General features: G+C 43.6%; 1 protein-coding gene across 1 annotated transcript; it reads left to right on the top strand.

Annotated features, from left to right (window-relative positions):
* The first annotated feature begins 38,472 nt into the window (after positions 1-38,472).
* LOC125365298 (myosin-13) lies at positions 38,473-88,512 on the top strand. The gene is made up of 39 exons (XM_048365289.1): positions 38,473-38,676; positions 41,044-41,187; positions 41,278-41,434; positions 44,397-44,424; positions 44,736-44,847; positions 47,096-47,188; positions 47,654-47,717; positions 47,807-47,905; positions 48,010-48,113; positions 49,928-50,066; positions 51,609-51,727; positions 52,378-52,527; positions 52,638-52,808; positions 53,816-54,125; positions 55,741-55,814; positions 55,913-56,000; positions 57,117-57,234; positions 57,983-58,106; positions 59,037-59,173; positions 60,351-60,606; positions 64,068-64,310; positions 64,655-64,831; positions 65,991-66,136; positions 66,247-66,337; positions 67,383-67,772; positions 70,635-70,761; positions 70,845-70,963; positions 72,986-73,182; positions 73,779-73,962; positions 74,792-74,957; positions 75,614-75,744; positions 77,178-77,486; positions 77,578-77,781; positions 83,882-84,007; positions 84,283-84,453; positions 86,054-86,158; positions 86,281-86,376; positions 87,921-88,055; positions 88,486-88,512. The coding sequence occupies exons 1-39, from the start codon at positions 38,473-38,475 to the stop codon at positions 88,498-88,500; spliced, it is 5,823 nt and encodes a 1,940-aa protein (XP_048221246.1). The 3' UTR covers positions 88,501-88,512.
* The last annotated feature ends 55,667 nt before the right edge of the window (positions 88,513-144,179 follow it).

The following is a 144,179-nucleotide window of genomic DNA, read 5'->3' as shown; positions in this document are numbered from 1 at the left end:
CCGGATTCTTCTCTAAGCAGTTTATTCCAGAACCTTGAAACAGTCTTTCTCTCTCTCCCTTTCCTGGGGGCTTCCCCCCAGCTCAGGGGCTTCCCGCTTGGCCTTAAGTGCCAACTGGGTAGCCAATCCCAGTAAGCTACGTGGGGATTACCGATAGGTCCAGGTACGTGGAAGCAAGCCAGAGTCCAAGCTTTAACCATATTAGGAGTTGTTTATCACAGAGAGCACTCGCCGTCGGGAGGGTGGAGGGCGGAAGCCGGCGCCATTTCAGGACGCAGCTGCTCGAAGCTCTCTACACCAGGACAGTTCATCAAGCTCTGAGGAGTAGGATGGAGATAGGCCGTTTTGTAGGACAGGCCAATGGAGGCCTTTCTTTTGTCTCTTTTGTTTTCAGATGAACATTGGAAACCTGGTGGTAAAAGTGAATTTTGAGCCGGTACATCTGTTCAGGAAAGAAGGCTTGTAGATCTAAGATTGTGTTCTTATTGAGATCGGTTAAAGGCCTGCAAAGATGAAGTAGCCATTTTTTAGGTCATCAGAGATCAGTTCTCCAGCCAGTCAGGAAAAAAACTTTTACAAACTAGAATGTTAAAGGCTACACTGCTGTAGCCCCAACAGAAGTCTGTATAGCTGAAATGTTGGATGTAATTTCCAGTTTGAAGTAAAGCTCCTAATTGACATATGATCCTGCAGTCCCTTGGTAAAGTAGACTAAGGTTATAGGTTCCTGGCTAGGTAAGGTCAACGCCCCTGAGTCAGCCTGAAGAAGTTACAGAAGATAGATGATCTTCACCCATCAGCCCCCCCTTTAAGACCAAGGGACCAGAGTTGTTTTTGGGAAGATGAGGCAGGATAAACTAGAGGCATGCAAAACAGAGGTACAGAGACTGCACTTGTGAGAAATGGTGACAGGCCCTTTGGTTCTACTACTTTGGGCCCTATTGGCCCATGCCTTATCCCTATATCATCATGCAAGCCATTTAGGAGCCATGATTGGCTCCCAAGGTATCAAAGAGGAAAGGGGGAAAATGAAGAGCCAGACTAAAGCCATTTTGAAGTCAGGCCCCACTTTACTACGCAAACCTGAGATAAGCAGGCCCAGTGAGCAAACCCAGGCCACCAATTATCCTGGCTAGCAGAACTAGCTTATTAGGGCCCAGCTAGTCAGGAAACTCCCTGCATAAGTCTAACTGCCTGGGAATGCTTAACTCTTATCACCCTGGAATGTCTCTAGCCCTGACAACACCTGATTGCTGTAACTTTGGTTTTTTGCCTTTATAAGCCCTGTAAAATCTCAGCTCGGGGCCTTCCTCCTAACCTCCGCTGTGTTGGTGGGTAGGACGAGGCCCGAGTTGCAGCTTGCTTAAATAAAGCCTTGCCTTGCTTTTGCATTTCGGAAATGTCTGAGTCTCAGTGGTCTTTTTGGTGGTGGTCTTGCAACTTGGCACAACATTTGGGGTTTCGTCCGGGATAGCCCCAGAGACCCCGAGATACCAGACTCCGAAGGTAAGAAAACAGCGCTGTTCATTTGTCTTGTCCTGTAATTTGTCTGTCTGTTTTGCTTTTGCTTATACTTGTAGGGCATGAGTCAGTTTGGTTTTTGGCCGGAACTGACCAGGAGGGCCTCCTAAACGAGACTCAACCCGCCCACCTTGTACTTGGGTCTGCTCCTTCTGCTTATCTGGCAGGAGGTTGTGGGCCAACTCGGGTCCACTCCTTCTTGCAGGAGGTTGTGGGCCAACTCGGGTCCATTCCTTCTGCACCCTTGTAGGAGGTTGTGGGCCAGCTTGGGAGATCTCCAACTCGTAGCTTTTCTTAGGCCTGTGTGTTTTCCTCCTTTTGTATTAATTGTTTTGTTTTTGTAGCCTTTTGGACTGAACATCTGATCAGAGCTATGGATAACGTTCTATCTTGAGGACCTCCATCTAGCCCCCTAGACTTGATCCTAGCTCACTGGAGGGAGGTTAAGGAGATAGCTCATTTTTGTGTGTTTCTTTCTTGCACTGTGCCTGAGTGACAAACGGATGATGGGGAACGTTCCTTCCACTCCCCTGGACTTGACTTTAGCTCACTGGAAAGATGTACAGGTGACAGCCCACAATCAGTCAATCAGTGAGAATGTCCGCAAAAAAAAAAAAAAAAAGAACTCTAGGGGGACCCCCACGCAGCCTTCTTAAGCAGAAAATTGTTTGGTGCGCTAAAATGTTTTACTAAGACTAAAAATGTTTTACTAAAACTATCAAGCCCTGGAAAATGAGGCTGGAGAATGCTAAAATCATTTGTTAAAAGTTTTTGTCTTAAAATGTATGGCCGATGCTTATTCAGCACGCTTTAAGATCTTTTGAAAATGTATGTGTGTGTGCATGTGTGAGTGTGAACATATTCAAGACTGCAGTATGATGCAAAACTAAGTTTAAATTCAAAGGTCTTCATGCCATGCAGTAACTGGGACTGAAGAAGAAAAAAAAAAAAAGAGGCTCTTTTGAAACAAGCAGCCCATAAGCAAAGGGCGGCACCTGGTTTCAGATTGCCTGTGAGCTTTAGTTTTTCTGATGCAGATAAAAGCTAAAGTGTTGTGTTAGTGTTAGAAAGGCTTTGGTAATCAAGAATACATTTCTAGATAAGAAATTTGGAAGTAAAATTGTCCTAAATAATTATTGCAAAGTGAGAAAAGGAGAATTATGGCTACCAAAATGTTTAATTGCCATTCCAGCTTCTTTGTAGGTTTTTTGTAACAGTTTCCAGCAGGCCCACAGAGAAGCACAGGTGATTCCTACAAGTTTGTCAAGATCTAATACTGACCCTTAATAAGTTCCAGGTAAGAGAGCATGCTTAAAAACTACTTCTGTGTGGACCACCTTGTTGCTTATAATTGGAGTAAAGTGGCCCCTTATAAGACTCATTGATCTGAATCTGCGGTTTGAAGCCAGACCGGGCAAAGAAAGGTCCCTGTGAGAGACTTGTCTCTAATCAGCCAGCAGAGTGCTGGGAACGGAGTGGTGTGGAGCTCAAAAGTGGTACGGTGCTAGTCTTGAGCTGGAGAGCTGAGGGACAGCACTCAGGCCCTGAGTCCAAGTCCAGTGGAAAGTCACTCCTCCTGGGACAAAAGTGATGGAGCATCCAGAGGCAGTAAGCCACTGCTTGGATGGCAGAGATGGTGTCAGATCCTAGAGTCACTACTGTTGGCCTTTCAAAAGTTAAAGCCAGGGGGGCTGGGGATATAGCCTAGTGGCAAGAGTGCCTGCCTCGGATACATGAGGCCCTAGGTTCGATTCCCCAGCACCACATATACAGAAAATGGCCAGAAGTGGCACTGTGGCTCAAGTGGCAGAGTGCTAGCCTTGAGCGGGAAGAAGCCAGGGACAGTGCTCAGGCCCTGAGTCCAAGGCCTAGGACTGGCCAAAAAAAAAAAAAAAAAAAGTTAAAGCCAGGAAGTCCTAGAAGAATAGTTCATAAGCATGCCTTTCCAATGCCCATGTCTGTCTACTGGGCAGCAATTTGCCAGTCATCTGTGATAGTGGTTAGTAAGGGTAAGTTTGTCAAATGAGAGGATAGATTAAAATCTCACCCCCCCGCATTTACTCAAAGCCCTGACTGGCAGTGAGAATTTTAAGCTCATACATCTGTTTAGTAAAGAAAGCTTGTAGACCTGAGATTGTGTCCTTATTGAGATCTGTTAAAGGCCTGCAAAGGTATATTGTTAAAAATTGCAAGACCTGTCAGCTTGCCAATGCCCCCAATCAACAGATTGGGGACCTCCCCTCTGTGGGAATAGGCCAGGCGTGTATTGGGAAGTAGATTTCACAAAAATTACAAATATTTGCTAGTTTTTGTAGACACCTTTTCAGGATGGGTTGAAGCCTATCCAACAAAGCATGAGACTGCGAATGTAGTGGCTAAGAAGATCCTGGAACAAATCCTACCCAGGTATGGCTTCCCATCCACCATTGGGTCAGATAACGGACAGGCTTTCGTCTCAAAAGTAAGTCAGGGAATAGCTGCAGCACTGGGGACGGATTGGAAATTGCATTGTGCTTATAGACCCCAGAGTGCAGGACAGGTAGAGAAAATGAATTGGACTCTAAAAGATATGATTCTGCTTCTGTCCCTACCCCCCATTTATTCAGACCAGGGGACTGAAACCCTAAGAACCACAGTGGAAGGAACCCTAGACGGCATCGCCACTTGGGTTCATTGCTTCCACGCCAGGCCAGCTGACCCCTTTGCCCTGGATGACAACTACCATGGTGGAACATGGGAGGTCTCCAAGTACCCAACTCAGCCGCTTCACCTTCGCCTCAACAAAAGAAAGTTAGACTGAATATTGTTATAATTTTCTTTTTGCCTTCTTTCCTTACTACCCTGGCTAGTGTTAATGTTATTTTGGCAGCTCACTCCAAAGTGAGGTGAATCCTGCAGTCCCTTGGTAAAGTAGACTAAGGTTATAGGTTCCTGGCTAGGTAAGGCCAACGCCCCTGACTCAGCCTGAAGAAATTACAGAAGATGGATGATCTTCACCCATCAGCCCCCCTTTAAAACCGAGGGACCAGAGTTATTTTCGGATACTACTTTTGGCCCTACTGGCCCATGCCTTACCTTTATATCATCCCCTAGACATGCAAGCCATTGAAATGGACAGAATGGTGCCATGATTGGCTCCCAAGGTACCAAAAAGAAAAAGGGGGAAATGAAGTGTCAGACACGTGAACCCCATTTTAGAATTAAACCCTGAGCCAATCAGATTTGTACCTGTGTCCTAATCTTGCTTGCACACCTGATTGTTGTAACCTTGTTCTTTGCCTTTATAAGCCCTGTGTAATCACAGCTCCGGGCTTCCTCCTAACCTCCACTGTGTTGGTGGGTAGGACGAGGCCCGAGTTGCAGCTCGCTTAAATAAAGCCTTGCCTTGCTTTTGCATTTCGGAAATGTCTGAGTCTCTGTGGTCTTTTTGGTGGTGGTCTTGCAACTTGGCACAACATATGTAAAATATGTTGTACATGATAAATATGTTGTCTTTGGTATGCCCAAGTCGCGAGAAGACCACCAAGAAGACCACCGAGAGCCAGAGGTTCCGAAATGCAAAGCAAGGCTTTATTCAGGCAAGCTGCAGATCGGGCCTCGTCCTACCCACCAACAAAGCGGAGGTTAGGAGGAAGGCCCTGAGCTGAAATTTCACAGAGCTTAAAAGGCAAAAAACCAAGTTACAGCACTCAGGTGTTCGAGCAAGATTAGGATACGGGTACAAATCTGATTGGCTCAGGGCTCCAGGCATTCCAGGACTGTTAGAATTAAGCATTCCCAGGCGGTTAGAGTTAAGCAGGGAGTATCCTGACCGGCTGGGCCCTAATAAGCTTGTCCTGCTACCCGGGATAATTGGTGGCCTGGGTTACTCATAGTTTTAACAGACAACAAAACAGGGGCTGCCTGAAAATGGGGTTTACTTTAACTCTTCAGTATTATCTATCCATTTTTGGGGGGTGAGGAGGTTTGATCATGAGGTTAAGAACTCAGGGCCTGGGCACTGTCCCTGAGCTCTTTTGCTCAAGGCTAGCATTCTATCACTTTGAACGACAGCACCACTTCTGGTTTCCAGATGGTTAATTGGAGATAAGGGTCTCAGGGATTTGGGGTGGGTATATGGCCTAGTGGCTGTAATGAGGTCCCCCCAAGGGAGGGGACCACAATGTAATGGGGTCTGAGGGTGGGGGGATCCCCCATCCCTCCAAGAGTCCACCACTCAGAGACAGTCTCAAGGAAAAAGATGGATTTATTGGGGAAGTAAAAGGTATACTGACCAGCCAGGGTCGCAGCCCAGACTCAGGAGCTGAAACTGCGACTACATGCAGCCTTCCAGGCCTGGTTATAAAGGCAAACATCACATAGTCAAAGCTGCCACACACAGGTGGCCAATGGAGTTATAGTCTCTCACAGTATCTGTTTGAACCAACCTATCATTTTTTTTTTTTTTTTGGCCAGTTCTAGGCCGTGAACTCAGGGCCTGAGCACTGTCCCTGGCTTTTTTGCTCAAGGCTAGCACTCTTCCACTTGAGCCACAGCGCCCCTTCTGACCATTTTCTGTATATGTGGTGCTGAGGAATCGAACCCAGGGCCTCATGTATATGAAGCAAGCACTCTTGCCATTACGTCATATTCCCAGCCCCTGAACCAACCTATCATTTTAGTTAGAATTGGCACATGGATTTGGTGGGGCTCACATGATGCAGGTGGATACGCCTACTCATGGGAGGGCACAGGTTTAACCTTGAACGTTCCTTGAACCTTCCACACCTCAGGTGGTCAAGCAGTTTACACAATCTTATCACAGTGAAGGGGAACTTCTCTATATAGGGCTTAGGAGATCTTAGTGAAGATGGAGTTGGCTTCTGCTCTAACTAATCTGAGATGGAGTCAATCTGATACCCCTCAACAGCCAATGATGGTGCTGGCCAGATCTGACCTCCATATTACATTCTCCCCTTTTTTTCTTGTACATAAAAATCAAATCATTGATTTCTCTTTTGGAGAGCTTAATCTTGTCTGAACTGTAAAGTGACTCCACCCACAGGCTTCTGGGGAGAGCCAGGATGATACAAATGCCAGTCTGATGGGACTGCTGCTCTTACACTTGCACCCAGAAAGAACATGGTTACCTGTGAGGTCCACCCCCAGGAGAGCCGCAGGTGTTCTCACCTGTTTAAATCTCCATCCAGTTACTTAGGTAACTGGCATACCTGGTGGCCATACCGTAATCCATCTGGACACTTTAATACTCTTGGACACACTTCCCACTCCAAGTATCGCCTAGGAGTGACCCTCTAGCCTGCCACGTATGCTTTACAATTTTCTTAATAGAGCTTGTTAACTCCAGTCAACTGGAGTGAGGGGAGGAGTGGGAAGGTTATCACAGAAAGAATGTCCCCCAAAAATCTTAGTGTCAGCAAATCCAAGATGGACTTCCAGCAGTAATCAGCTGCATGTGATGAAGACCCATCTGCTTTTACCATAGTAGGGGTGCTCAGGGTGGAGATGTACATTCTTCCAGATGACTGTCAGGTTGTCCTTGATCTTAACCCAAATGGGATGTGCTGGGGATGTGACGGCAGCAGGCAGTAGTGTCTCCAGTGGCTCCAATAGAATGTCACACCTTCTGCTGGGTTGCCTGCAACTTTCTGCATAGACTGCTTAAGAAACTTAACCTAGGCCTGACTTTAGTGAAGTCTCCTAATATTTTCCTGGATGCCTTTAGTACACTGGCTTTTACAGGCTGGTGCCCCACTTAATTTCAACACAGCTTTCTGGTCCCTTGATGCAAAAGGGGAGCGGATGGGCAAAGATCATCCATCTTCTGAAACTTCTTCAGGCCGACTCAGGGGTGTTTGCCTTGAAGTGCCAAACACGTGAACCCCATTTTAGAATTAAACCCTGAGCCCCCTGTGGAGGGCTTGAGGTGTCCTCCAAGTCCCCCAGGACTGCCCATACGAGCATGTCCACTCCGGCTCGTCCTTCACTACCTACAGGTTCAGATTCAAGTGGCTGGCCTAAACAGAAAAAAAAAACTACAAATCACACAGACACAGACACACAGAATGAACTGCCCTATTTTCTTACCTTCGGAGTCTGGGGTCTCGGGGGTCTCTGGGGCCATCCCGGACGAAACCCCAAATGTTGTGCCAAGTCGCAAGACCACCCCCAAGAAGACCACCGAGATTCAGACACTCCGAAATGCAAAAGCAAGGCAAGGCTTTATTTAAGCGAGCTGCAACTCGGGCCCCGTCCCGTCCCACCCACCGACACAGCGGAGGTTAGGAGGAAGCCCCGAGCTGTGATTACACAGGGCTTATAAAGGCAAAGAACAAGGTTACAACAATCACCTGTGCAAGCAAGATTAGGACACAGGTACAAATCTGATTGGCTCAGGGTTCGATTCTAAAATGGGGTTCACGTGGTGGGCCTGACTTCAAAGTCTGGCACCTCATTTCCCCCTTTTTCTTTTTGGTACCTTGGGAGCCAATCATGGCTCCATTCTGTCCATTTCAATGGCTTGCATGTCTAGGGGATGATATAGAGGTAAGGCATGGGCCAGTAGGGCCCAATGTAGTAACCAAAGGGCCTGTCACCATTTCTTACAAGAATACTCTCTGTACCTCTGTTTTGCATGTCTCTAGTTTATCCTGTCTCATCTTCCCAAAAACAACTCTGGTCCCTTGATTTTAAAGGGGGGCTGATGGGTGAAGATCATCCATCTTCTGTAACTTCTTCAGGCTGACTCAGGGGCGTAGACCTTACCTAGCCAGGAACCTATAACCTTAGTCTCAGTCTAACTTTCTTTTCTTGAGGCGAAGGCAAAGCGGCTGAGTTGGGTGCTTGGAGACCTCCCATGTTCCATCACGGTAGTTGTCATCCAGGGCAAAGGGGTCAGGTGGCCTGGCGTGGAAGCAATTAACCCAAGTGGTGATGCCATCTAGGGTCCCTTCCACCGTGGTTCTAAGGATTTGGGGTTATGCCTTCGGACGAGCACCCAGTCCCCTGGTCTGAATAAATACGGGGTAGGGACAGAAGCAGAATCATATAATGCCTTAAGTTGGGGTCACATTCTTGTACACGAGCTGCAAATAATCGAGTTTACACAAAAATTCAGCATTATCCAAATCAGCAAGCAATTCAGTCTGAAGGCTAGGGATAATGGGCAGAGGGTACCTGTACATTATTTCAAAAGGAGTAAAACCAAGCCGATAGGGAGAATTTCTTACTCTAAGCAGAGCAAAAGGAAGGAGTGATACCCAGTCTGCGCCAGTCTCTAAGGCCAATTTAGTTAAGGTCTCTTTTAGAGTCCGATTCATTCTCTCTACCTGTCCTGAAATCTGGGGTCTATAAGCACAATGCAATTTCCAATCCGTCCCCAGTGCTAACCTCTCATTTGACAAACTTACCCTTACTAACCATTATCACAGATGACTGGCAAATTCCTGCCCAGTAGACAGACATGGGCATTGGAAAGGCATGCTTATGAACTATTCTTCTAGGACTTCCCGGCTTTAACTTTTGAAAGGCCAACAGTAGTGACTCTAGGATCTGACACCATCTCTGCCATCCAAGCAGTGGCTTACTGCCTCTGGATGCTCCATCACTTTTGTCCCAGGAGGAGTGACTTTCCACTGGACTTGGACTCAGGGCCTGAGTGCTGTCCCTCAGCTCTCCAGCTCAAGACTAGCACCCTACCACTTTTGAGCTCCACACCACTCCGTTCCCAGCACTCTGCTGGCTGATTAGAGACAAGTCTCTCACAGGGACCTTTCTTTGCCCGGGCTGGCTTCGAACCGCAGATTCAGATCAATGAGTCTTATAAGGGGCCACTTTACTCCAATTATAAGCAACAAGGTGGTCCACACAGAAGTAGTTTTTAAGCATGCTCTCTTACCTGGAACTTATTAAGGGTCAGTATTAGATCTTGACAAACTTGTAGGAATCACCTGTGCTTCTCTGTGGGCCTGCTGGAAACTGTTACAAAAAACCTACAAAGAAGCTGGAATGGCAATTAAACATTTTGGTAGCCAGCCATAATTCTCCTTTTCTCACTTTGCAATAATTATTTAGGACAATTTTACTTCCAAATTTCTTATCTAGAAATGTATTCTTGATTTCCAAAGCCTTTCTAACACTAACACAACACTTTAGCTTTTATCTGCATCAGAAAAACTGAAGCTCACAGGCATTCTGAAACCAGGTGCCGCCCTTTGCTTATGGGCTGCTTGTTGCAAAAGAGCCTCTTTTTTTTTTTTCTTCTTCAGTCCCAGTTACTGCATGGCATGAAGACCTTTGAATTTAAACTTAGTTTTGCATCATACTGCAGTCTTGAACATGTTCACACTCACACATGCACACACACATACATTTTTCAAAAGATCTTAAAGCACGCAGAATAAGCATCGGCCATACATTTTCCAGTGGCAAGACATATTTTGTCAATCTTACTCCTGCAACACGCACATTTTAAGACAAAACCTTTAATATATGATTTTAGCATTCTCCAACCTCATTTTCCAGGGCTTGATAGCCTTAGTAAAACATTTTTAGCATACCAAATAATTTTCTGCTTAAGAAGGCTGGGTGGGGGTCTCCCCAGAGTTCTTTCTGTGGACACTCACACTCTGATTGTGAACCATTGCCTGTGCATCTTTCCAATGAGCTATACAGGTTTGACACAAAAGAGACTGTTAGACTTACAAACAACACAGAGATGACAGCGCAGCATGGTGAGGTCACTCCCTGCCACCTGTGGGTGGCTCGGGCTGGCCCTACGTCCACCCCGTCGGCGGCTGCGGGTCAGGACTTGGAGCTGATGCGTCCGTGTCCTGGGCTGTCTGTGCCAGCGAGTTGACTGGGCAGGACCCTCTGGAGCGGGGGCACAGCTGAAACATTTTCCTCAGAGTCATCCTCTTGTAGAGTTAACTGGGGTGGGGAGTATGGAGCGGGAAATATTTCCTCCTCCGTGCTTCCTCCCTGGAGGACAGGTGAGTACAGCTATCTCCTTAACCTCCCTCCAGTGAGCTAGGATCAAGTCTAGGGGGCTAGATGGAGGTCCTCAAGATAGAACATTATCCATAGCTCTGATCAGATGTTCAGTCCAAAAGGCTACAAAAACAAAACAATTAATACAAAAGGAGGAAAACACACAGGCCTGAGAACAAGAAAAGCTACGAGTTGGAGATCTCCCAAGCTGGCCCACAACTTCCTACAAGGGTGCAGAAGGAATGGACCTGAGTTGGCCCACAACCTCCTGCAAGAAGGAGTGGACCCGAGTTGGCCCACAACCTCCTGCAAGGGTGCAGAAGGAGTGGACCCAAGTTGGCCCACAACCTCCTGCCAAATAAGCAGAAGGAGCAGACCCAAGTACAAGGTGGGCGGGTTGAGTCTCATTTAGGAGGCCCTCCTGGTCCGGCCAAAAACCAAACTGACTCGTGCCCTACAAGTATAAGCAAAAGACAGGACAAGACAAATGAACAGTGCTGTTTTCTTACCTTCGGAGTCTGGGATCTCGGGGTCTCTGGGCTATCCCGGGCGAAACCCCAAATGTTGTGCCAAGTCGCAAGACCACCCCCAAGAAGATCACCGAGATTCAGACACTCCGAAATGCAAAAGCAAGGCAAGGCTTTATTTAACGAGCTGCCAACTCGGGCCTCGTCCTACCCACCGACCCAGCGGAGGTTAGGAGGCAGCCCTGAGCTGTGATTACACAGGGCTTATAAAGGCAAAGAACAAAGTTACAACAATCAGGTGTTCAAGCAAGATTAGAACACAGGTACAAATCTGATCGGCTCAGGGTTCGATTCTAAAATGGGGTTCACATGGTGGGGCCTGACTTCAAAGTCTGGCACCTCATTAAGACTAAAAATGTTTTACTAAAACTATCAAGCCCTGGAAAATGAGGCTGGAGAATGCTAAAATCATTTGTTAAAAGTTTTTGTCTTAAGGGCTGGGGATATAGCCTAGTGGCAAGAGTGCCTGCCTCGGATACACGAGGCCCTAGGTTCGATTCCCCAGCACCACATATACAGAAAACAGCCAGAAGCGGCGCTGTGGCTCAAGTGGCAGAGTGCTAGCCTTGAGCGGGAAGAAGCCAGGGACAGTGCTCAGGCCCTGAGTCCAAGGCCCAGGACTGGCCAAAAAAAAAAAAAAAGTTTTTGTCTTAAAATGTATGGCCGATGCTTATTCAGCACGCTTAAGATCTTTTGAAAATGTATGTGTGTGTGCATGTGTGAATGTGAACATGTTCAAAACTGCAGTATGATGCAAAACTAAGTTTAAATTCAAAGGTCTTCAAGCCATGCAGTAAATGGGACTGAAGAAAAAAAAAAAAAAGAGGCTCTTTTGAAACAAGCAGCCCATAAGCAAAGGGCGGCACCTGGTTTCAGATTGCCTGTGAGCTTCAGTTTTTCTGATGCAGATAAAAGCTAAAGTGTTGTGTTAGTGTTAAAAAGGCTTTGTAAATCAAGAATACATTTCTAGATAAGAAGTTTGGAAGTAAAATTGTCCTAAATAATTATTGCAAAGTGAGAAAAGGAGAATTATGGCTACCAAAATGTTTAATTGCCATTCCAGCTTCTTTGTAGGTTTTTTGTAACAGTTTCCAGCAGGCCCACAGAGAAGCACAGGTGATTCCTACAAGTTTGTCAAGATCTAATACTGACCCTTAATAAGTTCCAGGTAAGAGAGCATGCTTAAAAACTACTTCTGTGTGGACCACCTTGTTGCTTATAATTGGAGTAAAGTGGCCCCTTATAAGACTCATTGATCTGAATCTGCGGTTTGAAGCCAGACCGGGCAAAGAAAGGTCCCTGTGAGAGACTTGTCTCTAATCAGCCAGCAGAGTGCTGGGAACGGAGTGGTGTGGAGCTCAAAAGTGGTACGGTGCTAGTCTTGAGCTGGAGAGCTGAGGGACAGCACTCAGGCCCTGAGTCCAAGTCCAGTGGAAAGTCACTCCTCCTGGGACAAAAGTGATGGAGCATCCAGAGGCAGTAAGCCACTGCTTGGATGGCAGAGATGGTGTCAGATCCTAGAGTCACTACTGTTGGCCTTTCAAAAGTTAAAGCCAGGAAGTCCTAGAAGAATAGTTCATAAGCATGCCTTTCCAATGCCCATGTCTGTCTACTGGGCAGCAATTTGCCAGTCATCTGTGATAGTGGTTAGTAAGGGTAAGTTTGTCAAATGAGAGGATAGATTAAAATCTCACCCCCCACATTTACTCAAAGCCGTGACTGGCAGTGAGAATTTTAAGCTCATACATCTGTTTAGTAAAGAAAGCTTGTAGACCTGAGATTGTGTCCTTATTGAGATCTGTTAAAGGCCTGCAAAGGTATATTGTTAAAAATTGCAAGACCTGTCAGCTTGCCAATGCCCCCAATCAACAGATTACTAAAGGAGCTTGCCTCTGTGGGAATAGGCCAGGCTTGTATTGGGAAGTAGATTTCACAGAAATTACAAATATTTGCTAGTTTTTGTAGACACCTTTTCAGGATGGGTTGAAGTCTATCCAACAAAGCATGAGACTGCGAATGTAGTGGCTAAGAAGATCCTGAAAGAAATCCTACCCAGGAGACTGAACTCCTTAGAACCACGGTGGAAGGGACCCTAGACGGCATAGCCACTTGGGTTCATTGCTTCCACGCCGGGCCAGCTGACCCCTTTGCCCTGGATGACAACTACCGTGGTGGAACATGGGAGGTCTCCAAGTACCCAACTCAGCCGCTTTGCCTTCACCTCAAGAAAAGAAAATTAGACTGAATATTGTTATAATTTTCTTTTTGCCTTCTTTTCTTACTACCCTGGCTAGTGTTAATGTTATTTTGGCAGCTCACTCCAAAGTGAGGTGACCCCCTTATTTTAGGTAGTTTTGGGCTTGCTCAGGAATACGGGTATAGCCACCAGACCCTTAGAGCACAGTTGAGAAGTTTATGTATTATTTTGTTGCTTACATTTGGATACTAAACACTACACAGCTAATGGTAAGTCTGTATAGCTGAAAGTTAATTTTCAGTTTGCAGTAATCCTGCAGTCCCTTGGTAAAGTAGACTAAGGTTATAGGTTCCTGGCTAGGTAAGGTCTACGCCCCTGAGTCAGCCTGAAGAAGTTACAGAAGATGGATGATCTTCACCCATCAGCCCCCCTTTAAAATCAAGGGACCAGAGTTGTTTTTGGGAAGATGAGGCAGGATAAACTAGAGACATGCAAAACAGAGGTACAGAGAGTATTCTTGTAAGAAATGGTGACAGGCCCTTTGGCCCATGCCTTACCTCTATATCATCCCCTAGACATGCAAGTCATTGAAATGGACAGAATGGAGCCATGATTGGCTCCCAAGGTACCAAAAAGAAAAAGGGGGAAATGAAGTGCCAGACATATGAACCCCATTTTAGAATTAAACCCTGAGCCAATCAGATTTGTACCTGTGTCCTAATCTTGCTTGCACACCTGATTGTTGTAACCTTGTTCTTTGCCTTTATAAGCCCTGTGTAATCACAGCTCGGGGCTTCCTCCTAACCTCCGCTGTGTCGGTGGGTAGGACGGGACGGGGCCCGAGTTGCAGCTTGCTTAAATAAAGCGTTGCCTTGTTTTTGCATTTCAGAAATGTCTGAGTCTTGGTGGTCTTTTTGGTGGTGGTCTTGCAACTTGGCACAACAGCCTTACCTAGCCAGGAACCTCTAACCTTAGTCTACTTTACCAAGGGGCTACAGGATTTGATTTCTATTAGGAGGTTTGCTCCAAGCTGGAGATTACATTTAACATTTAACTTTTAACAACTATACAGACTGCTTGGGCTACAGCAGTGTAGCCTCTTAACACTCTGGTTTGCAAAAGCATTTTCCTGACTAGCTGGGGAAACTAATCTCTGCTGACCTAGCAATGCCTACATTGTTGGGGTCTGGCTATACCTAAGAGGCAGGCCCCTTCTCCCACCCTGGGGCTGCTTGGCTGTTATCCACTCCTACCCCCTTCCTGGTTCTACTGGAAGAGGTAGCAAACCAGCCCTGCCTTCTGCCTTGGCCACGTGTGATATCATAATGGGCCATGATCTCTGCCCATAGAGGAAGTTCTATGACATCATTATGATGAGCAGCTTGTCAGCCTATCATTAGTATGCAGTTAATCCCTCCCCTTCCTGCCGCCATTACTGTTATATAAACCCCTCCCCTGAGTAAATCCAGCGGGAGTTCCAGAAGCTCACCCTGAGATGCCTGCACTCGCGTCCTGTGTCATTCTTTAAGGGATTGAGGGGAGGAGGGGCATCTAGCAACTACGCACCCCCAAGGTTTGCACATTGGGCCGCACTCCAGCTTTTCCGCCTGGCGGGATGGGGCGGGATATGTGCGAGGGTGAAGAAAGGAGCCTGACATACATTATCTTGCAAGCCTTAGACAGGTCTCAATAAGGACACGATATCGGTCAGGTCCACATGTTTCCTTTCCTAAACAGATATGCCAGCTCAAAATTATCAGTGCCAGTTAGGGTTTTGAGCAGATACAGGGGTTGGGATTTTTACCCCCATTTGACAAACAGCTTTACCCACAATCACAGATAACTGGCAAGTTCCTGCCCAGTGGACAGACATGGGCATTAGGAAGGCATGCTTATGAACTAGTCTTCTAGGACCTCCTGGCTCTGATTAACTTTTGAAAGGCCAAGCACACATTACTCTAAGATCTGACACCATCTCTGCCATCCAAGCAGTGGCTTATTGCCTCTGGATGCTCCATTTGTTCCATTCTGAGGTAAATGCACCTTTGGCATTTCTCTTGGTCTGTCACTGGACTTGGATTCAGGGCCTGAGTGCTGTCCCTCAGCTCTCCAGCTCAAGATTAGCACTCTACCACTTTGAGCCTCAAAGTGACTCACAACTCTGTTCCCAGCACTCTGCTGGCTGATTACAGATGAGACTCTCACAGGGACCTTTCTCTACCCAGGCTGGCTTTGAACCACAGATCATGAGTCTGTACATGAGGCCAATTTACTCCAATTAAAGCAACAAGGTGGTCCACACAGAAATAGTTTTTAAGCATGATCTTACCTGGAACTTATTAAGGGCCAACAATATATCCGACAAACTTGTAGGAATTGTCTGTCCTTCTCTGAGTGTCTGTTGGAAACTGTTACAAAAAACCTATAGACAAACTGGAATAGCAATTCCACTTTGGAACAATAGGACAAATTCACTTCCAAATTTCTTATCTAGAAAGGCATTCTTGATTTCCAAAGCATTTTCCTTAGATCCTCTTTTTAACAATGCAATAATACTCCAAAACATTTGGTAATGCTCAAACTTGGAGTTTAAACGTAAACTCACCCATTTTTACTCATCAAAGCCACAGAACATTACTAGTTCAAATGTTTTATAAATGTCCATTTTAGTGGGTCATCACTAGATTGCACTGGCTTCCACTTGTCCTCCTTGGTCAGGCAAGCTGCTTTGACATGGGCGGCATGGATCCAGGTCTTTAGGCCATCTACCTTGACAGCAGTAGGAGTGGTCAGAAGTATGGTGTAAGGGCCTTTTCAGCAGAGCTCCAAGGACTCAGTCTTATGTCGTTTACCCACACCACATCTCCTGGCACAAAAGGGTGTAAGGTTGGGGCATCCTTGGACAGCTCCTCGTGAGCAGCCTTGATCTGGGAGTAAAGTTCATTTTGTACTCTCTGCAGGGCCTGCAAGGACTGTAACAAGTGTTGGTTAGCCAATTCAGCTATTGCTTCAGAATCGAGCTTAGGGCATAAGGGAGGAGGCCTCCTGAACATTATCTCATAATATGTGATCCCCTTAAAGTATGATGTACAGTGTACCTACAGAAGGGCAAATAGTAGGAGGGCTGTCCTGTTTTCTCCAGTCTCAAGGGTCAATTTGGTTAAGGTCTCTTTTAGAGTCCTATTTATCCTCTCTACCTGACCTGAACTTTGTGGTTGATAGGCACAATGTAATTTACAATTAGTCCCCAATGACTTACCTAATAGCTGGGTTACTGGACAGATGAAAGAGGGGCCATTATCTGAGCCTATGGCTACTGGGAGTCCAAACCTGGGAATTATCTCCTCTAGCAGCTTCTTCGCTACTGCCTGTGCTGTTTCCCACTTGACTGGGAAAGCTTCCGTCCATCCTGAAAAAGTGTCTACAAAAACTAGCAGATACTTATATCCATATTTGCCTGTTTTTACCTCAGTAAAGTCTACCTCCCAATAGGCTCCTGGCACAGTTCCCCCTTCTCTCTTTCCTTTGACAGCTATTCCACCAGCCACATTTGTCCTCTGGCATGGCACACACCAGCTGGTAATATCTTCTAACATTTTGTCCATTCCAGGTATATAGTAGAACCAGAGGATTAATTCTGCTAGCTTGCTCTTTCCTAGATGGGTTCCCTGGGCTATTTGCTTAATGAGAGTCCGTCCTAATGCTTGGGGAAGACTAATTCTCCCACTGTGAGTCTGTTTCTAGTTTCCCTTTTTACTTACGTCCTGAAGAGACTGGAGAGCCTTTTGATCTTCAGGAGAATACTGGGGCACCTCTGGGAGGGCTGGTGTTGAGAGGACAGCCAATGCCATCAGGCCCCTGTCTCCTGTGGCCATATCAGCTCTCTGGTTCCCCTTTGCTTCCTCTGAGTTTCCCTTCTAATGTCCCGGCCAGTGCATTACAGCAACTGCCTTTGGCAACTATATGGCCTGAAGTAGGCCTAATATCTGTTCTTTGTTTTTTATTGGTTTTCCTTCTGCTGTCAGCAGCCCACGTTCCTTGTAAATGGTCCCATGTACATGTACACTGGCGAATGCATACCTCCTGTCTGTATAGATGTTGACCTTCTTGACCTTTCCCAGCATCAAAGCTTGAGTTAGGGCAATGAGCTCAGCTTTTTGCCCTGAGGTGCTCACTGGTAAGGGCTCATCCCAGATGACTTGGTCCTCTTCCACGACCACTGCTCCTGCTAACATCACTCCATCCATCACATAGCTGCTCGCATCGGTGAACATGATCTTTTCCGTGTCGGGTAGTAGGACGTCCGTGAGGTCTGGTCGAATGTTGTGGACGTGGGTCACAACCTTGGCACAATTGTGCAGCACCGTCTGATCAGTGTCTGGCATCAGGGTGGCAGGGTTGAGGGCTGTGGAAGCTCAGAAAGTCACTTTAGGCTGGTTGAGCAACAGAGCCTGGTACTGTGTTAGCCTGGCATTGGACATCCACCAGTCTGGGTGACTTCGCCACAAGTTCTCAACTGCATGGGGGGTAGTTACCACTAGGTCCTGCCCCAATGTTAGCTTGTTAGAGTCTTTGACTAGCTGAGCCATTGCTGCAATCACCCTAAGGCAGGCAGGCAGGCCATCCAGACTGAACTGGGTTGAATTTTTTACATAAATAGGCCACTAGCCTATACCGGGGGCCTAACTTCTGAGTTGGCACGCCTTTTCCTATTCCAGTCTTTTTGTCCACTAACAAATGAAAAGGCTTATGGATATCTGGAAAGGCCAGGGCTGGGGCAGAGACTAGCTGCTTTCTTGGCTTCTTGGAGAATCCGGTCTTTTTCTTCAGTGGTGAAGAGGATGTCCAGGAGTTGCTAGACATCAGCCCACATGGGTCGATGAGTCACAAACAGAGTTTCTAACAAAGAGGTTAGTGCCTGAGGCTCCTTTGAGAAGGAAGGGTTCTGCTGTTTCCAATTTAATAGATCATTAGAAGCAAAGGGGACATGAACCTCATAAGGGTGAAGCTGACCCTCTTCAAGGGGTCCCACTTGTCGAAGTGGGAGTACAGCAGGGGGAGAAAGGGGATTCCTACTTTAGAGGGCCAAGGGGAGAATCTCTCTCCTGTCCCTTCCCCCAACCTCCCCATATGAAGAGCCTGAGCAAGTATGAGATGGGCTCAAGAGGTCTTGATATGACTCCCTGGGGGAGAGATCAATAGGTACCTGAGGGCAGATACTCGAGGGGGTTGAGTAAGGTGGTAGAAAGATATCCTCCTCCTCTAGCTGGAGAGACAGCATGGCCTTAGGCTGTTTAGGAAGCTGTGGCCGTGATTTCAAAGCCAAAACCGTGGTTGAGATATTTTTGGGAGGCAAAAGTGGTTTCAGCCACTCTGGAGGTTCCTCTATTAGATAGCACCAGGCTACAATGTAGTGAACCTGTTCCAGATATCCTTGGTCACTGAAAATAACTGCCTGTGATTAATAAGTAAGTGAGAGATTAGAAGTGCCTTCTGCGGGCCACCTAGTGCCGAGGGTAGGCGATGCTAGCTGGCAGAAAGTAGTCAGTTTTCCACAAAAGACATGATCACCAGATAACTTAGCTCTTTTTTTCAAAATCTTTAAAATGTTTAAGACCAGGTTTAGGGGAAGTTTCTCAGCAGTAGCTGCTTGTCATCCCATATTTTCCTGTAAAACACATCTGATAATAACAATAACAAGCAAAAGCAGAATCAAGAACAGACACAGATAGAGGAGAAGTTCCTCAGTGGATTTTGCTTGTCCCATGCTTCCCTGTAGAGAAAATTCAATCATAACACTAGCAAGCAGGAGTAGGAGCATGAACAGACACAGACAAGACCAAATACAGAACAAGGAACTAGGTCAGAACTCCTGTTCTTTTGGCATTAATACATGTCCTTCCCGATGAGGACCTTCAGAAGGGGGTCAAGGCGTCCCTTTGACTGCCCCGGCCTTAGAAAGCTCTGCTGCATCCAGCTTCTCTCTGTCTCAGGCCTACAGATAGTGCACCTTCAGATTAAGATGGGCCCACTCAAGCAGCCCTACAGACGGCCTTTAAAGCTGGTGCACTTTCCAGTGCACTTTGGCAGATGGGCCCACTCAGGCAGCCCTACGGCCTTTACAGACAGTGAACTTTCCAGTGTACCTTTACAGGCAGGCCCACTCAGGCAGCCTCAGACATACTTCCAGAGGTTCCTTTTCTTCACCTTGGCATCTTCCCCAACAAAATAATGTGGTTAAGGACTCTCCCCGGCCATGCACCACAAATGTAATGGAGTCCCCCCAAGGGAGGGGACCACAATGTAATGGAGTCTGAGAGTGGGGGGATCCCCCATCCCTCCAAGAGTCCACCACTCAGAGACATTCTCAAGTAAAAAGATGGATTTATTGGGGAAGTAAAAAGCATACTGACTGGCCAGGGTCACAGCCCAGACTCGGGAGCTGAAACTGCAACTACATGCGGCCTTCCAAGCCTCGTTATAAAGGCAAACATCACATAGTCAAAGCTCCCACATGCAGGTGGCCAATGGGGTTACAACACTTACACAGCATGCCAGGTCACACGCAGGTGGCCAATGGAGTTACAGTCTGTCTCACAGTATCTGTTTGAACCAACCTATCATTCTAGTTAGAATTGGCACATGGATTTGGTGGGGCTCACATGATGCAGGTAGATATGCCTACTCATGTGAGGGCACAGGTTTAACCTTGAACATTCCTTGAACCTTCCACACCTCATGTAGTCAAGCAGTTTACACAATCTTATCACAGTGAAGGGGAACTTCCCTGGATAGGGCTTAGGAGATCTTAGTGAAGATGGAGTTGGCTTCTGCTCTCTTTAACTAACCTAAGGTGGAGTCAATCTGACACTCTTCAACAGCCAATGATGGCACTGGCCAGATCTGACCTCCATATTACAGTGGCAAGAGTGCTTGCCTCCTATACATGAAGCCCTGGGCTCAATTCCTCAGCACCACATACATAGAAAATGGCCAGAAGTGGCGCTGTGGCTCAAGTGGCAGAGTTGCTAGCCTTGAGCAAAAAAGAAGCCAGGGACAATACTCAGGCCCTGAGTTTAAGGACCAGGACTGACAAAAAAAAGGAAAAACAGTCTCAGGGATTTTTCTGCCCTGGCTGGCTTCAAACCTCAATCCTCAGATTTCAGCCTCCTGAGTAACTAGTATTACAGGTGTGAGTACCAGGCTTATCAACTTTTAAAGAATTTTTTAAGCTAGGCTGGAGGTGTGGTTCATCATTAAAGTGCCTGCCCAGCAAGTGTCACACCCTGAATTCAAATTCCAGTAATACCAAAATATTAAACTAAAATTTTCCTTCAGCATGACTCATATTTTTCATTTGGGGATCATTTTTAGAGATTCATATTATAAAGGAAAATGAAAATAGCTGGCCTCTTAAGATTCCCTATCCACTTTTCATCAAAGACATGGATATAGCTGACCATGAAAAGGTGAAGAAGAGAGGGTCACTTGTGGATGAGGCCATTAGCACAGCTGCTAAAGGCTGTGACCTATCATCCCAGCTTTTGGCAGGGATTAACATTCCAGGGCTAACACCCAGCAGCTGTTGGTGAGCACAAGTAAAAGTTCCGCCTCCTGGCTGTGGCAGAGGTTTGGACACATGTCACATGTATCAGTGTCCCCAGACACCTTTACTGGAGACTTGCTTGGTCACATTTTCCTAAGCAGGAAGCTGAGGAATCAGCCATGGGCATATCCTTAAGCCGTACTTAAGGATGGAATTTACCAACTTGATTCCACCCTCTCAGCTCCAAGGGTCATCAAAGATGCAGCTCCTGGAGGCTGCAAGGGGGAAAAAAATGCTTCTCCATGATGAAGGAGAAAAACCTCCTACCTTGGAAAGGCACCCAAAGCAGGGATTTTCTTAGATTCCACTAACCTGACCTTCACATGAACAGACTATTTTCTCAGCTGCTCATAGAAATTCGATTCTGCTGGAAAAACAAATGAGGAGCGGCATGAGGGCTCAAAATATGAAAAGGTTCTGTTAAAAGCATCCATGTGCATTTTTGTATGGGGGTTTTTGGTGGTGGTGATAGTTTCATTTTTGTTTTGTGCTCGTAGAGGAGCGTGTGTGTGTGTGTGTTTGTGTGTGTGTGTGTAACTCAAGGTCTATACAATGTCCTTTAACCTTTTCACTTAAGGCTAGTGCTCTACTACTTGAACAACAGCTCCACTTCCAGATACCCAAATGGGTAACAACTATCCCTGCTGAAGGGAAAGGAAAGACCATTCAGCTCCTTCTGTGTACTTTTACTAGGAATAGACTAAGAAAATCATTTCTATGTATTGTATATTTTGTACTTATCTACACCTCTAATATTGATATCACTTGATATTTTTTAAACCAAAAGAGAAAATAACCTGTTAAAAGTAGAAACTAGCTAGCATCAAGGCAAAACAGATGCATGGATGGATGGATGGATGGATAAGGTAGGCAGTACTCATCTTTTCCAGAACGAATGCAGAGTGCAATACCCACCCCCAATACATATATATGTGTCTGTGTCTGTGTGTGTTTATAATGTAACACATCCTATGCCTACACATTATTATAACATGCTTGTACATGCATTGAAAAATTCCACATGGGATGGACAGATGGATGGATGGGGAAAGTAGGCAGTACTCATCTTTTCCACAACAAATGCAGAGTATAGTATCCACCCCCAATACATACATATGTATGTATGTGTGTGTGTTTATAACGTGACACATCCTATGCATACACGTTATTATAGCATGCTTGTACATGCACTGAAAAACTTCACATGGGTCTTGGCAAGCCGAGAATTACCTCCCTGCTTTGCAGAAGCGCTAGTGTTGTGCCAGCACTCTGGGGGCTGAGGCAGAAAAATGACGTGGGTCTTGACATTTGGGACCATCCCTGGCAACATGGCAGCCCTCCATTTCATTGAAGGAACAAATGGAGAATGAGCCCAGTCGGGTTGTCACACACCCGGCCTTCACACCCACGCTCCTTCACACAGTTCTTCTACAGAAATGCACAGCACAAACAGCATAAATAGAGCCCCAGCTCCTCAGAAACTCTCACTTGTGCACCTACTTATCTGGCACCACGTCCACTCGGGTCCCCACCATACAGGAAGCTGGACACCACTTCCCCCTTCCTTTTCTCTGCCTACTCTTCCCAGAATGCCCTGAGAACACCAGAAGTGCCCCCCTTCTTGAGCTTGAGGAATCTTTTCTTTTCTGGAAGTCTTGGTGTCCTCCTCAAGGCCCACCCACACCCACCTTTTTTTTTTTAACATGTTTATTATATTTAAATAGTTGTACACAGTTGCCTTTTGACAAAGCAGTTTATGAATACAATGCATCTTGATCAGTGTCACCCCTTTCATTATTCTCCGCCATCTCTCCCAACCCTACCTCCTACTCAATTTTCTTAATTTTGTAGGATATGCATTGAATTTCCTGACTGCAGTCTTCCCCTCTCCCTTCCTCTCTTCACTGTCTTACATTCATCTTTTTATATTATCAGTACTGTAAGCAACATCCCTCCTTACAACTAGATCATAAGAAGTCTGAGAAAACACATTTTTTTATTACCAGTGCCTGGAACAATGATTTAAAACATTAGTTGAATAAAAAATGGACATTCAGTAATCTTAGTGTTTGACAAAGTGAAGCAGTATTGAGCAGAGCAAAGCAGGTAAACTCCATATGACCATTCTCACATGCAGACTCCTTATAAGCTGATCTCAGGCTGTGTGGGTAGCCCATGGAAGAGCATGTGCAAAGCTTTGAATTGGACCCCCTCCACACACACACACACAGAGCTGATCTCATAGAAGTAAAAACAGAGCCTAATGAGGAATTAGGGATGGGAGTTGGGTAGATTTTGATTGATGGGTACAAAATCACAATAGGATAAATAAGTTATGGTGTTCTATAGCACATTAAACTCAAGTTGACTATAAGATGTTATATATTTAGAAATAGCTGAAAGAGGATTCTGACTGTTCTTCACAAAGAAATGTCAAATGCATGTGGTGATGGATATGGTAACTGCCCTAATTTGATCACTATCCAACATAAGTTTGTATCCATTGAAGTTGCTACATTATCATGTAAATATTAATGATAGAGACACAAATTTTGACTGTGCCCAGCAAATGATATAAGTTCTTTTTTTTAAAGTTATGTCACTTAAAACCCCAATGGTAGTAATTAAAAGCAATTTGTTATATTTTCTTTTGTTCCAATAAGGTTTAAGTGTAGCTAGGAAATAAAGCAAGTAGACCCTTACTTAAATAGGTCTTAGCCAAAGGCATAAGGCCAGACAGAAAAGTCTTTAATTTATTGGAAAGACCTGGCAGAATTTCTTCTCTGAACAGACTGTTCCCAGGCTACAAGTACAATCCTTCCATGTTGTTTACAGAGAAGGATTCCTGATTCATTTGTAATTCTGATCAGTATGTATCATTTTGAGACTATAAGTATCTAAAAGAATCTTGCAAAGCCAGAAGCAGCTGTCTTGTAGTGAAAAGGCAAACTGAATTTGGAATAAAAAGATGTTTGGTTCTCATTCTGTCAGCCACTTGCTGTATGAATGATTGCCTAGGCTCACCAATGTCCTACCTGTAAAACTGTGATAATTCTATCTCTTCATTGACATTTAATAAGATTTGTTTGGATAGTGATTTGAATAGTGTTCTTGATAGCCCATTATCAACATTTCCTTTGTGAAATTTCAGTAGATAAAATGCCAGCAGTGAAGGTTATGTATTATGGTCAAAAGTTCTGGCCTTGCTATCTTATGTTTGAGTAGAATAAGGAAGGGTCCGTTTTTCTCTTTAGCATAAATTAGGTGATCTCTCCAGAACTTAAAGTTCTGAAGAGTTTCCCTCAAGATAGGAATTACACTAGATAATATACAAAACTTCCGGGCTGGGAATATGGCCTAGTGGCAAGAGTGCTTGCCTCATATACATGAGGCCCTGGGTTCGATTCCTCAGCACCACATATACAGAAAATGGCCAGAAGTGGTGCTGTGGCTCAAGTGGCAGAGTGCTAGCCTTGAGCAAAAAAGAAGCCAGGGACAGTGCTCAGGCCCTGAGTTCACAGCCTAGGACTGGCAAAACAAAACAAAACAAAAAAAACATATATATATATATACAAAACTTCCTTTAGGCTTGGAAGCTAAAATTCTCATTCAAATCAGATATAAATTTATTTTCTTTATTACTATGCCTGTCCTATGACTTTTACCCAGAAACTTCCCTCCCTGGCTGGGAAACTCACTGCTGCTCTTGGAAATTCATTGGTTACATAAGCTGTTAGATATCTTGGGTTGTGAGGGGTAAGCCATGATCCACTATCAGCACAATTAATTGCCCTTTCTACTCAAGTAGCCTTCTGAGGAATGACCTTGGCTGTACTTCTTTTCCAGGTCCTCTCTATTTGGCTTTGCTTCCATGCCCCACTCACTGTGCCATCCAGATTGACATCTCCTCTGAATGCATCATGACTGATGGCAAGACTCTTTCCTAGGAAAATCAGGAAATATTTTTCCTCCTCCTTAACACTCCCTCTTTAATCCCTTGTCATCAGAGCTGCTACCCTCCCCCATCTTGCTGATATTACTGTCAGGTCACCTCCCTGATCCATCCAATGCTGTGTTCTTGATCATCTTTTTTCAGCTTCTCCATAGCGCTTTTTCAAATACTCTCCCTTGAACATGTCACCTCCTTTGACTCCTTTTGACACTCATAATGAAGTTGTCCGTACTTCAGAGCTGAAGAAATAATTTTGTGAGGAGACTAGAGAAAATCTTTGTTCACAGAATTTCTCTCAGGTTTCAGAGAGAGGAAATGAATGTGTGATAGAACTGTAGATGACAACGGATAGTGGTAAGATAAGGATGAGCCAACACACACACACACACACACACACACACACACACACGAAAACTTTAAAGAGGTGGGTATGTTGATTGCCTTTATTGTGGCAATAGGGTACTGGCTGTATCCATAGGTCCAAACCCATCCAATTATAAATGTTAAGTATGTGCAGGGTTCATATGTAGACTCTCCATTAATACAACAGTTTATAAAAGAAGAAAAGGAAATAAGGGACCTTTCCTCCACAAAGGCACATGTGAAGGGCTTATATAATTATCAGATAAATTTTATACCGCATCATTTCTTGATATATAAATATGTATTTATATTGGTGGTTGCAAAACTTGCTTCTAAGAATATAAGTGATCTGCTTTACTGAAGGACTTTCTTGTTGCTGAGTAACCAGGTTAGTAGGAATGAAGGTCTTTTGAAAGCTAAATGGCTCCACCATGTAGAGGAAGACTAGAGTACCACTAACAGTGAGAGATACCTCAGAGGAAGAAAGGAAATGACCATCCAAATCCATGTGAAGGAACCTCAGCAATGTAGAACAGATATTTCTCATGGAAATGGCATAATGTACTGTGAGATATGTTACAGAATCCTCTTCTATGTTTCCCCTACAAAATCTTCCGTAAAATCTATGTTGTTTGTTATGTCTTCAGTGATGATTGATAATTTGCTGATGTTGGTGTCTGCAGATATGGAAATAAACAGTTTATGATGGACTAGATAGACTACATGCCCTCCTTATGAGTTAAGCAGAAACAGAATAGGGCTCTGATTTCACAGTTGAGGTAAGGCTCTAGAGTTCCTCTGAGGGAGGTGAGGCAATTTGTCAGAATGAGTAAAGGGAACACAAAAGATACTGTCTTTATCTGTTTTCTATTGCTTTAACATAAAGCTTGAAGCTAGAAATTTTATAGAAACTTCCTTAGATCATTGTACCAGCATCTAGTAAGGACCCTTTTGTCTCTGTCAAAACATAGTAGATATCATAGCAGGAACATCTTTAAGAGGCCAGCAGAATGTGCTGAATGGATCACATGACAAGAATTAGAACACAGAATCAGAGAGGAGCCAGACCTATTATTTTATAACAATCTGCTATCTTGGGAACCAATTCACTTCTATGAGACATAGCCCAGTCTGAGATATTAGCATTGCTTCCTTCATAGTATGATCCTGATTCACTTACTTAATACTAGGCCCCTATTTCTGTTTTTTAATAGCAGTCCAGGGGTTGAACTTAGGGTCTTGTCCTCACTCAGCTTGTTTGCTTAGCTGGCAGTCTACCACTTGGAACATGTCTCTAGTCTGGCTTTTTTCTGGTTATTTTTAAAGATGGAGTCTCACAGATGTTTCTGCCTGGACTGACGTCAAACCATGATTCCCTGGGTCTCAGCCTTTTGAGTAGGTAGAATTACAGGGAATGCCACCAGTTCTCTCAGCTCCATCTTGTGTGTATGTTTGTGTGTGTCTTTCTGTCTCTGTGTGTGTCTACATGTCTTTGTGTCTGTGTTTTCATAATGTGCCTGCCAAATTTTGCCTACTCTGACCTCCCACTATGATTCCCCTCTTTCCATCTCCCAAGTCGCTGGGATTACAGGCATGAATCCTCATGCTCAGCCATTGTCCCTACCCTTTTAAGAGCCCTTTAATACTATCACATTGGTCATCAAGCCTCCAAAACATATCTAACCATAGCAAATGTGGATCTGCTCGACTCTTCTGATCCCAACAAAAAGCTACTCTTTCTCATTCTAGTGTTTGCTCACTCGCAGAATGAGCTTTATTTGTGCTTATTTTTCTTCTCTTATTCTGTTTTAATTGCCTCTTCCCAGGTCCTCAACATGCAGTTTCCCTATGAAAGCTCACTTTTTAACAATGGTTTTACTTATCACATTAATATGGCTGAACCCTTCCCCCCCAACATGGAGATCTGCATCCTTAATCTTGAGTTTTCCTTTAAACTTCAAATCCTTATCTCTACTTGCCCACTGGACACCTCCACTATCTCTATGTGATATGTCTCAAAACTCAGCTTGTTTTCTCTCTGCTTTGATGCTGAGTGATACCATAGTCCAGGATTCCTGCATTGAAATGAGAGCTAAATAAAAGGCAAGAGTCTTTTTTTTTTTTACCATTCTAAAAATTTATTTGTGACATGTAGCCTTCAAACTTGGCATAATTAGCACATAAAACTTGTTCCAATTTGTCTGGACAGCTAGCTCCAGTCTTAAAATCAAATGGCTCACTTTTCTATTCTGTCAAATCAAACTTACCGTAGTCAAGAGAGTTAAACATTTTTAAGAAAAAAGGAACAAAAGTAGAGAAATACCTTTTTTTAAATTACATTTAATTATGAGGAATTTAGCTGTACTTTAAAAAAACTTACACACCCTAATGATATTTCCCACTTCAAAACAATAACATTAGGAAACCATTCTTTCATTCTGTAACTCTATCAAGGCTAAAAAACAAAACAAAAACACCTTTTTTCTGCATATTCAGCACTGCATGTAACACATTCTTTTGAATTTCCCTGCTAGCTTAGTTCTCAGGGATCAGCCAAGTTACTATACTTGGTGATTAAGGTACAATAGAAGAGAATTTGCAACACTCCAAGAACTGATTGAAAAACTCACCTCTAAGGACAGATAAAAGGAGGCAAGAGTATTTTATTGCACCTCTCACATCTAGTCAGGCAGTCATCAAAGTCCTATGGGCCCTGCCTTTGTAGTATCCCTCTAGCTTGCTCTTTCCTTGTTAATCTCATTTTCATCCGATTTAATTGAGGCCTTCTCCATCTTATTGCATGATTTTGTATTCAGTACGAGTGGATGCTAAGATATACTATGTGAATTTTAACATACTGATATAATGAAGGCTGAGGCCTTGAGAAATAAACGTAGAGCTCACAAAAATCTTAAATTAGGGGGGCTGGGGATATGGCCTAGTGGCAAGAGTGCCTGCCTCATATACATGAGGCCCTGGGTTCGATTCCTCAGCACCACATATACAGAAAATGGCCAGAAGTGGCGCTGTGGCTCAAGTGGCAGAGTGCTAGCCTTGAGCAAAAAAAAGCCAGGGACAGTGCTCAGGCCCTGAGTCCAAGCCCCAGGACTGGCCAAACAAAAACAAAAACAAAAAAAAATCTTAAATTAGCCCTTGCATATACTTCTTTCACTTCCAGGGTTTAAAAATGTTCTTATTGTGCCAAAATGGGTGGGTCAGTAGTAGAATGCTTACATAGTATGCATGAACTCCTGGGTTCAATCCCAGCCATGAAGGGGAAAAGAAAGCTTTCTTCCTTTTAAAAGGAAAAGATAAAGGATATAAGAAAATGTTTCATTAGGACCCAATATCTTGGACTTCTACTATTTGTGGAGTCTTTTGGACAATCAGTTCTCTTATGCCTCCATTCCTCTAGTTGGACGATAGAAATACTAACAATGCAAGTGTATAATGCCTTCATGCTTATTAAACCTAATAAAATGCAAAAATTCTATGTTAGCTGGAAATAGCCACAAAAAAATTATTGTCCATCTACATGGTCACAAGTCCCTCTAAAGCTCTTCCTTCTCCTCAGCAATATAATTAGTAATAATTTTAATACAGTTTTATATACACAGCAAAGTTCATGGTTTTCAGATCCCTTGTATACAAATTTAATCCACTCTTCTACTCATTTTGGCTTAATCTTGAAAGAATGGTACATACTCTACATTGTCAGTTCCTTTAGGACAGTGACCCTATCTCACATCCCCATCCCAAATTCCACCACAGACCCTTGTACCAGTACACTCAAAAAAATGATGTGCTTCCAAGATAGTTTAGAGTCCCGTGAGGATTTGAATCCCATGTTTGCTGCTCGCTAGTATGATCTTTAGATAGGAGGCAGTTCCTTGAACTTCAGGAACTTAAGTTTCCTTGTCCGTAAAATGGGAATGAGCAAATAAAGATAAAGCCTGATATATGGTAAGTTCTTAGTAATCCTTAACTAATACAAGCAAAGACAACTGAGAATCTGATCTCATTTTTTTCTGCCTTTCTAATTCAGGCATCTTTCAACCTAGATTCCCCCTTCAATTATTTTTTAATTTTTTTATTTTCCAGGATATTTGCTAAGCATGTACTACATTCAAAATCCTGTTCCTGTGAACAAAAGCAGTTGTTACTTGCTTCTAATCCAAAATTTCTGGATGGGTTGTATCCCTTACTTCCCTTCTCTTGTTTTATAGAACAAGGAATAAATAAGAGGGTTCCAATGTCAACTCACCTTGAGAATATGCAAGACCCCTAAAAAGTTATTCAGGGATGAAGGTGCATCTTAGTGGTAGAGTGGTTGCCTAAAACACACAGGGCTAAGTTGCATCTCCAGCACAAAGAGAAAGGGTATTCATATTTCAACAAATGATTTCTTAGATCCCTTAATGTACTAATGTTCATGACACTTACTAACAAGAGACAATATAAAATGCCTGCCTTTCAAGATTTTACAAGGGATGAAAGTCAGAAACAAAAAGAATTATGAGATAGTTTACCACAATTTTTGGCTTTGGAAACATTTATTGCCATTTCTCTTGGAATCCGCATTCTGCCAAACCGACTTTGTAAAAGTTTTGTGGAAGTCCTATTTCTATTTCCTCTACTGGCAAATTTATTTTGATGGATGTAGCCTAGCCCATAGTCCATCTTTTGACAGAGGTCTATAGGAGACTCAACCCACTGGAAGACTTAATGGAGAATCTTTGATTCAACATACATCTGTCAGTTAAAACATATCAGACTACATCACTGTAAGTGACTTCTGTAAATGGCTCTAACTCCTACTTGTACAGCTATTCATATATATGTATATTAAAAAACATATTCCTAAAAACCCCATATTCCTACATATTTTTTCAAAAGTGTAGGTTTTAATGTATTGCTTAGTTCCCATGAAAATCTGTGCCGCTCATCACAAACAACACATGTTTTTATCACAATCTTCAAGAACTTCAACTCAAACATATTTATTTTTACATTAACTCTGCCATCACAAATCAAGGCTTGGCACATGAGGTATACTTACTATCCAGGCTATTGATGGGTCATTGCTTGACAAATCAGCCAGTAAAGAGATCTACCCTTCACTGACCTTCTTAGTACATTCTGTCCCAGTTGCACTCAGCCCCTAGGACTCTCTAAGTCTCCAAGATCTGTGTCCAACATCAAAATCCCTACGCAGCTGACTTGGCATTATGCAGCCTCTGCTGGTCATTTATCCAAGTAATTTAACAAGAGTGAGAGATCAGGACTACAACACATTTACATCTAATGAGTAAATGGTGACCCCCCAAATACAGCCAAGTTAGAGTGCTGGGTTAGCAGATTTGGAAATATAAAGAGAGCTGGGGGACACACTCCTGACATTGCTCCTACTACAGCATTGAAAGGTAAGTGCTCACAAGTTTGGGGGTTTTTTTCCCCTCTGTTTAATGATAATTCACCAGATTGAATTATCAGTCAAGAAGGGACAACAACACAGTAGCCTTTCTCAGAGCTACTTATATTATGTAAGATCCAGTATTAATGGCAATGTTGGCAATCAGGTTGCAAAACAAAATGCCTGCCCTTCAAGAAGATACTTTACAAGAGATGAAAAGTCAATTTAAGTAAATATTAGCCAAAAAGAATTCATTGGTAGAATGAAACTAAGTAATATCTTTAGTTGCCTCTCTTATTTTCTAGATGGATGTCACTTCATTCAATTAGCAAATCAGCATGTTAATTTACAGTGATTCCATTATGGTTGTCTTGAACTTAAAAGTTTTGTGATTGTTGAAATCTCTGACTACAGGGAGGAATTATTCCACTGAAAGTAGACTACATTTTTATTTATTTATTTATTTATTTATTTATTTATTTATTTATTTTGGCCAGTCCTGGGCCTTGGACTCAGGGCCTGAGCACTGTCCCTGGCTTCTTCCCGCTCAAGGCTAGCACTCTGCCACTTGAGCCACAGCACCGCTTCTGGCCGTTTTCTGTGTATGTGGTGCTGGGGAATCGAACCTAGGGCCTCGTGTATCCAAGGCAGGCACTCTTGCCACTAGGCTATATCCCCAGCCCAAGACTACATTTTATTTATCTCAGAATTCATGAAAGCCTAGGTCTTATGCTGGCCTTGCATGGTATGACTTGTGGGTTTTGCACTGGGTCATGTCTGACAGTGCAATAGCAGTGATCAGAGTGAGTGTGATGTTCAGAGACTTGGAATGCTTGACTTCAGGCCATCATCTCTACTGGAATACTTTCTGTCATAGACTCATAGAGCTTAACGGAATATTATATACCTTTCTTGTCTGTCTGTGTCATTTTATAGAAGAAAACAAAGCGCCAAAGAAATTGCAATAGCTACATAACAGAACTGGTATTAAGAATCTCAACTTTAACTTCAAGTCTTATTTCTCTTGAATTAAAGATTCTGAGTGATCATTAATACATTAATATTTTCATTTATTTTTACTATTCTTGTTATTATTTTAAAAATTATACAAAGAGGTTATAATTCCACGAGTCAGGTTATGAGTACAATGCTTCTTGGTCGATGTTAGCCCTTCCTCTGTTCTCCCCGATTTTCCTCTTCCTGTCCCTACTCTCAAGTTACATAAATACATTAATTTTCTTCTGAGAAGTTTATGTGAATTTTAGAATACAACTAGAATTTTTAGACTCATAAAAAAGAGAGAGAAGAAATTAATCAGAGCCATAAAGAAAATGATGAACTATCTGTTCCTGCCCACATGCAATTTCATGACATGTTCACAGGCTCTGCAAAAGTATTATATGGTAAATAGGAAGCTTGTTTAAATTAATTTGGTACTAACAGTTTTTCAGACATGTATAGTCTTCAGATAGTGACATTCTTTGGAAGTTCCTAGAGCCGATGTAATTGTTCAGTCTTAGATGAGTTTCTAGCTTCCCACCTCATCTTCTTCTGGGGATTTTAGAACATGTAAGAACATTCATCCTACAACTTTGAAAGAACTCTACCCATAGTCATGATTCTTCTCTCATTGGCAAAGAATTGGACAATTTTGGATGGCCTCAAAGTATCCAAATTACAATTTGACCATTCCTCTTCTTTTGCCCTGACTCCTCCTAGATCTCCCCTAAGATGCAAGTTCTCATAATACCATATTGTTACAAAAATGTGGCTGAATCTTCTTTGTTCCTATTTATTGGAACATTCCTCTTAGTACTTCCTAAATCTTGAATTTTTGTATGTCAGAGTGTACTTTATTCTTTTATGTACTTTCTAAGAAAGTCACACAGTATTTTGTACACACTAGTTTCTTTTTAAAAATATGTTGTAATTAACCAGTTATGTAAACAGTCATGAGTTAACCAAAAGACAAAATGGAAACTTTATTTTTATCACACACCGTCCATTGGACATCTATAAAAATATGGATAAGCTATAACAAAAACAATTTCTACATTTAAGTCTTTGTAATTCATTTGTTTTCTGCTTGTTTCTGATTTTTTGAACCAACCTCAAGAAGAGGCCCTTCTTGGAGGACACTGAGCATTATTTTGGGAACCAGAAGGTAAGAATTACATTTATCGACATTGTCCCATTTGTAAGGAAATGGAAGGACTTGGAAAAAGTTATACTAAGTGAAGTGAGCCAGACCCAAAGAAACATGGACTCTATGGTCTCCCTTATTGGGAATAATTAGTACAGGTTTAGGCAAGTCATAGCAGAGTATCACAAGGCCCAATAGCTATACCCTTATGAACACATAAGATGATGCTAAGTGAAATGAACTCCATGTTATGGAAACAATTGTTATATCACAGTTGTAACTACTTTCAACGTCCCATGTGTATCTGTAGCTTCTATTATTGATGATGTTCTTGTATCACCTTCCTGTGGTTGTACCTACACTATCTCTGTAATCTTATCTGAGTATATTGGACCGTGTATACTGGTATTGGATGCAGGAAATTGAAAGGGAATACCAAAATTGAGAGACACAGGGTAAAAAAAGACAAACAACTACAAAAGCAATACTTGCAAAACTGTTTGGTGTAAGTGAACTGAACACCTGGGGGGGGGAGGGAAAGGGGGAGAAGGGAGGTGGGTATGAGGGACAAGGTAACAAACAGTACAAGAAATGTATCCAATGCCTAATGTATGAAACTGTAACCTCTCTGTACATCAGTTTGATAATAAAAATTTGAAAAAAAAAGTAAGTGCACTAATAAAGCCCAACTATAAAGCAAAAAAAAAATTACATTTATCTTAATTGTAAATGTGACCAGTGAAATTAGCATACACATCTCATTCTTACCATGCTTGAAAGAAGCTGAATCCATGAATCTCAGTCCAATTACTGAAATATTCTTAAAGGCAGATAACAGAATATGCAAGTTTTACCAAAGCAATAATAGCTTCCCAAATGTGCACTGAAATGTATCAAATATATAATGCGGACCATAACAGGCAAGCTCCAGGTCAATTATGCATAGTTGCTCAGGATTCAGGTCTGATGTCTGAGAGTCAGTTTGCATAAACTGGGTAATGTTGCTAATCTTTATGCAGGCTTTGCAACCTTGTATCCATGAAGCTATGCCTTTGCTCACAAGCAATGCTGAAAGAGTAAGAGAGTGTTCAAACATATCTACAATGTGATCATAAAACACTTTTCCTCAAAAAAAAAAAGTGTATATTCGAAGTTAATTCTAACCCAGATGGTCCTGGACAAAATGATGCTAAGTGAGTAAGTAAGGGAGTGAGTCAGCCTCAGAGAAACAAAGGACATGTTTCCTCTCATATGTGATTAAGCCTAAATTATAGGCATATATGTAAACACATACAGGATCATATGCATATATGTGCAAACATTAACTAAAGTATTTTCAGGGGAAGATTCCAATTATGTAAATTCTTTGAATAATTAACACATGAATACCAAGAAGCTAGAACTTGTGGTATCTAAGAGGAGGGAGGGTGAGGGGGGAAAGCAGTAGATGGAAGGAGAGAGGGAGGTTGGGAGAATTCAGTTATAATATCCAATGTACACATGTGAAATTGGAACTAGGAACATTTGAGGATACAGATGGGGTTGGGAGAGATGGGGATAGTTATGGAAGAGATGGAACGATCAAAACACATTACACTCATAAACTGACAGGTGGAAAGGAAACTTTTTTGTTCAACTACTAAAGATAATTTTTTTAAGATAAATTCAAAAGACAAGTTATCCTAGGTGAATTATAATCAAAGAAACCAAAATATCCTTGAGTTGTAACTACACGATTGCTGACAAGATGGAGTGGCTGAGAAATTCCTAGGACAGAGAAGACAATCACAAGCAATATCAAGGTACACTGAGCAGCAACAGAGATAGGAACATGAGGGAAGCAGGAATGAAGGAGAGGTGGATGTAAGTGGCCATGTCAGTTAGAAGGTCCTTAGCAATATGAACAGAGGAGGTGGTGGAACAAGCAATGTGGGAGTAGGTCATGACCATAAAAGAAAAGTGAGGCTAATTAAGGGAGATTCTGATGGTAGAACTCAACAGTCACCATGCTTCCTATGCCCAGAGAGTTAGGTAATCCCTAACAAAGTAAAGTTCTTCAGCCAAGAATGAATGGTTTTACTCTTGGGTTTCAACACCTAGCTGTGTAAATATATGGAGAAGATGTGTGTGTAGCAACCACATGCACGAGGAGGATTGAGGGTCTTTCCTACCCAGTGAACCGTGGGGTGAGTCAGCAGAATGACATGGCTGCCAGTGAGCAGTCATCACCTTGGCCATTACACCTAGGTCAACAGAGGTGAGGACACCCTCTAACAGGGGACAACATGCGCTTTTGGAGATTAGCAGGAGCAGATTCAGGGTAGAGTGGCCAGGGCAGTAAAGGTGATTCAGAAACACATCATAAAAGAAGCAGATGAGTATACCACTGGTGCTATTTAGTGTGAAGAAGGAAGTTAAGGAGGACACAGAACAGCAATCAGATGAGTGAAGAGTTGTCCACTAGGATGATCTAAACTTGTCCTTTTGTAATCAAGAGCTATGATGAGAATTGATCAGCCTAAAATTCCAGAGAGCTAGCCTGTATATTAAAGCAAGAAGTGTCTTCACCCTACCAACCCTGCTCCACATGGAAAGGAATTGTGCATGGAGATATTCAATTAGGATGACCATCACCTTTGTAAGAATATTGCTGAGGTAACTCAAACATCACTCAGGTAATATGTTGAAGAGTCAGCCATTAGACTCTGTGTTGTAGTTAGAACATACTAGGTGGAGGGAGAGAAAAAAATCTCTACATGAAAACTAGTAATAATTTGAGTCCCAGATGGAAAAGCTTTTAAAAAAGACTAAAAACAGACCTGAAGGTGTGGCTCAATTGGTAGAACACCTGTCTAATAATAACAAGGCCTTGTGTTTAAATTCCAGTACTATAAGAAAGAAAGAAAAAGAGAAAGAAGGTAGAGAGAGAAAGATAGGAAGACAGAAAGATGGAAAGGAAGGAAGGAAGGAAGGAAGGAAGGAAGGAAGGAAGGAAGGAAGGAAGGAAGGAAGGAAGGAAAGGAGGAAGGGAGGGAAAGGAAGGAAGAGAGGGAGAGTGAGAAAAGAAAAATGAAAGAAATGAACACAACATCAAACATTTCAGTCTTTCCCCAACTTTAGGCTTAATTCTTATGCTACCAAAATCTGCCTTCTCCTCCCTCAGCTTAATTTCATTGCACTGGGTTATAATAGAGGGCAAAGTATCTGTCAATGTGTTTTCAGAATCCATGTTGCAAATAACCTTTGAGAATCTACCACTTGTCAAGTTTTGGTAGTGCATTTAAGAAGAGCTACTATACAAAAACATGGTTAACATATTCTTTCCTTTTTTTTTTTTTTTTTTGCCAGTCCTGGGTCTTGGACTCAGGGCCTGAGCACTGTCCCGTGCTTCTTTTTGCTCAAGGCTAGCACTCTGCCATTTGAGCCATAGTGCCACTTCTGGCCATTTTCTATATATGTGGTGCTGGGGAATTGAACCCAGGGCTTCATGTATACGAGGCAAGCACACTTGCCACTAGGCCATATTCCCAGCCCACAACATATTCTTTCCTTTTCCAAAGTATGCTACTATGTAGAGAGCTGGACTATTTTTATAGGCACATTCATCAATAAAAACATATGCCAATAGACTGAATATAGAAGTAGAAATGAAAATCCACCTTTCTTTCTATGAGGCAGACAGTAGGCATTTGCAAAAATGAAAAATGGTGTTACTCTTTCCCAGCAGTATTTGTGTTTTAGAGAATATCACTTGTATAAAAAATACATGGTTCAAACTGGTTCAGCCACTCTGGCAAGCAGTATGGAGATTCCTCAGAAGGCTAAATATAGAACTCCTCTATGACCCAGCAGCCCCACTTTTGGGTATCTATCCAAAAGACCACAAACAAAATCACAGTAATGCCACCAGCACAACAATGTTCATCGCAGCACAGTTTGTCATAGCGAGAATCTGGAACCAACCCAGATGCCCCTCAGTAGACGAATGGATCAGGAAAATGTGGTACATATACACAATGGAATTTTATGCCTCTATCAGAAAGAATGACATTGTCCCATTTGTAAGGAAATGGAAGGACTTGGACAAAGTTATACTAAGTGAAGTGAGCCAGACCCAAAGAAACATGGACTCTATGGTCTCCCTTATTGGGAATAATTAGTACAGGTTTAGGCAAGTCATAGCAGAGCATCACAAGGCCCAATAGCTATACCCTTATGAACACATAAGATGATGCTAAGTGAAATGAACTCCATGTTATGGAGACAATTGTTATATCACAGTTGTAACTACTTTCAACGTCCCATGTGTATATGTAGCTTCTATTATTGATGATGTTCTTGTATCACCTTCCTGTGGTTGTACCTACACTATCTCTGTAATCTTATCTGAGTATATTGGAAACCGTGTATACTGGTATTGGATGCAGGAAATTGAAAGGGAATACCAAATTTGAGAGACACAGGGTAAAAAAAGACAAACAACTACAAAAGCAATACTTGCAAAACTGTTTGGTGTAGGTGAACTGAACACCTCCGGGGGGGGAAGGGGGAGGAGGGTGGGGGGTATGAAGGACAAGGTAACAAACAGTACAAGAAATGTATCCAATGCCTAACGTATGAAACTGTAACCTCTCTGTACATCAGCTTGATAATAAAAATTAAAGAAAAAAATACATGGTTCATGCTAATACATGAGGAATTTGGCAGTAAATTTTAAGAATCAGTGCATTTTTCTCTATTTTAATTTCTCATATAGTGTGTGTTGCTAGATATGACTGACATAAGCAAAAAGCTCAAGTTCTTGTAATTTAATTTTAAAAGCATAAGGGGTGCACACCTATAATTGCAGCATTCTGGGAAAAAAAAGGCAGGAAGAGCATAAGTTTGGGGCCAACTTGGGATACATAGAAAGCCCCTGTCTCAAAAAACAAAACCATAAAACAGAGTGTGACGGGGTTCTGACATCACAAAGTTTGACTACTACTTTATAAAAACTACATAAGCCATAGCTCTAGAGATGGACTACCTTTAGGGAAATGAAAGATAAAATTAATTATTAATAATTAATTCTTTCCACTCTGCAGGTAGTGGAGCTGTGGCTCAAGTGGTAGAGCACTATCCTTAAGTGGAAAAAGCTCAGGGAGAGTGCCCAGATCCTGAGTTCAAACCACAGGACCAGCAGAAATAATAATAATAATAATAAAAGTCATGTTTCACGCTGATTCATTTTCCAAACAAATGATGTCCACATCATTTACTTGTCACTGGGCTATCTGAATTTTGTGTTAGGAATTCTTGCACTGTGATGAATATTTTCAGACCTATGGAAGATTGGGGATGGTGCTGAAGTGAGCAGGCTCAAACAGGATGTCCAATTTACAAGAAGTGCTTCCTGCAGCCTCCTTTCCTAGGTTCACCCTGGCATTGTCTAGTTGGTTTGAAATTGCTTATGCTAACTAATTGAAGAACCAAACTAAGATATTCTCTAAAATAAGAGAATAAAACAGAGAGTAAAACAGCTTTCATGCTTTTTATTTCTCTTATCATAAGTCATTCCTTCTCACTCATCACCATTTTCCCACTCAATGCTTAGACCTGGTTACAGATATCTCAGTCTATAGGTTCATCCCAGGAATCTTTAAATCTGGCCCAGTGTTTGGATGGAAAGCACCGCGGGGGAGTGGGGGGGCTGCAGATTGAATAGACATCCAAGCAGGAGACCCAGCAGTGCCCCCTTTCTCTTCCCAGCCCACCAAAGTCATCATGAGCACTGACGCAGAGATGGCCATTTTTGGAGAAGCAGCTCCCTACCTCCGGAAGCCAGAGAAGGAGAGAATTGAAGCTCAGAATCGTCCATTTGATTCTAAGAAAGCTTGCTTTGCAGTGGATGATAAGGAGATGTACGTGAAAGGCATGATCCAGAGCAGGGAGAATGGCAAAGTCACAGTCAAGACCCTGGATGATCGGGTAATGTTGAGCTCTGACATCATTGATAAGAGGAAGGATTCTCAGCTGCCTTTGGAATAGAATATCAGCACAGCATGCAGGTCCATAGGAATCTGAGGATCAAATAAACTTGAATTTACTGTTCTGAGGGGAATGGACAGGGGAAAGCTGCCATTATGTATACCTTCACTCCTGCCTTTCTCATTCCAGAATTTGGGCTCTATATGATTTTGTAGTGTTGGCCTTGGAGGAAAGGGGAAAGGCAGGAGCAGATGGAAGAGGGTGGATTACTTAAGGAGAAATGGCTGCTGATTGTAGCTGGGGCAACCAATTTCAGTCTCTTAGCCACAGCAGGTCTTGCAAGGGAAGTTCAGCAGGGCCTGTCTAGTTCAATGTGGACAATCAGCATCAGTGTGCTCTGCTATCAGATCTCCACTGAAGTGTTTGGATCATTTTGCAACTCGAAGCCAGTAACCTAAGCACATACTTTTCCAAAGGTTGACATCGAACATAGCCTTGGGTATAGGAAAGTTATTATCTCAGTTCAAAAACTCAGGCCTAGGAGGCAGATCTTGCTTTATTTATATTATTATTAAACTTGACCTATTACCAGCCCCTTTTCTTCTATCACTCTTCTATCACACTGTCCTCTGTCCCCACTTGAGGACAGTGTCACATTTTCAGAACCTTATACAGTATGACAACAGGGCCTCACAGACTCCCTGGAGGATGTACTAAGAAATAGCTGTTGGGATTCTCAAATGGTGTCATTCCTTAGAGAGGCTAACTCACCATCCAACAAAATTAACACCAGGAAATGGGTACTTGAAAGAATGGGGTAGAGCAATGAAGAGAGGAGGAAGAAGAGGAGAGTACAGTAATAAAACTGGAGCAAGATATATTGTTTCATAAACTGCTTTGATCAATGGCAGCTCCTTTGTACAACTACTTAGGGATTTTGGGGGGGTTGCTTATCCTGTGGCTTGAACTCAGTGCCTGGGTGCTGTCTCTGAGCTCTTTTGCTCAAGGCTAGTGATCTACAACCTCAGCTACAGCTCCACTTCCAGCTTATTTGATGCTTAATTGGAGATAAGAGTGTCATGGACTTTCTTGCCCAGGCAGGCTTCTGATCCTCAGATCTCACTCTGCTGAGTAGGTAGGCTTACAGGTGTGACCCACCAATGTCTGGCTTATAAAAGATATTTTTTAGTGGGAAAAATAAGAAACAAGCATCAGTCCCTAAATGTTGAGGATATGCAGTTTCCCTTGGCTACTCTACAGTCTAGAGCAGTGGGAGAGGAAGACCTCTCTTCCTTGAGAAATTTAGTCTATACCAGCAAGTCTTGTTCCTTTTACCTTCTCTGTAAAACATCCAAAACTTGGGCTGGGAATATGGCCTAGTGGTAGAGTGTTTGCCTCATATACATGAAGCCCTGGGTTCGATTCCTCAGCACCATATATATAGAAAAAAAAACAAAAGTGGTGCTGTGACTCAAGTGGCAGAGTGCTAGCCTTGAGTAAAAAGAAGCCAGGGACAGTGCTCAGGCCCTGAGTTCAAGCCCTAGGACTGGCAAAGAAAAAATTCAAAGCTTTTCTATGAACTTAGGTGTAGGGGAGGGAAAAATCTAGAAAACCATACAGGCAAGTTCCCTTTCCTGTCCTATTGTCTATATCTCCTGAATAAAGGAAGATGCTATTGCAAGCTAGAATGAGAGGAAAAGGTGGAAAAATTACGGCGGGGGTGGGGGGGAGAGATTTAGTAATTGTTTCAAAATAGTATTCTGTCATGAGGCAATTCCAAGCGTTTTAACAATGAGATCAAAGTTTTGAAGAATTATTGGAGCATTGGAGAAACTGAGGAGAGAAGAAATGGGTTTGGCAAGAAGATGATTGAAATCAGCTTTTATGTTATCTAGAAATAATTTCAATGAAGATATTCTAGACAAAAGAATCCACAAGAGCAGGCATATTGAAGTGGACATGCAGAGAACACATTAGAGTAGTGTGTTCCTGTTTTCCAACCTTGTATCATACCCACGTTCACAGCAAATATGGTAAACCAAGGCAATCTTCCTTGACATTGACCACCCTACCCAATCTGGTCATTGGAGGACCAAAGTGCTATATACCTCTGCACTCCTGTAGCCCTCTTCTGGTACACACAATGGCAAGCTGACTTGGGGTAGGGATGGGCAAGAATTGGTTATAGAGTTTCAGTGGAATCAGGTTCATAGTAGGCCAGTTAGTCCTGAGTCATTGCTAGACATGGAAATGTTCCATTAAGTTACTGTAACAATGAGATGTTTGCCACAGTAGCTCACAACTGCACTCCCTCCAGTCGGGGGAGTTACATGGCACTCATCACCTGCCTTTTTTCTCCATGCCCAGGTGCTCACTCTCAACAGTGACCAGGTATTCCCCATGAACCCTCCCAAGTTTGACAAGATTGAAGACATGGCCATGATGACTCACCTGCATGAGCCTGCTGTGCTGTATAACCTCAAAGAGCGCTATGCAGCCTGGATGATCTACGTGAGTGTACCTTGGTGTCTTCCTATTTCATTTATCTCTCTTCATTAAAAACAATATCTAAAGAAGACATTTCATCTGATTTCTCCACAGACCTACTCTGGCCTCTTCTGTGTCACCGTCAACCCCTACAAGTGGCTGCCAGTGTACAATCCTGAGGTGGTGGCTGCCTACAGAGGCAAAAAGCGCCAGGAGGCCCCACCCCACATCTTCTCCATCTCTGACAATGCCTATCAGTTCATGCTGACTGGTGAGTGGTCTCTGATTCTTCTTTGAAGTGTGTAATCTCTGGTCATCTGAATACTGCAGTGATCAACATGATATGAGGAATGTACAGAATTTGGAGACCAAAAAGTCAGAAGTGCAGTATCTTTTATGACCAGTCAGGTTGTGTGACAGGGTCAGTCAGTGGTCATAGCTGGCGTCATACTAGACTAATGCCTATTCAAGAGGGGATTGTAGCATGCCCTGCCCCTGTTCCCAATGCACTCCCTGTGTGGGCATATCTAGAAAAGAAACTATATCAGTAACTACTTTAAAAAAAAAAAGTGTCATTGAAGTTGGTTCTTTCTGGGGACAGTGAGAGTCAATATGTCTGAGGCCTCTCATCTGGTTTTGGTAGTTTGCTGACAATCTTTAGTGTTCCTTAGCTTTTAGAAGCAATGCTTTGATCCCTGTCTTCATCTCATTTAATACCCTGTGTATCTGTCTGTTTTTAAATGCCCCTATATTATAAAGACACCAGCCATAGCCAGTCAGGGGCTCACCCTACTCCAGGATGACCTCCTTTTGACTAATTAGATCCATTTCCATATATTTCCAAATAAGATATATATATGTATATATGTATACATGTATATGTAAGATATGTATATATTTATACATACATGTTATATATAAATATACATTTTACAGTGATGCGATTCAATCTACATACTCTATAAATGTAAAACCAGTATTACTTTCCAGAAGTAGAAAATAAAAGCAAGAGAAAGTATTGGAGAGATGTAGCTTAGTGGTAGAATGTCTGCGGGGCATTTGCAGGGTCCTGGTTTCATTCCCAGATTCATTCCCACCCAAATGCACTGATGGTTAATCCAGGACTGTAAATTTTAATGAAAACCTATGGTCTCTCACTATCTCTGAGTATGAGACTTTCTTTGCTTATTTAGAAGAGAAATAAGAAAATACTAGAAAGCAGCTAAAGATCTACAAACATGAATAACTTTTATCTTGTTCACCTCCAAGGCTGACTGTACTACAGTCTCCCCATTTAGGAAATCTGTACAAATTCTCCCCAGGAAGATTAAACTTGCCTACATCTCACCTCTAATTTGTTTGTTTTTGTTTTTGTTTTGTCAACTTTTTTTTTCAAATTTTTATTATCAAACTGATGTACAGAGAGGTTACAGTTTCATACGTTAGGCATTGGATACATTTCTTGTACTGTTTGTTACCTTGTCCCTCATACCCCCCACCCTCCTCCCCCTTTCCCTTCCCCCCCCCAGGTGTTCAGTTCACTTACACCAAACAGTTTTGCAAGTATTGCTTTTGTAGTTCTTTGTCTTTTTTTACCCTGTGTCTCTCAAATTTGGTATTCCCTTTCAATTTCGTACTTCCAATACCAGTATACATGATTTCCAATATACTCAAATAAGATTACAGAGATAGTGTAGGTACAACCACAGAAAGGGGATACAAGAACATCATCAATAATAGAAGTTACATATACACATGGGACGTTGAAAGTAGTTACAACTGTGATATAACAATTGTCTCCATAACATGGAGTTCATTTCACATAGCATCATCTTATGTGTTCATAAGGGTATAGCTATTGGGCCTTGTGATGCTCTGCTATGACTTGCCTAAACCTGTACTAATTATTCCCAATAAGGGAGACCATAGAGTCCATGTTTCTTTGGGTCTGGTTCACTTCACTTAGTATAACTTTTTCCAAGTCCTTCCATTTCCTTACAAATGGGACAATGTCATTCTTTCTGATAGAGGCATAAAATTCCATTGTGTATATGTACCACATTTTCCTGATCCATTCGTCTACTGAGGGGCATCTGGGTTGGTTCCAGATTCTCGCTATGACAAACTGTGCTGCGATGAACATTGTTGTGCTGGTGGCATTACTGTGACTTTGTTTGTGGTCTTTTGGATAGATACCCAAAAGTGGGGCTGCTGGGTCATAGGGGAGTTCTATATTTAGCCTTCTGAGGAATCTCCATACTGCTTACCAGAGTGGCTGAATCAGTTTACATTCCCACCAACAATGAAGTAGGGTTCCCTTTTGGCCACATCCCCTCCAACAATTGTTATTGTTAGTTTTCTTGATATAGGACATCCTTACTGGGGTGAGATGGAATCTCAATGTTGTTTTGATTTGCATTTCTTTTATGGCCAGTGATGTAGAGTATTTTTTCATGTCTCTTGGCCATTCTCATTTCCTCATCAGAGAAGTCTCTTTTTAAGTCTTTAGCCCACTTGATGAGGAGGCTATTGGTTCTTTGCGGTTTTGTTTTGGAAGAAGGTAATTTTTTTAGTTCTGCATATATTTTTTATATGAGACCTTTGTCTGTTGAATGTCTGGTAAAGATCTTCTCCCAGTCTGTGGGCTTTCTGTTTATCTTGCGAGCTATGTCCTTTGCCGTGCAGAAGCTCTGCAGTTTGATGCAGTCCCATTTGTCCAACCTTTCTCTGATTTGTAGACTTTCTGGGTCTTTGTTAAGGAAGTTCCGTCCTACGCCAAGGAGCCCAAGTGTTTCTCCTACTCCTTCCTTTAGTGTTTTCAGGGTGTCTGTTTTGATTTCGAGGTCTTTAATCCATTTGGAATTGATTTTGGTGCAGGGTGATATATAAGGATCTAATTTTAGTTTGTTGCATGTGTTGAGCCAGTTTTGCCAGCACCACTTGTTAAAGAGGCTATCTTTCTTCCATACTATTGTTTTAGCTCCTTTATCAAAGATTAAGTAGGCGTAGTTCTGTGGGTTCATTCCTGGGTCTTCAATTCTGTTCCATTGGTCTTCAGGCCTGTTCCTGTGCCAATACCAAGCTGTTTTTGTTACTATAGCTTTATAATACAGCTTGAAGTTTCACCTCTAATTTGTGACAAAACCAAAACCAGAGTCTGTAATTGCTTACTTCCCCTAGTGCTGCCCTGTGTTTGTAATCCTGTCTGATTTGTTCATTTGTTCTGTTTCTAGATCGAGACAACCAGTCCATCCTCATAACGTGAGTAATATTTGCACCATGATGACTTACAATCTAATACTGCTCCTGCACCTTTCCTTATACCATTTTCATTTTTCCTGGTTACTCGGAGCTTGAATTCAGAGCCTCATGCATTTGCTTGCTTGCTCACAGCTGCTTCTGTACCACTTGAACCCGATCTCCAGCCTGGCTTTTTTTTTCTTGTTAATTGAAGATGGAGTATCTCAGATCTTGTTTCTCCCTGGGATGGTTTAGAACCTTGATCTTCCAGGTCTCAGCCCCCTGAGCACCAGCACTTTGTGACTTTATCCCATTTATTTGCAAATCCACAGTGGAGAATCTGGTGCTGGGAAGACTGTGAACACCAAGCGTGTCATCCAGTACTTTGCCACAATTGCAGTCACTGGGGACAAGAAGAAAGAGCAGCAATCTGGCAAAATGCAGGTGAGCAGCGGTATGCCCACAGATTTGTTGGAATACATATACCCAAAACCCTGGGTGAGCACCAAGAATTATGCTCAACAGAGATGCGGAGATTGGCCACATTTCTTTTCATCTCTGTATCTTAGACAGAACAACTGCATGACTTTAAAAAAAATCCTGAAGTTTTTTTTTTCCATATCAAACAATTTTCTAATTCTCTGAAATTACCACTCAGTTCTAACACTGATAGCTAGAGATAGCATGAGACCCAACAGGATAAGGGCACAGTCCCACAAGATTACTCTCACGTCAGATGACAGTCACCAGCCCCAGATTGTTCTATTTATCCTTCTGACTAAATTGTGGGAAGTTCCCACAATCTCCCCACCCTCTCAGGTTCAATTACTTGCTAGAATAGTTCACAAAATTTAGAAAAATATGACATATTTACTGGATATAAACTCAAGAACAACCAGAGAGAAGAGATATAGGACAATGTATGAGAGAATAGTTATAGAAGGGTTCCACACCTTTCTGGGCATGCTACCTCCCAATATCTCCATGGTGCATCAGTCTGAAAGCTCTCCATAACCCTTTGCTTAAAGATTTTATGGAGACTTCATTAGGTTGGCATAACTGACTGAATCATTGACCATTGATGATAAGCTCTGCCTTCAGCTCCTCTCTCCTGAAATCTCAAACTCTCCAAACACTTGGTGGGCATCCTCTGGCAACCAGCCACCATCCCACCATCATTCTGCAACCCTTCTCAGCCATTCAGATATTAGAATTAGGAAAGATGGTTGTCGCTTCAGAGATTCCCAAGTGGTTTAGAACATCCGTGCTCAGAAACTGGATGAATACTTCTTATTATGTCACAAGAATACAATAGAACAAGACAAGAGTTGGTCCTACTGATATGCACTTGTGGTCTAACCTTAATTCAATCAGCAGCAATTCAGGGATCTTTGCCAATTCTGCATCTTTCTCTGGAGAAGTAATGGTTCCATCAGGGGTTTCCACACTGTAGTGCATATCAGAATCAGCCAATGAGCCTTTTCAAGGAATTGTGAGATCCCACCCAAGAATTTCTAGTTGAGTAGGACTGGGGCAGGACCTCTTAGTTTGCGTCTCTAACATATTCCTAGGTAAGGTTCACACTGCTGGTCCAGGGACCCAATTTTTTGCCAGTCCTGGGCTTGGACCCAGGGCCTGAGCACTGTCCCTGGCTTCTTTTTGCTCAAGGCTAGCACTCTGCCACTAGAGCCACAGGGCCACTTCTGGCGTTTTCTATATATGTGGTGCTGGGGAATCGAACCCAGGGCTTCATGTATACTAGGCAAGCACTCTTGCCACCAGACCATATTCTCAGCCCACCCAGGGACCAAATTTTGAGAATAGGTTTAGCCATTGTTTCCAAATGGCTAAGTAGGGCTGGGGATATGGCCTAGTGGCAAGAGTGCTTGCCTTGTATACATGAGGCCCGGGGTTCAATTCCCCAGCACCACATATGCAGAAAATGGCCAGAAGTGGCACTGTGGCTGAAGTGGCAGAGTGCTAGCCTTGAGCAAAAAGAAGCCAGGGACAGTGCTCAGGCCCTGAGTCCAAGCCCCAGGACTAGCCAAAAACAAAACAAAACAAAACAAAAAACAACCAAATGGCTAAGTAATCATGAAAATCATGAGAATGAGGATATAAACTCTGCTTGCTGTTGCAGACTTCTGGGCATTCTTTCTCATGAAAACATTGCTACTTGAACATTTTCGTAGGCCACAGTTTCTGCTGTGTACTGTCTTGCATTGCTTATATTTCTAACATTCTTCTGTCTTCTAAATACCAATGTCTATGATCTTAGTTGGGTCATGACACATTGTAATCTTGAAGTACCTGTTCAAAAAAATCCAGAAGCAAAAACAACAGCTATGGCTTATAATGGAATGTGACCAGAAATGAAAGGCAGTCTTCATGTCAAATGAAGCAGACAGACAGTGTTCTGGTCTGTATTCTAACATGATCAGATGTTTTATCAGTCCTGTCCTACATAATAAGAACTGACCTAGGGGAGAATCTAAGACCCCTCCAGTGGGGAAGGGTGGGGAACTGTGTGCTCCTCCACAAGTCTGCACTGACTGCCAGGTGACACTGACTAGCCCCACTCCTGGACCCTCCTTGAAGCACCCACACTTTCTTCTAGGAGCCAACAGAGTACTACAGAAGAAACTTCAAAGTCCTCTCTCTCTTTTTCCCTCCTTTCTTTGCTCATCCTTAGGGAACCTTGGAAGACCAGATAATTCAGGCCAACCCCTTACTGGAGGCCTTTGGAAATGCCAAGACTGTGAGGAATGACAACTCTTCCAGATTTGTAAGACCCAGCCCAACTTCAGCTATCCTGTCACCTGCAACCACATAAACTCCTTAAATGCTAGCTTTGAATAAATTGCCACAAAAACTAAAATGTAGTGGATCCTACTCTACCCTCGAGCAATGCAGATCGATCTGGTCGAATAGAATATTTTAATACATATTGAAGAAAGTGTTGCCTTATGCCTTCCAGGAATAATAAGTATATGCAGGGATATGTATGTGTGTAGCTCCTCTGAGCTGTAAGAAAAAGACAAGATCCTCTGAATAGAATTACCTGATCATTGATTAATCCAGCCTGTGAGGACTTTTGAGTGCCAGGCAAACGGAAAGAGAGAAAGTGATCCTACTTATTCACTTCCCCCAGGACTGTTGTCCTCATCTTTCAGTGGTAGCAGTTATTAGAGGCCAGCACAGAATCATATAAGTCAAATGTCTGTGGTGTTTTCCCGTCTGTACTGGACAGGGGAAGTTTATCCGGATTCACTTTGGAGCCACAGGAAAGCTGGCATCGGCAGATATTGAAACCTGTGAGTCCAAATGATCTACAAAAATTCTTGGCAGTTAGTCAAGGGTATCTCTGAGCAATATGAAATGACACAACATATTGTTACTTTAGATCTGCTGGAAAAATCCAGAGTGACATTTCAGCTATCCAGTGAGAGAAGCTATCACATTTTTTACCAAATCATGTCAAACAAGAAGCCAGAACTAATTGGTAAGCTCTTGGGATATGTTTGTTTAGCTTCCAAATGTGAGCAACCATGGAACAATGACCCAGAGTAAGTCACACATGGATGGTAAAGAGATTATCTCCTTCAGATCTGCTTCTGATTTCAACCAATCCCTTTGACTTTCCCTTCGTGAGCCAAGGAGAGGTCACCGTGGCCAGCATTGATGATAGCGAGGAACTGTTGGCAACAGATGTAAGTATATTTGTTTGTAGAGAATTAAGAAGCTTATGAACTGAAAAGCATCTTCACAAACTCATGAGAAAATAGGGATACAGAGACAATGGAGCGGTGACACTGTTCAAAAGGAAATGTACTCAATGCCTGACTTATGTAACTGAAACCCCTCTGTATATCACCTTTGCAAAAAATATTTTTTAAAGGACACTAAATGATTAGACCCAAGATCTCAGAGCCCAACAACTCAGAGAATGAGTATAGGCTACTCCCATTCCCAGAAACCTTTCAGCTCTATTCTCTAGTATTTTAATTCAGATAAAATATTCAATTTACCATATTTGTAACATTTTTTGGAAGTTTTTGAGTTCCAAAATCATCTGTAACTCAAAGAAGTTAAAAAAATACAAAAAAAAGGGGGGGGGGACTGGGAATATGGCCTAGGGGCAAGAGTGCTTGCCTCGTATACATGAAGCCCTGGGTTCGATTCCCAAGCACCACATTAATAGAAAACAGCCAGAAGTGGTGCTGTGGCTGAAGTGGCAGAGTGCTAGCCTTGAGCAAAAAGAAGCCAGGGACAATGCTCAAGCCCTGAGTCCAAGACCCAGGACTGACCAAAACAAACAAACAAAAAGTACAAAGTAGGAAAAACAAGTTTCATTTTGCAATGGCTCCTGGTATGGTCACTTTTTCATGTCATCCCAAGAAGTGTCTCACTCTTCAATATCATCCTGCTGACCTACTCAGTGTACTGGTTCACCAGATATGTCCATACTTGTTTCAGCCCTACCAGTAGACATTGGGCTGGCTCATGCTTCAACCTCTATTCTATATTCAATCTATGTGTACCTCAGAGATGGATTTTTCCAATTGAAAGCTTTCTGACAGAAGATGAGCAAAGTGGTTATGATACCAAACCAATAGCAACTATAGGCTCTAACTCAGCAGTGATCCAGCCTTGCTATCACCATTGTTTCCTCTTAACTTTTTACCTCCTGAAAAATCTATGTATGACAAGTTTTCCATGTAAACCTGATAGCATGGGACCAGTACATCATCAGGAGAAAATAGGAGAAAAAAGGGAGGAATTTGCAAAGTTTATCCCTTTCTCATGTGGAAAATGATAGCATTAGCTTTGATGGTTTCCACTTCCAGATCTAATATTCTGTAATGAATTTGCTTGCTTCTGAACAACATGGGGATTGCTATATTGCAATGACAAATACTCAGCTTTGAACACTATTTCTCCATTACCCTTTATATTTCTTCTCTCAGTATTACACTGGCTCTGAATAGCCTTAACCAGAAAACAGCATATATATGGCTGGAAAGGATTGTACTGATTTCTTATCTGATGCAATAAAGCAGAAAGTCATACTTTCTTCCCATAATGTTTGGCCAAAAAAGCAAGCATTTTTTTCTTGGTTTGGTTTGATTTTTTATTGGTCTTGGGACTTAAACTCTGGACCTGGGTGCTGTCCCTGAGCTCTTCAGCTCAAGGATAGTGCTCTACCATTTGAGCCACAGTGTCACTTCTAGTTTTCTGGTTGTTAATTGGAGATAAGAGTCTCACTGAGTCCTGCCCAGACTGGCCTTGAACTGTGATCCTCAGATCTCAGCCTCCTGAGTAGCCAGGATTACAGGCGTGAGCCACCAACACCCAGCTAGCATGTTTGTTTGTTTTTTAAAATGGTTTTTGACCCTTAACTTGCTGACAGCCACTTATTTAAGCAAACATTACATCATCTGCTATAAAACAGAAGTAAGAACTCAGAGAACCCCTGATTCAGGCCTCTGACTCCTACTGAAACAACTCTGTGTTTTTCTCCCAGAACGCCATTGACATCTTGGGCTTCAGTTCAGAAGAGAAAGTTGGGATCTACAAGCTGACAGGAGCCGTGATGCACTATGGGAACATGAAGTTCAAGCAGAAGCAGCGAGAAGAGCAAGCTGAGCCAGATGGCACTGAAGGTAACCACAGCTGGGAAGAGGGTTGGTCTGACTCTCCACCAGTATACACGTGTAGCATAAGCCATGTGAGCTAAACTTGACATTCAGCTTAAGACCTACTCTTTTGAAGTGGCATCAACTGCATTTGAGTTGTCTGAGTCTCATTGTATGTGAATTAGGTAAACCAGTGACTTGGCCAAAGACTCTACCCAGGTGAATCTCCATTCTCTCTCATAATCAAAGTTTTCCTGCTCTTTAAGGCAAATTCTGATAGATGAAATTCTATCTGTGCACATCATTGTTCTTTGCAAAATACTTTCATAATCATTTAAACCCAAAGACTTTGGTAAAGTGGAAGTCAGATTTTCTTTCCTCTTTTCACTCCTACCCTGACATCTCTTGAACTTGACCCTTATTCCAGAACTGGCAAAAAAAAAAAAAAAGAACAAAAACTCTTTTTCTCTATAACTCTCACCTGGCTTATCCTATGACTGCTCCTCTGTCTTATTCCTAAGAAATCTGGAAATAGAACTACAGGAACTATCTTTTATAAAACACGCTACAAGTTTCTTGAGTAAAGAGCTAGCAACATGTGTCCCTAATAAATCCACCTTTTGAGTTTATCTCCACAGTGTGTTTTAAATTCAATTTAGGCAATTAAAAAGAACTACAGGTGTGAGTTAAAGGTCGGGAAAATTGACATTCATTTATCTGTGTATTATAGCTGTCTTGATTCAGTTAGCCACACCTGATGTAATCTTCCTCTTCAAATATCAAAACCTTTTCATGCTAACATCCTGTATTGAAAACAGTGGAGGTGCCAGGCCTGGGTGCATACTTCTACAAACCTAGAAACTCAGAAAGCTAAAGCAGAAGAGATCATGAGTTGAAGGTTACATCACAAGCCCTTGTCTCAAATAAGTAAAACAGAATTAAATTCACATATAGCCTACACACATACTTTAGCATACTTTATCTCTAGGTTGCTTATAATACCTAATACAATATAACCATCATGTAAAAAATCTCTTTGCTGTATTATTTAGACACAACGAGAAAAGAAGTCTGTACACATTTAGTATAGGTGTGATATTTTTTCATCCATGATTGGTACAATCTACATATTCTATGACAGGAAGCCATGGGTAGTCAACGCTAACTGTACTCCATGAGCTACATGAATTTGCTAGCATTCTGGTCCTTTGGACGCCTCCAAACACTTGAAAGCAGAGTAGAGGTTTTGGACTTCCCTCTCAGTGGTTAGCATGGATTGGTATAAATTTGCCTGATATATGTTGTTAACTGTCCAATTGTGCCTCCTTTTCTTATTTGCCTTTTTGTGCATTCTTAGATTTTAATATCATTACATAATTAATATATTTTATGAAATTGAAATAGCAGCAGGCCAAGATCAATTAAAGAGGTTATCATGGGTAAAATTCACCTCTAGGAAGGCAAAGTGGACGTTTTCAAGATCCACAGGCCTCCAGAAGTTCACTGGGTTGAGTTTGCTGGAGATGTCCAGGCCTGGTGCACATCACACCATTTCTCCTCTTCCTTCAGTGGCAGACAAGGCGGGATTCCTGATGGGACTGAATTCTGCAGATATGCTGAAAGGCCTGTGTTGCCCAAGGGTGAAGGTTGGAAATGAATATGTCACGAAAGGGCAAAATGTCCAGCAGGTAATAGAGATGTTCTGAATCCAGTTGAGTAAGATGTCTTGCCATTTTAACCATCTTCTCACTTGTAGCTCTCAGAAACATGTATGAAACTGACTTTGACATTAAGGGGGAATTTATTCTCTGGGGAAGCCAAGGTTTGTAAATTAAATAGTGGCCTGTGGGTGCCATGAGGGCTTCTCTCCAGTCCCTTCCCTGGGGCAGTATGGGCTATCATCTGTTTCCTGTTAGACCTTTGCTAAGTAAGCTTTCTCCACTTCTCTGACACATGATCCCTTTGGACCCCTCAAGTTTATGTTCTGTATTTTTATTCTCATCCTGCAATTCCAGTGTCTTGATTCTAGCTCCAAGTTCTCAGAGAGAGACACCAAATTCACCCAATATGGGTCATGGTCCACTTTGATTTTGATGAAGTATGCCCAGGGCTGGAGTCACATATATAACCATTGTTCTTAGAAAGCTGTCTTCAGTAGTGGAGTAGGTCTCACCGATAGGAAAGACCACAAGTTAGGAAAATGTCTCAACAAATGTTTACTATATAATGTTTCACCATGTGAAACTGACAGCATTCAGTCATCTACATGACATCAGTTCATTATGTTGCTGTTGAATGCACAATGCTTTGAATATTTAATGGATGCACCTCTTTCAAGGTGACCAACTCAGTGGGGGCCCTGGCCAAGGCTGTCTATGAGAAGATGTTCCTGTGGATGGTCACCCGCATCAACCAGCAGCTGGACACCAAGCAGCCCAGGCAGTATTTCATTGGGGTCTTGGATATTGCTGGCTTTGAGATCTTTGATGTGAGTTATCTGAAGCAAGTGGATGGCCTGCTTTGTGGTTGCTTGGCTAAATTTCCAGTGAATTTTTCCCTCAAACTTACTCAAATGCCTTGATATTTAAAATAACTCAGTTCAACAGCTTGGAGCAACTGTGCATCAACTTCACCAACGAGAAACTGCAACAATTTTTCAACCACCACATGTTCGTGCTGGAACAGGAGGAATACAAGAAGGAAGGCATCGACTGGGAGTTCATCGACTTTGGGATGGATCTGGCAGCCTGCATTGAGCTCATCGAGAAGGTATAGAAAATTGCCAGTCTTCCTTGGTTGCAACCCTCACCGTTTCCCTCTCCTCTGCTAATCAATTGCTGCCCCTAATTCCATTCCCCAAGGTCGTGAGCCTTCAGATAACTGAATCTCCTAATATGGAGAGGAGATGCATGTGGAAAACACCCAGAGTTCTGTTCTCACAGCTAAAGAGGTTAAGTTCTAAGGCTCAGCTATCCCCAATATGTGAGCAAGGCTGGGCACTGGTGGTTCATGTCTATAATCCTACCTTCTCAGGAAGCTGAGATTCAAGGATTGCAGTTCAAAGCCAGCCTGGGAAGGAAGGTCGGAGAGACTTTTTTCTCCAATTAACTAGCAAAAAGGCAGAAGTGGAGCTGTGGTTCCAGTGGTAGAGCACTACCCTTAAGCAGAGACAGCATCCTGAGTTCAAGCCCCAGTAGACACACACATGCACACACACACACACACACACACACACACACACACACACACAGAATATTAGTGGAAATTCAGCAAGAACCATCGAATTTCTTATCTATTTAACTTGCCCAAAGTCCCACAGAGGAGCGGCTAGAGATGGTGGGTTTCTTGGTGGAACAATAATATGAAAACAAGTGATGGCATTAATATTTTGACCACTAATCAATGTCTTCCCAAACTAGCAATGAAAAATCCAGATGCAATTTAATCTATGGCCCAAATTAATTCATAGATCTCTCTGTAACTTCATATTTTAAATATATTGCTACAAGTACTACATGTATACTTGTTCATGTGTATATAAATTCAATCCATGTTCTTTTGTCCAACAAGTATTAATTAAGCACATCCCCTATGTCTACCACTGTTCTGTTGTTGCACCAAACACACTAAGAGCCTTGTCCTCACCATGCTCACATTCCAGTGCTCCTCACACCATGGTGATGTCACCATAGAAAGTGTCATTGGCTTCTCCACCATGGAGCCATTGTAATATATTGTGATATATTAATATACAGTCTCTGTTACCTGCCTTCCAGCCAATGGGCATCTTCTCCATCCTGGAAGAGGAATGCATGTTCCCCAAGGCAACAGACACCTCTTTCAAGAACAAGCTATACGACCAGCACTTGGGCAAGTCCAACAATTTTCAGAAGCCCAAGCCTACCAAAGGCAAGGCCGAGGCCCACTTCTCACTGGTACACTATGCAGGCACTGTGGACTACAACATTGCTGGCTGGCTGGATAAGAACAAGGACCCTCTGAATGAGACGGTGGTGGGGCTCTACCAGAAGTCTTCTCTGAAGCTGCTCTCCTTCCTCTTCTCCAACTATACTGGTGCAGAAGCAGGTGAAATTCCATCCTTTTCCCTCCATGGTGGAAAGTTCTAGATGTGTACCCATACCCTAAAGCTGATCATTGAGCCATGAGTCAAACATGAGCTTCAGGCTAAGGTTGGTTAGTCTGCCTTTCCTCTCCATTTTCCTTCCTTCTACTCTCATTTCTCCTGCTCTTAAGACACAGAGTTATGTACATTAAACTTGACTCTTTATGGACAAATAAGACAATACCATATTGTTTAATCTTTTTCAAAAGTTAGGATACAATTCATATACAATAAAAGTGATACCTTAAAATATTTAAGGATGTTAGCCAGACACTGGTGGCTCGTACCTGTAATCCTAGCTACTTAGGAGGCTGAGATCTAGGATTGTTATTCAAAGCCAACCCAAGCAGTAAAGTTTGTGAAACTCTTATTTCCAATTAACCAACAAATAGCAGAAAATGGGGTCATGATTCAAATGGCAGAGCATTAGCCTTGAGCAAAAACAAAAAGCCAACCAAGAGCACAGGGCCCTGAGTTCAAGCCCCAGTACCAGCACTCAAAAAAGAAAACAATTTGGTAATTTTTAGTATATTCACATTATGCAATCAGCATGTCTATCTACTTAAAGAACTTTTGTATCATCCCTGTAATCGATAAGCAGTTTCTCCCCATTCTTGTCCCTAGTCCTTGGCAAGTGCTACGCTACTCTCTAGCTCTATGGATTTCCATGCAAATTGAATGATGTATTAGGTGGGCCTTTGTGTTTGGATCTTTTCACTCATGATGGTTAGCATGTAGCAATGCTTTATTCTACAGGCAAATAATATCCCACTATATGACCAGACCAATTCATTTATCCATTTGGCAGTTGGTAGACACTCAGATCGTCTCCACTTTCTGGCTAATGTGAACAGGCCTTTGTGTTCTTGTGGGTCTTGGTTGTCTATTCTCTTGGGCATACATCTAGGAGTAGATCTGCTGTGTCATGTGGTAACTATGGATAAATTTGATGGAATGAAACTCTTTCCAAAGTAGATGCACAGCTAGTATCACTTTTAAAGTTTATTAGCATATATAAACTTCAGATAGTCACCAAGATAGAGTTTAAAGTGATGAAGGTTCTGGGTTTCATGCACTGGTTTGTTTGGTGTGAGGTAGCATCTCACTATGGAGCTCAAGGTGGCCAGGAATTCTATGAGGGAGCCCAGGCTATCCTTCAGCTCTGTCTCTCTGCCTCAGCAGGTGTGCACCACCATGCCTAGAGCCATGGGTTGTTTGAAATGCATAAATGTAGTAGATTAATGCTTTTAACTTAAATCACTAAGAAGAATATTTCAGTCTTGACAGTTAATCAGTTTAATTTCCTAAAGGAAAGGACTTCCCTCATCTGAGAGCATGAGTTAGATTCCCAACTAAATTCCACATGCCACTCCATTAACACAGTGATCAAGTCAAGTGTCCCCTAATTAGAGTATTTTAGAAGCATGTTTGTTACAAATGAGGCAAATACTTCTGATCCTGAAATCTAAAGGCAATAAAACTGGCCTCTCTTTGGGGCTTGGAGAGGTGGTTCTGAACCCCTACTATGGGTACCCTGTTCTGCACTTGACCTTCAGGCCCTTCTGTGTCAATTTCCAGGTGACTCTGGAGGAAGCAAGAAGGGTGGGAAGAAGAAGGGCTCCTCTTTCCAGACTGTATCTGCTGTGTTCAGGGTTTGTATCTCCTCAGTTTCTACTTCTCCGTTGTTTGCTTGCCTTTGGGTCATGGTGGGTGTTAAGACAAGTGTGTTTTGATTTGATTTGTGTCTCAGGAAAATTTAAACAAATTGATGACCAACCTAAGGAGCACTCATCCTCATTTTGTACGATGCCTGATTCCCAATGAGACCAAAACTCCTGGTGAGTAGCAAGCGAATCTTGTCATCATTTTGGACAGAAAAGGACACCTTGAAATGTATGTGAAATTCTGTGGGGTATGTGTACAAGGTCTTTATCACTTCTCAAACTAGTCTATTTAATACAGTTGACAGATTTAGCAAATACAAATATCAGATGCCTATTAAATCACAACTTCTGATAAAACAAGAAAAAAAGAAATTTCTCAATGAGTATATCAATCAGGCAATATTTGAGATATACTTACTAAAACATATTATTCATTGTTTATTCTGAAATTCCAATGCAATTGGATGTGTTCTGTTCTCTCTGACACCCCAATGAGATTATAGTCAAGACATGGTGGGTGTGTACATACAGAGACATGTTGGAGGAGGGAGGGTCCAGATAACTTGGAAGGTCTCTACAAAATCTTGTGGATTTCTAGTCCATTTTCTCTTTGATCTTAACCAGATTTTCTTCAGGGAATCCAGTCTACTAGAATGTTGGAAAATGATAGATCAGTTCCACATCTACCCTGTCTAACATGGTATCCACTGCTTACATGAGGTATACCCAGGACAACAAATTGAATTTATATTGTTGATGAATTCTAAAGTAAGCAGCCTCTTATGGGTCTTGGTGCTGCATTGTACAGTGCAAGCCAAAGTCTTAAACATATAATCTTCTTTCACAGCAACCAGGGAAGCTCATGAATATTCTTGAAGTTTTAACAAGGTTAAGATAAAAACCAGCCTTCCCTGCACCTCTCTCCATCAACATAGGGAGCCCCCAAAGAAGAGAGGCACTAAAATACCAGAGAGGCACTAAAATACCCTTACCTCAAGCAGAAACAGGAAGACATCTCAGGTTATCTAATGGGATAACGGCTACTTCCTACTCCCTCTGCTCTCTAGCTAGAACCCAGGGACACCAGTAGGATAAAGATCAAAATCCTGGCTTTCATTCATTCTTATAGTTAAGTGCAGTCAAGTGTCCCTACGGAGGTTGGGATTCTTTCCTCTGTGGGATTTCATCTGGCACTAACTACAATCAAGTCTGGGTGTGTTGACTCATCAAGTCACCAAAGGTAAAACATTGGGTAAGCCTGAGACATTTGCTCTGGACATTTCCCCCCAGGTGTAATGGACCACTACTTGGTCATGCACCAGCTGCGCTGTAACGGGGTCCTAGAGGGCATCCGGATCTGCAGGAAAGGATTCCCCAGCCGGATCCTCTATGCAGACTTCAAGCAACGGTAAGTCCCCTTCTCTTTACATCTCTCTCCTGTTGAAGACAGCCAAGGCTCTCTTGGCCTGGGTGGCTTGTGGACTCGCCTATCTCCCAGGGTTTCTGTAAACATCTTTTGCTGGAAGGATGACCCCATGTCCAAAGTGAGAGCTGAGCCAACCCAATGTAGTTCCAAGGCCTGTGGCCAAGCCTTGTAGCCCAACTATGACTCCAATTCAAGGTGTATCAGCTCTGATGTGATGGACGTTTAGGGGTGGATAATTCTGGTACCAAACCACACCACTTACCTCCAAGATGAGAGGCTCAAAAAAGTGTGGCCAACACTGCCCTATGTTCCCCGCGGGAGCCAAGTTCAGATCTGCGATTCTGGACTACCTCTCTCCTCCCAGATGCCTATTGTGGGAAGGAGTCCTTGTGGCCTTGTCCCAGGTAGAAGGTAGAAGGAGAGAGTGCCCTCTGAAAGCATCAATCACAGATGACTTTAAGGCTTTTCCAAGTCAGATCAGAGCCATTTCCTCTAATGGCAAAATCCCAGCCATACATGTAGGCACTGGCTGGACTTTCTTGCTTCTCTGTCTCCTCTCTAGGCTTCTGCCTATCTTCAGCCCACCGTTGGGTTGCATCCAGACCAGCTTTACAGTACGTTGCTTCCTTCTAAGGCTGGTACAAGAGGAGGTTCTAGAAGGTGCTGATATAACAGGGACTTTCTGAAAGGTTAAATCCACTTGAGCAATGTGTCCATTCCTTATCCTCAGGTATAGGATTCTCAATGCCAGTGCCATCCCAGAAGGGCAGTTCATCGACAGCAAGAACGCTTCTGAGAAGCTGCTGAACTCCATCGACGTGGACCGAGAGCAGTTCCGTTTCGGCCACACCAAGGTAGGAAGAGGGGACATAGAGATTCCCTCACAGCTTGTCAGAGGAAGATGAGGGGCTCCTTCCTCTTCTATCAACCTGACCAGCCCTTGTTTGGAAGCCAAGATAAAGGGAGCTCTGCAGCTGGGTGGAGAGGGATCTGGCCCTGTGGGGTCTTTAAATGGCTGAGAAAAAAGCAACAGGCAACTCAAGTGTTCTAGAAGAGACATCCATATAGAGAAAGGATGCTTTAGAAAAGAGAACAAAAGTAACAAAATAATAATAAAGACACCAGGAGCCATGCCGACAGTGAGGACTGGGAAGAATAATTATAACACCAAAACCAACCAGTTCCTGAGTGCATGTGGATGCCCCTTGTCGAAATAGCCTTCGAGCTATATTTAACCATCTTTTCACTAGTGATATGGGGGTCATGGTAAGGACCAGTGAGTGTCTAAGGCCATGTTCCAATCCTGATCAGATTCCAAGACAGAGGCAAGCTAGGGTTTCCAGTGTAAAGTCCCAGATAGGGCTGTTTCCCTGGATGTCATGGGTAGAGTGTAGAGTGGGTGTTCTGCTTAGAGCAGTAAGGACAGTGGGACTCAGGGTGGGACAGAGATATAAAAGGAGGCGTCTGTGACTTTCTCCTAATCTTGGCACAATTGCTCCATGGTTATCTTCTGGATTTGCCCTTGCCTTCTGTGTGAGTATGTCAGAACTCAACCACATGGGTAGATGGGACTAAAGTCTGCTTTACAACAGGCTGCCTCACTGCCCAAGATGTACAAATGCACAGAGCAGAGAAGCTGGGAAGAGGATTATGGGAGCTTGGTTGCTGCTGATCCAACACAGTGCTCTGAGGATTGAGCTAGGATTGGGTAGAAAGAGGCTCCCTTGGGAGCCAATGGAGTATCTATTGAGGAGCAAACAGGGCCCATTTCTCTTTTCATGCAGGTGTTTTTCAAAGCTGGGCTCTTGGGACTTTTGGAGGAGATGCGAGATGAGAAGCTGGTGACCCTGATGACACGCACACAGGCCTTGTGCAGGGGGTACCTGATGCGGGTAGAGTTCAAGAAGATGATGGAACGGAGGTGATGTAGCCTCTTGCCCCACCTCACCTCACCCTCCCCACTGAGCTGCCCATGGTCACTTCCTGCTTTTAGTCTTCAGATCCTCCCATTTATTCTCCATTCATTCACTCACTTGGCCAGTGTATATTGAGCAGAAGCCCTATGCTGGATAATCTGCTTGACACTAGGATTGCAGGCATGAACCACCAGTGCCTGGATCCCCGAGAGTCTTATTTCCTAAACAGTAGAAGAGAAAGAATAGCAACATGGACAACTAATTATGTGTGGGGATTTCTAGAAGAGCAGAACTGGGGTCCCTCATTGGGTGTTAAGAATACCTCCAACCTTTAGCTTCATGAAGCCAACGGTGTTTGGTGAAACCAGCACAAAAATGGGGGGGGGGGGAAGTCCCCAAGAAGGGATTAGATAGGTTAAGGAAAAGGGAAGATAGCTTTCAAATACCCAGAAATTATGTAAAAAGTTGCATAAATATGGAGTGGGCAGTAGTGGGGTAGGCAAGCACAGGAGATTAAGATATAGGTAGCTGGGGCTGGGAATATGGCCTAGTGGCAAGAGTACTTGCCTCATATACATGAAGCCGTAGGTTCAGTTCCTCAGCACCACATCCATAGAAAAGGCCAGAAGTGGCGCTGTGGCTCAAGTTGGCAGAGTGCTAGCCTTGAGCAAAAAGAAGCTAGGGACAGTGCTCAGGCCCTGAGTTCAAGCCCCAGGACTGGCAAAACAAAAACAAAAACAAACAAACAAAAGATGTAGGCAGCAACCAATTTTAAGAAAATCACTTCTGTTGGGGGCGGGAGCCTAGACATAACTGATGACGGGACACCAACATAGAACAAAACATTACAAAAGACAAAAAGTGATTTTTACGAGGGAATCAAAGGCAGAGGGGATTCCAAAAGTGCAAGTGTGGCTTCCTGATTGAACTGTGGGAGAAAGGCCCACCAACAGGAATGAGAGATACTTCTTGCATTGGCAAATGGGAGACCACTGATGATCTCAGGGAGAGTATTTTCCATAGGTGGTGTAGCAGGAGGCCAGGTGAATGAGAGGCCCACAGGCAGCCCCATGTCTGCCCTTCCTTCCAATCTTTGCTACAGATGGAAAGGTTCTAGCACCTATAGGGGGATTAGCTAAACCTTCTGGTGGTCCACTAATCCAAATCCTAACTGATGCACAGAGACTCCATCTTCTGCATCCAGTACAACATCCGTTCTTTCATGAATGTCAAGCACTGGCCCTGGATGAACCTGTTCTTCAAGATCAAACCCCTACTGAAGAGTGCAGAGGCTGAGAAGGAGATGGCTACCATGAAGGAAGATTTTGAAAAGGCAAAGGAAGATCTGGCCAGATCTGAGGCTCGCCGGAAGGAGCTGGAAGAGAAAATGGTCTCTCTGCTACAGGAAAAGAATGATCTCCAGTTGCAGGTCCAGTCTGTAAGTAACTTTGTTCTGAAGATGCAAAACCCAGACTGAAAGGACCAAAAAACGAGGAGAGAGGATTCCCCACCCCCCAAAAAGTAGTGTCTATTCAAGTGACAGTGGTGCCACCATGTGGTTGAACAGTGTATTGCAGTATCACCCTCTGTAAAAGAGGGGCTGGCTCTGCCTTCCCCAAAGCTAAGTGAACCAAACTTGTGTGGCCTCTGATTTCTCCCTGTCTTCCCTGGCAGGGTTAAACATATTTTACTGTGGATATGAGAAATGTCTGCGTGTCATCCTAATCCACAGCTGTTGAGAGTTCACCAAGTTTTTTTTTAAGCCTTATCAATAAAAATAAATCATTAAAATTAAATAGCCCATTCCAAAATAGAAAGTTTTCAATGTGTTGTTCAATACTATGGTTATACTAAAAAATGCTTCTGAAAATGAACTTTTTGTGTGTGCATTGTCTCTAAACTTTTTTTTTTCTGGTTCTGGGTCTTGAACTCAGGGCCTGCTTATAGGGTTAGGGTCAGGGTCAGGGTCAGGGTCAGGGGTAGGGGTAGGGGAGGGGGTAGGGGTAGGGATAGGAGTATGGTTAGGGGTAGGGGTAGGGTTAGTGGTAGGGGTAGGGGTAGGGTTTAGGGGTAGGGGTAGGGGTAGGGTTTAGGGTTTGGGTAGGGTTAAGGGTAGGGTTGGGTTGGGGTTGGGTTAGTTGTAGGGTTAGGGGTAGGGGTAGGGTTACGGGTAGGGGTAGGTTTAGGTGTAGGGGTTAGTGGTAGGGGTGAGGGGTAGAGGGTAGGGTTAGGAGTAGGGTTAGCGTTAGGGTTTAGGGTTAGAGTTAGAGGGTTATGGTTAGTGTTAGGTGGTTAGGGTTAGTGGGTTAGGGTTAGTGTTAAGGATTTAGGGTTAGAGGGTTAGTCTTCGGGTTCGGTTTAGGGTTTGGGTTAGGGTTAGGGTTCTAGTTTTGCTTCGATGTAGGATTAGGATTAGGGTTCATTTTTGGTTCGCTTTAGGGGTAGGGGTAGGTTTAGGGAGTATGGGTTAGGGGATGTGGTTAAAGTTAGGGTTTAGTGTTTATGTGTTCCATATGATTTAGGGTTAGGTTTAGGGATTTGGTTAGGGATTAGCCGTTAAGGGTTAAGGTTATGATTCGGTGTTAGACATTAGGGTTTGGGTTAGGTTTTAGGGGTTTGGGGTAGTGGTAGGATTATAGTTATTGGTTGTTGTAGGGGTAGAGGTAGTGTTAGGATTAGGGTTAGGTTTTAGGGGTTAGGACTAGTGTTAGGGTTATTGGTAGGGTAGCGGCAATGTTAGGGGTAGTATTTGAATTAGGGGTAGGGGTAGGGGTAGGTTTAAGGTTATTGTAGCCGTATGGTTTGCGGTAGGGCTTGGGGTAAGGTTAGGGTTAGTGGTAGGTTTAGGGTTAGGGGTAGTGGTTGGGTTAGGGTTACTGTTATAGTAGGGGTAGTGTTAATGATGGCTTTCGGTTTGGGTTTGGGTTTAGCATTAGAGTTACCGATTAGAGTTAGGGTTATGGTTAAGGTTAGCATCTTTTTGCTCAATGCTACAACTCTTCCACTTTAATCACAGAACTACTTTCAGCTTTTTCTGTTTATGTGGCATTGAGGAATTGAACTCAGGTCTTCATGCATGCTTAGCAAAAACTCTACAGCTAAGCCACATTCCTGGCCCTTATGATCAAGGCTACTGCCCTACCACTTGATCCATAATGCCACCTCTGTACTCTTGGTGGCTAAGTGGCAATAAGAGTCTTACAGAGTTTCCTTCCCAGGCTGGCTTTGGACCACAATCCTCAGATAACAGCCTCCTAAGTAGTTAGCATTACAGGTGTAGGCTGCCATTGTCTGGATCATTGGTTTTTTGGTTGTTTTTGTTTTTTTGTTTCTTACTCAGCTAGCACTCTACCACTAGAGCCACAGCTCTACTTCCAGATTTCTTAATATTTATTGGAGATAAGAGTCTCACAGAATTTCTTGCCCCAGCTGGCTTTGAACCACAATCCTCAAACCTTAGCCTCTTGATTTGCTAGAGTTGTAGGTATAAGCCACCTATGCCTGGCAAGAATGTACTTTTTTTTTTGGTCCAGTCCTGGGGCTTGGACTCAGGGCCTGAGCACTGTCCCTGGCTTCTTTTTTTTTTTTTTTGCTCAAGGCTAGCACTCTGCCACTTAAGCCATAGCGCCACTTCTGGCCATTTTCTGTATATGTGGTGCTGGGGAATCGAACCCAGGGCCTCATGTATATGAGGTAGGCACTCTTGCCACTAGGCCATATCCCCAGCCCAAGAATGTACTTTTTAATGAAACAAGAGAAGCAAAAGTACATAATCCAGGCCCAGCATTCTTCCACCCTCTCATTTCTTTGAGTTAAGGTATTTATGGTTTTCTCCTCTACGTAAACTTTTGCATATTTCCTTTCCCTTTTTCCCCATGCACTAAGCATTTCCTCTTCATGTGGCTCTTTTCCAGTCAGTCTAGGAGCCTTTCCCAGACATGGTTGGCAAGGGAACAAATATGAAACCAGATCGCCAGGTGTGTCATCCGGATCCTCCACCTAGGAGCTGTGTGTCCATAGACAAGTCACTTACCTCTGTGCCTTGGTGTTCTCATCTGACAAGTGGGCATGGCAACAGCACTCACTCCATGTGGGTGTTGAGGAATTGGAGATTCTAATGCGTGTTGATCTTTAACATATGGCCTAGGTTTATAAAACTTCCACCCAGTCTCATCCTAGCCATTTCCCAGCAATGTATGTCCAGTTCTTAGTGTGTTTTTATAGGGAAAGATCAAGCTTGATTTAGTGAAAAAAACAGAATTTACTAATCTCGGTTTTCCCCAAGAGATTAACTGTAAGTCTTCTGGGACTAATTCATTTACTCACTTGTTAATCTGTGTATGTATGTACTTATTTGGTGCCTATACTGGGGCTTGAATTCAGGGCCTTGTATTCTCATATGGCTTTTTCACTCAATGCTGGTGCTCTACCACTTAAGCCACACTTCCACTTCTGGCTTTTTGCTGATTAATTAAAGTGAAGAGTTACACAGATTTTCTGTCCAGGTTTGATTGAAAGTACACTCCTCAGATCTCAGCCTTCTCAGTAGTTAGGATCATAGGTGTGAGCATCCAGAACCCAACTTCCTGCGTGTTTATCATGTCTTGTTTTGTGGGTTTAAGAGGCACAACTAAGAACACACATAGCAGCCCTTTTCTGTTGAAAGTTAAAAGGTAGCCATGTTTTGCAAATACAGTCAGTTTCACTTGACACACAGTAAATGGCTTGTTTATCAGCTGGCGACAGTGACAGAACAGTGAGATAATCCAACATGTACATTCAACAAACATGTAGGCTTAGATGCTAGACTTGTATCCCCCTTGGCTCAGGTCCAGACAATGGACTTTTAGAGGTTTCCCCAGGAGCTGAACAAAATATACAGTGTCCTGGTTCTTTCAGGAAACAGAAAATCTGATGGACGCTGAGGAGCGATGTGAGGGGCTCATCAAAAGCAAGATCCAGCTGGAAGCAAAAGTCAAGGAGCTGAATGAAAGGCTGGAAGAGGAGGAAGAGATCAACTCTGAGCTGATGGGCAAGAAGAGGAGTCTGGAAGACAAGTGCTCCTCTCTCAAAAGAGATATCGATGACCTGGAGTTGACCCTGACCAAAGTTGAGAAGGAGAAGCATGCCACAGAAAACAAGGTGGGTACCAAGAGTCCCACAGGCTCTGCACCAAGGGAGATGGGTACAGAAGCTTCATTGACCCAGCAGCACCCAGAAGTTAAAGGCAGGAAAAAAGCAGAAGGAAAGGAGAAAGGGAAGGAAGGAGGGAGGGAGGGAGGGAGGGAGGGAGGGAGGGAGGGAGGGAGGGAGGGAGGGAGGGAGGGAGGGAGGGAGGGAGGGAGGGAGGGAGGAAGGGAAGAAAAACATAGAGGTTGTCAATTCCAAAGTAAAGATCTAATAGAGCAAGATAGGAATATTACTTTGTTGTTGGAAGTTTTCAGCCTCAATGTTTCTATATGACATTGGTGCTGATATCCTCCTAGGTAAAGAATCTTTCGGAAGAAATGACTGCCCTCGAGGAAAACATTTCCAAACTGACCAAGGAAAAGAAATCTCTGCAGGAAGCCCATCAGCAGACCCTGGATGACCTGCAGGTTGAAGAAGACAAAGTCAACAGTTTAATCAAAATAAATGTCAAGCTTGAACAGCAAACAGATGATGTAAGGAGAGTTGAAGAGTTCTGATTCTGGAACCAGAGCCCAGAGTTCAGATCTCAGCCAATCCCCAAGCAGGTTGACAGACCAGTAAAATCTCAGCTTCCACCTGAGAAACAGGGGTGCAAACAGCTCTACCTGGGAAGGTTCCCAAGAGAATCTCAACACACAGTGGGTGACATTTATGCAAACTAAAATGACTGGCACACAACACACTGGTGTACAGTCACCACAGATCTATTGAAGTTTTCAGTAAAAATCATCATTATTATAATTGACATCAGCCTATAGGTCATTGAGATTCCCAAATCCCCAATCTGGCTCCAGTTCAGTGGAATGCTTGTGTAAAATGCACAAATCTCTAGGTTTGATCTTCAGTATTGCCTAATAATAGTAATAATAAATACTTCATTTGTGGCCATGTTTCCCCATTCTGGTACACTCTCATTCTTGGTGTAAGAGCCAGCTTTGCGGTAGTCTGATTTTACTCACTACTTTGGCTAGAATTTTTCTACATCCTCTAATTTTTTTTTGGCCAGCCTTGGAGCTTGCCTCAGGGCCTGAGCACTACCCCTGGCTTCTTTTTGCTCAAGGTTAATACTCTGCCACTTGAGCCATAGTGCCACTTCTGGCCGTTTTCTATATATGTGGTGCTGGGGTATCAAACCCAGGGCTTCATGTATACGAGGCAAGCACTCTTGCCACTAGGCCATATTCCCAGCCCATACATCCTCTAATTTTTCGGAGGCCAAAGTGGTTATGCTCCTTCCTCACACCTTCCTTGTCCTGTGCTTACATGGACACATTAATACACAAACTCCTTGCCTCAATCTCCCCATGGTTTCTAGTGTGAGGAGGGTGGAGTGAAGGTGGGCAAGGTGACCATCTGGCATTGCCTCTCCCCCTGTGCATTCCTGTCTGGGTAAACACCAGTCTATGGGTGTTGACCTTCCACCAGGAATATGACCTGCACAGGCCAAGTAGGAAACAGCTGAAAGAGGCACACAAGGGATCTTGATTCCCCCCTCCCAGGTGGCTTTGCTAGAAGAGAGAAGAAAGCAAAAGAGGGAAGATTTGCTGGAACAGGTGGATGGCACCATTGGCTGAGGTGGGACAAGCTTGCTTTCCCAATGGGTTCCCAACCTTCTTGCCCATGTCTTTCCAGCTGGAGGGCAGCTTAGAGCAGGAGAAAAAACTGCGGGCCGATCTGGAAAGAGTGAAGAGGAAGCTGGAAGGAGACTTGAAAATCTCCCAGGAATCCATCATGGACCTAGAAAATGACAAGCAGCAAGTGGAAGAGAAATTAAAGAAGTGGGCGTTTCATTTTCTACCTCTCCATTTGAGCCTGGAAGCCATCTTGTTTACCCCTCAAAGGCTGATAGTTTATGTCCTTTGATTTTTGTTGGTTAATTTCTTTGCAGGAAGGAGTTTGAAATCAGTCAATTGCAAACCAAAATTGATGATGAACAAGTTCACAGTTTGCAGTTGCAGAAAAAGATTAAAGAATTACAGGCAAGTGTCAGACCTTTCTACTGAGAGACATCTGTTTGCAAGTACATTGCTTGTCCCCCCCCCCCCCGCCCCCTTGTCATGTTTACATGTTTCTTTGTTTGGAGACAAAGTCTCCTTTCATAGTCCAGGTGGGCTTCAAACTCTTGATCTTCCTGCCTCATCCTCTTCCTTTGTTTCTTGAACATTTTTATTCCATAGATTGGAGTTATGAGGAATGTCCTGTCCTTTTCTCTATGCTTTTTGCTTTGGGGTTGGTTTTGTTGCTTGCCTTGATTTTTGGTTTGGTTTTGGGAACAGGGTCTCACTGTGTTGCTCAGGCTAGATTTTGAACTACTGGGCACAAGAAAATCTTTCTTCCTCACTCTCCACAGTAGCTGGCACCATAGGTGTGCATCACCATGCCTGTTTTCCCCCTCTATTTTAAATTAATAGTCTAAATTTATTAGTAACACATAAACATATCTCCTTGAAAAGAGACAAAGTATCACCAGTAAGGCTAAATATTATCAATAAAAGTGCCTTGACCACTATCCCTAAGTCTAATACCCTCCAAGTCTTCTGAAAAATAACAACCAATTTCCACTGGTTGTGGGTCCTTCTGGAACTTTTGCTATGTATTTACAAGCACATTTCAGACTCAAAGAAAATATAGGTGATAGGTAGATAGACAGACAGGCAGGCAGACAGATAGATTTGAAATGGTTCTTATTTCTTTGTGTTTTTACCATAAATATTACCATATTCAGCATGTCATTCTACACTTTGCTCCTCTAATGTATCAACACATCTGCAGAGCAATGCATGGGAGTTGTGCATCAGAATGTGACTGCTTCATGGATTTCTAGAGCAAGGAAAGCCTCCATCCAGTTGACTCAGCTATTCCCCCATGATGGACACTTAGATTATTTTCCAGCCTAAGAGTTTTCTCCTTGATTCAATGTTACTGTTAACCTTGTGCTACCTGCTCCCCAATCCCTCATCACCTAGCCCCTCCACAAGTAAGCTGCTCCCTGATCCATGACTTCCTCACCCATTGACCTTTCAGGCTCGCACAGAAGAGTTGGAGGAAGAAATAGAAGCAGAACACACGTTCAGAGCCAAGACTGAGAAGCAGCGCTCTGACCTCTCCAGGGAACTGGAGGAGATCAGCGAGAGGCTGGAAGAAGCCAGTGGAGCCACTTCTGCCCAGATCGAAATGAACAAGAAGCGGGAGGCTGAGTTCCAGAAAATTCGCAGGGACCTGGAGGAAGCCACCCTGCAGCATGAAGCCACAGCTGCTGCTCTTCGGAAGAAGCACGCAGACAGTATGGCAGAGCTGGGGGAACAGATTGACAACCTGCAGAGGGTCAAGCAGAAACTGGAGAAGGAGAAGAGTGAGTTGAAGATGGAGATCGATGACATGGCCAGCAACATTGAGACACTCTCCAAGTCCAAGGTACAGACTCACCCTTTCTGTCCTTGGCCACAGGGAGACCCTGAGCATGTGGAACTTGATGTCCCCACACTCATTGCATGGTCTGCGTGGAGCCCCTCTTCCCTGCTTCTCCTTGCTCCCAAGTCCTCAAATGCATTCAAGTCATCCATCTTCATGGGGAGATGCTGTAGCAAAAGACCTTAGACTGAGTAAATGCTACACAACACACATTATTCCTTACAGTTCTGGATGTTGGAAAATCCAGGACCTAGATTCCTGTAAATTCTGTGCCTGCTAAGGGCCCGATCTGTGCTTGCAAGATGGCAGCTTGATGCTATGTCTTCCCACAGCAGCAGGGGAAGCTGGCACCGATCTTTTATATAGACTCTGATTCTTTACAAAGGTTGAATCCTCAAGACCTAATCGCTTCCCAAAGGCCCTACTTCCCAGCATTTCACTGGGGAGATTGTGTCATCATAAGCATTTTGAGGTGACATATACATTCAGACCCTCACAAATCAAGTTCAGACCATGAAATGCTGCCACTCCAGATTGCATCAGCCTTCCTGAAGCTGGAAGAAAGGCTTCCCATCTATCTGGAACATCTCAGAGCTAACTGTATCCATGGGTGATCTTCTTAGCCTATGATTCATTCTTGCAGCAACTAACCCAGCCTCAGGAAACAAGATTCATCCTTTCCTAAGGTGGTGCCTATCATGACTTCATGTCCTTCAATGAGGCTCCACCTCTTAAAGATCCTACCACTGCTCAGCCCTGCCATGGGGGCTGGACTACACTTCCTTGGGAGGTATATGAACCCTGGAAGTACAAACCACATCCAAACATAGCATTCTCTTGACAACATTGCAGCTCTGTCCCTCTCCCACTCTCTCCCTTTCCCTCTTCTCTTTCTCTCTCTCTCTCTCTCCCTATATTGCAGTGTTGGTTGGGTTAGAAGAAATTCCAACAATTGTCACCCTAGCCAATTCACTTTACAGCATCCCCTACCACCAATACCGCTTTCTGCTATCTTATTTTCTTTTCTTGATTTTTTAAAATATAATTTTATTGTTATTTTAAGGTGTTGTACAGAGAGATTACACTTTCATAACTCAGACAATGAGTACATTCCTTTCTTTTGGACAATGTTATCCCTTCCTTCACTTGCTCCAAGTCTCTCCCTCCCATCTCTTCCCACAAGTTATGTAGGTTATTTTCATAGTGTGTATACTGAATTCCTCTTGATTTTTTTAACACAGTTGAAGGAGACTTTCCTAATGTTTTGTGCTTTAAAAATATGTTATTGGGGGGAGGGAGATGGTGCCAGTTCTGGGGCTTGAACGCAAGGCTTGGTCATTGTCCCTGAGCTTCTTTTGCTCAAGTCTAGTACTCTACCACTTGAACCACAGCTTCACTTCTAGCTTTTTCTGAGTGGTTTATTCGAGATAAGAGTCTTATATACTTTCCAGCCTGGGCTGGCTCTGAACCTCGATTCTCAGACCTCAGTTTCTTAAGTAGCTAGGATTACAAGAATGAGTAATAGGTACTCCGCTCTTGCTCTCGCTCTTTCTCACTGTCTCTCTTCTTCTTCTTCTTCTTCTTCTTCTTCTTCTTCTTCTTCTTCTTCTTCTTCTTAATTAATGCCTCCTTTTTTACTTGCCTTGCTAGAGTTCTTCCATGTGGGTATGTCATCTTCTCAAAGACACCCTGAGCCCCTTGAGGATTCCATTTGATCTGTAGCCATCTCCTTTCTAAGGAAAAGTAGATGCTCATTTTCCTTCCTATTTTATGGGGTGGAAGGAAGAGGGAAGAGGTACAAAATATATACATGGGTTTTGAATAAACCTCACAAGAATACAGGTCAGTCCAAGCAGCTTATCTCTCCATATCACCTGCACCACAGGAGACCATTTGTACTATTGCATGTATTGCTCAACACTGTCACCTGAATTCATCGCTTCAAACATTGCTCACCTGGCAATAGAAGTATTTGTACTCCAACAGGATCCCAGGGTTCCTTTGAGTAGCATCTCCTCAGAGGTTTGTTTACATACATTACATACTTACCAACCAAAAGCCCATGCTCTAAGCTATTCATAATTAAGTAGCAAACACAAATCAAAATGAAACCAATCTTAAATGAGTACAATTTTTTTTTATAATTAAGCAGCTGTACAAAGTGGTTTCAATTCCAGAAGTCAGGAATGCATTGTGATCAATGTTGTTCTCCCCTTTCTTTCCCCATCCCATTCCTATCCTCAAGTTACATTTTTTTTTTCTTGTTGGTTGTGGGGCTTGGACTCAAGGCCTGGTCACTGTCCCTGAGCTCTTTTGCTCTACCACTTTGAGTTACAGCAGCACTTCCAGGTTTTCTTTTCTTTTTTTTTTTTTTTGGTCGGTCCTGGGCCTTGGACTCAGGGCCTGAGCACTGTGCCTGGCTTCTTCCCGCTCAAGGCTAGCACTCTGCCACCTGAGCCACAGCGCCCCTTCTGGCCGTTTTCCATATATTTGGTGCTGGGGAATCAAACCGAAAGAGCTTCATGTGTAGGAGGCACGCACTCTTGCCACTAGGCCATGTTCCCAGTCCCCACTTCCAGGTTTTAAGCAATTAATTGGAGATAAGAATCCCAGAGGCACTTTTCTGCCCAGGCTGGCTTCAAACCATGATACTTAGATCTCAGCCTCCTCAGTACCTAGGTTTACAAGCGTGAGCCACTGGCACCTGGCTAGCTATGATTTTTAAGCCAATCTTCATAGATTATGTATTCTTATTTTACCTAACAAGAAGCGACACTGTCAAACTGTCCAGTTCAATATTGGACACTAAGAACTGATTTTTCCCATTCATGCAGACATTTTCTTTCTTTTCTTTTTACTTTTAAGAGTAATATAGAAAGAATGTGCCGGTCTGTAGAAGATCAATTTAATGAAATCAAGGCCAAGGATGACCAACAGACCCAGATAATCCATGATCTGAACATGCAAAAGGCAAGACTACAAACCCAAAATGGTAAGGATATGGGCCAGGCTCTGAGATCTGGCCAGGCTAATCCAGGGGACCAGCGAGGCTTACAAACCACATCTGTTCGTCAGGGGAACTGAGCCACCAAGTAGAAGAGAAGGAGTCTCTGATTTCACAGCTAACCAAAGGCAAGCAGGCCCTTACCCAACAGCTGGAGGAGCTTAAGAGGCAACTGGAGGAAGAAACCAAGGTAAGGATGCCTCTTTGGGGAAAGGGCAGAGTTAGAGAGAACTTGAGAAGCCAGGTAACGCAATTGGATGCATGGAGAAATCTGGAGCTTCCTATCTAGTCATTGCACAGTGGAAAGAACCTGTTAGTTGTACCTAAAAGCCCTTAGCATTGGATCTCCTTTCTCAGGACTAGGAAACCATCAGGGTGCCTCTCTTCCTGGGTACCTCTGTCCCTACATGATGGTCTGAGAAGCTTTCCTCTTCATCTCTGAGCCTTTCTTTCTCATCAATGTATCAGTTTGACCAGCTCAGTTCAGCCAGCCAGCCCCACAACTTGGAATGTTTTCCTCCTCCTTCTTTATCGATATCAGATGCTTCTATCTAGACGACATGTTAGCCCACTTTAGTAGCACATAGTAGGTACAGCACTAGTACACAGTAGGAGGTCAGGAAATGCCAAAAATGTATATTTAAGCATTGAAATAGGAATTCAGGGGTACTCAAAACTGCATGAATGGAATTCTGAGGTTGCTGTATACTGACTAAGACTTACAGGAAAATCTTCTGAGTGTGTCCCAAGCTTTATCCCTCACTTTTGGAAAAGATCTAGGGTTATTTTCACTGCCCATCTTTCTATTCTACAGTAAGGTGTTTCAATAGAATCAGGGGAAATAGGTGAGAACCAGTGCTTAAACAAATATTGAGGAGGTCTACTCTGTTATGGTGGTACTGAGGCTTGATCTTGAGGCCTTGTGCTTGCTAGGCAGAGGCTCTATCACTTGAGACATACCTCCAGTCCTTGGTTCTTTACTCATTTTTCAGATAGGGTCTTGAATTTTCCTTCTCAAGCTGGCCTTAGCCCACAACCTTCTTACTTATATCTACTGTGTGTCTGGATTACAGGCAGGTACTGCTGTTCCTGGCCTTATATATGTTTGTTTGGTTTTTTTGGGTTTTTTTTTTTTGTGGCCAGTCCTGGGCCTGGAACTCAGGGCCTGAGCACTGTCCCTGGCTTCCTTTTGCTCAAGGCTAGCACACTGCCACTTGAGCCACAGCGCCACTTCTGGCCATTTTCTATATATGTGGTGCTGGGGAATTGAACCCAGGGCTTCATGTATACGAGGCAAGCGCTCTTGCCACTAGGCCATATTCCCAGCCCCTATATGTTTGTTTTTTAAAGGATGAAGATGCACAGATGATTACACTGGGGAAACAGAACTCTTTTCTTTGATGGTGGCATCAGTGGATATTATGTGACCATTATAGTTAGAGCTGAACTTTTACCCTGTCCAGATAGGAATGAGAGATGGGGGAAGAGGGCTCTCATGCTTGGGAACAGGAAGCTGAGCCCTGGAACAGCACAACTCCCATGAGCTCTTTTGCCCTACAACTTTGAGCTACAGCACCACTTCTGGGTTTTAAGTGATTAATTGGAGCCAAGAATCCCAGAGGCACTTTTCTACCCAGGCTGGCTCAAGTATGAGTAGACAGCCCATTTATGACACCAAAATATACTCTACATTTCTCATAGTCACGGTACTTTATAATTCCAGTCCGAGGAGCAAGGCATTTATTGTCTTCTTAATTCCATTTCCATCTTCCTAATTATATGCAAGCAAAGGTCTCCATTTGAACATCAGCTCGTTAGCATTGCTTATTTACCTAACTAAGACATTTACAGAGGAGAGACCACAACCCCAGAGTCACAGTGTGTACCATCCTGACAAGGATAACATTGTTTTATTCCCATTGTGTTTACTTTTATGACTACCTTCTTTTATGGATGGTAGCAAGTGTTCATGGTATTCTACCCACTGCAGTGTCATGAATTAGTTTTGATAAAGGATTTAGATGTATAATTTTAATATGTTTAAATATATTCTAATGAAGGAGAGAACCTAAAAAAAATTAAGTAGGTGATACACTAATGTGGCAACATTTACACATTGTGGGAATGATTCAAGTGTCAATTTAGAAAAAAGACACCTAGCTTGAAAAGGGGTCTTATCATGTTGTGATTTGTCACACCCATAATTATCCAGGCCAAGAACGCCCTGTGCCATGCCCTGCAATCCTCCCGCCATGACTGTGACCTGCTTCGGGAGCAGTATGAGGAGGAGCAAGAAGGCAAAGCCGAGCTGCAGAGGGCGCTGTCCAAGGCCAACAATGAGGTTGCCCAGTGGAGAACCAAATACGAGACAGATGCCATCCAGCGCACTGACGAGCTGGAAGAGGCCAAGTATGATTCCAGGGTTATAACAGGCTAGAGGTAAACTTATGGCAGAAGCTAAGAGACAGGGAAGTCCTGGCCAGGAAGGCCTGGCCAGAATCTCTCTTTTCTCCTTCATAGTTCCTTAAGCATCCAGTGGCATCTTACGCCCTCTTGGGGTCTCCCTGCCCTTCCCCTGTGAAACTGTCTATCCACCTAGCTCTCTTGGGGTCTCCTTGGGGACCCCTGCTTTGTCACCAACTACTTGGGGATTATTTAGGCAGTACAGTCATGTCTCTTAACCATGGATGGGGATATATTTTGAGGCACATCTTTAGGAGATTTTGCCATTTGAGAACATTCTAGAGTATATGTACACATACATCAATCAATCTATGTGGCTTCTTCAAGCAACAGTCACCTGGCATTTTACAGCACCACTGTAATTTTATAGGCCCACCATGGGGTGTGTGGCCAGTGCCATGTTATAGTCTAGCACACGGCTGTATCCTCTCCTTTCAATACACCTTTCCTTTCCAGGCTGTTCCTTTCTATTTCACCCTAACAGTCACTCTCTGAAATAATCTCAGTCTTGCTAAGACTCAAACAACATCTGGTTCACTTAGGAAGAAACTGGCCCAGAGGCTCCAGGAGGCAGAAGAAAACACGGAGACTGCCAACTCCAAGTGTGCTTCCTTGGAGAAAACGAAGCAGAGGCTTCAGAGCGAAGTGGATGACCTGATGCTGGACTTGGAGCGGGCCCACACAGCCTGTGCCACCCTGGACAAGAAGCAGAGAAACTTTGACAAGGTCCTGTCCCCATGGCTTCATGGAGGGGGATCCAAGTGACAGTCCTTCACAGCTGGATTTATGAGAATGCTGCATTTGATGAGATCCTCAGTTGGAGTCCCAATGTCCAGTTTGAAAGACTCTGTCTCTCTTTACTTTTGTGACAGTCCCTTCTCCAAAGGAAATCTTATTAGTCAAAGTTAATTCTAATTAGCTTTGAGCATGTAATACAGGTCAAGTGTTGCTAACCCAAAAAATCCCAAATCTGAATACCAGAGCGCCATGATGTAGCAAGTGGAAAATTCCACGTGACCTTATGCGCGGTGTGGCAGTCAAAACACAGGCATGATAAAACTATCACACAACATTACCTTCAGGCTAGGTACAAAAGATGTATCTGAACCATAAGTGAGTCTATCTCCAAGGATTTTTTTTTTTTTTTTGGCCAGTCCTGGGCCTTGGACTCAGGGCCTGAGCACTGTCCCTGGCTTCTTCTCCCTCAAGGCTAGCACTCTGCCACTTGAGCCACAGCGCCGCTTCTGGCCGTTTTTCTGTATATGTGGTGCTGGGGAATCGAACCTAGGGCCTCGTGTATCCGAGGCAGGCACTCTTGCCACTAGGCTATATCCCCAGCCCCTCCCCACTTGTATCTTAAACAACCCAGCTGAGCACAGTAGAGCCACCATTTCATAGTCAACCTCTTGCTTTGGTCCATAAGAAGGGAAGACCCACATTTTGGCATTGCTGCCACCTCTTGTCTGAGTAGTCTCTTTCAAGTCCCGCCCCCTGTTGTCCATCCCATCCCCCACCCTGGGGCTTTCTCCTCACAGGTCTCCTTGTCACATCTCAGGTCCTTGCAGAGTGGAAGCAAAAGCTGGATGAGAGTCAAGCTGAGCTGGAAGCTGCTCAGAAAGAATCCAGGTCTCTCAGTACTGAGATCTTCAAGATGAGGAACGCCTATGAAGAGGTGGTAGATCAGGTGGAGACGCTGAGGCGGGAGAACAAAAATCTACAAGGTGAGCACTCTCTGCAGCACTGGTGTCCAAAGTTTGTTTCTTCCTCTCCTCCTTCCAGCACTTTCCCCAGTTAGCCACAGCCTCCTCCCTCCCACTGACCTTCAAAACCCTCACCCATCATGCCTTGCATCTACCAGTTTGCCCCAAGGCTCGGATCCTCTTCATCTAAGGCAGGGTGGCAGCTAAGTCTCATTTTCAAGGACCAGAGGCCTGATGGTTTACACAGACCGTTGCTGTTAGAGAACAAGACCTTTCAGAGTTTCTGTCTCTAAACCTGGCTTTGCAACTTGTGTTCGTTGATAAATTCCTTAGGATGTAGAAAATTCAAAGATCAGACCAATCTTTTCTAAAGCCCCCATATATTCTGAATAATGATGATTCTATACATTTTTCCTCTGGTCCTCTCTGAGACCCTTTTTTCTATTTTGTGAGGTCTTAGAGTGATGGTGTTTTCTCCCTATTGCTACTTTCTGTGCATAGTTCAGGCAGAGTGACACAGCTGTTTCTGCTGACACCTCCATGGAACCACTTCCCCACATTCTCTCTTATATAAATGTCATCAGTGAACTGCCAGCCCCTGCATTGCTTGGCAAATACCTCTGCTATAAAACCAGAGCCCATTGACAGAAATCCTAAATCAAACCTGTCCTTTGCAGAAGAGATTTCCGACTTAACAGAGCACATTGCCGAAACTGTCAAGAACCTTCAAGAAGTAGAGAAGACCAAGAAGCAAGTGGAGCAAGAAAAGTCCGATCTCCAGGCTGCCTTAGAAGAAGTGGAGGGAAGTGTCTTTTTATTTATTTATTTATTTATTTATTTATTTATTTTTTGCCAGTCCTAGGGCTTGGACTCAGGGTCTGAGCACTGTCCCTGGCTTCTTGCTCAAGGATAGCACTCTGCCACTTGAGCCACAGTGCCACTTCCAGCCTTTTCTATATATGTGGTGCTGGGGAATCGAACCCAGGGCTTCATGTATACGAGACGAGCGCTTTACCACTAGGCCACGTTCCCAGCCCCTTATTTTGTTGTTGTTTTTAAATGTAAACTTTTTTTTTTTTTGCCAGTCCTGGGGCGTGGACTCAGGGCCTGAGCACCGTACCTGGCTTCTTTTTTCTTTTTTGCTCAAGGCTAGTACTCTGCCGCTTGAGCCACAGTGCCACTTCTGGCCGTTTTCTATATATGTGGTGCTGGGGAATCGAACCCAGGGCTTCATGTATATGAGGCAAACACTCTTGCCACTAGGCCATATTCCCAGCCAAGGGAAGTGTCTTGTCTGGGATTTGATATTTAGAAGTTGAAAAGTGTTGTGCTTGTCCACCTCTGTGGGGGGCCCTTCCTGCCAGGAGGCAGGCACTTCCCATCTTCCAATGGGAGATGCTCACCTAGCCTTGCCCTCGTGTCCACTAGCACACATCCCCTGTTGAGAAAAAAACATCCATCACCAAACATCCTGAAAATGGCTCCCTAGCCCTCAGGGTCGGTGTTAGCACACAGTCATACAGAGCAGAGCACTTTGAGCTATTAGGAATCCTGCACAAGCTGAATAGGCCCAGAATCAGTGCTGAAATGTGTCTCAGAAAGTTTGAACTTGTGAAGAACAACAAGAGAACAGTTATTCTGTCAGAAAATTCCTGGATGACACATCACACCCTCCATAAACTCTGTGTGTGTGTGTGTGTGTGTGTGTGTCTGTCTGTCTGTCTGTCTGTGTGTGTGTGTGCGCGTGCATGCATGCGTGTGCGCGCCAGTACCGGGGCTTAAACTCAGGGCCTGAGCACTGTCTTGTAAGTGTTTTCTGCTCAAGGATGGTGCTCTACCACTTGAACCACACCTCCTTTTCTGCATTTTTGATAGCTAACTGGAGATAAGATTCTCACAGACTTTCATGCGTAGGCTGGTGTCAAACCTGGATCCTCAGATCTCAGCATTCTGAGTAGCTAGGATTACAGATGTGAGCCACCAGCATTCTGGATCCTAAACTTTTTGCCAATTCCCAACTCTGCTGTGTCTCTCTCAATCCAGAAGATAGCGTGTTAGTAACAGACACAACATTTAAGTCTCAGTTTCATCACTGTTAGGGACTTTTGGGAACAGGTCAAGTACTCAAACCTTTGAAGATCATTCTGTCCATCAGCAAAATGGATTACTCTTATGCTATTTGTACCATCATTGGAGTCAAAATATCCACCGCATTCCCAATAGCTCCTTTCCTCTTATCAGGGTTCCTTGGAACATGAAGAGAGCAAGATCCTGCGTGTCCAGCTAGAGCTAAGCCAGGTGAAGTCTGAGCTGGACCGCAAGGTCACTGAGAAGGATGAAGAAATAGAGCAACTGAAAAGAAACAGCCAACGAGCCATGGAGGCCTTGCAGAGCGTACTGGATGCTGAGATCCGCAGCCGAAATGATGCCCTGCGACTGAAGAAGAAGATGGAGGGCGACCTCAACGAGATGGAGATCCATCTGGGCCATTCCAACCGCCAGGTGGCTGAGACCCAGAAACACCTGCGTACCATCCAAGGCCAGCTCAAGGTGAGCCTGGCCCCTGCAGTGGACCCCGGGGCTCCTCAGCTCACCTAGAAGCTCTAACTGCACTTCCCATTCTCTCCTCCTTCCCCCAAAGGATTCCCAGCTGCACCTGGATGATGCCCTAAGGAGCAATGAGGACCTCAAGGAGCAGCTGGCCATCATGGAGCGCAGGAACGGCCTCCTCCAAGAAGAGCTGGAGGAGATGAAGGCAGCCCAGGAGCAGACAGAGCGAACCCGCAGGCTGTCAGAGCAGGAGCTACTGGATGCCAGTGACCGAGTACAGCTGCTACACTCCCAGGTGCCTGCTCTCCTTTGGCTCCCACCTGCCTGGGGCAGAGAGAGCCCTTCTCTCTTGAGGGGGGGCTTCCTCACTTCCAAGGAATACCCCATTCCTCCATCCCTCCCATCAGGTCCCACCCTGGGGGTAGCAGAAACCTAGGTAGATGGCAAGGAGTTTTCTATTCCTGTGTTTTAGCAGTCAAGACCAGCCAAATGCCAGGAAAACTTAGACTCTTGACTGATACCTTTTTTGTTTTCGTTTTTTTTTTTTTTTTTTTTTTTTTTTTTTTGGCCAGTCCTGGGCCTTGGACTCAGGGCCTGAGCACTGTCCCTGGCTTCTTTTTACTCAAGGCTAGCACTCTGCCACTTGAGCCACAGCACCACTTCTGGCTGTTTTCTGTATATGTGGTGCTGGGGAATCGAACCCAGGGCCTCATGTATACGAGGCAAGCACTCTTGCCACTAGGCCATATCCCCAGCTCCCTGTTTTCTTTTATCTTAAGAAGCATATTAAAAAGTCATATATGAAGCTGGGTGCTGGTAGCTTATGCCTACCCAAGAGGCTAAAACAAGAGAATTGTAGTTTGAAGCCAGACCAGGCAGGAAAGCCTGTAAGACTCTTATCTCCAATTAACTATCAAAACAACACAAACAACAACAAAAAAACAGTCTGGAAGTGGCACTGTGGCTCAAGTGGTAGGGTGTTAACCTTGAGCAAAAAATGTCAGAGACATAGTATAGGCTATGAGTTCAAGGCCCAAGAACTATACAGTGAGAGATAGAGAGAGAGAGAGAGAGAGAGAGAGAGAGAGAGAGAGAGAGAGAGAGAGAGAGAGAGAGAGAGAGAGAGAGAGAGAATTAGTTATATATGAACCAAATGTCGGTGGCTCATATCTGTAATCTCAGCTACTCAGGAAGCTGGGTTGTGAGGATCACAGTTCAAAACCATCCTGGGTAGAAAAGTCTGTGAGACTCAGGTTTTTTTGTTTATTTGATGTTTGCCAGTCCTGGAGCTTGAACTCAGGGCCTGAGCTCAGGGCCTGAGCACTGTCCCTGGCTTCTTTTTTGCTCAAGGCTAGCACACTACCCTTTGAGCCACAGCATCACTTTTGACTGTTTCTATATATGTGGTGCTGAGGAATCGAACCCACGGCTTCATGCATATGAGGCAAACACTCTACCACTAGGCCATATTCCCAGCCCATCTGTGAGACTCTTATCTTCCATTAACCACCAAAGAGCTGGAAGTGGAGTTGTTGGTCAAGTAGGTGGTAGAGCAACAGCCTTGAGCAAAAAATCTGAGGGACAGTGTCTAGGCCCTGAGTTCAAACCTCAGTACTGGGACACAAAGTCATATATGTGTGGCAGAATTGGGACAAGAAGGAATTAGTTGCTGTTTAAAGCTCTCAAGGATGCTTCACAGAGGTGTACATGTTGAGAATTTCTTAAGCAAAATACTTACAAGTGGGAAGTAAGGAAGGGAATACTTGGGACCAGAAATATTTCATATTTCAGATTAGTTTTTGGATTTGGGGATGTTCACTTATCTAAAATGAGATATAATAAGGACGATATCCAAATGTAAACATGAAATTCATTTGTTTTGTATAAACTTTAGAGCATAAATTAATGTTATATGATATTTTTGTATGAACTTTTTTTGTTGTTGTTTTGGATTTTGGTTTGTGGATTTTTAAATATGTTTTTATTATCTTTAAGTAGTTACACACAGGAGTTGCCATTCAACAAAGCAGTTTATAAATACAACGTATCTTCATCAATGTTACCCCTTTTAACGATTTCACCCATCCCATCTAACCCACCTGTCCTCTCACTTTTCTTAATTTTGTGGGCAATGCATTGAATTTTGGCTTCATCTCTCCTCCCCCTTGTTCTCTTCATTTGTCTACCCCTTAATCCCATCCCACTCCTTTCAAGTTCCTGCTTCCTGATGCATTTTGATTCTTTTTTTTTTGAGACAAGGTCTTGCTATGTGGCTCAGGCTGGCCTTGAACTTGTGATCCTTCTACCTCAAACTCCAGCTCTGAGAATTCAGGCATGCAACATTGTGTACAGCTTTGTTTTTGTTAGTAGATTTTGTTCCCCTGTGGTGCTAGTGATCAATCCGAGGCCTTGAGCTACAGCCCTCATTCTGTGCTGGCCTTGTCACTGAGACCAACCACATAGGGTCAGGTGTGGTGGTTTCCACTCATGGCCTTAGGTTGATATTTAGAAAGTTTGAGATTTGGGAAGATTTTCAGATTTCAAATGTTCACATTAGGATGCTGAGCCTGAGCTATTTGAGATGAAATGGCAGAATCTTAAGATTGTCTTTCAAAATAATTATTTGTACTGCTTTTATGAAAGTTGGTTTTTCTTTTTCTTTTTTATAATCTTTTATTTTTATTTTATTGTCAAATTGATGTACAGAGAGGTTACAGTTTCATACATTAGGCCTTGGGTACATTTCTTGTACTGTTTGTTACCTCCTCCCTCATTCCTCCCTCCCCCTCCCCCTCCCCCTCCCCCTTCCCCCATGAGTTGATCAGTTGGTTTACACCAAATGGTTTTACAAGTATTGCTTTTGGAGTCCTTTGTCTTTTTATCCTTTGTCTCTCAATTTTGATATTCCCTTTCACGTCCCTAGTTCTAATACCAGTCTATACAGTATCCAGTGTATCTTTATCTTTTTTTTTTTTGGAGTTTGAACTCAAGGCCTTGTGCTTGCTATGACAGACACTCCACCACTAAGCCACATCTCTTCACAATTTTTTTTTTGCACTGGATGTTTTTGAGATAGCACCTCACTTCCTTTCTTGTAGCATACCTAGACCACAATTCACCTAGGTTTTATCTCCCATCATAACTAGTTGACAAGCATGAAACCTATCATTCCCAGTATCATTCATGAAGGTCTCATGGGTTTTTCTGCCTAGGCTGATCTGAAAACTTAATCCTCCCAATCTCAGCCTCCTGAGCAACTAGGGCTATGGTGTGTGAGCCACTGGTGCCACCTAAATGTTATGTATTCTTTAAAAAGAAAGAGGAGGAGGAAGAGATATAAGCAAAACCATACTGTTACTATTTGAGGGTCCCTCATCTTAGATTCTTATGAATTATACAAATATTGTATTTTATTCACTTACATTATACAGGGAGATATTTTATTGTTGCACTTCTACATGTTACCCCTTCTTGCCTCCCTTCCCCTAATATTATATATATATATAAACTCATATATAGATATCAACTTTTTGCAAGTTATATATGTAAAAGTTTTATATATATGTTACATATATATAATCAGCCTTTTGCGAGCTACTAGTTTCATTTAACAATGTCTGGTAACATATTTCTACCTCTTTAAATAGTCTTCTATGCTTCAGTATTAATGGCCAAAAAGCAAAATGTCTATTTGTATATTAAGAGCTTTAGTCAGGTCTATGTGGCTGGTTATTTTAGATTATTCCCAGTTAAAAAAAAATAGAAAAAGCATCATAATAAATATCCTCACAAATATCTGATATGGTTACTATTGTCTTACTAGTTCTAAAAGTACATTTATAGATGTAAAATTTCAGGTCAAAACAATGAAAATGTGCATAATTATATTGTAAATTACTGTTTAAAGCCATCCATATTTTTTTCTCATTGGGAATCTATGTGAAGACTGGTTTATTATTGTCATTTCTTGTATATTCTCTAACTTTATTGTTGAATACACTTCATTGGTTTTTATTATTAATTTGTTACAAAGGTATTGGATTCTCATCATTATTTTGTCCATGTGTATTTCTTTTTGTATGCCTGTCCTGGGACTTGAACCCAGGGCTTGGGCACATGTCCTTCAACTTTTTTTAAAAATTGATGATTATTTTATTGTTAGGTCACCAGACATACTGATATGAAAGTTCTATTTTGTGCATAGTTCTACTTTGTTCTTTGGTAGTGTAATATGTATTTACCAAAATCTCACAATCATAGAGTAGAATATGTAAACTAACTCAGAAACAATTTTATCTTCTTTGTCAAAACTGAAAAAAAAGTGTCAAACATGAAAAGTGGTAAAATAAAATATGCACATTCATGGAAGAGTAAGACAGATTTCTCTATCTGGCAAAATGAAATTAAGTACATGTGAATATGTAATTTCTTTTTTCCCCCTTTATTGTCAAAATGAATTACAGAGGGGTTACAGTTTCATATGTAAGGCCGTGAGTACATTTCCTATCCAACTTGATACCTCCTCCCTCATTTTTCCCCTGCCTCCCCCCTCCTCCTCCCCTCTCCCCCCCAACCCCCATGAGTTGTACAGTTGGTTTACACCAAATGGTTTTGTAAGTGTTGCTTTTGGAATGGTTTGTCTTTTTTTTTTTTTTTTTTTTTGCTAGTTCTGGGTTTGGACTCAGGGCCTGAGCACGGTCTCTGGCTTCTTTTTGCTCAAGGCTAGCACTCTGCCACTTGAGCCACAGCACCACTTCTGGCCATTTTCTATATATGTGGTGCTGGGGAATCGAACCCTGGGCTTCATGTATACGAGGCGAGCACTCTTGCCACTAGGCCATATTCCCAGCCCCTGGTTTGTCTTTTTATCCTTTGTCTCTTGATTTTGATATTCCCTTTCCCTTCCCTAGTTCTAATACACATATATACTGTATTCAGGGTACTAATATCAAATACTGTGATTGTGGGGGTGTACACGAAGGGAATACAAGAGAAAAAAAAAGGGGGGTATGGCTTCACATGGCATGTTGAAGATAATTACAACAATGATATAACACTTGTTTTCATAACATGGAGTTGTCCTTCAGCTTTTGTGGTCAAGTTCTCTATTTGGAGCCACAGCTCTGTTTTCAGGTTTTTGGTGGTTAATTAAAGATAAGAGTGTTTTCATAAACGTTCCTGCCTGGCTGGCTTTGAATTATAATCCTCAGATTTAGCCTCCTGAGTAGCTAGGATTACAGGCATGAGCCATTAACAACTAGCCCATTTGTATTTGTTTTCTGATGTGTTTAACCTATTTATACTTCTTACCCTTTTTTTTTTTACTGATTTGTCTTATTTGCACAAGAGAATTTTTTCCCATGATATACAATGAAAATGTCCTTACCATTCCAATTCTAGGTATAGTTTACTTTGATTGTTAGAATTATTTTTCATGTTACGGTATCTACCAATTATTTCTTTGTTCCAAGATTACTTTACTGAATAACCTGTCTATACTCATATTTGAGATTTATCATTTACCCAGTTATTTATTTGTGGTAGTAAAATTTGAACTTAGGGCATTACACTTGTTAGGAAGGTGTTCTGCCACTTGAACTTGCCTCCAGCCTCTTTTAGCTCTGGTTATGTTTGAAATAAGGGTTTTGCATTTTTACCTGAGCCTGCCTGGACCTCAGTCTTTGAATTCACACTTCCCACTGTAGTTGGGATAATAGGTGTGTGACACCACACCCATGTGTTGAGACAAGGTCTCCCAAGCTTTCTTGTGTTGGCCGACTGAGAGCCTCCTGGTTTCCATCTCTCATGTAACTGGAATGACAGGTGCATACCACCACACCCAGCTATTGGTTGAGATGGAGGTCTTGTGAACCTTTTTTTCTGGGGTGACCTCAAACCTGTATTCTCCCAATCTCTGCCTCCCCAAAGAGCTAGTATTTCAGGCACCAGTCACAGAGTGCCTGGCTTTGATTTTTCTCATTTAGCTTTTAGATCTGCTTCAGGACTTTATGTTCAGTCAAAAATGACACAGTTTTGGGCTGGGGATTTTGGCCTAGTGGCAAGAGTGCTTGCCTCGCATATGTGAAGCCCTGGGTTCAATTCCCCAGCACCACATATACAGAAAATGGCCAGAAGTGGCGCTGTGGCTCAAGTGGCAGAGTGCTAGCCTTGAGCAAAAAGAAGCCAGGGACAGTGCTCAGGCCCTGAGTCCAAGCCCCAGGACTGGCAAAAAAAAAAAGAAAAGAAAAAAAAATGACACAGTTTCTATCAATCACCCCTGTGACAAATAAGAAAAGGAGCCTGATTATGACTTATCTAGTTGCCCACTCCACTTGCTCTCTTCCTCTTGAGTGCTCAAGGGAAACCTTCATCCCCATACCTAATTTTTCTTGTAGAACACAAGCCTGATAAACACCAAGAAGAAGCTGGAGGCTGACTTGGCTCAGTGTCAGGAAGAGGTGGAGAACTCCATCCAGGAGTCCAGGAACGTGGAGGAGAAGGCCAAGAAGGCCATCACGGATGTAAGATGGGGATCACAGATGAGAATCAACTTTGGGACTGGGGCCTAGGAAGTGGGGTTCAATCCCTTAAGAGCACTGTGGCATCCTAGAGGGATGCCAAGAGAGAAGGGAGTCATTACAGAGCAAAGCGGGATGTGGTGACTGACCCATGGTGGGGGGTGGAGGCAGTGGGAAGCTCAGCATGGTGCATACAACCCACCTTACCTGCATCTTCCATATGCCATGGGTGGGCGTGAACACAGGCTCCACCAATTTTGTCCTGTGACCCTAACTAGGCGGCCATGATGGCTGAGGAGCTGAAGAAAGAGCAGGACACCAGCGCCCATCTGGAGCGGATGAAGAAGAACCTGGAGCAGACGGTGAAGGACCTGCAGCACCGCTTGGATGAGGCTGAGCAGCTGGCACTGAAGGGTGGCAAGAAGCAGATCCAGAAACTGGAGGCCAGGGTAGGATTGTTTGGGAAATCTCTGGCTTTCCAAGTGCCCCCTTGGGCAGAGCCACCATCTAGAAATTCAGGGAGGGCTGGAGAGTGGCTGCTGGCCAAGTTGACACAAATGTAGCTTTAGATCACTTGCCAAAGCCCTTGTGGGCCAAATGCCCACCTATTTCTTTTCCACCTGTCACTATACCCCACCAACCACAAATCCATTTTGATATGCTAATGCTTGGAGTGACTTTTTCTTAATTTATTTAATGACTTTTTATTTTTTTGTTTTTCTGTGGTACCAAGGAATCTAACCCAGGGTCTCATGCATGCTAGGTAAGGACTCTACCACAAAGCCACCATCCCAGTCCTGTAGTGACTTTTTAATGTTCACTTTTAAATGCTCATTTTCTGTCTTCCATGGAGATTCCTATCCACACACATCACTGGGGAAAACACTATTTATCATCATAAAACTAAATGTGTTGATGTGATTTACATCTTGAAGCAAGCTTCACTTTGAGATGCAAAGGCCCATCCTACATAAAATCTTTCATCTCTCCGTGACTGCCATTCTCAGATCTCATCCCTCTTCAGCTTTTCTGATCTCCATATAAGGCCTGTCATTCTGATGTATTTTACCCTCCATCCTCAAAGGAAGGAAGCTGGTATTTCTTCCTTCAACTCCAAATACTAGAAAAGTTGGATTTCCCCAATCCTGGAAGTCCTGCTTTTTTCCTTCATCTGGAAGCTTATTTCCTATTTGTTCTGTTACTTTGCCAGAAGCTTCTTCATTTCCCTCTTAGAGTTTATTTCAATCATTTTCTTAATGAGCTACATGAGTGATTGACATTTTAGAGGAAGAGTAGGTGATTAGAATGTTGCTGCTGTCCTGGGAAGAGAAAAGACAATAGTGGGTGGAAAGGAGGCAGAGGAGAAAAAGGAGGAGGAGAGGAGAAGAATAATTCCCCAGCAGGAAACTTCCTAGACATGAGTTTTAGTCCAGGCTCAGGGTTCCTTTAAATACAAAGGGAGTTTGGGGTTGTTGTTTTTTTTTGGTGGGGGCGGGGGAGAGTGATTTAAAAACATGATCATAGACATGTGATGTGACTAACAAAGGAAACTCTAGGAAAGTTAGAACTTCTTTTTTAAAACATGTTTATTTTCAGTTATTCCCAGTTTTTAGGGGCTTAGACACATCTGTCCTCCAGGGTCCCCTACTGCTATCAAGAGTTCTTTGTTTCCTGGGTTGGCTGGGAGGCCTCAGCCACCTTATTCCTGGAAACATGTCATCCAGTCCCACACAGCAGTTTTCTGAGCTCCATAAACCTCCCAGAGGTCTAGATAGCAATCTTAAGGGGAAAGGTGTGGTAAGGTCTTCTGGGAGACAGTTTCCTGATCCATGAAGAAGGTGGGGCTCTTTGAAGAATAGTGTTCATAGTAAACCTGTTCTAACTGTCCAAACCCAGCTTCATCTTCTCTGCAACTACTGGGACTCCCTGGAGAGAGGGGTATGTGTGACCCTTCTCGGTGTTGTGGCCCTTGGGACCTCTGTGTGTCATTGTCATGAATGACGGCCTGGAGGCATGACTTGACTTCTGTCTTATCTCGGCTTCACTCAGGTACGAGAGTTAGAGACTGAGCTCGATGCTGAGCAGAAGAAGGGAGCTGAAGCTCTGAAGGGGGCCCACAAATTTGAACGCAAAGTCAAGGAAATGACTTACCAGGTAAATGTCTCTCGACCACAGTGGATGCATGAGCCCCAAATCCCATCCATAGCAGCCATGGACTGTGGGAGAGGGCTTTAGGGAGTTGGAGGGTCCCCCTAACAGAGAGGCTCTGTTTTTAGGCTGAGGAGGACCGCAAGAATATCCTCCGGCTCCAGGACCTGGTAGACAAGTTGCAGGCCAAAGTGAAGTCTTATAAGAGGCAGGCAGAGGAAGCGGTGAGTAGAGGAGGCTTGCTGGGATACCTTACCCACCTGGGGATCCTACAAGGCAGAGGTGGAAACAGGGATTGGGTGAACAACAGCCAGGGAGCCTCATCCTAAGTTTGCCTTTGCAGTTGTGAACATGCCCTCCTCTCTCACACAGTCCCTGCCAGCTCTCCCACCTCTGCACCCTCTTACCTTGCCTCGTGTTCTCAGCTACCTCCATCCCTTTTTGCTTGACCTACATCCACCTCTGTTTATCATACCCCATCAGAACTCACTGTACCCACCCCAGAGCTTAGACCACCCTACCCACCTCAAACCACCCAAGCCCATCCACCAGGCTTCTGCTCCTTGCCCCTTGCCCTGCACATCATCCCACCACTCTCTGTTCTCCCTGGTTGCCCACCACCACCTCCAACCTCCAGAAGCCTCCCTCCCCTCCCAACTCCTCCCCCTCACTTCTTGGCCCCACCCCTTGCTCAAATACATGAAATCAACAAGAGCATAATAGGATGAAGCCAGTGTTCTCCTCTACCTTTTCTCCTTTTAGCGTGGTTTACAAAGTGTCTTCTCTTGGGGAACTATGTCTGAGGGTTATAGATAGCAGAAATCTGGAATTGAGATAAGGAGTAGCCTTTTCCTTTATTGAAAAGAAATCATGTTGAGTGTGGTGGGACATTGAGACATGCCTGAAACCTCAGCCCTCAGAAGGTGAAGGCAGAAGACTAGCCTAGGTTACATAGAGACCTTGTCTCAAAAAAGAAGGAAGGAAAAAAGGGAAGGGAGGAGGGAAGGAAGGAAGGAGGGAGGAAAGGGAGGAGAGAGGGAAGGAAGGAAGGAAGGAAGGAAGGAAGGAAGGAAGGAAGGAAGGAAGGAAGGAAGAAAGAAAGAAAGGAAGGAAGGAAAGAAGGAAGAAAGGAAGAAAGGAAGGAAGGAAATGAGGGAGAGAGGGGAAGGGAAAATTGGGTTAAATGAAGTTAAACTGGTTGCTTCAGTTCAAGAATTTCTCAATTAACTCTCCCAGGTGGAAGAAACATTTTAGAAGGTAGCATTTTTCTGTACTCAGCCAATCCTGGAACCTCCTTATTGCATTCAGAGCATCTCAGGACTGGTGTTCTGAAAACAAAAATTTTGGAGACCCTGACCCAGACCAATGACTAGCATACCACTCCTCCCATTTCCCTTGACCATCCCTGCGCAGGAACCTGATGGGTTCCATCTTAACCTCCAGGAAGCATATTTGAGCTGGTTAAATGGAGGAAGGGATTATGCATGCTGGATTAGTACAGTCCCACAGGATTGTCTGGGCAGGAGGACAAGGGGGCAGCAGGCCACCCAAGAGTCCTTAGGTGAGCTTCACATGGAACTATACAATGACCTGGCCCCACACAGGTACTGGGCAGAAGCATAGGGCAAGGAGGACCTGAGGTGGAGAACTCCACCTATATTTCCTCCTTTCTGGTAGAGAGTCTAGAACCCACATCCTCTTGGTCCTCCAAACCCCAGAACCCTATTGAGAAGCCCCACTGCCTCATACCCTCCCATCTTCCATGCAGGAAGAACAAGCCAACACGCAGCTGTCGAGGTGCCGGAGGGTCCAGCATGAGCTGGAGGAGGCTGAGGAGAGGGCAGACATTGCTGAGTCTCAAGTTAACAAGCTGAGGGCCAAGAGCCGTGATGTGGGGGGCCAGGTAAGAGTGGATACCTCTGGGGTAGCCTCCCCCGGAGATCCAGGGACCTAGGAACCAAACATGTGCATGCGTGCATGTGTATACACACACACACACACACACATACACATACACACACACACACACACCACTATTTAAGCAAAGATTCCCAAGTCTTAGGCTCTCACAAGAATGTGCAACAAGGTACAGGAGGACAGGCATATCACCCCCCATCTACACTGCTCAGGAAGTCCCTGCCTTTCTGAGGACCTGTTCTGTTTCCAGTAGCTTCACTGGCTCATCTTTACACAATCTGCAAAGAGAAACGAAGCCATTCCTTAATGTCATTTTCCTGAAGTTCCAACATTCCATCTGCTCCACTTCAAAGTGATCCTCAGCCTCCCCTCAGGTTTAATTCAGTTCCTGTGTACAATTTTTTTTCTCCCCACAGAAGATTGAAGAATGAGGCTTTCCTGAGGCTGGTTACTATGGAACACCTCCGGGAAAATGGTGGGGAGATATGTAAGAAATAAAGCCTCCTCCATACCCAGATTCATGGCTCTGCTGTGTTTGTGATCATGTTCCATTCATCTTTCATGGGTTTGTTTCTGGGAGTCTTACTTGCTGTGTGGTAAATGTTTAGGAAGTAAGGAATGTAGAATGGGAGTCTCCATGCCCCAAATAAAAGAAGTAAAATCCAACTCATTGCCAGGTAAATCATGTTTCCCTTAACACTGCAAAAATAAACACCCAGATGAGACAGAGTTCAGTGGTAGAACTTCTGCTGGACTTGCATCAGGCTCTAGTTTGGAGTTCAAGCATAGCAAATATAATAAAAATAGGTGGGTGCTGGTAGCCCATGCCTATAATCCTTGGTCCCTAGAGGAGGCTGAGGAGATCTGAGAATCATGGTGTGAAGTCAGCCAGGGCAGGCCAGTCTTTAAGATTCTTATCTCCAATTAACCACCAAAAAGCCAAAAGTGGGTCTGTGGCTCAAGTAGTAAAGAACTAACCATAAGCCAAAAACTAAAAGATAGCACCTTGGCCATGAGTTTAAGCACTGGCACATTAGTTTAAATTTTAAAAAACAAAAGAAAGAAATCCTGTTGTTTGGGGCAATGAGGATGTACCTGGAAGACATCATGCAGAGTAAAATAAAACAGATTCAGAAATAGAGATTTTGTATGCTTTATTTATTTGTGGTATCTAAAATAGTTCTCACAGAAGCAAGGATAAGAGTGGTAGTTGCCAGTGGCTAGGAGTTGGGGGAATGGTAGTTGCCAGTGGCTAGGAGTTGGGGGAATGGTAGTTGCCAGTGGCTAGGAGTTGGGGGATGTGGGGAGAAGCTGGCAAGGGTATGAAGTTTCAGTTATGCAAGGTAAGTCACTTCTGGAGACCTAATGTCCAGCACAGTGGTTTTAAGGCACTGCATATATGAAGTCCTGGGTTCAATTCCCAGAACACACACACACACCAATCGAGTGGTAGACCTTACATATGTACATCTCCTGTTTGTCAATAGTACCTCAGTAAAACTGAAAAAATGAAGTGCTGGGAAGTTTGGAAAAAAGGACTCTTTTGCACAGCAATAACTCATTTTTCTATTTAGGAATCCATAACTTTTGCAAATTCAGTTCCCCATTTTCATCCTAAATTTAGACAGTGGGACACTGAGATCCAGATAGACAAAGCACCAGTGGAAACAAGGTCCCCAACATCTCAGACTCCCTGGCCAGTACTCTTGCATGCATCCCCTTGGGTTAGCGGTGTTGCACAACTCTGTCTTGCTCACCCACAGTTTTTTGGAACATCTGAGCAAGTAGCAGGTACAACAAGCTCACTACTCCCAGGCAGATAGAGACTTTGGAGGAATTGAACAGTATGTGTCTACCATCTTCATGGAACTATTTCTATTACCTTGTAATAAGTACTGACGTACTACATGCCAGAAACTGGAATAAGACCACTATCACCTAACCTCCATGGCTTTCTAGATTCTCCTTGTCATCTCATCACCAACCCACCCCCAAATGCCTTTGACACTATGGAGCTGGTAGTTGAAAAGGATTAGAACTGTAGTAGTCGCAGAAAATGATCCTGATACCAACTGCTTCTAATCTGACCAACACCATCATCATCCTCATCATTATTGCAGTTGTCATAATTACCATTCATTATCATCGCCATTACTACCACTGACCTCATCAAGACTATGATGTTCATTATCATTACCATCATTGCCACCACCATCATTATTAATCACCATTATCATCAACACCACTAACATCACCATCACCATCATCACCATCACCATCTTCATCATCAACACTGCCATCAGTATACTCATGGTCCTTGTTGAAAGCCCATTAGAAATAACTATATTTCTGAGTTAGAGAACTTAAGGAGTGGCTTTGATGATAGATAGATAGAAAATTCTGAATAAAATTGTTTCATGGTATTTTTTTAATTTTTACTTTTTCAGTCTCATAGACAAGAAGGCCAAACGGAGAAGCCACATTCTCAATGTCTCCCAGCTCGCAATCTCTAATCCAACACTCCTGCCAACCCCATAGCCTTCCCCACAAGAGCAATTCTATTATTTTTTGAACAGTGAACAATTCCAAATGATGCTAACTGTATACTCGTTTTTCTCTTTCCAATCTCAGCTTCCCAGAAGCCTGTCAGGCAATCAGGCAGATACGAATGCCTCCATTTTCTAAAGATGTTGATGACAAGTGACAACCTGCCTGGTTTGTGGTGAAGGAGATGAGTTTGTGGTGCTTCAGCCTCCCTGCATAGCACAGTGTTTGGCTGTTTCTCTGCCTGAGGATGCACTGTGGCTTTAAGAGCCCCAAGTCCCACTCTGCTAGCATCCCATCCTGCCCTTCCTTCCTCTCACTACCTTTGTGACCACAGAAAAGTCACTTTATGACATAACCCTCCATTCCCTCACATGTAAAATAAAGCATAACAAATTATATGGGGGTGGGTTCTGAGAAGTAAATAAGGACATTGGGGAAGTGCCTTTGGCCTACAGCTTGCCACACTGCAATAATCTTTTATTACAGAGAGGAGCGTTGAGATGTGGCCCCAGGAGCTGAGTGAAAGACAAGACGGCAATCTAGCTGGACTACAGTCTGGGATCTTGGCTGTGTCTCTCAAGGTTTTCCTCTGGTGTGAGGAGAAATACCATGCTAGAGGTCATAAAAAGTCTAATATGGGATCATGCCTCACTGACATCCCCAAAGTATCAAGTTATTTGCATTCCATCTCCTCAGATATTCTTCAATTCACATGGACCTCCTTAGGAAAAATTTACCTCTTAATATCTCTGCACTTATCCCAAGTAGTTCTTGGCCCTTGGGTCTCTTGAGTTAAAAGAAAAAAAATCCCCAAGTCCTTCCTACCATCATATGTGGTGTTGTATCAAATACTGTAATATCATCACAGTACTGTATACTTCATCATTATTCTGATCATTGAATGAATCAATGAGTTTTTCATACCTTGACACCAGATATGACCTGAGGAGAGTTAAGTAACTGAAGGTATTTCTTATCTAAGGATTGGGGGAAAAAAACAAAACAAGGAAATGAAGACAGGGTTCATGTCTTGAGTTTTCTTACCAAGACCTTGACCTTTGCCCAGCTTCTGCTGGCAGCTGGAAACCAGATTTTGAGCTGTCAAGCTGAACTCCATCCCTGATTCTCCTGCAACATTAAGGAAGAGGCTGCCAGATGGCTATGACTCACACCTGTAATCTTAGCTCTTCAGGAGGCTGAGATCTGAGGATTGAGGATCAAAGCTAGGTTGGCCAAGGAAAGCGGAAAACCTGTGAGACTCTAAACTCCCAATTAACCACCAAAAGCCAGGAGTAGAGCTGTAGCTCAAGTGGTAGAGAGATAGCCTTGGACAAAAGAAATTCAGGGACAGCACCACAGGCCCTGTATTCGAGCCCTAGGACTTGCACCAAATGGAAGGAAAGAAGGAAGGAAGGAAGGAAGGAAGGAAGGAAGGAAGGAAGGGAGGGAGGGAGGGAGGGAGGGAGGGAGGGAGGGAGGGAGGGAGGGAGGGAGGGAGGGAGAGAGAGAGAGAGAGAGAGAGAGAGAGAGAGAGAGAGAAACAGCAGGTGTTGGAGAATTAAAGTCTCCAACCAGTGGAAAAATTTAGCCCCGGCACGGTTACTCTGATACCTCATTAGCACACTAATAGGCCCTTGGGAACACATTCCCAGTAAGGAGTTTCTGGTGTTTGTGGGCCAAAGGAAGCCACCAGTTGTTGTGAGAATCTCCTTTTTCCCCCTACTTAGCAAGTCTCCCTGAGGAGACTTGCTAGACCAGCTGCCTTTAGTGTTAGATTCTCTCTGTAAACAGGAAAGTCTCCTCACTAGATTCTCACTGTAAACAGGAAAGTCTCCTCACTGTTACTTCACAAGTATTTGGAGAAGTCAAGATTGATGTTATCTAGCCTTAAGGAGATAGTAGCTAGGAGATAATTATAGTTCTACCTCGGTTGTACACAGTTCCTTGTTTTGATATCAATAATCTTTGTAGTCACTACCTCCTGTAATTAGAAAGGCATTTGTATCAAGTTCCTGCCCTCACAGTAGGAAATTTCCTCCACTTCTGTATTTGAGACAAATGTCATGCTGTATTGATCTTTTACCCTGTAATTGTAATATTGGTTTCTAACCCTATATAAACCCTGGCCCTCTTGAAATAAAGTATGCATTGGTTCACTCGCCTTGCATCCCCCGTGTCCTGATTTCGACTGCAGTTACCCAGGTTCAACATCTGGCGTCCGGACCCAGGGACCTGACAATTGATCCACAGGAGATTGCGGAACTGCCGAGCTCTCGAGTGAGGTGAGAGATATTTTTAATTCACAGGAGACAAGGGATCTGTGTGTAATTCACAGGAGACAAGGGATCTGTGTGGTGAGCTCCTATTCTTAAAAAATTACGGGGTTATGGGACAAGCTAAACCAACTCCATTTTCTAATTTTATCCACCATGTATTGAAACGGGACGGAGCTATGGTCTCGTGTTCACAAAGAGATGAGTGTGTACAGGTAGTGGAGTATAATGTATGGTTCCCAGAGGGAGATACTTTAGATTTAGAAGTCTGGGAACAAGTAGAGAATAATATGGAAAATGAATATCGGTGTGGAGACAAGGTTCCAGTTACATTTTGGTCTGTTTGGGCATTAATACATGCAGCCGTGAGCATGATGTCTCCTGACGCTATCATAACATCAGCTGCTGAGCCAGAGGCTGACGTGGAAAAAGCTATGAAGGCTTATAATTTGTCCGGGGAGGTAAAAACTCAAATTGGGCAGGAGCTAAAAGACATGGCAACACCTGAACTATCTCCTGTCAGTTTTGTTAAAGAAAAATTAACATCAAATAAGCCTTCAGCCTCTACCTATGCTCCTTCAGAGAATGATGCTAATTTAGGCAGCTCAGCAGTGCAGTCAAAGTGCTACAGATGCTCTTTCGATCTGCCAGGGGCAGTCAGGAAGGTGAAAGTAAAGAACAAATAATTGCGGCCGCGGAGCCCACTTTTACTTTAATTAATCTAAGTCCTATGGTTCTGCTTCTCTCTCTTGCTATCAAACTTTTCCTGTCATTCAACCCCCTCCAACCGGAGGTGTAGCACAGCCCCCTCATTAACAAGATATTGACCAGGGTCACTTAACTTAGGACAGCTGTAGTACAGGGCCATCTCATGGCTCCCTTCCAGTGAAGGAGGCTTCCCCATCATCTTTTCTTTACAACCAGGCACTAGCAGGGGAGCTGACACTCCCTGTTTTAGTCCATCAGCCTGGAATTGGGGAAGGACTAGTGATTTTTCTTTTACTTCTCAAGAGAATTTTTACTGCAATTGCACTTTTAATTTGCGCCTGCGCTACATGTTTCATGTGTCTTTGTCCTTGTTTGATTAGTTGTGTTTCGTGTGGAGTGCTAAATTGGGGAAAAAAAAGTCCTCTGGTGGGCGGCCTCGGCAGGTTGATTGCCAGGGGATGGAAATCTCCACTGGGGAGGATCCCCCTGAGAATTTTCAGGGCCCTATGGACTTTCCATCACTCTGGCTGGCAGCTTGTGGACGCTGGACATGCCATCCAAGGCGTAAAAGCCTCTGTTTCTATGTTCTGTTTTGTCTTGACTAGTTTTGTCTTTGAGATTGGTACCAGATTTAAACATAAACTTTTGTTTCCCTTATTTCTGTTGTCCATTTACATGTCTATGGGCAAAACATTTACTAGGTACTGTGTCTCCTTCTGCAAGAAGACAGAAAAAGTGCAGGCTGCTAAGAGCTGAGTTCAAACAGCCGGCTAGGCTAATCTTAGCCTGAGAGTAAACACTAAGAGTCAAGTGCTAGGTGGACTCAGTAATACTCCAGGGGACCCCAACCCAGTTATCTTCAGTGTTTAGTATGCTAAGATACTTTGCTAAAACTAATAGGCCCTAGCGAATAAGACTAAACGATGCTAAAATCATTCATTAAAGGTTTTGTTTTAAGTTTTGGTCATTACAAGAATAAGATTGGAAAATATACCTTTTGCCACTAAAAAATGTACGGCTGATAGTTGTTTGGACTGCTTTTAAGTTCTGTTTACATTAATACCTACATATGTGAATGTATGTATGTGTGTGTGCGCGCGCACAAATGTATGTGGGTGTGAATGTGTTCAAGATTAAAAATGTATGATGTAAAAATAGGTTAGTTTAACTTTAAACTTCAAAAGATCATCGAGTTTGGGCTTTACCAAAAGCTTTAAAGGATTATTACTTTATTTTAAAAGGAACTATAGTTAAAAAATTCTTTAATTCATGATTAAAAATAAATAAATAAATAAGAACTTGGCATGGGCCCTTGAACCTATCCTCAGTAGTGAGGGGTAAACTGACAAAAGTGCAGTTTATCCGATCCATGTGATGGGACAGCCGTAGGGTGGCGTCCATTCATAGTGGGAGAGGGCAAGCTGGCCCCAAGGCAGTTCATCAAGCTCTAAGGAGTAGGATGGAGATAGGCCCATTCTATAGGACAGGCCAATGGAGGCCTTTCTTTTATTTCTTTTGTTTTCAGGTATAAACATTGGAAACCTCAGGGTAAAATGTATGATTTGACTGATACTTCTAAAACTGCCCCTTAGGATGGATTAAAATTGGAATATCTTAAAGGAGAGTTAAAAGTTTATTTACCTGATATAACTCGATTTCTGTACAGGTTTGCAATTTGGATGTATTAAAAAGGCAAATATGCTAACTCTGAAATCTCATGGTTATAATTCTGGGGCACACTGCTAAGTGTACTCTTGTTACAATTGTTTTGGGTATCACTTTAATGAATCAGGTACTAAATTTTTTAAGTGTAAACTGTACTGTAACAGTAAGATTAACTATCTTAAGTCACATATAATCAGGTAAATATTTTAAAGTATATAAACTAATGGGGGATAGAAGTACACAACTTTCATTAACTCTCTGTATATAGGAAAATGGCTCTTTTAAAACAGACAACCAGGAGGCAATGTGCCCCCTGGGCTTTAGTTTTTCTATGCAAATACAGGCTGAGATAAAGGTGTGAAAGCCTCTACTTTAAAAGGTTTTAGAATGCCTTTCTAGATAAAAAATTTGGAAGTGAAAAACAAGCAGCATGAAGCAATGGGTGATACCTAGGCTCCAGATTTCTTTTAATACAACCAGGCTTGGTATAAAACTTGAGATCAAAAATGTATTCTGAGATATAAAATTTAAAATGTTTATTTTAAGTTGGATATAGGAAAACGATGGCTATCAAGATGATTGTTTAATTACTACTCCAGTTTGTTTTACAGGTTTTCAATAAAATAATTTATTATTTGCTGCACCTGATAAAAATATTGTATCAAAATTGTTATAAATTTTGCCTTTAAACTTTCAACAGTATAATTTAATAATTGCCCCTGATAAAATTCATTTAAACAAAAAACCATTTAAGTATCTGGAATATTTAGTTAAAAGACAAGTAATTACCCCCCAATTAATAAAAATTCGTACTGAAGAGTTTAAAACTCTTAATAATTTTCAAAAGTTACTAGGGACAGCAATTGGCTTTGCCCTTCCCTAGGAATTCCCAGAATTCCTAACCTATTTTCCATTCTTCAAGGAGATTCGGATTTATGTAGCCCTCAAAAAATAACTGACACGTCAGGAACTACTCCTAATAAAATTTGGCAAATGGATGTAACACACATCCCTAAATTTGGCCGCTTACAATATGTGCATGTATCCATTGATACACATTCTTCTTTTATTTGGGCAACACCTCTACCAGGGGAAAAAGGGACTCATGTCATTCAACATTTACTAGAAACATTCGCAGTCATGGGGATTCATTCTCAAATAAAAACTGACAATGCACCAGCTTATTCCAGTAAACAAGTACGAAAATTTTTAAAATTTCATAACATTTTTCATGTTACAAAAATTAAATACAATCCTCAAGGTCAAGGTATAGTAGAAAGAGCTCATTATACATTAAAAACACAAATTACAAAACTAAAGAGGGGGAGTATGGATAGTACTAAGGGATATGCAACTTCTATGAAAAGTATTTATAAAACAGCCCCTGCTGTCATTGCAGAAGCATTATTTGTCCTTAACTTTTTAAATTTGTCTCAAGGAGATGTTTTAGCAAGAGCTGAGCAACACTTCCTAGCTCTGCCTATGCAAAACAAACCCCAGCCAGTTTGGAATAGATTGGGGGTTGGGCTAGATTGGGCCCCGGGGACTTAACCCAGGGGCGAGGGTATGCTTATGTTTCTACAGAAGACAGCCCATCTTTCTAGCACCTGCTCCAGTGGATCCAGCAACAAACACCCCTCTGTCCATCAAGGGGGTGAGACATTCTCATTCAAGTGATAAGGCCATTCATATGGACAGGTATGCACTGGTAACCTGTAGGGGCTACATCAGAGGTAATGTATTGGGCCTATATTTCTAACCCTCCTTTATTACGTCCACATTTATGGACAAAAGCCCCTGTCTCTTTTACATCTATTACTAATTTACTCTCCCCCCTATGGGTCTGGCATTCCAGTCTTTCCTATGGAAGAGGAAAGATCATTTAACTTCTCTTATTCTCAGTTCTCTAAAGCTATCTGTCAAGGCCGTTCCCCATGTTACCCTTTTAGATATCAATATTGGATTCAGCATGGAGGTTCATATAACTCCAGTAGAACTCGGCTGATTAGACTGTCTTCCTGGTCTGTGGGATCTCATACCTATAAATTAGATAATTATCCTATTCCTGCTGGCCTGCCTAAATGTGACAATTTTACTTATCTGAACCTGAACTTTACTGAAAGACATTGGGAAAATTGTCTAGGAATTTTTCCAACTATTTGGAATACATCCCAACATACTTGGTATGATTGGGGACCTTTTGGTGTGTGGTTGCAAAACTGCACTGAATATAACTCATCTTGTGACCCTACTTTATCTATGAACATGTCCAATGCCATGTCTGCTAAACAGTTTTTAGGGTGGTTTGGAGCAGGCTTTCGTGACCCCCAGCCTGCTCTCGCCCATGGAAACAGGCTATTTCCTCCACAACGTCATCTCTGGAAATTAGCAGCTTCTCTGGCTCCTGTATTGCTGGCCAATGGAACTTACTCAGGATCTAAAAGGTCCTCGGCCTCCTACAACTTCACAGTTGTAAAGACCTACAATATCTCTGCTTGTGTTCATTTTCCACAAGTACTGATGGTCGGCCCCATAAACATAACAAAGAATGCCATTACCTGCATAAATTGTAAATTGTATACTTGCTTGAATAACAATGTCACCTTTAATTTTAGTCAAGATAGGATCATGATTTTAACCCAGCGCAACTCCCTTTGGGTTCCTGTTTGCATGCATCGTCCCTGGGCTGGAGGACCTGTACAAGGATTGGTAATGCAGTTTTTCAAGCGGCTTCTGAGGAGGAGTCGTTGTGCCATTGGACTGATTATTGCAGGACTTGTTGGACTGATTGCCATTGCTACAACTGCAGCAGTATCCGGAGCCGCATTGCGACAATCTGTACAAACTCATGACTTTATGGTGCAGTGGCACCAGGACTCCCACAATCTGTGGCAGCACCAGCTGGAAGTAAATGCCCACCTTCAAGATGAGTTAGAAGCTGTTAAAGGAGGAGTGTTTTGGCTTGGACAGAAATATTTGGCTTTACAGCAACGATTGTTTTTGACTTGTGATTGGAATTCTAGTCATGTCTGTGTAACACCTTATAAATATAATGCCTCTGAATGTGAATGGAATGATATACAAATGCTTATAGATGGAGCCATACTAAATGGTACGTTAAGTGAACAAAGTTTATACAGGGAGGTTTTGGAAGCTTTTCAAAAGGAATTGCCAGATGCCTCTTCTATTGATGATATAGCCCAAGGACTAGCTCAGACCTTAGAAGGACTAGACCCTAGGGGGTGGTGACAAAGTATTACCCATAGTGTTGGAAGTGCCTCTATTGCCTTGATACTTATGTTATGTGTCTTTTTCTTAGGACATTGTTCTATCATAGCTATAATGAAGCGTTACACTAGGAATAATTCCTCTGATGTTTTACTCACTGCCCTTAAACTTTCCAGAGAAGCGGCTGTGGAAAATTAATAAAAAAGGGGGAATTGTTGGAGAATTAAAGTCTCCAACCAGTGGAAAAATTTAGCCCCGGCACGGTTACTCTGATACCTCATTAGCACACTAATAGGCCCTTGGGAACACATTCCCAGTAAGGAGTTTCTGGTGTTTGTGGGCCAAAGGAAGCCACCAGTTGTTGTGAGAATCTCCTTTTTCCCCCTACTTAGCAAGTCTCCCTGAGGAGACTTGCTAGACCAGCTGCCTTTAGTGTTAGATTCTCTCTGTAAACAGGAAAGTCTCCTCACTAGATTCTCACTGTAAACAGGAAAGTCTCCTCACTGTTACTTCACAAGTATTTGGAGAAGTCAAGATTGATGTTATCTAGCCTTAAGGAGATAGTAGCTAGGAGATAATTATAGTTCTACCTCGGTTGTATACAGTTCCTTGTTTTGATATCAATAATCTTTGTAGTCACTACCTCCTGTAATTAGAAAGGCATTTGTATCAAGTTCCTGCCCTCACAGTAGGAAATTTCCTCCACTTCTGTATTTGAGACAAATGTCATGCTGTATTGATCTTTTACCCTGTAATTGTAATATTGGTTTCTAACCCTATATAAACCCTGGCCCTCTTGAAATAAAGTATGCATTGGTTCACTCGCCTTGCATCCCCCGTGTCCTGATTTCGACTGCAGTTACCCAGGTTCAACAAGCAGGGACCCTTCCATGGATTTTTGACACTATCACAAAACTTGGGACCTGATTCCACATATCTATACTTTGAGCAAGTCAAGTGATTGCCAACCACTGAGTCTCATCATGGGGTTGAACATCTTAAAGAAACCTACCTCCAAGCTGAGTGGCTAAAATGCTCCCAATGCAGTAATGTGTCCAAATTGAAGGGACATAGTTGATGTTGTTTTACTAGCAATAGTGATAATAATTTTGCTACATTATCGTTGTTGTTGTCACTTTTTATTCAGCAGTAAGATCTAGCCACCAAACCTGGATATCAAGCTCTGCCTAGGACTTTGGAGAGCAGAGCCTATAGCCCCCTCCAAAACAGAGCTTTGCTGCCACCTCCTGGCTGAGGAAAGACTTGCTCTCCATTATGCAAAGGACCCAGAAAATTGGATTCAAGTCTGGGTTTAGACATTCAGAGCCAGTCACGTCCTTGGGAATTATGAGCAACTCATCAGGTTTTGCAGATGAGAAAATTCAGATTATCAATAGGATCTGATAACCCTTCAAGACTCCATGTCATAGCTAAATGCCCCATGTATCTTGGTTCCCAAACCAGGACTCTCACTACCCCCAGATGATTGCTCCTGTGAAAGCTCAAATGGACAGTTAGCTGGGCAGAGAAGGTGGAGCTTGGTGATGACTCTGGCAACCCATCTGGTGCTGAGACCACAGATCTGCTCCACAGACCTCATTCTCCTCATCCAAGTATACTTCACCAGGCTGGGTGCTGTTAGGAAAATGGAGAACAGAAAAAGAATAGGCTGGACTTGATCATCAACAAGAACTGATTATTGAGAAACAGCAAGGGGCACAGACCTTCCCGTGAGATTGAAGGTTGTGCCAGGGCGTGAATTTGGGACCAGGCTTATATGGGGTCTGAGCAAGGAGGCAGAGGTTATTGAAAACACCACAGTTCTAGCAAGTTGAGGCTTTTCCATTTGGCCCACAAAGGGTTGTTTACAGCTGGGCCTAGGTGAAATGTCCTGTCTGCATATCAAAGCAGGTTCCTGCCTGGTGTCTGTATGAGCCTGAGGCAATAGAGTGGAGGTCAATCCTTCATATTCCATCTTTGGATACATAGAAAGAATGGGCCTAGAAGGGGGAGTCAAGTCCTTCTTGTAGGATCTTTGGATACATAAAAAGAATGGGCTAGGGGCTGGGGATATGGCCTAGTGGCGAGAGCTTGCCTTGTATACATGAGGCCCTGGGTTCGATTCCCCAGCACCACATATACAGAAAACAGCCAGAAGTGGCGCTGTGGCTCAAGTGGCAGAGTGCTAGCCTTGAGCAAAAAGGAAGCCAGGGACAGTGCTCAGGCTCTGAGTCCAAGGCCCAGGACTGCCCCCCCCCCAAAAAAAAGAATGGGCTAAGAGGGGAGCAACAAGGAGTTATGGGAACAAAGCAGATTCCCATCATTTGAACTCTTGAAGGAAGATAAAAAGTTGAGGGATGTCTTGGTCTTTTCCTGGCTACTTCCTGCTGACATGGGGGCATGGAGAGTTACTGGGGCTGGGGTCTTTAGGGTGCAGGTCTGTGCCAAGCAAGGAAGGGCAGCATCGCTGCTGTGCCTTGATGTGCTCCCAGGTAGTGTCCTGAGTGAGAGCTGTTGTCCTGTTAAAGACAAACTTGAAAAGTGAGATCAGGCAAAAGGCTGACAAGGTGGCAGGACTAGTTGGTAAAAATGACACGAAAACAAACCCCGGGCACATGCCAAAAAAGTTCCATTTGGTGCAAAATCCCAGTTTGGCCTATTACAGGGGAGGAGGAATTTCTATATAACTGGAGATATAGTATGGATAGGAAACAGAAATCGCAGGTAACAAAGGCAAGAATGTAAATTTCTGTCCAGTTAGAAGGTAGACTGGCATGGACATTAGATGAGCAAGCCTCTTAACTTATTTCCCTTGATCTCCTGGCTCTGGTTAATTTTGAAAGGGCAAGCACAGAGTGGATCCATTTAGGATGTGACACCAGGATGTGACTCTCTTACTCCTCTTCATGGCTCCTGGTTATCTGGCCTGGCCTGAAGATGCAGGTGCTTGTTGCTGGGATAGCTCAGTAGGCATTTCTTCAGTCTCAGGATTTGAACTCAAGGCCTGGGCACTGTCCCTGACTGAGCACTTCTGCTCAAGGCTAGCACTCTACCACTTTGAACCACAATGCCACTTTCCACATTTGGCTGGGTAATTCTCTTGAGCCATGTTTCCAGCCTGGCTCTTGCTGGTTAGTTAGGAGATGGAGCTCTAGAGGGATTTTTCTGCAGGCGCTGTCTTTGAACTGCAGTCTTTCCCACAAAAACCCTATTTTATGTCCAATTAAAGCAACAAAAAGATCAAATAAAAATAGTTATTCTTAATTGCATAGGATACTAATTGATGTTAAGACACTGTAGGTGTCACTAAGCCTTTGTGATTACAACAAAGAATGCAGGAGCTGGTGTCCTTTTAGCTCTGTATCCTAAGTGGCTTACGTATTAAACAGGGAAAATGGCATTTAAGTTAAAAGGTATTCATTTGAAGGACCCTGATGTAAACAAACACTTTCATAGATGGGACATAAAGAATGAACTAAAGCTCTTTATCTTTTAAGACATACTCATACCATCTGCTACATATTCAAACTTTCTGAGGTTTGTCTTAATTTCCATGGAACACAATTTAAGACAATTGTTGGGCTGGGAATATGGCCTAGTGACAAGAGTGCTTGCCTCATATACATGAAGCCCTGGGTTCAATTCCTCAGTATCACATATATAGAAAATGGCCAGAAGTGGCTCTGTGGCTCAAGTGGTAGAGTGCCAGCCTTGAGCCAAAAGAAGCCAGGGACAGTGCTCAGGCCCTGAGTTCAGGGCCCAGGACTGGCAAAAAAAAAAAAAGAAAGGAAATGTACTCATTACCTGACTCATGTAATTGTAATCTCTCTGTATATCACCTCTATAACAACAATAAAGTAAATTAATTTTTTAAAAAGGCAATTGCTATTTTCCAATCCTTTTTTATCCAGAGAAAACCATTTCTTCTTTCAATTTCCCTTTCCAAGGCTCTCTTTGCTAACTTTTCTGTTGGTTTACATTTCTCCTTACTGGTTCTTTTCATCACTGCTGTCTAGAAGAGGAACTGGCCCTCATCCTGCTATGGGGCAGTGGCTGCTTTGTGAGCTATCAAGTAAGTTTGCAAGGTTGTGAAGGAGGGAAATGTAATCTTTCTCCTTTTGGTGTCCACAACAATGAATGATGGCTGCCTGCTCAGGGAGCAGTGCAGAGTCCAGGTGGTCCTGGATAAGGGTGGCATTAATAATAGGGGATCCTTTTAGAGTTAAAAATCCTCTTCTCCAAATTAGGATGTTGAAGTGAATGATGTCAGTATAGGTGTTAACTTTCCAACAGGCAGCATGGTGGAGGCAGTGTGGTAGAGGGTGCATATTAGAGCAACCAGCTCCACCTGCTGTGAGGTGGTATGGGGGCAAATATTTTACTTCTATGTGTTTAGGATGGCTGGGTTCCTCCAGGTTACCTTGAATAATGGCATATCCTGCCATATAGGAGGAGCATGTAAGAGAGCTGCCACCAACAAACTAGTCAGGGGGGGCCAGGGATCGGCAGGTCTGAGATGTGGGAGAATGGGTGTAGAGAGAGATCTAGGGTTTGGGATCAGGAATGTATGAAAGGCTGAGGTGGGCAAAAGGGTAGCAGGGCTTAGAGGGAGAGTTTGTTTAAAGAATGGGGTAGGGTCAAGGAGAAAGGTATGAAGACTCTGGATTCGGGAGGGAGGCAAGGAGAGAAATGCTTTATGGCAGAGGAGATCCTTAAGGGAGTGAGAGGTTAGAATGAGGAGTGGGCTATGGAGGGAAATTTTGGAGCCTATGGGACTATGAGTGCCACGGCTGGTGGAACCTGGACATAATGGGGCCACCCCTGTGTCACTTAATCCACTTGTTTGGATAGGTACCCTAGAGGGTAAAAGGTGTCTTCTCCTTTTAGACAGAGAATAGAAAAGGAAAAATTGTTTGTTAAGGTCTGTGAGAGAGAGAGTAGAGGCCTTGAACAGAGAGAGTTTATGTCCCGGATAAGACCTGAAGTTGGGGGATAGGAGCTGAGAGAGACTGGGAGAACAGGAGGGGCCCTTGAAGGACCCTTTACTGGCAGAGTACAGAGTTTGAGCTATAAGATCCAGACACAACTTGAGATCCAGACACAGTAGAAGTTAAAGCGGCCAAGGAGGGCCAAGAGGTCTCACTTGGATTGAGGCTGGGGATGTTATACCCAAGTCGCAAGAAGACCACCAAGAAGACCACCAAGAACCAGATGTTCTGAAATGTAAAAGCAAGGCTTTATTCAGGCGAGCTGCAGATCGGGCCTCGTCCTACCCACCAACACAGCGGAGGTTAGGAGGAAGGCCCCGAGCTAAGATTTCACAGGGCTTATAAAGGCAAAAAACAAAGTTACAGCAATCAGGTGTTCTCAGGGCTAGAGACATTCCAGGGTGATTAAAGTTAAGCATTCCCAGGCGGTTAGAGTTAACCAGGGAGTTTCCTGACTAGCTGGGCCCTAATAAGCTTGTTCTGCTAGCCAGGATAATTGGTGGCCTGGGTTTGCTCACTGGGCCTGCTTATCTCAGGTTTGCATAGTAAAGTGGGGCCTGACTTCAAAATGGCTTTAGTCTGGCTCTTCATTTTCCACCTTTTCTCTTTGGTACCTTGGGAGCCAATCATGGCTCCCTTCTGTTCATTTCAATGGCTTGCATGTCTAGGAGATGATATAGAGATACGGCAAGGGCCAATAAGGCCCAAAGTAGTAGAATCAAAGGGCCTGTCACCATTTCTCACAAGTGCAGTCTCTGTACCTCTGTTTTGCATGCCTCTAGTTTATCCTGCCTCATCTTCCCAAAAACAACTCTGGTCCTTGGTCTTTTTTTTTTTTTTTTAAGTTTTTATTATCAAACTGATGTATAGAGAGGTTACAGTTTCATACGTTAGACATTGGATACATTTCTTGTACTGTCTGTTACCTTGTCCCTCATACCCCCCTTCCCCCTCCCCCTTACCCTTCCCCCCCCCCCGAGTTGTTTAGTTCACTAACAACAAACAGTTTTGCAAGTATTGCTTTTGTAGTTGTTTCTCTGTTTTTACCCTGTGTCTCTCAATTTTGGTATTCCCTTTCAATTTCCTCGTTCTAATACAAGTATACATGGTTTCCAATATACTCACATAAGATTACAGAGGTAGTGTAGATACAACCACAGGAAGGTGATACAAGAACATCATCAATAGTAGAAGCTACAGATACACATGGGACATTGAAAGTAGTTACAACTGTGATATAACAATCATTTCCATAACATGGAGTTCATTTCACTGAGCATCATCTTATGTCATCATAAGGGTATAGCTATTGGGCTCTTGTGATCCTCTGCTGTGACTTGCCTAAACCTGTGCTAATTATTCCCTATGGGGGAGACCATAGAGTCCATGTTTCTTTGGGTCTGGCTCACTTCAGTTAGTATAATTTTTTCCAAGTCCTTCCATTTCCTTACAAATGGGGCAATGTCATTCTTTCTCATAGAAGCATAAAATTCCATTGTGTATATGTACCACATTTTCCTGATCCATTCATCTATGGAGGGGCATCTGGGTTGGTTCTAGATTCTCGCTATGACAAATTGCGCTGCGATGAACATTGTTGTGCTGGTGGCATTACTGTGATTTTGTTTGTGATTTTTAGATAGATACCCAAAAGTGGGGTTGCTGGGTCATAGGGGATCTCTATGCTTATCCTTCTGAGGAATCTCCATACTGCTTGCCATAGTGGCTGAACCAGTTTACATTCCCACCAACAATGAAGTAGGGTTCCCTTTTGGCCACATCCCCTCCAACAATTGTTATTGTTAGTTTTCTTGATATATGACATTCTTACTGGGGTGAGATGGAATCTCAATGTTGTTTTGATTTGCATTTCTTTTATGGCCAGTGATGTAGAGCACTTTTTCATATGTCTCTTGGCCATTCTCATTTCCTCATCAGAGAAGTCTCTTTGTAAGTCTTTAGCCCACTTGATGAGGGGGCTATTGGTTCTTTGCGGTTTTGTTTTGGAGGAAGGTAATTTTTTTAGTTCTGCATATATTTTAGATATGAGGCCTTTGTCTGTTGAATGGCCAGTAAAGATCTTCTCCCAGTCTGTGGGCTTTCTGTTTATCTTGCAAGCTATGTCCTTTGCCGTGCAGAAGCTCTGCAGTTTGATGCAGTCCCATTTGTCCAACCTTTCTTTGATTTGTAGACTTTCTGGGTCTTTGTTAAGGAAGTTCCGTCCTGCGCCAAGGAGCCCAAGTGTTTCTCTTACTCCTTCCTTTAGTGTTTTCAGGGTGTCTGTTTTGATTTCAAGGTCTTTAATCCATTTGGAATTGATTTCGGTGCAGGGTGATATATAAGGATCTAGTTTTAGTTTGTTGCATGTGTTGAGCCAGTTTTGCCAGCACCACTTGTTAAAGAGGCTATCTTTCTTCCAAACTATTGTTTTAGCCCCGTTATCAAAGATTAAGTAGGCGTAGTTCTGTGGGTTCATTCCTGGGTCTTCAATTCTGTTCCATTGGTCTTCAGGCCTGTTCCTGTGCCAATATCAAGCTGTTTTTATTACTATAGCTTTATAATACAACTTGAAGTTGGGTATTGTATTTCCTCCAGCACTGTTCATTCTGCTTAGGATTGTTTTTGCTGTTCTAGGTCTTTTATTGTTCCATATGAATTTCTGGATTGCTTCCTCTATTTCATCCAAAAATGGTGTTGGGATATTAATGGGTATTGGTCCCTTGGTCTTAAAGGGGGGCTGATGGGTAAAGATCATCTATCTTCTGTAACTTCTTCAGGCTGACTCAGGGGTGTTGACCTTACCTAGCCAGGAACCTATAACCTTAGTCTATATTACCAAGGGACTGTAGAATCAAATGTTAATTAGGAGCTTTACTTCAAATTGCAAATTACATCCAACATTTCAGCTATACAGACTTCTTTTGGGGCTACAGCAGTGTAGCCTTTTAACATTCTAGTTTGTAAAAGCATTTTCCTGATTGGCTGGAGAACTGATCTCTGATGACCTAAAAAATGCCTACATCATCTTTGCAGGCCTTTAACAGATCTCAATAAGTACACAATCTCATATCTACAAGCTTTCTTTCCTGAACAGATGTACCGGCTCAAAATTCACTTTTACCACTAGGTTTCCAATGTTCACCTGAAAACAAAAGAGACAAAAGAAAGGCCTCCATTGGCCTGTCCTACAAAACGGCCTATCTCCATCCTACTCCTCAGAGCTTGATGAACTGTCCTGGTGCCGGCTTGTCCTCTTCCACCATGAATGGACACCCCCTTATGGCTGTCCCACCACGTGGATTGGACAAGCGGCACCTTTGTCAGATCACTCCTCACTCCTGTGGATAGGCACACAGGCCCGTCCTAGGTTTTCTGGCACATCCTGTGGCCAAGTCACATAAGTCTACTACTAAGTCTGGCCACCAGGTTCCTAAGGGGGCTTCCTTAGTTGCTAAAATAAGGGGTCACCCCACTTTGGAGTGAGCTGCCAAGATAATTGGAAAGGCTGGTGAGGGTTAGCATCAACACTAGCCAGGGTAGCAAGAAAAGAAGGCAAAAAGAAAATTATAACAATATTCAGTCTAACTTTCTTTTCTTGAGGCGAAGGCAAGGTGGCTGAGTCGGATGCTGGGAGACCTCCCATGTTCCACCACAGTAGTCTTCGTCCAGGGCAAAGGGGTCAGGTGGCCTGGCATGGGAGCAATGGACCCCAGTGGCGATGCCATCTACCTTGAGGGTGGTGGATGTAGTCAGTAGCACCAGGTAAGGTCCCTTCCACCATGGTTCCAAGGATTTTGGGTTATACTTCCGGACAAACACCCAATCCCCTGGTCTGAATAAATGGGGGGTTGGGACAGAAGCGTAATCATGTAATGCCTCAAATTGGAGCCACATAATCTTATGCACGAGCTGCAAATAGTCAAGTTTACACAAAAATTCAGTATCATCCAAATCAGCAAGAAATTCATTCTGAAGACTAGGGATAATGGGTAGGGGGTGCCTGTACATTATTTCAAAAGGAGTAAAGCCAAGCTGATAGGGAGAATTTCTTACTCTAAACAGAGCAAAAGGAAGGAGTGACACCCAGTCTGCACCAGTCTCTAAGGCCAATTTAGTTAAGGTCTCTTTTAGAGTCTGACTCATTCTTTCTACCTGTCCTAAACTCTGGGGTCTATAAGCACAATGCAATTTCCAATCCGTCCCTAGTGCAGCGGCTATTCCCTGACTTACTTTTGAGACAAAGGCCAGTCCGTTGTCTGACCCAGTGGTGGATGGGAAGCCATACATGGGTAGGATTTCTTCCAGGATCTTCTTAGCCACTACATTCGCGGTCTCGTGCTTTGTTGGATAAGCTTCAACCCATCCTGAAAAAGTGTCTACAATAACTAGCAAATATTTGTATCCAAATTTTCCAGGTTTAATTTCTATGAAATCTACTTCCCAATACACACCTGGCCTATCCCCACGGAGGTGAGCTCCTTTAGTAACTGGTTCATTGGGGGGCATTGGTGAGCTGACAGGCCTTACAATTTTTAACAATATCTTCAATAAGTTGATCTCCTTGTCTAATTTTCACTTTGGAGTGTCGGAGCAAGTCCTGCATTCTTCGGGTTCCCATGTGAGAAGCTCGTTGGATTCTCTTAATGATCCCCTTACCCAGCCCTTGTGGCAAAATAAGTTTCCCTTCACAAGTTTTCCACCAGTCATTGTTTCCTTCTCTGTCTGGGGGTTTGTGGCCATGGGAATTTTCTTTATCCACTCCAAGTCTTCTTGGTAATACTGGGGCACAGGAGGTAAAGCTCATGGCTCCGGGTCTACTAGAGTCAATACTTCTGCTCTGGGCTGGAGGGCTGCTTTCTTGGCTGCCTGGTCAGCCGGATTATTCCCTCTAGTCACAGAATCAATTCCCAGGACAGTGCATAATGGCAATTTTTGCTGGTCCCCATAAGGTCTGGATGAGGCTTAAAATCTCCTGTTTGTTTTTAATGGCCTTTCCTTCAGCTGTCAGTAGCCCCCTCTCTTGGTAGATGGCTCCATGGACATGTATGGTGGCAAAAGCGTACCGTCTGTCTGTATAGATATTTAGTCTCTTTCCTTTTCCCATCTGTAAGGCTTTTGTTAGTACCACTAGTTCTCTTCTTTATGCAGATGTTCCCTGGGGGAGTGGTCCCGTCCACATTATCTCAATGTCTGTGGTGACTGCCATGCCTGGGTACCTTTGTCCATCCAGAATGAAGCTGCTGCCATCGGTGAACCAGGTGTGCTTGACATGTGATAGTGGCGAATCCAGCAAGTCTGGCCTGAGGCTGTGTGCTTGGGCCAGTATCTGCTCACAATCATGCAGGGGCACTTCCAGATCTGGATCCAGCAGCAGAGTAGCTGGGTTTAATGCTGTATGTGTGCAGAAGCTGGTAAAAGGTCTGGTAATGGACCATGCGGGCATTGTTCATCCACCGGTCAGGCGGTTGTTTTATCACCCCCTCCAGAGCCCATGGAGTGGCCACAGTCAGGTTATGTCCCAGAATCAATTTATCAGCATCTTTTACTAAGAGAGCTACTGCAGCTACTGTTCTTAGACAAAGGGGCCACCCAGCGGCGACAGGGTCTAATTTTTTTTACAAATAGGCAACTGGCTGCTTCCAAGGTCCAATTGGCTGAGTGAGCATTCCTTTTGCTATTCCTTTACTTTCAGCCTCTGTAAGGTATTTCTTGATGCCTCAAGGGCTTTTTGCATCTGCTCAGTCCAATGAAACTCTGGGAGGTTTTTGGTGGCTTCCTATAGATGCTTGGCCATCTCAGCGAACCCAGGCATCCACAGCCGGCAAAAGCACGCTGTTCCCAGGAACTCTCTGACTTGTCTGGCTGACTTAGGCACAGGGATTTTTGGCACGGTTTTTTTTTTTCAAATTTTTATTATCAAACTGATGTACAGAGAGGTTAAAGTTTCATACTTTAGGCATTGGATACATTTCTTTTTTTTCAATTTTTTATTATCAAACTGATATACAGAGAGGTTACAGTTCCATATGTTAGGCACTGGATACATTTCTTATACTGTTTGTTACCTTGTCCCTCGTACTCCCTCCCTCCTCCCCCTTTCCCTTTCCCCCCCTGAGGTGTTCAGTTCACTTACACCAAACAGTTTTGCAAGTATTGCTTTTTTAGTTGTTTGTCTTTTTATACCCTGTGTCTCTCAATTTTGGTATTCACTTTCAATTTCCTACTACTTCTAATACCAGTATACACGGTTTCCAATATACTCAGATAAGATTACAGAGATAGTGTAGGTACAACCACAGGAAGGTGATACAAGAACATCATCAATAATAGAAGCTACAGATACACATGGGACGTTGAAAGTAGTTACAACTGTGATATAACAATCATTTCCATAACATGGAGTTCATTTCACTAAGCATCATCTTATGTGTTCATAAGGGTATAGCTATTGGGCTCTTGTGATGCTCTGCTATGACTTACCTAAACCATACTAATTATTCCCAATAAGGGAGACCATACAGTCCATGTTTCATTGGGTCTGGCTCACTTCACTTAGTATAATTTTTTCCAAGTCCTTCCATTTCCTTACAAATGGGGCAATGTCATTCTTTCTGATAGAGGCATAAAATTCCATTGTGTATATGTACCACATTTTCCTGATCCATTCATCTATGGAGGGGCATCTGGGTTGGTTCCAGATTCTAGCTATGACAAATTGTAGCACGGTTTTTTACGTGCATCTGACAGCCCTTTTTTAATATGAAGCCCAGATAGGTGACTTCAGGTTTACAGATTTGTGCCTTTTTAGTGGAGGCCCTATAGCCCAAGTTGCCAAGAGTCTTAAAGAGCCTAGCTGTTCCCTTTAGACAGCTATTTTGGTCTGGAGTGGCTATTAACAAATCATGTACATATTGCAATAGACTGATTCCAGTATTTTTGGAGCGATACTCACTCAGGTCTTCATGTAACGCCTCATCAAAGATGGTAGGCGAATTCTGGAATCCTTGAGGCAGCCTGGTCCAGGTCAATTGACCACTTATCCCAATCTCAGGATCATCCCAGTGAATGCAAAGTAGCTTTGGCTCTGTGGGACTAAGGGCAGGCTAAAGAAGGCATCCTTTAGATCCAACACAGTATACCACACATGATTCGGTGACAGGGAGCTCAGCAGGGTATACGAGTTTGGGACTGTTGGGTGAATGTCCATTACTCTCTTGTTAACTTCTCTCAAGTCTTGCACTGGTCTGTAATCATTAGAATTAGGCTTTTTGACAGGCAACAGTGAAGTATTCCAGGCTGACTGGATGGGCTTCAGGATGTGGAGAGTGATCCCCTTCTTTGCTTCTAGTGACATAGGGTACTGGCGAACTCTTACTGGGTCAGCCCTGGCTTTGAGTTCCACAAAGATTGGAGGATGATGTTTTGCCAGTCCCATTCTCCCAGTTTCTGCCCATGCTTGGGGAAATGCCCATAGCCACTCATTTTCCGGAGACTCAGGCTTGGGATGCTGTTATAGCCTATACTCCTCTTCTAACTTACTAGTTATCAGTATACTAACAGGCTTTTCTCTTGAGTTTGTCACAGAAGCCCACTGCCTGTGAACTGTATCTGAGCTTTCATTTTTGTTAAGAGGTCACGTCCAAGCAATGCATAGGGGCAGTCAGGGATGGCTAAAAATGAGTGGGTTACCCGGCCCACTCCCAAGTCCACTGTTCTTCAAGTAGTCCATTTATAGGGTTTAGTGCCCGTCGCACCTTGGGCCTATGTTGTTTTAGTGGACATCGGTCCTCTCGGGTCTAATAATACTGAATTTTCTGCTCCCATATCTACCATGAACATGACTGGATTCCCCTCCACTTTCAATGTTATCCTGGGCTCAGGGAGGGGGGTCTGAGCCCCGACTCCCTCAGTCACTGTCCTCAGCCAACTCTAAGGCTGGCAACACTCTTGATCCTACTTTTTGTTTTTTCTTCTTTTTCTTGGCTAGCTCTGGGCAGTTTTCGATCCAATGCACCCCCTCCTTGCAATAGGCACACTGATTCTTCCCCACTCTTGATTGGGATTTGGGCTTCTGCTCCATACTTGCAGAAGAGGACTGTCTAAAGTTTCCTGCCTGCACGGAGGTCAGGATTTCCCTGAGGTCCTTCTTGTGTTGTGCCTGTTGTTGCTCCAAAATTCTAGACTTTTCCTTAGCTCTGTTTCTCTTTTTTTGCTCGATTTCACATTCTCTGTCCTTCCTTTCCTGTATTTGTTCTTCTGTCTCTCTCTTATTATAAACCTTTTCCGCCACTTCTCCTACATCCCTAACAAATTTTTCACCAAGCCTGTCTAGAGCCTGAAACTTTTGCTTTATGTCCAGTGCAGCTTGATTTATGTAGGCAAACATAATCATCTGAGCAGATTCCTTGGCCTCAAGATCATACGGGGCCTCAAGATCATACTAAAGGCTTCCATGAGCCGCTCAAGGTATGCTGCCGGACTTTCACTTTCTCCCTGTCTAATATCATAAACTTTGGCCATATTGGTAGATCAGCGAGCTGCTGCCTTGAGACCTGCCAACAGAGCCTGGTGTTAGACGAGGAGTCGCTCCCTACCTTCAGTCATATTGTAGTCCCATGCTGGTCGGGTCTCGAGAAAATAGGTAGCAATCAAGGCAGGGTCCATGATGGGCACTCCAGTGGGGCCGGGGACAAGTCTCCGGGCCACTTCCCAGATATGATCTCTCTCCTCAGTGGTGAAAAGGACCTGTAAAAGCTGTCTACAATCATCCCAAGTGGGCTGGTGAGTGAAAAGTATAGTTTCAAGCAAGCGAATTAAATCCTGAGGTTTCTCAGAAAAGAGGGCATTTTGGGTATGCCAATTGTAAAGATCACTAGTAGCAAATGGCCAGTATTGGAATTGTTGTCGACCATCTGCATCCACAGGACCTATAGGGTGAAGGGGAAGGGCAACAGAAATATGAAGAGAAATATGAATTCCTCGGCACCAGTGAGTTGACTGGGCAGAACCCTCCAGAGCAGCGGGCACAGCTGAAAAATTTTCCTCAGAGTCCTCTTTTTGTAACTGGGGTGGGGAGTATGGAGGGGAAGACATTTCCTCCTCCGTGCTTCCTCCCTGGAGGACAGGTGGGTACAATTTCTTCTCTTCCTTTTTGGTTTCTCTCTTGTCACCCTGTGTCTTTTGAAAGAATATTGGGGTAGGGGAAGAAATGGAGGAGCAAGTTGGTAAGAAAGGCCAAACCTAAGCTGAAGCGTCCCTGTCAACAAGTTCCCTCCATATGTCCATGTAAGGAACCTGGTCTGGATGGCCCGAATGAGGGGTGTAGATTAGGCATTGTAAAGTCCTGATCTTACATATGTCAAAGCTCCCCTCAGGTGGCCAATTAGCTCTCTCAAGGGTGGGCCATTCTGACTTGCACAAGGTGATCCACTTTTCCTTCTTAAGGGCCACACCTTGGTTCTGAGCTATCTCCTTAACCTCCCTCCAGTGAGCTAGGGTCAAGTCTAGGGGGCTAGATGGAGGTTCCCATGATAGAATGTTACCCATAGCTCTGATCAGACATTCAGTCCAAAAGGCTACAAAAAACAAAACAATTATAACAATACCAAAGGAGGAAAACACACAGGCCTGAGAAAAAGAAAAGCTATGAGTTGGAGATCTCCCAAGTTGGCCCACGACCTCCTGCAAGAGTGAAGAAGGAGTGGACTCAAGTTCAAGGTGGGGTTCCGAGGGTCCCCCTTCAAGGGTCGAGAGTCTGGGGTTTTCCCCAGTCCCTCCAGGATTGCCGTGCAAGTGCGTCCACTTTGACAACCCCTTCAAGAAATATGAGTTGGAACGGCTGTCCTCAAGGAGGAAGCAAAACAGACAAACAGACAAATGACAGGACAAGACAAATCAACAGCGCTGTTTTCTTACCTTCAGAGTCTGGGGTCTCGGGGGTCTCTGGGGCTATCCCGGATGAGCCCCTAACTGTTATGGCCAAGTCGCGAGAAGACCACCAAGAAGACCACCGAGAGCCAGATGTTCTGAAATGCAAAAGCAAGGCTTTATTCAGGCGAGCTTCAGATCGGGCCTCGTCCTACCCACCAACACAGCGGAGGTTAGGAGGAAGGCCCCGAGCTGAGATTTTACAGGGCTTTTAAAGGCAAAAAAACAAAGTTACAGCAATCAGGTGTTCTCAGGGCTAGAGACATTCCAGGGTGATTAGAGTTAAGCATTCCCAGGAGGTTAGAGTTAACCAGGGAGTTTCCTGACTAGCTGGGCCCTAATAAGCTCATTCTGCTAGCCAGGATAATTGGTGGCCTGGGTTTGCTCACTGGGCCTGCTTATCTCAGGTTCGTGTAGTAAAGTGGGGCCTGACTTCAAAATGGCTTTAGTTTGGCTCTTCAGGGATAGTTGAGGAGCTCCTGAACCCTATGGGGAGAAATGGTTCCTCCCTCTTGGGAAATGGTTAGTCCCAAATATGTAACTGATCTTTGGCATATCTGGGCTTTGTCTTTGGAGGCCCTATAACCCCAGGAAGCAAGGTTCTTAAGAAAGAAAGTAGAGTGATGTTTAGGTCTGATGAAAGACCTATGGGAGAGTAGGGTGTAGGGATTGGAGACAATAGAGCATGTTGAAACAACTGCCTGGTTAATTTTTCAGAGGTCTTGAACCAAGCTAAGAACCATTTGGCTTTTTGACTCCCAGGATTGGGGTATTGTGAGGAGTTAGGAGAGAGACTGAGAGAAGGCTGAGCTAATAGGCTTTAGAGAATAATAGGCTTTAGCCCTGGCAAATAGTGGGAGAAAGTGCATGGTTTTGGGTTACAAAAGTGGTGGTGTCTTTAAAGAAGATTGGGACAGGTTGGTGGGGGAGGCCACAGCAGGGTGTGAAGTGTCCTAAATTAGAGGATTTTTTTTCAGGGGGGAAGGCTGAGGATTGGGCTTGGGGGAGGGAGGTAACCAGAGTCCAGTTTCACCTGGTGGAGGAAAATAGTGGTGGGTTTTACAGAAGTATAGATAAGGAAACTTTATGCCTAGAAAGCAAGTCCCTTTCTAATAAAGGTAGGGGACATTGAGGCATAATTAGAAAGGAATGGCTGAGAGTTAAAGTGAGGTGCCAGACTTTGAAATCAGGCCCCACCACGTGAACCCCATTTTAGAATCGAACCCTGAGCCAATCAGATTTGTACCTGTGTTCTAATCTTGCTTGCACAGCTGATTGTTGTAACCTTGTTCTTTGCCTTTATAAGCCCTGTGTAATCACAGCTCCGGGCTTCCTCCTAACCTCCGCTGTGTTGGTGGGTAGGACGAGGCCCGAGTTGGCAGCTCGTTAAATAAAGGCTTGCCTTGCTTTTGCATTTCAGAGTGTCTGAATCTCGGTGGTCTTCTTGGGGGTGGTCTTGCGACTTGGCACAACAAAAGTTTCTAGAATTCCAGTGACAAAACGATTATTTTAGAACCACATAGTCAATTTTACATAAACAGGCAATACTAAACAAAATACAAGACAAAACTAAGATTTAGCAAACAACAAATAGAATCTCCATGCTTAAACAAACATTGATAACAAGAAAAGCCTTGAAACAATTTTGATGCTGAGTATATGAACTCTATTTAAACTCCTAGAACAGATAAGAAGAGCAAGCTTGGTGGAAGGGGGGGGGGTTGCAGAAACTCCCCAGGTGTCTTTTGTCTCTTCCTAGGTGTCAGTCTCCAAAGCCTGTAAAGAGGATTGGAGAAGGGGGTGGCTGAACAGGTTTCTAAGGAGAGGAGGCAATTGAATAGAGCTATCCCTTAGGGTAGAGGTGAGAGGGAGAGATTTTACTCTGCAGCTTGCTAGGAGCTTGCCTTAAAGGGGAAATTAAAAATCCAGATTTTGAAGTGAGTAGGCTCAGGAAAGAGAAAAGAAATGGTTTAGTGTCTGAGTTCCAAAGGCAAAAAGGGATAGATTTCTTTTGAGTATGCTAGGGGATTTTTGCATGGAAATAAAGCCGAGAGAAGAGAGGGCAAAGGTCAACAGATGAATTGGCTTGGAGCAGAGTTTTCACTTAAAGAATCCAGACCAGCTAAAGAGAAGAGGAAAGTGTAATAGGGAGATCAAATCTGGCCAGTGCCATCATTAACTGTGGAGGGGCATCAGATTGACTTTGGCTCAGATTAGGGCAGAAGCCAACTCCATCTTCACTAAGATCTCCCCCACCCTATCCAGGGAAGCTCCCCTTTATTATGATAAGTTATGTAAATTGACCACCTGAGGGCTGGGAAGTTCAAGGGAACCTGTGCCCTCCCATGGGTAGGTATATCCACCTGATCTGAAAATCCCTGTGCATAAATCAGCCAGACAAGTCAGAGTTCCTGGGAAGAGCAACAGCAGGCTTTTGACGGCTGTGGATACCTGGATTTGCTGAGAATGTCAAGCTTCTATATGAACAGAGGTATTGACTCTAGTAGACCCAGGGCCAGGAGCTTTGCCTCCTGTACCCCAGTATTCCCAAGAAGACTTGGAGTGGATAAAGAAAATTCCCATGGCCCACAAAACCCCAGGCAGAGAAGGAAACAACGACTGGTGGAAAACTTGTGAAGGGAAACTTATCTTGCCACAAGGGCTGGGTAAGGGGATCCTTAAGAGAATCCACTGAGCTTCTCACATGGGAACCCGAAGAATGCAGGACTTGCTCTGACACTCCAAAGTGAAAATTAGACAAGGAGATCAACTTATTGAAGATATTGTTAAAAATTGTAAGGCCTGTCAGCTCACCAATGCCCCCTATCAACAAGTTACTAAAGGAGCTCGCCTCCGTGGGAATAGGCCAGGTGTGTATTGGGAAGTAGATTTCACAGAAATTAAACCTGGAAAATTTGGATACAAATATTTGCTAGTTATTGTAGACACTTTTTCAGGATGGGTTGACGCCTATCCAACAAAGCATGAGACCACAAATGTAGTGGCTAAGAAGATCCTGGAAGAAATCCTACCCATGTATGGCTTCCCATCCACCATTGGGTTGGACAACAGACCAGCCTTTGTCTCAAAAGTAAATCAGGGAATAGCTGCTACATTGGGGACAGATTGGAAATTGCATTGTGCTTATAGACCCCAGAGTTCAGGACAGGTAGAGAGAATGAATCAGACTCTAAAAGAGACCGTAACTAAATTGGCCTTAGAGACTGGCACAGACTGGGTGTCACTCCTTCCTTTTGCTCTGCTTAGAGTAAGAAATTCTCCCTATCAGCCTTGCTTTACTCCTTTTGAAATAATGTACGGGTACGCCCTGCCCATTATCCCTAGCCTTCAGACTGAATTTCTTGCTGATTTGGATGATACTGAATTTTTGTTTTTGTTTTTGTTTTTTTTTTGTTTTGTTTTTGTTTTTGTTTTTGTTTTTTTTTTGGCCAGTCCTGGGCCTTGGACTCAGGGCCTGAGCACCCTCCCTGGCTTCTTCCCGCTCAAGGCTAGCACTCTGCCACCTGAGCCACAGCACCCCTTCTGGCCATTTTCCATATATGTGGTGCAGGGGAATAGAACCGAGAGCTTCATGTGTAGGAGGCAAGCACTCTTGCCACTAGGCCATATTCCCAGCCCGATACTGAATTTTTGTGTAAACTCGATTATTTGCAGCTTGCACATAAGAATATGTGGCCCCAACATAAGGCATTATATGATTACGCTTCTGTCCCTACCCCCTATTTATTCAGACCAGGGGATTGGGTGTTCTTCCGGAGGCATAACCCCAAATCCTTAGAACCATGGTGGAAGGGACCCTACGTGTTGCTACTGACTATTCCCACCACCCTCAAGGTAGATGGCATCGCCACTTGGGTCCATTGCTCCCACGCCAGGCCAGCTGACCCCTTTGCCCTGGATAAAGACTACAGTGTTGGAACATGGGAGGTCTCCAAGCACCCGACTCAGCCACTTTGCCTTCGCCTCAAGAAAATAAAGTTAGACTGAATATTGTTATAATTTTCTTTTTGCCTTCTTTCCTTGCTACCCTGGCTAATGTTGATGTTATTTTGGCAGCTCACTCCAAAGTGGGTGACCCCCTTATTTTAGCAACTAGCAGGAGTCCTGTAAAATCCCATGCAAGCAAGAAGGCATTGGTAGTTTTGGGCTTGCTCAGGAATAAGGGTATAGCCACCCGACCCTTAGTGCACAGCTGAGAAGTTTATGTATTATTTTGTTGCTGACGTTTGGATCTTAAACACTGTACAGCTAATGGTAAGTCTGTATAGCTGAAAGTTAATTTCCAGTTTGAAGTAATCTTGCAGTCCCTTGGTAAAGTAGACTAAGGCTATAGGTTTCTGGCCAGGTAAGGTCAACGCCCCTCAGTCAGCCTGAAGAAGCTACAGAAGATGGATGATCTTCACCCATCAGCCCCTCTTTAAAACCAAGGGACCAGAGTTGTTTTTGGTTACTACTTTGGTTCCTATTGGCCCATGCCTTATCTCTATATCATCCCCTAGACATTCAAGCCATTGAAATGGAGAGTGGAGCCATGATTGGCTCCCAAGGTACCAAAGAGAAAAGGGGGAAATGAAGAGCCAGACTTTGAAGTCAGGCCCCACTTTACCATGTGAACCCCACTTTACCACGTGAACCTGAGATAAGCAGGCCTTGTGAGCAAGCCCAGGACAAGCTTATTAGGGCCCAGCTGGTCAAGAACTCTAACTGCTGGGAATGCTTAACTCTAACTGCCCCAAGAATGCCTTGAGCCCTGTGCCTTGAGCCCTGAGCCAATCAGATTTGTACCCGTGTCCTAATCTTGCTTTCTTGAACACCTGATTGCTGTAACTTTGTTTTTTTTGTTTTGCTTGAACACTTGATGGCTGTAACTTTGTTTTTTTGCCTTTATAAGCCCTGTGCAATCGCAGCTCAGGGCTTCCTCCTAACCTCCACTGTGTCAGTGGGTAGGACGAGGCCTGTGTTGCAGCCTGCCTGAATAAAGCCTTGCTTTTGCATTTTGGAATGTCTGAGTCTTGGTGGCCTTCTTGGTGGTCATTTCGCGACTTGGCATAACAGCATAACAAAAGCACATTTTACAATTCCAGAAAGAAAAAAAGAAACTCTGTAGGAATGAATCTCCTGAACTCTTAACTGCCAAGCATGGTCACATGCCTGTGGTCAGGAGGAAGAAGGTGGGAGGAGGAAGTGGCATTCTGAGGTGACTCAAGCATGGGCCCCATCTTGAAGCTCTGTGGGGTTCTGGCCCCACCCAAACACTATGAACTGAGGTCAGGAGGATGTTCCTTCTTCCAAATAGATCAAGTTCCTATTACAGAAGAGGCACAGCGGATAAAACCAATCAGTGTTCCTCCTGAAGGCTTACCCATATTGCAGCCATGGCTCTTGAGTTTCCTTGGTCTGGTCCTGCCTTGCGATAGATCACTGGAATGAGAAAATGCTCTGCTGCTTCTAGGATGTTCTAAGGTGGAGCACAAGCCTCTCTCTGTCTTCTCTTACAGGAGAAACTGCTGGGCACCAAGACCCTAAAGATATCTCTCATCCTCCCAAATGACATGGATGCTAGCACCCATCTCATTTCCTCCCTAGCAAAACCCCCAAATTCCATGTCATCTGTCACTGCTGAGAGGAGGAAGAGTACATCACTCACAGCTCCTGCCCAGCATCCCTGAGCTCCCTGCCCCAGGGAATCAGGAAATAAAGATCGGGCTGTGGCCAGAGAAAACATCTGGACTCAAATCTGGACATGGCTGGGATCTGGACCCAGGGAGGCCCATAGCAGGCTGATGGCCCTGCCAGGCACCTTGACCCTTGTAATAGGGAGGTCAGATCTGGCCAGTGCCATCATTAACTGTGGAGGGGCATCAGACTGACTCCATCTCAGATTAGAGCAGAAGCCAACTCCATCTTCACTAAGATCTCCCCCACCCTATCCAGGGAAGTTCCCCTTCTCTGCGATAAGATTGTATAAACTGCTTGATCACCTGAAGCATGGAAGTTTCAAGGAACATTCAAGGTTAAACCTGTGCCCTCCTATGAGTAGGCATATCCAACTGCATCATGTGAGCCCCACCAAATCCATACATCAATTCTAACTAGAATGATAGGTTGTTTAAAACAGATACTGTGAGACAGACTGTAACTCCATTGGCCACCTGCGTGTGACCTGGCATGCTCTGTAAGTGTTGTTACCTCATTGGCCACCTGCATGTGGCAGGCTTGACCATGTGGTATTTGCCTTTATAACCCAACCCTGAGTGTGGCCCTGGGCACGCGGTTCCCGCTCCTGAGTCTGGGCTGCGGCCCTGGCCAGTCAGTATACTTTTTACTTTCCCAATAAATCCATCTTTTTACTTGAGACTGTCTCTGAGTGGTGGACTCTTGGAGGGATGGGGGATCCCCCCACCCTCAGGCCCCATTACATTGTGGTCCCCTCCCTTGGGGGGTCCCCATTACAACCCTATGAGAGAGCACACAGAGATTTCATCTGCTCTGCAGTGAACTCCTTGAACATCTGTCACATGCCAGGGGCTGCTCTAGGCACAAGGAAAATGGTGATGAAATAAATAACAAGAATTAAGAGAGCCTTTCAATGCATTGCCTCCTGCCTCTCATTCATCCCTAGGCAAACACACATCAATTTCCATTTCAGCCTTTATTTTCTTTTTTCATTGTAATCATTCATTTCCCAGTTTTATTCCACCATAAGACTATCAGCTCCATGGTAAGCCAGTACTTTGTTCTCTTACATCTCTGGCATGGATGGCAAGGTCCCTACATATAAATTGCCAGAAAAGATACACATCCCTGGCAGAATTTTTTTTTTTTTTTTTTTTTTTTTTGGCCAGTCCTGGGCCTTGGACTCAGGGCCTGAGCACTGTCCCTGGCTTCTTCCCGCTCAAGGCTAGCACTCTGCCACTTGAGCCACAGTGCCGCTTCTGGCCGTTTTCTGTATATGTGGTGCTGGGGAATCGAACCTAGGGCCTCGTGTATCCGAGGCAGGCACTCTTGCCACTAGGCTATATCCCCAGCCCTGGCAGAATTTTTATAAGAATGAAATCATTAAAACTTAAAGTGCTTACTGAAGAAACTTCCTGGATATAATATGGTAATAATTTCCATAGCAGGAGCAGCTAAAGTTAATTGGGTACATATAACAAGCTAGCATGCATTATCTTCATTCTCATTAAATCCCTATGCTGCTGGCTCTTCCTTTATTCTTATTTTACAGATGTGGCTCAGAGAAGTTAAACAATTTGTCCACAACACAGAGATAGAGAGTGAAAAGATCGGAACATCTCAACCACTATGCTACTCGTAGGGTTATGGAGAGGGTTAGGTTTAAGGCAAAAGCACAAATAACATTTGGCTACACACAGATGCACATAGGAATGTGCTTAGTAACAGGAGTTAAATGAAAGAAGTCCAAGTTTATATGCCTACTGATGGGAGCCAGGTGAAAATGGATGGTTGTGCCAGAAAGGCCCACATTTGGGAAAATTGAATCTGTGTCTTCATTTCTCTCTGATGTGTATAAGCTTTTTCAGTTATCTACTGGTTAGTTTTTGTCCTCCAGACTAGGAGGAGGATTCAATAATTTGATAGAGGGATCCTTGCAGAAATGCTAAGAGGGAGATGTTTGGTCCCTCGGGAAAGGCATCTTACAGAACTTGGGAAAACAAAGCTTTGGTGCAGGCTGGATTTGGGACTGGCATTGGGACTAGGCTGGCCTAAAGGAGAAGGAGATGGGTCTACAGAGACAAGAGACTCTTGGAAAGACAGAAGAATAGCAGTGTCACAATAGCTACTTTAATTTTGGTATTACTTCTAGCCAACACTCACGCTTGAATTCAAGTTCTGGAGGCTGTTCCTTAACTTTTTGCTCAAGGCTGGTGATTTTTTGCACAAGGCCTGGTGCTCTATGCTGTAAGCCACAGCTTCATTTTTGGCTTTTGGTGGGTAAGTGGAGATATGAGTCTCACAGATTTTCCTGCCCGGGCTGGCTTTGAACCATGATCCTCAGATGTCAACCTCCTAAATAGGTAGAATTATAGGTACGAGCCACTGATGCTTGGCTATCTATTTCACTGGTAAGAGATCCATTCAAAATGTAAGCTAAGACAATGAATTTTAATGCAGGAGCATAGGAAGAGTTAGTGATGTGGATTTAGATTTCCCACTGAAACTAACTTTTCAGAAACTACCAATTTTGATCAGGCATAAAGATGCACACCCATAGTCCCATCACTTGAGGACTGTAAGTTTTAAGGCCTAGCCTGGACTACTACAAGGCAAGACCCTGTCTCATGGCAAATAAATAAACAAACAAAAATATTAATTTTAAATGTAAGTGTACTATCAAAGATGGATTTCCATAATTATCGGAAAATCCATTAAATACTCTTCGTTTCCTAGCAGTATATCTCCACATAAGGCAGAATTCTCCTCACATACTTGAGGCAAATCAAACATAGGCAACATTTACTGCAATAGAATCAGTACAGGAACAATATGAGAATCAACTACATGCTATTAAGCCAGCCATGGAAGTGATCCGCAGAAATTTAACATATCATGCATCTCACTAGTCTTTTGTTGATTACATACGTTTTATTAAATACACACACAGAACTGATTTATTATAACAGGTCAAATGTGATTATTTTAAGGAAATTAAATAATATTTTTAATTTCACAGGGTTTTGTTTAGTGAATATCAATTAGTTCTCCTAGGGGGTTCCATTTTCACATAGCCATTTATGGATACATTACATGCTGGTCAAAATCCCTCCCTCCATCAATTTCCTTCCTCTTCCCTCCCATTTCCAAGACCAGTCTCAGCAAGTTCATTTGTTCCATTTTTACACACCTATACATAAAGTATTTTGACCACAGCCACCCTCCTTCGCCTCCTCTGTCCACTCTCTCTCATAGTGCCCACAGTCAAGTCAAGGCATATCTTAACTCCTAATGTGTGCAACTTGTATGTTAATTGTTCAGTGGTATTCCTCACCTGCATGTACCAATGTATCATGCCTTAGGTCATATATATACACACAGACACTATATATATATATATACATATATATATATATATATATATATACACATCTACACATACAAATGCATCAACCATATACATATACATATAATCCAGCATATATTTACATCTTATGTCTCAGTTTTATTTTCTAGTCCATCAATGATCAACTTTTAGGATCCCCTCCCCTATAAAACAAAATTCCTTAAGGGTCTCAGTAATTTTTTTAAGAGAGGAAAGGGATTCAGACACCTAACATGTAAGCACCTCCCACATAGGGCTTTAGCTGGACACTGAAGAAACTCCTCCTCTTCACCTTCTAGCCAGCCTAGCCCACCCAGGCAAGGCCAGCTCCCCAGACATGGCATAGGAAAAGGGAAAAGGAAAGCTTTTCTTGCTTTCTTTCCCAGACTTTGCCCTGAGCAACCTCCCTGGGAGTGCCCAGGGAACAGGGCACACTTTGTCATCCTAAATGAACAGCTGTGGAGGTTTCTCCAGCACCCATCATCCTGATCTTGTGGGGTTCATTAGGGAGAAGGAGAGGAAAGTCCCATATGTGGACGCTGCTTCTCCCCATGACTTCAATTAACAGCTTGGGTAAATGTGGATTTAGCTGCTGCCCTGGGCTTTTGGGTTCACTGCAACCCATCTTCTTGCACCCACCAAACAGCAAGAACATGGGGAGGAGGGTGGGGATTCTAGCCTCCATCATATACATACTTTATAAGAAATCAAAAAATAGTCATCTAACGCACTTATGATAAGACTGCTGCTCCACTGCTCTTGACCGTACAGAGCCTGAAAAGACAAGCTGAAATCATGCTCTTGTTACTCTAAGAGTTTGGAATGATCACTGCAATAAAGATGGTTGTGAAACATTCAGGTTTAGATTGCTGTGTTTCTTGGCTTTAAAGATTTGTGAGTAAAGCCATTAAGGAAGAAATAATTCCAAGCTCAACCAAAGGTTTCCAGCAAACATTAACAAAAACACAACACAGATCCCAGATCATTTGATGTCAAGGACAACCTCAATACCAAAACAAAAATTACTGGTTGTGAACATGGATGTGACCCATTCTTTAAAAAAACAAAACCAAACACATAGGCAAACTGAATGCAATGATATGTAAGAAATATAATAATGCTGAGTATAGTGGCAGAGATCAGGAGGCTGATGCTGTCGGGATCTGAACGATCCCCTTCTCCCCGATGTTCCAGGGAGAATGGTGAACCCCAAAATCTATGAAAGAGCACTCGGCCTTGCCCTCCGCCGGCGGAAGGCCAAAGGCGTACTCACATGGACATGCGCTAAGTTGAGGAAAGGTTGCTGAAGCCTCCCCTCCCCCCAGTCCCCTCACATGTTACCAGGGGCGGAAAGAAGGCCTCAGGGACACACTGCGGTGGTGGGATGCGTCTCAAAAACTTTAATAGGGAAAGGTATTTATATAGAGGCAATGGCGGGAAAGAAAGGGGGCTGGCCAAAGGGCCAGTCATAGGCTAAGGACCATGTCAATCAAGTGACATCACGAAACTTCCTTTGTGGGCGGGACAACCCCATCATGGTGGCACGCACATGTTAGCCTCCCAAGGGCAGGGGGCTTCTCTTCTGGTTGAGGCTGGAAGGTGGGAGGAACTTCCTCCCACACTACCCCAGAGCTGGCGGGGAAGGGCAGCGTCTTGGGGGCTCTGTGCCCTTCCCCCTTCATGGCCAAAACTGAATCCCCAACAGATGCAGGAGTCTGATAAATTCAAAGCCATGAGGTGACAGCCTGCTCCAGCAATGATAATATTAAAATAATAATGATATAATAACAATATAATAATATCACTATTAGTATTATTAATAATAGTATACCATTGGGTTATTCCAGGACTAAGTTTCACTTAACATTACAGAGTCATGAGTGTTAATATATTACATAAACAGATCAAAAAGAAAATTCATAGGATCATTGCAACAGATGCAAAACAAAACCAAAACAACTGGATAAAATTCACCAACTAAACCAGGCTTGGTGGTACAGCCCTATATTCCCAACACTTAGGAAAGAGTTTAAGGTGGGAGGATAAATACTTTGGGGCCAATCTGAGTGATAGGCAAAACTCTGTCGAAAACAAAACAAACAACAAAAATTCCCCCAAAGAGTGCTCTGATGAAAGTCTTTCAAAGCATCAGACATAAGCTAGGGATGTTGCTCAACAACAACAAAATAATATGGTGTGAAAATGGGCAATGGATTTGGATAGACATTTCTCCAAAGATACACAAGTGGCTAAAAAGCTTGTAACAGATGTTCAATATCAGTAGGAAAATGCAAATCAAAATCACAGGGAAGCATGGCCTCTCATTTATCAGGATAATAACAATTAAAAAGGAAAAGAATTATGATCCAGTGTTAGGCCTTGGGAGGGCAAGGGGTGGTGCTCAGAGGTAGAATATTTTCCTGATATGTGGGAGGCCTTGGTTTTGATCCCCACCACTGCCAAAAATAATTAAAAAATAAGAGGGGCTGGGAATATGGCCTAGTGGCAAGAGTGCTTGCCTCGTATACATGAAGCCCTGGGTTCGATTCCCCAGAACCACATATATAGAAAATGGCCAGATGTGGCGCTATGGCTCAAGTGGCAGAGTGCTAGCCTTGAGCAAAAAGGAAGCCAGGGACAGTGCTCAGGCCCTGAGTTCAAGGCCCAGGACTGGCCAAAAAAAGAAATAAAAAGATGATGGAGGTTATTTAAAAATACCAACAAAACAGAAACAAAAGCAAAAAGCAGGGAACGGTGTAATGGGGTCCGAGTGGGGGGAATCCTCCATCCCTTCAAGAGTCCACTACTCAGAGACAGTCTCACATAAAAAGATGGATTTATTGGGGAAGTAAAAAGTAAACTGACAGCCAGGGTTGCAGCCCAGACTTGGGTGCTGAAACCATGACCGTAAAAAGTAGGGTGGTGGGCCAGGGCGAAGCCCAGACTGGAGAGCTGGGACCGAGCACCCCAGGCCATGCTCTGAGTCCGGTTATAAAGGCAAATACCACATGGTCAAGCCTGCCACACACAGGTGGCCAATAAGGTTACAACACTTACAGAGCATGCCAGGCCACACACAGGTGGCCAATGGAGTTACAATCTGCCTTATAGCAACTGTTTCAAGTAACCTATCATTTTAGTTAGAATTGGCACACGGATTTGGTGGGGCTCACATGATGCAGGTGGATACGCCTACTCATGAGAGGGCACAGATTTAACCTTGAATGTTCCACTACTCAGGTGGTCAAACAGTTTACACAATCTTATCACAGCGAAGGGGAACTTTACTGGATAGGGCGGGGGAGATCTTAGTGAAGATGGAGTCGGCTCCTGCTCTCTTTAACTAATCTGAGATGGAGTCAATCTGACACCCCTCAACTGCCAATGATGCCGCTGGCCAAATCTGACCTCTATGCTACAATTCCACACCTCATAGTGAAGGAAGGTAGAGAAGGGGGGTGGAGAGAGAGAGAGAGAGAGAGAGAGAGAGAGAGAGAGAGAGAGAGAGAGAGAGAGAGATGCAAGCCAAGTCTTCAATATCATTCCTGGGGTAAGAAAACAATATTGAGGTTTAAAATCTGTACTTTACACCAAGCCTGTTGGTGATTTTTTGTTTTTGTTTGGTTGTTGGATTTGCCCCTATCCCCTGTTAGGTTTTTAAAGTAGGTAGCCGGTAAAGGAGAACGCCATGTGGTATTCAGGCAGAAGAGAAAGTTTATTACCAAACTGCTGGCCTGTGGCCGAGATGATCCATGGCCGGAGAGAAGGGGGGGAGAGAGAGAGAGACCCCCACCCATCCCCGCCTTATATCTAGGGCAGGGGCAAGGGATGTGTCCAGGTGGATTAGGATGTGACCTCAGGGAAAAGAGAGGTAACTGCCTCCACGTCTGCAGGTTACCCAGGTAACTGGGTGGAGACTTAATGAGGTGGGGGCATCTACATGGAGCCCTCAGGGAGAGGACCTAACATTCTAGCCTTTTAATAGTTATGAAAAAGGGTGAAGACTCTCTGGCTGCTTCCTGCTGGCAAGGGGCGTCGGCATTAGGGGTAAAAGGCAGAAATGTGGCCCCTCCTGGAGAAGGAGGGCAGCAGGGTCCCTTGGTGGTAGATGCCAGTCCTTGAATGAAGCCTGGAAGAAGTCTCATGACAAAAAAAAATATTAAGGCAAAAGGAAGGGTTTAGGGCACAAAATTAAAAACTGGCTAGTTCTTATATTCAGGTATGGACATTAGATGGACAAGCTACTATCTCTTGATCCCCCGGCTCTGATTAATTTTGAAAGGGCGAGACAAAGTGACTCCATTTTGGATGCGATCATTTTCCTCTTACTCCACTCCATGATACTTGTTCCCGGAACTGGCTGAGTCCCAGTGGTCTAGGTGCTTGTTGCTGAGATGGCTTGCCCCTGTTGGCATTCACAGGATTTGAACTCAGGGCCTGGGCACTGTCCCTGAGCACTTCTGCTCGAGGCTAGTACTCTACCACTTGAGCTCCACTTCCAGCATTTAGCTGGTAAGAGATAAGTCTCTTCAGCCATGCTTCCAGCCTGGCTCTTCACTGGTTAGTTGGGAGATGGAGTTTGAGAGATTTTCTGCCCGGGCTGGCTTTGAACTGCAATCCAAGGTGTCTTTGCCACAAAAGCCCTTTTTTATTTCCAATTAAAACAAGGAGACCAAGGGGACTAGAGCTTACCTGTACCTTGTCAAGAACTGACCAAATACTTGCCAGAATTCTGCAATGACAAAACTCAGTAGATGTGATGAGTTTTAGCACAGATATATAGCTAGATGGACATACTAACAAATGCAGCAGTAGACTCTTTTGGAATTCCAATAGTAAATGACTTTTTTTCCCAATATTTTAAAACCACGTGGTCAGTTAGAAAAACAATTTTGCTAGCAAACAACAATTTTCAGATTATAAAATGCAGAAACCATATTTTGATAAACCCCAGTGGGATGCCATGTTGAGGGGGGTGGCAGGAGGACACAAACACACTAACAGAGAACACGTGGCATGGCATAATGGTGCCTGAGCTGATGCCTGTTAAACCCAATATTCACCACGTGGTCAATGCTAGAGAAAAGAACTTTTAGATATCTTTGCTGACAAAGCACATTGGTGGTCAAGCCTCAGTTTCGGAGGTCTGTGAAAAGAGGCAGCTTTGTGAGCAAGGCACACAACGATGGTATGACTTGGGAATTTTATAAAGTAAGCAAGTAAGCAGGAAGATGGAGAGAGAGGGAGAAAAAGGAAGAGAAAGAGAGGAAAGAGAAAGAGAGCCTGAATATAAGTGACTTCTAACCATTTACCATTGCAGTGGCAAAAACTGTATCTGAGCGAGTATTTCGAGCAGGCCTCATTGCACTGTCAAGAGGCATGCTAGCAGTGTCCCGGCTCGGGTGTGACTGTGATGCAAAACCCAAAAAGCACGGGAGGGAGGCGCCTGGTGAGTGGATGAGCTAACCCGGCAGAAGCGGCAGGCAGAAGCGGCGGACGGAGCGGCAGAGAACCCGAGCAGCAGCAATTTCACTCACCAGGGTAGACAAGTGGTGTGGAGGTGGAGGTGGACGTGGAGGCCAGCAATGGTATTAGTGAAAAGTGTCACGTGGCGACTCACAGCAGTTTGGTTCGCGGAAAAAGGGCCGTCAGGACTGGGGATACTCCCAGAAAAAGAAGAAAAATAGATGGGAATTCCGCCTGTCCTGACTCTTAAGCCCTTCCCGAGTCACGGCACCATTTATGTTAGGTTTTTAAAGTAGGTAGCCGGTAAAGGAGAATGCCATGTGGTATTCAGACAGAAGAGAAAGTTTATTACCGAACTGCTGGCCTGTAGCCGAGATGATCCATGGCGGGAGAGAAGGGGGAGAGAGGGAGAGAGGGAGAGAGGGAGAGAGAGAGAGAGAGAGAGAGAGAGAGAGAGAGAGAGAGAGAGAGAGAGAGCCCCACCCAGCCCCGCCTTATATCTAGGGCAGGGGTAAGGGGTGTGGCCAGGCGGATTAGGATGTGACCTCAGGGAAAAGGGAGGTAACTGCCTCCAGGTCTGCAGGTTACTCAGGTAACTGGGTGGAGACTTAATGAGGTGGGGGCATCTACATGGAGCCCTCAGGGAGAGGACCTAACATCCCCCTCTCTCTTTTATGTGCACCTATCCTAGAGCTTGAACCCAGGGCCTGGGCACTATCCCTTAGGATTTTTTGTTCAAGGCCAGAGCTCTACCATGTAATATGGAGGTCAGATCTGGCCAGCACCATCTTTGGCTGTTGAGGGGTGTCAGATTGACTCCATCTCAGATTAGTTAAAGAGAGCAGGAGCCAACTCCATCTTCACTAAGATCTCCCCCACCCACCCCAATCCAGTGAAGTCAGTGAAGTTCCCCTTCGCTAAGATAAGATTGTGTAAACTACTTGACCACCTGAGTTGTGGAAGGTTGAAGAAACTTTCAAGGTTAAACCTGTACCTTCTCATGAGTAAGCGTATCCACCTGCGTCATGTGAGCCCCACCAAATCCATGCACCAATTCTAACTAGAATGATAGGTTGGTTCAAACAGATACTATGAGACAGACTGTAACTCCACTGGCCACCTGCGTGAGACCTAGTATGCTCTGTAAGTGTTGTAACCTCATTAGCTACCTGCATGTGGCAGGTTTGACTATGTGATGTTTGCCTTTACAATCCGGCCTGGCAGGCCGCTCGTGGTCACAGTTTCAGCTCCCGAGTCTGGGCTGCGACCCTGGCCGGTGGGTTGAATTTGCTTTTTACTTCCCCAATAAATCCATCCTTTTAGCATTTTTTTGCTCGAGACTGAGTGGTGGACTCTTGGAGGAACCAGGAATCCCTTTCCCTTTAGCGGGGTGGGGGTGGGGGGAGCTCTATTACAGCTCAATCCACAGCTTCACTTCTCTGTTTGTTTGGTTTGGATTCTGTTCCCTTTTGAGGGTCAGAAATGCCTTTATGAGGTCAAAGAGTGCTGAAAACATTTTTCACATAAACATTTGTGCATACAAGCAAACACACACACACATTTTTTGTCCATTTAGAGAGGGGAGATTGAAGTAGAGTGGGGGTTCGCTACAATGAAATGGGGTCCCCCCCAAGGGAGGGGATTCCTGGTTCCCCCAAGAGTCCACCACACAGTCTCCAGCTACAAGATGACAAAAAGACAGATTTATTGGGGAAGTAAAAAGTGAACAAAAAGTGAACTGACCGGCCTTGGTCGCAGCCCAGACTCAGGAGCTGAAACTGCTGACCACGTGTGCAGGATCAGGGCCCAGACTCGGGAGCTGGAACCGCCTGCACGTGTGCAGGCCAGACTCGGGAGCCGGAACCGCGTGTCCGTGTGTGGCCTTCCAGCCTGGTTATAAGGCAAACATCACAGACAAACTTGCCACACGCAGGTGACCAATGGAGATACAACACTTACAGAGCATGCTGGGCCGCACGCAGGTGGCCAATAGAGTTACAGTCTGTCTCATAGTATCTGTTTGAACCAACCTATCATACTAGTTAGAATTGGCGCATGGATTTGGCGGGGCTCACATGATGCAGTTGGATACGCCTACTCATAGGAGGGCCCGAGTTTAACCTTGAATGTTCCTTGAGCTTTCCATGCTTCAGGTGGTCAAGCAGTTTACACAATCTTATCACAGCAAAGGGGAACTTCCCAGGATAGGGTGGGGGAGATCTTAGTGAAGATGGAGTTGGCTTCTGCTCTAATCTGAGCTGGAGTCAACCTGAAGTTCCTCCACAGTTAATGATGGCACTGGCCAGATCTGACCTCCCTATTACAGAGATCAGTGAATGAGTGAATTGAATGAGCCTTTAAGGCCCAAACTAGCATTCTTTAGATGCCCCAGGCTCCATTTTGCATCATTTGGTAGCCAAAGGCCAAGGAAAACCAGTGAGGGCAAAGCCACAGGCAATGACAGGACAAGCCACAGGCCAGTGTACAAGGGAATTCCTGCTGTCCAGCTCCAAAGGCTTAGGCTGCCATCCTGCCTCAGGGAGCTCTGCACAAGCTCCACTACCACGCTCTACAAATGTTTCTCCAGAGCTGGACCCAAGGGAACCACTAGAACAAATCGGGGTTTGTTTCAGGCTCACATTAATCCTGGGTGTTTCAGAGGTTCAAGAGGCCTTAGGAGCCCTTAGTAGGATGGCCAAAGGGGTTGGAGATGGGCACCATTTCAGAGAAAGACTTCAGAGTGACTTCGCATTCTTATCCAGTGTTATGGACAGGTTGGGAGACACTAAAATATGCCCTTTGTTTTTCCTCTTTACCATCCCAGCCCTTCCAGAAGTCCTAAGCATCTAACAAAAGCTGCCAAACTTCTCTTTTAAAGTGTTATGCAAACCATTACCACCCCACCCCCCACCCATCCCTTCCTCTCCTGAGACTCAGGGAGAAACAGCAGCAGTTGCTAAGAACAGGGGACCAGGGAGCCTGCCCTGACCAAGCAGGATAGAAGGCAGCTGACTATTTTGAGGACAGAGTTCAGCTACTATGCCCATATCTCCCCAGAGCTGGGGAGGGGGTGTCAGCAGATGCTGGAGCTATGTTTTACTGACCTCCTGCAACTTCTCCTTCCACCTACAATCTTGTCCAGTAGATATTGCTGATCCCATTTTGTAGATTTAGAAACTAAGGTTAAAATTCACCCAAGTCACACAGAGGAAAGAAAGGAGGCTGGGTTTTCCCCTGAGAATGTCCTCTGGGGTCCATCACCACATTGCCTGGCAGAAGGGATAGCTAGGATGACAGAGACTTCCCAGTCTAGTCCTTTCTCAAAGGATCTCTGGTTGGGGCATATGGGTTCAGAGATCCAGGGTTTTGTTTCCCATAGGCCTCTGGAGCAGGACCTGAGGACCACAGTCGCTGATTCTCCTCATCCTATCCATGCTCCCAGCCTGAGGAGCCCACAGGAGAAACTTCATATCCAGCTCCTGATGCAGAGGCTACAGGCACTCACTATAGTGTGCCACAGGCACAAAGTGCCACAGGCCCAAATTGACTTCCTGGACTCTCTACCCCAGGTCCTGGCTCCATCATATAGCTCCCATGAACCTCAGTAACTTCAAAGGATGGAATATAAGCACCAATAATTAAGTCCAAACTTGGGGTAAGGCCTAGCCCTCCTCATCTTTCTCTTTCATGCACTCTGCCCCTCAAGAGCTCCTCACTTCCGGCTACAATGGCTTTCTTTCTTTCTCTGGCAAGAACAAAGGCTTTTTAAGCCTTAGGCTGTACAATTATGGCCAGCTATTTCCAGGCATTTGGAATGATCACTTTCATTACCAAATGCTCCTCCTCCTGCCCCCCAGACAATGGGTAGTTGGAGGGGACTTCTCAGCAGCCACTCTTTTCTCCTCTACAGCTGGGCCTTGTGCCCCCTTTCTGCTTTGTTCTTTACTCTTTGCTCCTTTCTTTCGTGGGGAAGATTGATCTCTGCTCAGCAGGTTTTGTGAAGTTTCCTGGAACAAAGCTTTCATCTCCAGCCAGCCTCATCCTAACTTATTTTCATCAGAGTGCTCAGAAGAAGGATCCAGCCCTTTTCCCACTCTGACCTGCAAAGTTCCTTTTGGACCAATCAGACCTGCCCAGTTCCTACAATGAGCTCACCTGCTATTTCTATGGTGACTTTACCCTCTCTATGGTTTGTGCCCCAAAGGTTCCTGGGCTGGGAAATGGGCAATGTGTTGGGACTTAAGTGGTAGGGCCTTTACAAGGGGCTGATTACATTTTATAAAGGGATTGATATAGCCAGGAGTTGTATGCAGGCCTGAAATCCCAGCACTCCAGGGAATGAGTTGGGAGGATTTTGATTTCTAGATCACCTTGGCTACATAGCAAAGCCCTGTCTCACATGAATCATAAGAGGAAAAGGTGACTGGGGATTAATATCTTTCTTGGAAGTATAAATTAGGTATCACTTGAAGGTAATCCAGATGGGCTCTTCGGGACTCTTCCTCAGAAAAATCTCTTTTCTGGACCAATATCAAGGATCAGTAGAATTTTCTCTACTCAAAACCATGCCTGGAAGTTCACAAGAAGTACTTTCTTGCAAGCCTATCTTCCACATCAGGTGCCTTTTCAACTATATTTCAAGGTAAACATTGAGATAACAGAGCTTAAGAACATAGATCTTAGGTGCTGGGAATATGGCCTAGTGGTAAAGTGCTCGCCTCATATACATGAAGCCCTAGGTTCAATTCCTTAGCACCACATATATAGAAAATGCCAGAAGTGGCACTGTGGCTCAAGTGGCAGAGTGCTAGCCTTGAGCAAAAAGAAGCCAGGGACAGTGCTCAGGCCCTGAGTTCAAGCCCCAGGACTGGCAAAAAACAAACAAACAAAAAAGAACATAGATCTTAGAGGAAGCAGAAAGAATTCTACAGTCAAAGTAACATGAGCAGATTGTAAAGCTCGTGATTTTTAACTGGCCAACACTTTTGCCTTTTAAACTAGCAGTTGCTTGCAACAAAGCTTCAACCATTCATTTGACAAATATTTAATGAGCTCCTGTTTCTGATGGACATTGTCCTGAGTTTGGGGAATAAAAGCATAAATAAGACATCCAGAAACCCATGCCCTTGTGGTTTGATCTTAGGGAGAATTTTCAGTTGCATCTGATATAGGTAAGGAGGGAGGGGGTTGGGGTTTTGTTTGTTTTATATTTTGTTGGTTGTGGAGCTTGAACTCATGGCCTGGGTACTGTCCCTAAGCTTTTTTTGCTCAAGGCTAGCACTCTACCACTTTGAACCACAGCTCCACTTTCTGTGTTTAGGTAGTTAATTGGACATTAGTCTCACAAACTTTCCTGCCCAGGTTGGCTTTGAACTATGATCCTCTGATCTCAACCTCCTTAATAGCTAGGATTAGAGGCATGAACCATTTATGCCAGCCCTGTTTTGACAGATGATCTTATGTTTCTAAAAAATAAATTGAATGTATTAAAATTCAGGTTAAATCTGGGAATGCAGCTCAGTGAAGAGAGTACTTGCCTAGCATGTGAAAAGTCCCAGGTTCTATCCCTAGCACAAGGGGAATAAAATATTGTCCCTCCAGCCAAGAGGTATTTAGGGTAGAAGAAACTAGGACAACTCAGGAAGGAAACTGAATGACTCCTTTCATTAACTCATTCTCCCTATATCTGGCTTTCCAGACTCTGCCTGTCAAAGATCAGTCTCGGTGTTCTTACTTTTTTGTTCCCCTTTTCAGCACTCTTCAGCAAGGCAGTGGCAGATGATAGTAACTGGGAATACATTCAGCTGCAAGTATCAAAGAACTCAACAACAATGTTTTAAACAATAGGATATTTATTAGAAGGGGTCTCAGTATTTGTCTAGCTGCTCAACAATGTCATTCTGGTTTTCTTTCTTTTCTTTCTTTTTTTATGTTTCTGCTCTTCCTTTCTAGTGCTTTGGCTTTTCTTCCATATGCACATATCAACAGAGTCCTAAGATGGATAGATGCCATAGCTAAACAGTTCTTCTGTTTGGTAGGATGGGAGTGAAGTGCCAGACTTAGAATTCAGGCCCCATTTTACCACGTGAACCCCATTTTAGAATCGAACCCTGAGCCAATCAGATTTGTACCTGTATCCTAATCTTGCTTGCTTAAACACCTGATTGTTGTAACCTTGTTCTTTGCCTTTATAAGCCCTGTGTAATCACAGCTCGAGGCTTCCTCCTAACCTCCGCTGTGTGGGTGGGTAGGACGAGGCCCGAGTTGCAGCTCGCTTAATAAAGCCTTGCCTTGCTTTTGCATTTCGGAATGTCTGAGTCTCAGTGGTCTTCTTGGTGGTGGTCTTGCGACTTGGCACAACAGGGAGAAAGGAAAGAAAGGGGGCATTGCAACTTAGCTCCTCTGACTTTTCCCAGAAGCTTCAAGTAGACTTTTTCTTCTCATTTGTCCTGGTCAGGTCACATGACAACATCTTGTGCAAAGGAGGTTGGGAGATTCTGTATTTGGATTTCCAGTTTCCACAGTGGAAGCAATAAGCAAAAGAAGGGGATTAGAGCCGAGTGCTAGTGGCTCATGCCTATAATCCTAGCTACTCAGGAGGCTAAGACCTGAGGATTGCAGTTCAAGCCAGCCCAGGCAGGAAAGTCCATGAGACTCTTATTTCCAATTAACCACCAGAAAACTGGAAGTGGCACTGTGGCTTAAGTGGTAGAACAGTAGCCTTGAGCTAAATTGCTCAGGGACAGTGCCCAGGCCCATGACCGACAGAAGAGGAGGAGGAGGAGAAAGAGGAAGAGGAGGAGGAGAAGGAGGAGGAGGAGGAGGAGGGGAGGAAGAGGAAGAGAAGAGGAAGAAGAAGAAGAGGAAGAAGAAGAAGAAGAAGAAGAAGAAGAAGAAGAAGAAGAAGAAGAAGAAGAAGAAGAAGAAGAAGAAGAAGATTGGTATTCTCCAGAAAGACTTTTAAAGAGCGACTGCAAGCCATTTGGCTGAAGGGAGCTCAAGCCATCTTAGGCTGGAAAAGAAAGAAACCACAACCAGAAAGAAAGAAAGAAAGAAAGAAAGAAAGAAAGAAAGAAAGAAAGAAAGAAAGAAAGAAAGAAAGAAAGAAAGAAAGAAAGAAAGAAAGAAAGAAAAAAGAAAGAGAGAGAGAGAGGGGGGGGGGGAGGGAGGGAGGGAGGGAGGGAGGAAAATGGCACATTTCAGACTGAGTGCAAAACTTGCGATCTGGACCAAAGCTAGATCCCAGTTGGTCTGGACAAACCCTCTGCTGGCCAGAAAGCTCCTTTGCTGAGTTGATCAAGGCTCTGAGCCAGAAATTCAGTACCAGGAAAACCCAGGTGACCTGTTATATTGTAGAATTAGAGAGAAATGGAGGTCATTGAGTAAATAATATGGCTTCCTCTGCTGTTAGGGGTTAAAAATCAGAGGAGGGCCAATTCCTATGTCCACTGATCATACAGCTATCAACTTTGCACATAATTTTGTCAGGAATAAGGATAGGGCCCAACAGTAAAGTTCATTTTCCCATCAAATTTATCCTTTTTTTCTTTTTCTAGCCAGCTCAATTGGATCGTCTCCTCACATTACATAAACACTTTATACCACCATTACTATGAGTCAAAGGGACTCATTTATGCCAACTCATGGGGCTTTGGATTCCCACACAAAGGATGTTGGAAAGTGACATTCTAGTCAAAACCTAAGCTTGGCATTGCATAGGAAAAAGGAAAATCCAAGAAAACAAAAATCCAAAGTTTTATGTGTCTCTGCACATGTTTTTGTGAAAAAACAAACCCACACACAATGTCAAAAGGTCACACTGGCCTGATTATATCCTAAGCCCAGACCTGTCCTTGTAGCTCTGACCACATTTCTGATGTTTTAATTTAACAAATGATTTTGGATTCCCACAATGCCTGTCTTTCATCCAGACACATTAAACCAAGTTCTTCTGTGAAGAGCATATAATTCACCATCCTACTGCTGGTTTTGATGGGAAAAAAAATTCTTGGTAAAATGATCCTTAGCCTATATAAACTGGGGATTTATCCTCATGTTGATCTATCCACCCATCTACTTATCTACCCATGACTCTTTCTATCTATCTAACTATGAACTCACCCATCCATCCACTGATCCATCCATCCATTCACCCATCCATCTCTTCTACTAAATCAATTTGTTGGGGATTTCACTCTCTCTTCTTTCTTGCCTAGTACTAATATACTGTTGGGGGGCTCTGGACCCCCTTTCCCCCATCTCCCGGGGAATGCCTGATCCCAACCTATGAAAGAACACTCGGCTTTTATTCCTCCTGCCAGCAGAAGGAACAAAGCGTGTTCTTATGGATTATGCTAAGCTGAGGAAAGGTTGCCGAGACCCCCATTCCCCCCCACACCCCGTCCCTTCATGTGTCAGGAACGGCGGTGGAGAGAGAGGCATCGGGGAGACAATTCGATGGTCCATGAGTCTCACAGGATTTAATTGGGGGGTGGTTATATAACGGTAATGGCGGGAAAGGAGGGGGACTGGCCAAAGGGTCAGTCACAGGCTAAAGACTGTGTCCGTCACGGTGATGTCACGAACTTCCTCTATGGGTGGGGATCACAATCTCCCAAGGGCCAGGCCTCCGCCATTAGACACGTGGCCAAGCCGAGAGGTGGGGACCACTTGCTTCTCTTCCGGTTGAGGCCAGAAGGTGGGATGGGCTCCCTCCCACACTGCCCCAGGGCTGGGGGAAGGGCAGCGTGAATCCCCAACAATATACTATACTATACTTCTCCCCTGCTAAGCCTTTCCTTTCACATGGAGTGTTTTTCCTTTTTCCCACTCATCTGTAAAATCCAGTCAGTTATCTTCTAGAAGGTCTTCCCCTGAGAGAACACAGTGGTATTTTCTGCTTTAATTCCTATGTTTTATATTTCTGTTTTATGATACAATAACTTGCTCCTTTCTGCAATGCCTCACTGTTATTCTACATTATTCTTGTCTCTTGTGATTGAAATAGTTTTCATTATTTTTGATCTCTCCAAGTAGATTCTGTGTTCACTTGTAAAATCTGTAGGAAGAGAGATTTTTGCTTCTTTGCTACCACTCTCCATAGCTGGTGCCTTGCCTAATGGTATGTAAATTGTAAGCATGATTGGATGCTCAGTTTTTGTGAAGTTGATAATGTTGTTAGAGGAATATTGTGGATATTAACTGACATGGTATATCTAGCAAACAGCTTTGTAAACAGTAAAGCCCCCAAAGACATTGTTAATGATAATATTGCTCTATTTGCATAAAATAAATAACAGGTGAATAGTCATATACTAACTACAATCTGAATGAACAGGATATGTTCAATGGACATCTTATAAGTAAATATGGGCTCATTGGGCCCTACACAAAGCACTGGAGCTACAAAGGTAGATGGAACCTAATCGTGTCTTTGAGAATTAAAAGCTCCTAGTTCAGCAGAGGTAAAAGCAGAAGAGCTTGTGATTCATAGAAATACATGAGCCTGCAGAGAAACATAACACAGACCCAAAGAGCTCCAAGAATCTTAAGGGATTCTTTAATTCTGCCTGCCTGATGAAATAAGGAAAGAATTCACGGAAAGATTGTCACTTGAGCTGAACTTGAAAGAAGTATAGTAGATATAGAAAGAAGATGTCAATGTTCTGTATAAGAAATGACATAGATGGGCTGACTGTGTTTGGAGAATGTGAAGCAGAATTATCTGGTGGTATTCTAAAGCACCTACAGAAAATGAGCAGAAGGCAGATATGAAGAACCAGGGCCTGTCCTAGGAGCCATAAGCTCATCAGGGGCTTTGTAAACCACACTGAGCCTTGAGACCTTGATTCCAATAGCAGTGCAAAATCAGAGAGGAAGAAAATGATTAGATTTGTATTTCAGCTAAATGACTATCTGCAGCAGCAGCGTTTTCCACTACAAGTAACAGAAAACCAATTAAAACTGACTTCAGCCAATGAAGGCATGTATTATAACCTCACCAAACTAGAAAATTAGGAGGAGGCAGGCTGCAGACTATAGCTTAATTAGTCCCTCAAAAACCCCATGTTGCAGGGCTGGGAATGTGGCTTAGCGGTAGAGTGCTTGCCTAGCATGCATAAAGCCCTGGATTCCATTCCTCAGCACCACATTCACAAAAATAGCTGGAAGTGGTGCTGTGGCTCAAGAAGTAGAGTAGAGCAAAAAGAAGCCGGGGACAGTGCTTAGGCCGTGAGTTCAAGCCCCAATACTGGCCTGTGTCTCCACTCTGTGTCTCCACTGCTCAAACATTTGTCATTGGCTTTGACCCTAGATGGGTGCAAATTGGTGGTCTCAGAAGAGTAGAAATATGAGTCAAATGGTAGATCACCTGCCGAACAAGCATGAAGCTCTTAGTTCAATCCCCAGTGCCAATTTTTTAAAGTGATGATCACAATAAAACATCCAGCAGCAACCAAATTCCAAAAGCATTCCCCCAACAACAGCCCTGTCCCAGCCTTACCATGTCTCATGTGGTCACACACCATCCTGTGACAAGACAGAAACATTGTCATAATTACATTCAAGGCCTCTATTCCTGGGAGACCAATGGAGAAGATACTGCTGACCTAAAGGAAGATAATCCCAACATGAAAGAGGATAGGAATTTCAAGATGCATCTTGCATATGAAAAGAAACATGGCAATCCATGACATGTGAAGGAGAAGGCAGGAATTGAGAATGCTCCATGTTTCCAATCTTGGATGACAGTGACTAGTGTCCTCTTGCTAGAGATTGGTGTTTGAGTGGTCACTTGGCCTGTCCCCCAACGCCCACCTGCTAAAGACTGAAAGCATGACAAAGATGATCCATTCAACATCTCTCTTTCTCATGGTCAGTGCAGAGCTTTCTTTATTTGTATAAGAAGGAGGTTTGATAATACCCAAACCACAGGTTCTTGTGGTCAGGGCTACGCAGAGTGCCTTGCACAAAGGAAGGAGTGCAAGAGTGCTAATACAGAACATGGGTGTGGGGTTTTTTGGAGTATCCAGATGAGAGAGGCAAAAGTCCTCCTCCAGAGAATTGGAAAATCCAAGAGTCTTCTCCACTCTCCAGAATCTCCTGCATGTATGGTGTGACTTCAATGAGCAAGACATGTGTGATCCTAGGCCCAGAATGAGAGTGAGAAGGGGAAGTGGAGCAAAGAGAGGGAATTAGTTTAAGGGATATAATAATGGGCCATTTCATAGGCTAGAATTGCCATGTTGACAATCACATGACTGATACCATGTGGATTGTGTCCAGGATCCAGGCCCAGGCCACAGGGTTAAGCAGTGTTGTATTGGCAACAATTGAACCAATTCTCTGGCTGTGTGTGTGTGTGTGTGTGTGTGTACACTGGTGCTTGACCTCAGGGCCTGCTGATTGAGCTTCTTTGCTCAAGACTGGTTCTCAATCACCTAAGCCACAGTTCCACTTCAAGCTTTTGGGTGGTTAATTGGACATAAGACTCTCACAAACCGGCTTCAAACTATAATCCCCAAATCTCAGTCTCCTGAGAAACTAGGATTACAGGTGTGGGCCACTAGTGCCCAGATTTTTGTTGTTTGACTGCAGAAGAACCATTTTGTTCCTGCTTAGTTGCTTCATCTGGTTATCTGACAGTTCTCAGAAATCTAAGCACTACCTCAAAAGCCTTAAAATTGAGAACCTGTTTTCTTCTTTAATCAACTTCAGCAGTTTTATGTGCTTAAAGCTAAGAATTCTGACTATACAAGCACCTAGCCTAATGCTTCACCACAGTGGGAAATTAATAGTGGCTTTCTTTCCCAATTGGTTCCTCATTCTCTACTTCTTCCCTTCTCTATTTTGTTCTAGCGAGATGGTGTTGTCATCAGTTGAAAGGAAACCTCATTTGTAAAGAAAACATGGAATCACTTCAGTTCACAGTCATTTGCGCACTGTCATACGGAAGGTCATTCCACAGGCTAATGAACATGGAGAGAGAGAGATTGAACAGCAGGGAAATTAAAACATTTTTAAACATCGAGGGCAAATATAGATATGTTCACCCAACCTCAAGAGATGATCATCAGGAGCCATCTGTGAATCCATGGAAACAGAATCTGGGGGACTGAGAAACAGAATTATTCATTTATGTGATAATGGTCTTTCGGATTACATGACATCACAGAACTAGCTTATAGTCTTAACTAACTACAGAGAGGTGGTAGAGCATAAAAGTATGTATGAGCCCCTGAAAGGTTTGCTTAATTCATGGCTAATGGAATCTAATCAGGTGGTAAGGAAGACTCCAGGGGGGAGAGAGTTAGAGAGCTCATCTTTAATATTCTTGCATGAACATGGCTACACTGTAGTATGACTCGATTAATATTAGTAGTGTAGGTTACTGAAGGACTTCAGAACTCATTTAGTCCACAGTTTCCTTTGGACTCAACATAGGGACTTCCCACAGCAGCTAAGTGCATTGTCATTGGCTACTCAGTCTGTTTGAAGTACTTCAGTGAGGAACCAAAGGACAATGTGGCAATGTGTTGACATCTGTTCTTCCTCACTTGGGCACTCCCTGGGCTATTTTTCTCAAGGCTAACACTCTACCACTGGAGCTATAGCTCCACTTCCAGATTTTTGGTAGTTAATTGGAGATAATAATTTCACAGACTTTCCTGCATGATATTTCAGCCTCCTGAGTATCAACTGGCACCTGTCAGTGTTGTTGTTATTGGAGTCCTTCTCTTCTCTTCTCTTCTCTTCTCTTCTCTTCTCTTCTCCCCTCCCTCCCCTCCCCTCTCCCCTCCCTTTCCATCTCTTTTTCTTTCCTTCCCTCTCTGCTCCGATTTCTCCTCCTCCCCCATTATATGAAAATATTAAAGGTACCATCAGCAAAGTAGTTTGCTTTTCCTTGGCCATGCCACATCCATCAGATTCTTATTCCACAGACCACTCAGTGCCATGACACCAAGACTTGTGAAGGACAGGTAGGACTAATTTATCCTAATAGCAGGAAGTCCACTGAGCTGATCCTTCTATCCAAATCCTAGACACCGCTTCTCCTTCATCATCTCCAGGCTGATCTTCACAAGCCACCCCAAATCCACCAAACACCAACACCAACAAGAAGCTAAGACCTCCTGAAAACAGGTGTGAAGAAGTCAGCACAAATGATTTGCAGCCCCATCCAACACCCTGGGTAAAACCTCATGAGACCCCAGAGCTACCTCACCTAGCTGCTGCAAGGTTCTAATGTTCCTGGAGATAGGACATCTTAAGTTGTTGTAAGCTGCTAAATATTGAGGTGATTTTTTTTAATGCAGCAACAAAAAACTAAAGCATTTATTGGACTCTTTCTATTGGATTAGTTTTCTCTTTCTTATTAATTTATATAATTTATTTAAATACTAAATTTTCTTAGCTATGAGAAACACAAATATCTTCTCCCAACCCTTGCTTATCTTTTTATTTTATCCATGGTTACTCTCAAAAATAATAAAGATTTAAAATTCAATATAATTAAATTTACCAGCCCTTTTCCTTTATAGTTTAGGTTCTTTCAAAATCTTTTAAAAGACTCCTTTATGTTTTCCCTTAAATATTTAAAATTTTATCTTTATAAGTTCAATTCTTTAATCAGTCTGGCAATAGTTGAATTGGTTTAGCCAGAACCACTCTCTTAGCATTCTTGTTTATAAGTTACTTTTAATATAATTTGTTATATATTTTTCAGTTTGAAGATTTGTTCTGGGTTCTGGCAAACATAAGAACAAGGCACTTACCAAATATGTTAGTATGTTTTCCATTGGTATCACAAGATACCTGAAAAATATAAGAAGATATTTCTTTGGGCTCATGCTTTTAGTTTTCAGTTCATCAGGTAGGGTATGGTAGAGCAGAGAAGTTCGCATCATGGTGGGCAGGAAGAAGAGAGAGAGAGAATGCCTGTGCTAGCAGGCTCTCCATTTTTCCTTTGCATTCCAACCTAACCTCAAGTCTATGTGATGGTGCCACCCACATTCAGGGCAGAGCTTCACCCCTGAATTGATCCTTTCTAGAAACACTCTCACAGACACTCACATGTGCTTTGCTAATTTCCTAGGCATGTCTCAGTTCAATCAAGTTGACAGTCAAGATTAACCACCACAAGGCCACCTTGCCAACTCAAAATCCAAACATATTTCCTTAAACACTATAACAGTCCAGTCCTGGTCATTGAAAAGCACATCTGTCTCATAATGCAAACCATCCAGACCACCTCCAAGAGCCCCCATTGTCTTCATAGACCCACCATTGTTCAAATAAGCTCAAATTCAGTCTCTCTCCTGACACCCAAGGCAAACTCTTAGCTATGACCCTCTGCAAAATCAAGGTGAAAATTACATTCTTCATTCAGCACAGAGTCAACATTCCCATCCCACCAAGGAGGAATGAGAAAAAAGAAAAGAGATGAGATCAAAGCAAGGCTAAAAGCCAATTGAGCCACATAAAGTTCTGTAGAGCCATACCTTACATCCATCCAGGCCATGTAGTGCCCTGATGTAAGTTCCAACAGGCTTGGAAAGCCCAGCCCTACAACCTTGCTCACTGCACCTGACATGGTCTCTCTCTTGGGTTGGCTTTGCTTACTGTCCACAGCTTTCATCAACAGCCTTTCGATGTTCCTGGCATCTTCTTTCGGATCCCTCTTAAGCTTAGGCTTCATCCTCATAGCATCACTCATCCTCTCAGGAAGCTGCCTAGCATACATGGCCTGGTATCCCAGACCTTCCTTTGAAATCTCCATGGAAGTTCCTTTGACCCCGTAACTCTTCCATTTGTGCATGCCTGCAAAACCAGCATCCTGTAGATGCTTCCACCAGCTCAGTCAGTAGTGGGAACCTTCAGGTCTCAGCTTTCACAGCTTCTCTGAGTGGCTGAACATGGTGGAATAAAGCCTGAGAAAAGAACTTCCTAGGTAGTGAGCAAGGTGCCCTGAGAGTGCTCTAGTCTCAAGAGAAAGTCTTTTTAATGAGTTTATATTTTTTCCACCCTACAGTCTGTAATGGCTGAAGTCTGGACAATTCTAAGTTGCCTATAATTCAACAAAACCATGACTTCGTAAGAAGATAGAAATTTCCTCCTTCACTGAATTCACACATTGACAGTTGGCAAGTCATAGTGAGATCCATCTAGAGGCTTAGAGAAGCAGCTATGAAGCCACTGGAGACAGAGTACTGTGACTCATCATCTCCATCTCTTATCAGGAGCTCTTTTGTCCTAGACACAGGTGGGCTTTCCCAGGAAAGCCATGGCAGTTGAGAAGGAAAGAGGTCTTGTGCTTGAGAGGGGAGTGCCTGAAGCTCTGAAAACTTGACTGGATCCACCCAACCTGGCACCTTGAAAAAAGAAACACTCCCTCAGCCACCACCTCACCAAATACAACATTGCAGCACAATGCTACCTAGGATACCAGCTGAAGAGGGCCAGGCAAAGGCTCAGTGACCACATGACACAGAAAAACCTTGTCAGTTAGAGACACATGAGCTGGCAGAGAAAGGAAAGGTCTTTCTCCTATATGTTCTCTGAGAGGACTCTTGGAGCAGGCATAAGGAACATCAAGGAGGAGAGAAAGGGATAGCAAAGTGAAGAGCTGTGCTCTGAGGCTCCAGCTTGGAGCAGGGACCCTAGTTCAGATGGCCATGGAGGATAAAAATATCTGAATGTCATGGAATGTTTACCCGAAATGAAATTCTTTTCAACTGGAAGTGACTAGACAGAACTGATATTTATAAGATTAGGCTAACTTTAGGTTTTCCACTGCCGAAGCCAAAAAGAGGACTTTTCAAAGCAAAGGAAGTAAGTTACAAAAATAAAGGGAACTTCTTGTTGGCACATGGTTAAGTAAGGACTGTTCAGTCAAAATGGCTAAATAAGTAAGGAGATTTGAGCCATATTCCATCTCCTTTTTTTTTTTTTTTTTTTTTTTTTTTTTTGCCAGTCCCAGGGCTTGGACTCAGGACCTGGGCACTGTCCCTGAGCTTCTTTTGCTCAAGGATAGCACTCTATCACTTGAGCCACAATGCCACTTCCAGCTTTTTCTGTTTATGTGGTACTGAGGAATCCAACCCAGTGCTCCATGCATGCTAGGCAAGCACTATACCACTAAGCCACATTCCCAGCCCCTCTATCTCCTTTTGAATGTTAAAGGGATCTGAGTCCCATTCTTCAAGACCTTTTGCAAGTACAAATGCAAA

This window comes from Perognathus longimembris, chromosome 17 (assembly GCF_023159225.1).
Source record: "Perognathus longimembris pacificus isolate PPM17 chromosome 17, ASM2315922v1, whole genome shotgun sequence".
NCBI lineage: Eukaryota > Metazoa > Chordata > Mammalia > Rodentia > Heteromyidae > Perognathus > Perognathus longimembris.
The sequence above is the reverse complement of the archived record's forward strand: the minus strand, read 5'-3'. Positions and strand labels throughout refer to the sequence as shown.

Bases quoted from the DNA above. Each gene is read 5' to 3' on its own strand.
- LOC125365298 (XM_048365289.1), top strand. From the start codon at position 38,473: ATGAGCACTGACGCAGAGATGGCCATTTTTGGAGAAGCAGCTCCCTAC. The intron at 64,832-65,990 runs GTAAGGAGAGTT...ATGTCTTTCCAG, and splicing joins TTGAACAGCAAACAGATGAT to CTGGAGGGCAGCTTAGAGCA. The intron at 73,183-73,778 runs GTATGATTCCAG...TGGTTCACTTAG, and splicing joins GACGAGCTGGAAGAGGCCAA to GAAGAAACTGGCCCAGAGGC.